Below are 118,274 nucleotides of genomic sequence, written 5' to 3'. Positions count from 1 at the left end.
CCATGGGACTGGGACTCAGAGGATCTGGGTTCTAGTCCCCGCTCAGCCATGGAGCCAACTGGGTGACTTTGGGCCAGCCACAGACTCTCAGCCCAACCTACCTCACAGGGCTGTGGTTGTGGGGATAAGATGGAGAAGAAGAATGATGTAAGCTGCCTTGAGCTCTTTGTAGGAAAAAGGCAGGATATAAATTGAAATTGAAAATTGAAAAATAAGGAAGAAGGAGATTCAGTGACTGATGTGAGGGAACAGGCACAAATGCCAAAAGATTATTTTGCCTCTGTTTTCTCTCTAAAGCAGGACGGGGGAGATCTACATGGGAGACCAGATGAAGCCAGGGATTTTAGGGGCACAGATTGGAGTCACCCTCATAGAAGTCAAGAAGTTCCTTAGGGTACTGGATGTTACAAAGGCGCCAGGCCCTGACAGGTTACATCCGAGAGTACTTCGGGAGTTGGCGGGGGTACTCTCATGCCTGTTGGCTTCCATTTTTGAGGCCTTGTGGAGAATGGGTAAGGTTCCTGAGGACTAGAGGGTGGCATCAGTGGTCCCAATTTTCAAAAAGGGTAGTAAAGGGGACATGGGGAATTACAGACTGGTTAGTTTTAGGAAAGACAACGGAAAGATTGTGAGAGATCTAGTAACCCTAGATAGGGAAGGGAGGTTCTGCAAGATGAACCTTGAAGGGAGGTTCTGCAAGATGAACCAGGTTCTGCAAGATGAACCTGCAAGATGAACATAGAATGACAAGATTTTGAGGTGGCTAGACAGAGGGGATGCCATGGATGTAGTTTACCAGGATATCAGCAAGGTCTTTGACAAAGTGCCGCATGATATCCTAGTTGAGAAACTGAAGAGTTTTGGGAGAGGCTGATACACTGTCTGGTGGATTAGGGCATGGTTGATGGACTGAAAGCAGAGGGTTACTATCAGTGGGGAATCATCAGGATGACGGCCAGTGATGAGTGGGGTTCCCCAGGGCTCTGTCCTGGGACTGATCATGTTCAATCCTTTCATCAATGACCTGGAAGAGGGGGTGACCAGTCTGCTGATCAAATTCACAGACAAGGAGCAGGTACTCCAGATCCAGAAGAATCTGGACAGACTATGGAAGTGGGCAGGGGATAACAGGATGCCATTCAATGCAGATAAGTGGAAGGTCTTGCACTTGGGGGATAGGAATGGGTGTCATAAGTACAGGAGACAAGTGGCTGGAGAGCAGCACTTGTGAAAGGGACCTCGGGGTACTGGTTGACTGTAGGCTAAACATGAGTCAGCAGTATGATGCGGTGGTCAAGAATGCCACCCTTGGATGAATAGCCAGAAGTGTGGCTTCTAGATCAAGAGAGGTGTTACTGCCACTCTATACGACTCTGGTGTGCCCACAACTGGAGCATTATGTTCAGTTTTGGGCTCCACATTACAGGAAGGATATTGCCAGGTTTGAATCGGTGCAGCGTAGGGCCACAAGGACTGTGGCCAGATTGCAGGGAAAGTTGTATGAGGTGAGACTGAGGGAGCTGCGTCTTTTTCAGCCTGGAGAAGAGGAGACTCGGAGGGGATCTGTTGCCAACATATAGGTATGTGAGGGGGTGCCACACGGGGTGGATAGAGACCTGTTTTCCCCTGCAGAGGAGGGCAGGATCCATTCCAATGGAGAAATGCTCAGGGAACCAAGGTTCAATTTTGATGCCAGGAAGTACTTCCTAGTGGTTATGACCCCAAGGGTATGGAATGGGCTTCCATGCGAAGTGATTGAAGCCCCATTGGAGAGGGTGTACAAGGATAGGCTGGACATGCACATGGTGGGAATGTCATGAGCAGAGCTGGCTGGAGCCAGGGGTCAGACTAGATGGCCTGGGAGGTCCCTTCTGACTCGCTCTGTTTCTATGTTTCTGTAATCAAAAATAAAAGTTCTCAGGTGGACACCCTGAAGGACCATGCCCATTACTGAGCACATGCTTGGTATTCTGGTGACATCACGGCAGTGCTTAGCAGGGGAGACTAATCCAATTTCTTCTACTCTACACATTTCACTGAACAGCACAGAAAAGAAATTACCTCCTCCCCATGAACTATTCATGTAATCATTATTTATGCCAGAAAAAATAGCCAGTTATCATCATACATAAAAGCTCTGTACTCACCAAGCCTGAAACAGAAATGGCTAGTACTGGTTGCTGAGTCTAAAAAGAAGTTCTAAAGTGGAATGGTAGAGACTTTAATTCAAAATCAAATGAACAAGCCTGGCTCGCTGGAATTCTCTGATTAAACACTTTCTGATCTCTATATTGTCCCTCTTTCAATTGTAGGGCCTAAAAGAACAAAGCGTATTTCAATGTGATGCTGTCAGAACTAACAGTATAACTACAATGTGGTTCACCAAGTTTTATTCTTTAAAGTGTCTACTGATGCTTTCTTTTCCCCCTTCAGCACCACCCTTGTTATTCCCTTTAACTATTTTGAGGATGGAATGTGGCACACAAAGCGAGCAGAATGTCTCTGATCAGAGCTTAGCATTTGCAATTTGGGCATGGTCTTGCTGCTGGGGTACTGCCAAGCATCAGAGGCCTAGGGCAACAGCTTGTTGTCTGGCTGAGTATAGCTGGTGGGATAAACCAGGTGACAGCGCTGCATGAGGCAGAGACAGGAGGGAGTCAATGAAATGATATTTCATCGAACTGGAGATTGAGCTAACTGGCTTACAAGGCCCCATCCAAGCCTAAGAAGTTATGGTCCCCTGAAGTTATTAAAAAGCAAAGGATGTTGAAGATCAGACCTTCTTGGGCTGGCAAAACAGAGTAAACTGTTGGACAGCCTGTAGCTAACAGTTGCCAAAATGAAGTAACTGGTCCTTGTACCACCCACTCTGTGATGATTGGCTATTATCCTGTACCTTGGTGTTCTGCTTTGCCGCTTGAGCATGCACTGCATCATGATGACCTTATTTTGGCATTAACCCTACCTTAGCAGCTCCAGGTATTGCAGGAATATGCTACCAGGCTGCCCACTTCACATGGATGCCAGGCTAAATATCATTCTTGAACAGCACTTGCTAATGACAGAAGGAGAAAATAACTCCTCTAAGAATGATCACATAATTTTTAATAAAAGAAAGTACCACAAGGCCTATCAAGGGAAGCATATTTGGCAGGATATTAAACTGGATGCAGCTTTACAACATGCAGAGATCCCTAATGCCAGATGAGAGGTGATTCTTTCTGTTCCCTTCTTCCCCCAGCAATCAGCTCTGGAGCACTGGGAGACAATCTGGAACAGAGTAGTGGCAGCACAGATAGATTCCTGCAGGAGGAAAAAGGGATTGCAGTAAATGGTCTATTCACTGTTCCTCCAGTGAGGAGCTTCTGCTGAAGCTGTATATCCTGTAAATGGACAGGGTGCTTCCTTTGATGTGGCAGATATTCAGGTAAATACACCTGTTTCTCACATGCAGAGAAATGCATGCAGCTTCTTACTTACCTGGGCACTACAGAGACTTGTTTATCAGGAAGAGCAGCAATTCAAACAAGGAGGAAGAGGGGGAAAAACATGCCTCCTTAGAAACAACAGCTGCTGGTCTTTAACTGTCTAAACAGTGGTCTCAACAGACATTTTCAGATATAATTCCACAAAATTAATGAAGAACCAGTGAACGGCTATCACGATTCAGATGTGTCCCACATCGGATGCTTAGGCACTACCACCCTGCACTGCTTCAGGTTTCAGAAGAAACTAATTGGCTATACTTTCCATGCAATGCATCTCAGATATTTTGAAGGAAGAACTATCTATATGTGTACACACACACACACACACACACACACACACACACACACACACAAACTTTATCAACATAAACAGGCTGCAACCAGAAACCCCCAACCTTGCCTTGTTGAAGCCAGCATGCAGAGAATCCTCAGAATGGGAGGAAATGGGGTATTCCAGTGGATGGGGAAGGAAGTAGAGGAGAATGGAGAAGTAGGGTACAAGTTATCCTGCTCTCTGAAGTGCCCTTGCTAGATAGGCTAAACCCACTCTGCATTGGAAGATTGGATACCTCCAAGTTTGGAGACTTCCTGTCACCAGGGGTGCAACTGATAAGATTATATCCTTAGTCCAGTATCCGGTTTCCAACAGTCTGAGAGGCTCGCAAACAGGAAATGAAGTTGGAAGTCATTCCCAGCTATGTGTTTTTCAGGAGTTGTTTATCTTCATGGCTAATCACTACTTGAAAGAGCTATTTCCATGAATTAATGACAATTAATGTAGTGCGTTGCTGAGAATTCACAAGTTCATTATTCCTAACGTGAAGAAATCCATTCTTTTGTCCTAAATCTATTGTCAATTAATACATCAGGTTGGTTCCACCGTTCTGCACCATCACCGACTGTCTGTATATACTTTTTCGTATGTGTTGGACAACTGTTCATAGCATATCCGTAGGTGACTGTATAACAAACATTGCTTTGGATCGAACGGGAAGGAATTATTATTACTTGACAAAGTCCGTCTTAAAGATTATTAGGAAACGGCTGAAAATAAATTGGCTGCAGGTGGGTGGCTAAGGGGAGATTCGAAGCGGAGAATCCCCAGTACGGACCCTCTAAGTCCCACATCCGCGGCTCGCTCCACGTTAGCTCCTCCCCGCAGTTTTGTAGTGGCTGGGAGCGCAGAGCTGATCGATATAGCCCCGCCCCTCGCTCGGCGCGCGATCGAGCGGGTCTCAGTCGAGGGGCGGGGCGAAAGGCCAGAAAACCTCCGCGCGGGAAACACAAGGAAAGAAATTCGCACAGGCAGCGCCTGCTCGGCTTCCTCTGTCTTGCTGCTTGTCCGTGGCCTCCGCAAGCTCGCGCACCCCTCCGTTTGCCGCCCGGCCTTTCCTTAACCGCCGCCGCGTCCTCCGCAGGGGATCCGCCTTCCCAGCCGCGTTTAGGTGGCTTCTCCAGGTCTTATTGCCCTGCTCGCTCTCATCCTTCGCGTTCACAATTCTTGAGCCAGCCCTGCTGCTTTCGCTTTAGAGGGTCCAGCTTCCTCCACCGCCTTCCTCTAATTCAGTCCCCGATAGTTTTAAGCCTCATCTCTCCTGGTGCAAGAGTCTTGCCGTCCTGTTCGTCTGAAAACCCTGGAATGTCTGTTCTCCGTAGTCTTCGCGGTTACCAGTATCTCTCAACCTCTGCGTAGATGGAAAATAGTTCCCCTGGGAGGAAATGGTAAGCAAGATGGGAATGGAAGAGATTCCTATGACCGTTGCACTGTCTGTGTGATGATGATGTTGCCATTTATTCTGTTACTTTTACAGATAATTACTCCATGGTATTACTTAACATAGAACTAAGTATTATAGTAACTTAAATGCACCCTGCAAAATGTTTCAGAAATGCAGTATATCCATGCTTCATTGCAAATGCAAGTTTTATATATGGTTCCTTGTAAGCATGCACTTATTGCTTTCTTTTTTCTGGCCGTGTCTTGCAGAGAAGAAGCCTGGCTCCTAGCCAGCTGGCCAAGAGGAAGCCTGAAACTCATGGCTCTGAGGATGATGAGGACTGGTTTCCTAAAGCTGTAAGCATCCTGTAAATGCTGCATCTTGTTTGGCTGGTATTTCATCTGGGAGGATTTTTTCTATCTGTGGATAATGTCATTATATTAAGTCGTTATGCTAGACTTAGTTGTATCTGGCTGGAGGTGGAAGTCTTCTGTTGCTTTTCTGTTCTTGTTCAAGAGCAACATGAAATTTCTTGTCCAGCTTCCTGATGGTATGTGCTCTAAGCCTTCCATGACACTATAGTTGATCTCCATTTTACTGTTTTCATGCTAGCTTAATTTTACTTGAAAGTAAGTCTTGGTGAGTTTAAGGGGCTTACTTCCACATAGGTTTGCAACTCTGGTCTCTGCCTGCATTTATTGGAAACTGACAAATTATTTAACTTTCAAATCCCCTACTTCCTTCAGGGGAGCTCCAGGTGGCATTTGTAAGCTTCCTGGCTGAGCAGGATTTGAGGTGAGTTCTCAGTCCATCACTCTATTTACTACTTCTGAAGACTGGAGTTGGCTGGTGATCACTATCCTTCTGCTCCCCATTGCTTGATGTTAAAGGACTGGAGGCAGCTATGTTATCCACTGGAATAAGTTTGCTTTGATTCTCTCAGACTTAAATATGATCTTCAAAGCTAACTTGGAGAAGTTTGATGCTTCTGTGTCCATATATGTCTGGATCCTCCAAATACTCATGTGGTATGTCTTATCTGTTCTAGACTCTGAAGAGGCAGAAACATGGCAGCAAAGTTGAAAATAGAGAGTGTTATTTGTCGCCTTTCCGAAAACCTTTGGCTCCATTAATCAATCAGTCTCATTTTCTTGATGGCTGCAGACATGCAAGTGATCTCTTTGTTTTCATCAAACTTATTCTGGTTGTGGGGCAGCACATATTATACTAGTGAGAAAAGGTGTGCATCATAGATGAGCTTATATACCCCCTTTTTTTCTGGACCTGAAGTGGTAGGACAAAAAGGCTATAAACCTTTTTAAATCAACTTTAATCTCAAATAGTATGAATTATTTATCTAACCTTTTTAGAATATAAAAGAAGAGGATGATAAGACATCCAGTTGTTAATGGACTCTTGATATATGAATAAAAGATCTGGGCTTATCAGTTTCTAAATATTTGAATAAGCTAAATATTGCAGGCACGCTGAAGGCCTAGGTTCAAGACTCCATGCATGTTTCTAAATATGCATATATATGTATATATATGCAAAATAGCTAATATTATTAGCTAGTTAAATCTAAATGTTTGCTTCACATTAATGCCTTTGAGACTGCTGCAATATTCTTTCAAGCTTATGTTTTAATTAGACTAAATGTTTATAATCTTAAACTTACATTTTTTTTATTCTTTAAATCTCAGGAGGCCTTTATCCGCAGCATTTTGTCAAAACCTTTCAAAGTGCCCATTCCAAACTATACAGGTAAATCTGGGATGCTCTCTTTCCACCATTAAGCCTGTGTGTGTGTGTGTGTGTGAGAGAGAGAGAGAGAGAGAGAGAGAGAGGGAACAAATGAGCACAGAATATTTTTTTCTTATATGAAAAAAATGCATTAATGAATGATTCGTAATCATTTAACTGCTGTCTGCACACATGCCTGGCAATAAGCTGCTTTAATCCAGTGAGGCTTACTTCCAAGTATACATGCACGAGTGAGTACTCTGCAAGTTGCATAGCCTTACTGAATGGCAAGTTTTAATAGGACATTTGGGTATATTAGGCTTCTTTTGTATTATACAACTTAAGTATTATAGCAGTTATGCTTACATAATGCACCTGCAATTAATGGGCAGAAGGCATACCCAAAAAATGCTTGGTTTGCTTGTGTCTGTAGAATCATAGACTGAGCTGATGGGATTATATATTGAATCCTTAGTTTAAACAAGTTTTTACTGTAGTTATAGCTTCAAGTATTGGCCTTTCTGTGCTTTATAAATAATGGCTCCTGGAGCAATCTGACTCCTTAGCAGTTATAAAACCGTTGTTCAGGACACTTGAGGAGTCTCCCATCTTAGTAGCAGGGATAAATTCTTGTAGTTCAGGGGCTTTTTATTGGAGAAAGGGGTGACAACTGCATAGTAAGCACTAGGGATAAGAACTTGCTTAGCTCTAGCAACTTTCTTGCTATGGGTGTAGTTGGGGGAATATGTAAATAGAAGAGCTGAGCCTGAGTTTTGTGAATTCCCGCTACACTGTGAGTGTAGGAGGTTTGGAGTTTTGTGCCATAATCTGCATGTATGGTTAAAGATGCCTTGGCTCTCCTTTTCCAATGCAATTTTACCCAACTAGTGTGTAGTTAGTGCTAATTCCATTTGGGGGAAAGGTGGGTTGCTCTCTCTAATACATTTGTACTTGCAAATAAGCTAGAAACTGCCCCTTGTACAGAAAAGTTCTTGTCTTGGGGTGGACATAATATTTCTAACCAAAGTGAAGAGCAGGAGGGAACACAGTTCCCGATCCACACAGTCAGCTGTGCCTGTGTTGTCCACTGTGCAAAATAATCAGAGTGGCTGCTAGCTCCGGCACTGATACTGGCTTCCTCTGATTTTTCAGCTAAAAGAACAATCCTTTTTGTGGGTTATTGTGGAAAGCGTTCTTTGTCTCATAGTGTTGCCTTTCTTCTCATTGCCTCATGATGTTGTCAGTAATGATGTGCCAGACTTAAATGTGATATCCTATCATATTACTGTTTTTAGATTGCACTTATGCCCTGCCTTTTCCCTCATGTAAGGCAGCTTGCATGGCTCCATTTTATCCTCAAAACAAAAGCCCTGTGAAGTAGGTTAGGCTGAGAGTGAGTGACTGGCCCAGACTCACCAAGACAATTTTGTGGCACAGTGGGGAGTAGAACCAAGATCTTCCAGGTCCCCAGTCCAAAAGTTATCACCTCACCAAGATCTGATCTGTACCTTTATACCCTTCACAAAGTACTGTTGCTGTGCACCAGCTTGCTGTTGAATCTCAAAAGCCTTGCTTTTGCTGAAGAGGAAACCATAAAGATTGCTCTCACTGTGTGACCTTTCAGGTTCCCTGGGCTTAAGGGCACTAGGTGTCAAACGAGCAGGGGTTCGGCATGCTCTCCACGACCCTTTTGAAGAAGGAGCTTTGGTGCTGTATGAACCTCCGCCTCTGAGTGCTCATGAGCAGTTGAAAATAGACAAGTGAGTTGTTCTGGTTCAGCCCCGATACCTTCCTCTTGGTTTTTAGCTCGATTCTCATTTCTGCTTTTATGTGATTCTGGATTGAGCCTTAGATCTCAAGCTGGCATAAACTGGTATTTTATACAGAGCCGCTATGCTTACCTATCTCCAAGAATGCAGGCTCAAGGGTGGGACACACATTTATGATATTTCTGGGCCAGGTTTTGTTCCACACAAGGTTGTTGAAGCTGGCAAAGATAATAGTGGTCTCTGTGTGGGTGCTTCTTACCAATATTTCTTTATCACTGAAGACTGTTTTCTGAATGCTGTTAGTGTAATGTTAGAGTTAGTGTATGATGTAGCCAGAGCATTTTTGAATTGTGTGGTTGCTTTGAATCAGATCAGTGCCCAGTGACTTTGAATCACAGTATAAGAGCCCCTGTCTTGTGAAACTGAGTGGCTCATTAATGCTAGTAGTCCTTCTGTCCCTTGGAAATATTTTTCATGGCATCACTTTGATCTTTACACTAGTTCAGATCCATTCTCTGTTTGCCTCCTGAAGGGACAAAATACCTGTACATGTTGTGGTGGATCCTGTGCTCAGTCGTATTTTACGACCCCACCAGAGAGAGGTGAGTGCTCTGAGAAACCAAATGCAGTAGCAACAGGTGTGGCTGAGAAATCCCTGGGAGAAAAATGGGATCTGAGGACTCTGCTACCTCAAACTGCGCAGGCAAGTCTACAACAATCCGTAGAGACGAGGTAAGCACACTCTGGTGAGTGTGTTTTTCTGCCTTCTCAAGTGGTAGGGATGGGTAGCTACCATCTCATAGCTGAGAATGGTATCTTCTCGCTCCCTCTAAGCTTAGGAGGAAGGCTGTGTGTGAGGGTCCTTGCAGCTGCATGGCAAGGCACATGGAGCATCTCTGCCATGCAGTATCAGACCACTAAGTTCCCTTCTGCTTTTCTGCTTTGTAGCAGAAAGTGAAGTGGGAATGACCTGTGTGTTGGCTGCAACTGTGGTGAAGTGCTGATATTGACCATGCAGCAATAGCCGGTTTAGCTCAGCTCACATTTTCTGCAGGAAACGGTGGCATGGAGACTTCTCTTGATGCTACTGTAAGCACAGTGTTTGCCTTGGTTACCCGATATTGTAAATCCCAGCATAGGAAGTATGTCTAACCTGCAGCAAATGGCACTACTGGCTAATACTGGAACTTGCATTTATGCATTTTTCTGAGCTTTTTGTACTTCCAATTTTCATTGCCTTGTGTTATTACTTTTTGGGGTTATTATTCACTGGTATTGGTCATGGCAAGATCTTCTATGCTTCATCTGACTAACACAATATGATTTATATTCTTCAAGTGTGCTTTGATTAAAGATAAATACTTTCAACTAGGGGGTGAAATTCCTGTGGGAGTGCGTGACAAGCCGTCGGATCCCTGGAAGTCATGGCTGCATCATGGCAGATGAGATGGGTCTGGGAAAAACCTTGCAATGTATCACTCTGATGTGGACACTCTTGCGCCAAAGCCCAGATTGCAAGCCTGAAATTGACAAGGCGATTGTGGTCTCGCCTTCCAGCCTTGTGAAAAACTGGTATAATGAAGTGGAGAAATGGCTTGGAGGAAGGATTCAACCTCTGGCTATTGATGGAGGCTCCAAAGAGGACATAGACAATAAGCTAGGTATGAAAGCTATACAGTATGTACTGGGTTTTCTTTTTCTTTTTTGTTTTGTTGGAAAACATGAACACTACATTTGTTGAACAGCTGAATAGCTTCAAACAGAATTAAGGCATCAGTCACTCTCTTAGCAGACTACAGTTGAATTATTGTAAGTTATGTAGAATGCGCTCCCCAGAGAGGTCCGCCTGGCGCCGTCGTTATTTGTTTTTCGGCGCCAGGCTAAGACCTTTTTATTTAAGCAACATTTTAAATGCTAAATACAATTGAATTTTATCTGGCCAGGGCGGCTTATTTTATAATGTGAGTTTTAATTAAGATTATTTTATATGGATTTTAACTTGTTTTATCTATGTTGTAAGCCGCCCCGAGGCTTCGGCGAATGGGGCGGCATAAAAATGTTTTAATAAATAAATAAATAAATAAATAAATAAATAAATAAATAATTTGATTTATGGTTGTTATGGTTCTGAATAAAGGAGGGAACAACAAAGATGGCAAAAAGCTATGGGCTAGTTCCAGCCATTGTCATGCTTACAGTAATGTAAACCTATTAAAATGAATGCAGCTAAATAGACAGGAATAACTTTAGTCCTATTGATGTCAGTGGGTTTTCTTTAAATATGACTGAGTCTGAAACAAAGGTTGAGTGAAGAGACAAATGTGGAGAAGCTAGGAAGTTGGGGTAGATTGTTGGGATTGGATGGTCCGGACCCTCAGTTTAACCTTGGATTGAGGTGGATAGTGGATCGTGATGCTTCGATGTATAAAGCACTATGTAGCAGTTCAAGAAGTAGCATGCAGCAAAATAGCCAAGGCAGATAATATGGTGGCGGGTGGCACGGTTTTCCCTTATGTAGCCACCGTCTTCCATGGACTAACTTTCAATGTTGGTTGCACAGTTTTACAATACTGAAGAGCCTTTAATGTTTTCACCTGTCTCTTTGCTGGCTTTCAAAAGCATGTCATTCCCCTTTTCATCTTTGCCATTTTTATTTTTCCTTGTAGCTGGATTTATGAATCAGAGAGGACTAAGAGTCCCTTCTCCCATCCTGATAATTTCCTATGAAACATTTCGCCTTCATGCTGAAATTCTCCGGAAAGGGAGTGTTGGACTAGTCATATGTGATGAGGTATGTGGATGGAAACTGATGATTTCATTAACTAACTTTGATCAAGCCTAGAACTGAACTTTGATGTTCCTAAATTTCAGTACTGAATCTGCCCAACAAACTATTTATGTAGTACCATTTCCTTGTAGATCTTGCTTCTTTATAGAGTTGGAGGAAAGCAGCTGAGATCGAAGGTTTGTTGGATTTGCAACAAGCCACACTCCACATTTCTTAACATTTTACAATCCATTGTAGCCATCAGCTCTTACTTTCTCTATTACAAGTTACTCTGTTTCCATAAACAACATATATTTCAAAGTGAGCATCTTTGACAGTTGAAGGCATCAGCAGTGTTCATTCAGAACCGATAGACACTGGAGCACAAAAGATGCTGCTGTCATGGAAGGAATTCTTTCCTTCAGTATTAGACCATGAGGAAGAATGGAAATTGTTCTTCTCTGGAAAGTTCAAGCAGGAGTACAGCAAAAAAGATGCTAAGTCCAGGCATAGCCTTGCCACTTCTGCAACAGGCAGTTGAGAAAGAAGATGGGACATGAGGGAGGACTTGGCAAGTAATGCCAAGTGCTTCCTTAGTCAATGTGTACATACAGGAAACATGTAAACACAGAGGAAAAGGAGGCTGTCATTTAAAAAATGGCTTATTGCCTGTTTAATGATTATGTCTGCTTTTCAAATCCTTGCTCCTCATGTGAGTGGGGTGTGTTGAACAGTTGGCTCTGATTTTTAAGCAGGTTACAGTCAGTCAAATAAATAGCCAAGTAAATAAGTGATTTCTGTAAATAAGACAGAAAACAGTTGCACATATTTTGACAAAACAGTTGTATGTTTAGACCAGGACAACATAAGAAAAAACAAAATCCAAACACCACAATGTAGTTCTCTCAGGCCAGCTGAAGGCTTTTTCAGGAGCTGATGAGAAGCTCCCAGGCTTTTCTTCTGTCTTCTCTCAGAGCACACGGGCCTCAAGTAGCCCTGGGAATGTTGGGATCTAAAAAGGGGTTCCTTGTTCTTGTACTTTAAGGATCAAAGAGGTCCTGTGGTTCCAGAAATAAATGAAATAGTCAGTGCATTGGGCTATGTTCAATACATCTGGTATTACATTCTTGAAATTCATATTCTCTATTCCAGTATTTTATAAAGGGGTACCAATATTCCTGAATGTTCTTTAATAAAAAAACTTTGTATATCAGAATCCTTTAACACTTCCCTTTCTCCATTCACTCCTTCACTGGCAGTGCCTGTTTCTTCCAGCCACTAGCATATATGCAGCTATTAACAGATTTCCTGTCACTTGTCAATGTTTAGCTTTAATTGCATCTTTAAGCTTATAAGATAGGTGTACTACCTTGACCCTGTCTAAATATGCATCAAGTTATTTTTTTCTGCCTGAGCACCATAATTTTTCTTTACAATTTATTTTCAGGGTCACAGATTGAAGAACTCAGACAACCAGACATACCAGGCTCTCGACAGCTTGAACACACCGCGACGGGTGCTCATCTCAGGAACCCCCATTCAGAATGACCTCCTTGAATATTTCAGTCTAGTGCATTTTGTCAATTCAGGCATCCTAGGTAGTGACTCTGTAGCAGCATAGTAATCTAAAAGCCTGCTTTCATACCTGTGGTTGATTTAACCCATGGTTTGTTGCCATAGCTGATGTTTGTCTGGCAGACAATGGAAGAAACTCTGATTTGCTTTCTTTATTCCTCAGCAGTAGATTTTTCTCATCCTTTGCTCACTCCCCACCTGTATCCCAACCTTTAAGGATCCCTGCTGTTCTGGCTGGATGTGAGAAAGCATTGTTGTGAGCTGCCAGCATGTATCAGATTGATACTGCATACTCAGTTACCTACGTCTTTGTGGTATTGCCTTGTTCCATATTTAATGGCCGGCTGTTTTATTGGAAGACTTGAGCTAATGAAATCGTCACTACAGTTGGCGTTCCAGAAAATGAACAACAATCACTAGAGAAGTTCTTGTTTCCTTTGCTAGCAGAGCAGTAGTCTTTCCTGTTTGTCGTATATGACATCACAATTCCGAGCCAGGAATTTGTGCCATATCTTGCTAACTCAGACTTATGTGAGGGAGGTTCTTTGTGTAACCGCTTTTGTACAGATGAATATCTTGTTAAAAGGATATGGTAAGGACAAGGAGGCATGGTGCTTCTGGGACAGTGGATGCTGCATTCCAAATCTCCCATAACTTCTTTTGCACAGGGACAGCTCAGGAGTTCAAAAAACACTTTGAAATGCCCATTCTGAAGGGCAGAGATGCAGATGCAAGTGAGGCGCAAAGGCACAAAGGAGAGGAAAGACTTAAAGAGCTCATCAGCATTGTCAACAGGTAAATTTCAGAATAGCTTTTCATGCTAAGAATAATTTATTGCTCTTGTACCTTCTGAGGCCTTCCTCTCATTGGGTTGAACCTAGTTCCTTGGCATTAGAAGTCACTCATTATTCAGTTCATCCTGAGAGCTTCCAACAGGTCTCCAGAAGTGGAAACAACCCATTTTGAAGGAACCACTGATTTATCTGTGGGTCATGTATGTGTTTAGATCCCCTAAACTCATTTCCCCCTGTAATCTTGGTATTACCTGCTGCTGTTTTGCTTTCTTTGCTGTCTCATTTGAAAACTTTGATCAGTTCCACAGGAGTTGGTTTGCTTTAGTAGATGTTGACCTGTTGGCAGATCTCAGCCTAGAATAGCTTTTGTTTTCCTGCTTTGTAACAAAGAAGCATCCTGTTAACTTGCAGTGCTGATCAAGGACTTTAGGTTTATAATATGAATCTATTTCATATCAAGTAGAAACAGTGCCGAAAGCTCATCATGAGCACCAGCCATCTTGTTATTGGTATTCATTTTGATTTTTTCTAGGTGTCTCATAAGGAGGACTTCAGATATTCTCTCCAAATATTTGCCAGTCAAAATTGAACAGGTGGTGTGCTGCAGGTACCGGATGAAAGTGCAACCTTTTCACTTAATGAGCAAGTGCAAGGAGTTCACAACGGAATTTATTTGGAATCTACTTCAAAGCAAAAACCATTAGAAACTGTCTGTACTGTATTCTACTGTGTGTTACACTATCATAGCAAAATATTCTTTCTGGGTTTGAGTAAGGATCAATTAACCTTTCATCTTAAATTCCACTGAATTATTTATCAGGATAATAAAGAGACATAATTGACAAATATTCATATGTAAGCACTAGCTACATATAGTCATTATCCTCTCAATGTAAAGAAATTAATTGAGCTATTATGCAAAGTCAAGAAAACTGATTCCTTTACCCACCAGCACTTTCTGCCTGTTTAAAATCTGTACAACCCATTGACTGCACATAGGTTAGATGACTACGATGATGAGGATGCAAGATGAATGGACCTCTAGTCCAAGTATTCCTCAGTAGCATCCCCTCATGCCTCTGCTTGTATTTTAACTTTATTTTGTTACTGTCTGCAAGCAGCAGTGTTGATGTTGTATCATGCTATGTTCACACCATGGTATTTCAGAGCATTTGGACTTAGGTTATTGGTAGCCACTTGGAGTAGCAGGGAGACAAGACAGGTTATCTTCCTGGGACAGCAGTTTGGAGCTAGGCATTCCACCCAATTTAAGCACGCTAACCTACTTCATTTGTTGGGTTGTAAAACTAATGTACTAAGTTTCAAGCAACAACTGAGAACAGGTGAAGGGATGTGTAAATAACGTAGGGTTTGCCTCTGCAGCCTGGTAGAAAACAGTGGTTGTCAGAAACACTATATTTTGGGTTAGCCATAGATGCTACATCTAACTGGATGTAGTTAGATAAAAGATGTGATGAAACATCTATATTAGCTTGGATTCAAGTTTAATCATGTTTATAGTAACACCATTGGAGTCAATGGGTCTTAATTTAGACATAGCTAAAGTGTCAGATTTTTTTTCCAGTGGGTCTGCTCTAAGAATGGACACAAGCCATTGTAAAAATACCATATTCCAAATATGAAATAATAAAATAGTATCACTTGATGTGTTAATCTGTTTCCTCAGTTTCTTAGATTGTCCAAAGTTATACTGCAAGTCAGTTTCTGATAAGCTGAACATGCTATTTCAGTAAAATATCAAAATGAAAATTTATTTATTTTTTATTTATTTAGAAAATTTCTACGCCGCCCCATTCGCCAAAGCCTCGGGGCGGCTCACAAAACAAAATTAACTCTGAACATATTTAATCTCTGTCTAGAAATTTGGATTTTTAGCTGTCACCTTAGAAATGCAGCTTTGAGACTGTCCTTACCATTGGGAATAGGAGTATTTCTTTTGGCATAATTTGAGATTAGTGTTTGCATTAAAAACAATTTCAGCCAGCAGACTGAGGGATAGATTTCCTTACAGCTAGAGCATTCCACCAAAGTAAATTGTGAGCTAAGCTCCTCTTGTATCCCAAAATTATATGTGCTACAAGAATAAAAAATAGCTTATACTCTTTGGAAAGCTTGAATCATTGTGGGCTGTGTTTGTTTTTGGGCCTAAACCATTTTTGTTCAGACATGGTAATGGGATATGACTGTAATATTTACAATTGTAAAATGGTAGTGATCTCAACATGATCAGTGTCTCATTTCACTTCAGGCTGACTCCCCTTCAGTCTGAACTATACAAACACTTCTTGAAGCAAGCCAAACCAGCTGAAGATTTGAAAGAGGGAAAGATGAGTGTTTCATCTCTCTCCTCAATCACGTCTCTGAAGAAGCTGTGTAACCGTGAGTAGTTCTGTATTTATATCATGCCTTAGCCCAAGTATCCAAAATGTGTTGCAAGATGCTAGGAATAAGATGACTATCCTCGAAGCATCTAAATCTGAAGTACAACAGGACGTGCTTTTACACATAGAACACTGGGCATTCAGATACATTTGGTAAGGGTATACTTCAAAGTAGTGACTAAATATGATAGCTATTAAAAATAACTCATGCTTTAGTTATATATTCTTATTTAAAGGAGAAAACTTTTTGGGTAAACCAGGACTTGTATTCTATACCACTGATCCCAGGACACAGATTTTTTTTTTTTTTTTTTTGCACAGAGGGACCAGAAAAATAATTCATCATTGATAAAAGAGTGGCAGTAATCATGCAAAGAGATCTTTTCAGACCTTGGCATTTCAACATAGCATGGCCTGAATGGAGGGAGACACCACTAGTGTACCCAGAGATATAGTGGGGGAGGCCAGTATGTATGGCCTGGTCAAAGTCCCTACTTTGAGCTCACACATAGTCAAGCAAATGCCTGAACAAGGCTTATCATTGTTAGAAATGTTACTCTAAATAAAAGTTAGTTATTGTTGCACAAAGTCTGTTGCATAGAGTCATCATTGCCAGATGTTAGACCCTACATGTTTAATACAGCAAAGAATTGTTTATAAGATGGTTCAGAGGATAGTTGGATGCTCCAACTACGCAAGTTTGGTGAAAATCTGCTCTTGAAAAGAGATGTTTCATCACGTGAAGGTTAGTCCTTCCACCTGACTAAGTAAGACATTTGCCAACTCAGTTCCACGCAATGCTGTTGCACTTTAATCCAGACCCAGCGCTGATCTACGAGAAGTGTACGGAAGAAGAAGAAGGGTTTGCGGGTGCTCTGCAGTTGTTTCCTTCTGGCTACAGTATTAAGTCTCTAGAACCTCAACTCTCAGGTAAACATTGCTGCAAAATCTATATATTGACATTCTGTGATTGTTTTCTCAACACGATTATGTGAACATTGATTTTTTTCCCTCCTTCCAGGAAAGATGCTGATTTTGGATTATATTCTGGCAGTTACTAGGAGCACCACTAATGATAAAGTAGTCCTTGTGTCTAATTACACCCAGACACTGGACCTCTTTGAGAAGCTTTGCAGAACTAGGAGGTATAATGACTGATTGTAAATTCATCTTAGAACACATCTTGCTTAGATGGTAGGGGGTGAATCACAGCTATGTAAAGGGCATATTAATACAAGCTCCAAATTCATCATGTTTTGTGCCAGGTACTTGTATGTCCGTCTGGATGGCACTATGTCTATCAAAAAGAGAGCAAAGATGGTGGAACGCTTCAACAGCCCCTCTGTAAGTGAAGTTTCTTGGCTCATGTTCTGTGAAGTTTACAATTTAATTGCAGGGTCATCTTCGATGACAAGCCCCTTCAGCCTCATGCAGTTTAATCCCAGTTAAGCCAAACATTCTGTGCATATACTTGAAGGAGAGATGTTGGCCACAAAACATCATGTTAATAGGAAGAATGTTTTAAAAAGGCTTTTCCATTGCTCTTGGATAATACCTGAAAGTTCCAACACAGCCATGTGATTTGATGGTGTAATTGAGACCAGCAGGAGGAGAATGAATTGTGCTGCTCTGAGCCCATTTTTAAAAGAGTAGGATAGAATGAATGAATGATTCTCTAATTAGTAATGAGAGACAGTGTAGTATAGTGTTAAGAGTGTGGGACTGGGACTCAGGTGATCTGGGTTCCAGTTCCTGCTCACCTATCAAGCCAACTGGGTAACTTTGGGCCAATCATAGACTCTCAGCCCAACCTACCTCACAGGGTGGTGGTTAAGGAGATAAGACAGAGAGCAGGAGTAGGGGGAGAATGATATAAGCTGCTCTGAGTTCTTTAAAAGAATAAGACAAGATATAAATATATTATGTAATATTCTGTTATATTGTATTTGTAATATTTTGCGAGTAATATTTTGTTCTACCACTGGCAATTGGTTTCTCCTCATAGAAATTGTAACATTCAATTAAATTGGTTTTGCATCTTATTGTTTGCCACTTAGAGTCCCGTTGGGTTATTCAGCAGTCTATAAATTTAAAAATCAATCAAATAAAATAATGTACTTTTCTCTCCACACTCCCTTAAAATGTTAAGGATCTAAATTGGGTGGGCAATTTGTAAGCCAAAACACCTGAAGGGCCGCAGCTTCCTACAGCCCTGGCCAACATAGCCAGTGGTGAGGGATGATGGGAGTTGTGTGTCTCCAAATTTTTAGGCCTACAAGTTCCCCATCCCAATATAAAAGCTATTCTTTACATGGTACATAGGGGTCAAGAAAAGCAAGTACAATTAAGAACCAACAGAAAAGAAAGGAAGTGATAGGAAGGATGCTGCATTTCGTTTCCCCTCTTGTTCTGTATCCTCACAACCAAGATGTTTCTGCTTAATTTTCACATGTATTAAGATGCTTCAGTCTAATTATTGCCTCTCATGTACCATTGGTAGTATCTGTAATTGGAGCTTACGCAACTAAATGATATAAGGCCACTTCTGTTACATATTGTCATTATCTCCCCTACAAAGTAGAGAGAACCCAATGGCTTTAGATGGTGGGGAAGGACTGGAACATCAACCAACCTACAGCCTTTATGAAATTTCTGTGTTACTTTCATCTTGTAAGCAAGAGAAATTAAGGCAGTTCACTTTGAAAACTGTTTTTTGTGATAATGCTACATTTGACATTGGTAACATTTGGTACTGTTACCTATGCCAGGCACTTTCATGTATGTTGGTCTGGTCCTGCAGAGCCCTGAATTCATTTTCATGCTGAGCAGCAAAGCTGGTGGCTGCGGCTTAAATCTGATTGGAGCAAACAGACTTGTGATGTTTGATCCAGACTGGAATCCAGCCAATGATGAACAGGCTATGGCCCGTGTGTGGCGAGATGGGCAGAAGAAGACTTGCTATATCTATCGATTGCTTTCGGTAAGAATGGAGCTGGATCCCGTAACTCTGCTTCTGTTTGCATCTCAGAAGGTCAACGGGAATGCCTGAGCCTGCTGCGGGGAGGAAACAAATGTGCAGCAGTTGCCTGGCTGTGACTTTCTTGAAGCTGCTGATGTGCACTGGACCCTGAGTTCATTTATTGTGTTACAGAAGTGGACATACAGAGCTATGGAATTGGCTACATAAATGCATACTCAAAGGAGATAACCCAGAAGAATTGCATTAGAGCCATTTGATCTTTGCAAAATATGTCTTGTTTGATGGCAGATTGAGTTTTGGGAGGCTTATTGAGTAGGTCAAGTTTTTGCTGCTGTTGTCTGAGAAAGGGAAACAATTTAACCTTTGCTTTTGCATTTGGATATGAAGCATGACCTATTTTGGGCTCCTGTTTTTTTCAGCCAGGTTTCTTTCCAGGTCTCTCTCTGCCTACCTGCTCTATGTCAAATGCTCAAAGTAGGTAAAGCTACACATCTGTTCATTATGCAAATGCAAACAGCCTAAAATTATTTTAGCAGTCCAACTTTGGTTAACAAATGACACAAAATTCAAAGGATAAGCATAGCCTATCTTCTACAAGATATTAAAGGATTGGGCAGATTTCAGAACCCCCTGCCCCCCTTATAAAGTGACCAGGGCTATATGGAGATATTGTTCAGAGGAGAAATTCTAATGTAGGGAGGATGCTGCAGAATGGTTAACACCATCTTTCCCCCAGGAACAAAAGTCTCAGCTAGAGCTAATGGGAGGGTGGAAATTTCAGGTTCTGATCTGGTTTGTACAACACCAGGTGTGTTGGCCTTGTTTTTAATGATATCCAAGTTCTGCATGGTTTCCTCTGCACAATTTATCATGTGCAAGCACTCTGAGAACCCATAGTGCATGGTTGGATGCTTCATTGTGGCATGCTTTAATTGTGGCTTGTCATGACATGCAAACCCAGTACATGGATTGTCCAAAAGGGTTATGTTAAAAAAAGCAATTTTAAGCTAAATATGTGCAGATTTCTCCAAAGGTGAAAAATAGACTACTTGGCTGATGAACACATTTGTGATTAGTAACAAAATAGTGGTTGTTGAGAATGTGCCGCAGAGCTTGGGAGTAGGGGAGAGAACTAGCCCCAGAGGACCTAACTGGATCTTGGGAGTAAGGTGAGTTTGAACCACCACTGCACTGTAGCTTATTTTTCAGGTGGCTAATTGTGACGTGCACACCAGCCCAGTGACGTTTTTAAGGACCCACAGACCTTACAGAATCACAGCACCCACTCTTCTTTTGTCTCCTTGTAGACAGGGACAATTGAAGAAAAGATCTTCCAGAGGCAGACCCACAAGAAGGCTCTCAGTAGCTGTGTAGTAGATGAGGAGCAGGATGTCGAAAGACACTTCTCTCTTGGGGAACTGAAAGAACTTTTCACATTCAATGAGACCACCCTGAGTGATACCCATGACAAGTAAGTCTTGGAAGGGCCTAGGTTAATGATCAGTTGCTTTTTATATGTATAGGGATTTGAGGAAATAGCTGAAGGATATGTGGGGACTTGCAAAAACAAATATGGTGAGAGATCAAGATCATAGCAATCAACACTGCCCATGCTTGTTGCTTGCACATTGAACTTAACATTAAAATAGGGACCTATGCAAGTGTGCAGGGCCTGCCTTATATCCATATGCTTTGAGTCCTGTAATGTACAGGTCAGATGGCTTGGACTGAATGTGTTGAACTTTGCATGTGTAGGTCCCTATATAAACATTTCCAATCCAAGACAATTAGCATCAGGGATTATCGAGCTGGTGTGGTATTCCCCCAACACCCAGATAGATTGAATATCTCCAGAAGATGCTAACATACACTGAGGCCCCATTGAGAGACATTTGACCTCTGAAGGTTTTGGCTTCACACCTTTATTTGGGGAAGATGAAAAGTAATATATATATATTATGGATCACAAGGTTGCTCTGTGTTTCAGGAAACACTTTTAATTCTGCTCGCTGGAACAAGGCCATATTTTCCACTAACTGAATGTACCTACAGTGATGTCATAAATGTATTTCCTTTGTTTCAGTTTGGGAAATAGAGCATATTTCTAATTTCTATTGCTTTTAGCTCTTAGGAGTCTTGCAGTTTCCTAGCTTCTGGTTTTTGTCAGCATTCTGCGATTTTTGTTACAGGATCAAGTGCCGTCGCTGTGTGAATGGCCATCAAGTCAGGCCGCCTCCAGAGGGGTCTGACTGTACTTCTGACCTATCCCAGTGGAACCACTGTGCTGAAAAACGTGGCCTCCAAGATGCTGTCCTCAAAGCTGCCTGGGATGCTGCTGTTACATTCACCTTCCATCATCATTCTCATGAGGAGCAACGGGGAATAGCATGATCTTTGGTTTGGACTATTTGAATTTCAGTCTGTTCCTTCAGAAAAACAGTTATTCAAGCATCTACACCTGTTACCCTAATTGGCAATATTAGGGTAGCTCTTTTCAATGCCATGTTGTATGAGAAGATGGTCTTTTCTGCAGGATGTACTCCTGACAAACTTTGCAAAAACTCTGGGTCAGTCATCTGGTCACAGAATGATTTGGGCCATACAACATGGAACTTGGGTAAAGCAGGTTTTTACAAATCCTCCTTTTTTCCTTTAAAAGGAAGTTTAGACTTTTACCTTCCAGCTGCTGGGAAAAGAATTAAAAGGTAATTAGTTTCTCCTTAGTGCTAAAAAGCACTGGTATCATGAAAGTAAGCTTCTGGTATCATGAAAGATGAGCAGGCGAGAAGACTTGAAGTAAGTTCACAACGCTGCTTTAAGAGCAAACTGGAGAAGAAGCATGAAAAGATATTGCTATCCCATGTAACCACTCTGGCAATCCTGTTGGTTCTAACTTAGTTTGTTAGTGAGGGTTAAAGCTATTTCACTAGATTTTAATCTGTGAGGAGATAATCTTTAGATCAAAATCATATTGGATAACCCCAAATTGAAGCCTTTCTTATAAATTTGCTTTCTTGTACAATAAAGCCACAGTTAAACTGTTTAGAACCAGATTATTGCCTTGAGTAGGGGATGGATATAGGAAACAAAGTAATGTACTTATTTGAAATATGACTGTATTTATTTCTAAGATGAGGCAACGATAAAAACAGGTGAATGTGTTTTTGCTCTAACATGTGTTGGGATGCTTTTTAGAATGGAAAGAGTTTTGTTTTCCAAAAGGAGGAACACATCTGGCTGTTTCAGCTATTGTATCTTCAAAGCTTTAACGTAGGAAGGCAAAATTATATTTATGAAATCTGCTTTGTGTGGGAATGCTACAATACCTGAGGAAATGGATTTGTTCTCACTGCTAATGTTAGAATTGGTTTTCTGGCATATATTTGTTAGTTTGGAAAGGTAAAAACTGTTGCTCTGGAGACATGTACAAAAAGCAATTGTTTTTAGAACAGTGGGGTAAAAGCTGTTATCTGAAAAGGCAAGCCGATATAGCAGCCCCCAGTAGTTCCCCTCTTTTGGAAGACAGTGTTATATATGCATACAGGCTGTCCTGGGCTGCTTAAATTAGCCAGCTACCAAAGGTGTGCCCCTTAAATAGAATCCATACTTTCTACAAGTAAGTAACAGAGGAGAAGAAAATCCATTTTCCACTTCTAAATTTTGATCATCTTGGGTTTTATCCTAGCTGAGCAGAAGTCTAGTACAAATTATATTTGAATATATAAAAGTTTTGAACTGCTTTCCTTCAGTATAAACTTTCTTCCTTTTGGTCAAGTGCACATTTTACTTCATTTCAGAAGTTTTTAACCCACACGATCCATATAGGCAATCACTAGTAGTGGTAAAGTATTTCTGTTCCTTTTCACTTCCATAAGCTTATTTTATCCATTCTCTATAGTACTGCATTTGGAGGACAGTGGTAGGCCAGTTTATATCACTGTTCTGTGACATACAACTTAACTGTACAAATAATTCCCATCAATCTGTAGACTGAACTCAGTGGAAGGTCTTATAAGATGCATAAGAATGGTGTGTCAAGTTTTTTTGGAACAAACCGGCATCACACTTTTATGAAATCTCTATAACCAGCTTTAGGATAGATGTTACAAATGTTATCCTGTCTTCCTCTGTGTACTTAGTTTTGGCTGCAGGCCTTAGTTTCCATAATAAGTTTGATGGTTGCAGGGGGTTTGGCTATTAATACAAAAGGTTCTGAACTACTAGTGATAACTGCAGAGCTTGTGAACTCCTAACCAATGGAGATTAATGTAGTCCTGCAATAACTGTCCATGCTTTTAATAACTGAACCCCCACTCCTATCTCCAGTAGTTCAGAGGCTCTTACTGTTTTCCCCCAAGTTACTGTGGGATATAAAATAAACGCCTATTAAAAAAAAGTCTGAGGCGAGTTCCTATAGGAACTGTCTAGAAGAAAATGAGAAGCTGAATTCTAGTAAATGCAAGCAACTTTAATACAAGATATTATTCCATAAGTGTTCATTACATCACACTGATGTAATCAGCAAAGGCCTGAGATGAGTCCCATGTGTCACTGACTACATTGCACATAGCTTTTAGCCGTAAGAGAGCCTCTTGAGCAGTTACAGCATCTTGGTCTAGCCAGTTTTGATAGAGGCAGAGTTTGGTAAACTTGATGTGTTCTCCGCGTTGGCTTACATAGCTCTCCAGCTTCTTGGCAAACTCTAGGAGACCATCGGGTTTGATACAGTTGGAGCTGTGGGAGAATAGGATAAGACTAGTCCACTTCTGCTGCTTATCAGTGAACGTGTACATAAGGTGATACTTTCATATCATAGCAACTTTATCTAGAAAAAACTTCATTTACATGGAGCTTTTATGAAATGATTTTGTTTCAACTAAACAATTGAGTCTTCAGTATTTTACAATGGAAAACAAAAGTAGCAACTGGAGGAAAGATAATTTCAAGGCACACATCTTTGTTGCTCTGAACACATCCTGCCAAATGACTCAGAACTAAACCTGACAGTGATCAAGCAGAAATAACATGGAAAGCAATCTTGATCCTGTGCAGTCTCAATTTTTACAGCTATACTGATGCTTATGAGACTCATCAATATAATTCTGGACTGATCATGGAAATTATTTCCTTGTTTGTTGAATCCGACAGCAGAAGACCCCAAACCGACTCTAAAACAGTCTCAATGTTGATTAACAATCATTTGGATTATTGGGGTATTTCAGTATAAATAGTTCATAGACTCAAATTTGGCATGCCTCAGAAATGTACACTGGAAAGGATTGTTTTGCCTCTGTTAAAAGAAGTTGCTGAATGCATGATGACTATGCATCACTTCTAGTAAGCTACTTTATTGCCATTTAGTTTCCAATGGGACTGACTGAGGAGGGTTCTACGTAACGTACCTTACATCCAGGAAACAGATGGAAGAGGATGAATCTTCAGAAAAAATGTCAGCCAGTGCGACCAGCCTGTGATTTCCTAATGATGGGTGGAATACAATTTAAATGCCTATTATAAACAGAATGAGTACAGATGAAAGCAGCAATGGAACAAAGTATAAGCTGAGACAAAATCAGTGCTGTCAAATTCGGCAGAGAACAGCACATGAGGAAACAATCAGTGTGAATCACCTACTCTCTACTCATCTGCTCCTTATCCTGCCACATTGTTCTTTCTTTGGATCTGAGTAAATTGCAGATAAGGAGAACATGTCCTCAACCAGCAGAAATTCACTGAAAATACATTAATTTGCTTACTGGTTCTGATTCTAGAGCACCAGGACTCCTGATACAGTAGGAAAAAGACCTGTTTTGAAGTGATGTACTGAAAGAACCGTAGGCCTAACTTTTCTTGCCACTGTAGCACTAATCAGATTTGTAAGGATGATGTAGCTTGATCAGAAATTAGGCCCTGCCTCATTTCCACATGACTGTGAGGTAGAAAAGAGCCCTCCATTGGCTCAGTTGGAAGCAACTACTATTTTGTTCTTGCCAGCCCAGAACTGTATCATCCCTCATCCACTTAGCCATTCTATATCAATTGGTACCAAAACTCTGTGCCGTCTTTCCTTGTGTGTCATAGATTATGAACTATTATGGAAGGAAACGATCATACTCTGGATAATGCTTAGATATATTTTATAATTAAGGACTTAATATCCAGCAGTCTCACCATCATTTCATCTATTTTTAAATCAGCCCTTAAAGGGGGAAAGCCGAGCCTACTTCATTTCCCTCTTATTAAGTAACTTTCAGAAACAGATACTTTATTCCATCTTAAATAGAACTATTCCAGCTCATAATCACAGCAACCTTTAATTGAAGCTTGGTCCGCATTAGAAGAACAGGAGCTGCATGCAGGCACATAAGCAGCCTGGTGAAAGAGGGATAATGTGTTTTATTTCTTTGCATCCAGCAGAGAAGCTAAGCAGAAACTCTGCAGGAAAAGAAACCATTTCATCACCCTACTGACTAGAATTTGTTTGGAAAACTAGTAAATTTTGTGGGTTTCTTTAGCAAGCTGTATTACTGTCAAAAGTTTAATTCATAATAAAGTAGCAGCACTCAGGCATTGTCTAATAAAGCATGGACTGTATTTCACTTTAAGCTTCAGCAAGTAATGACACCTCTGAATGTTCCCACTAGGGGAAAAAAACCTTGCTGCAAATAAAAACTCAGCAAATCATGGTTCAATGGTCCTAGTTTTTCTTACTGATTGTGCTGAAACTGTAAAGGTGAGAAGATAGAAAGGGTGCAGAGTTGGAAACCCACAAATTGCACGATGAACAGTATTTACTGATGAATTTTGGTAGAAAAAAAGCTTAGTCAAAAGCTCAAAAATAGCTATTTGAATTCCTGACTTTGCTGACTGAGCTTGAAAGACAGCAGACAAGGCAGGCAAAATGTGCTAGTGTTAATAACATGCAGACCTTTTCACCAAGGAAAAGAGAGTATTACAGAATAGTTGTTCTATTTGCCTTACATACCCAGCCTATTTCCAGGGAGTCTAAGGCTCTTCAGTGATGAATTGTTCTTCACAACATTGATGATTTCAGACAGAAGCTCAGCAGTGCAGTTTTCAAACAGCCGACAAAAGGAAAATGTAATTTCTATTGCAAGATAAAGGAGGCCAATAACTGAAAAATATGTTCCTTGTTTTTATGGTTTGCTATGTAAAATTAATTTCACAGAAAAGCAGAATACAGTCAGCCACTATGGTAACATAAACTGACTTTAAAAATAAAATTATAATACATAGTGGAGAGAAGCACCCCTTCTCCTTTCTCATATTCTAAGCTTTGTGTCCCTTTTTAATACTCCTTGAATAGAGTGCAGCATTTTGCTTTAAAGGCAGTAGGACTCTTTTCTGGCCCAACATCCACCTCTGCACAAGAAGAACCTTAGCACTAAATGGAGGTCAAAGCAAATCAGCTCCCCATGTTGCAAGTGAATGATTGAAATGGAACATCTGTCTCTGAAATACAATACTGACAATCCTAAGCAGAAATATGCTTCCTGACTGCATGCAAGAGCAGTTGCTGATAAAATAGTACTCATATTGGATACAAGCAGACAAATGAACTTAATATACCTTGAAGGATATGGTCCTGCAGCAGAAAGAGGACTTCTTTTGAATGGCTGGAAAGGTTGATGTCATGAAAGCTTAGCTTCCTGAGACTTGGGCTATATTCTAAAAGGATAGAAACAGACCAAGTCAGAAGGGGTCTCCCGGGCCATCTAGTCTGACCCCCGGCTCCGCTCACGACATGCCCACCATGTGTATGTCTAGCCTATTCTTGAACACCCTCACTGATGGGGCCTCAACCACTTCCCATGGAAGCCCATTCCACACCCTCGGGGTCCTAACTATCAGGAAGTACTTCCTGGCATCAAAATTGAACCTTGGTTCCCTGAGCTTTGCTCCATTGGCGAGCATCCTGCCCTCCTCTGCAGGGGATAAAGTGTTTGGAGCTGCCTGCTGATTCAAGTTTTCCCATTCAGTATTATTTCAACATGTATTATTGTTGAAATAATGTATTATTTGTATTATTTCAACATGTTGATAAGAGTCTTTTACAGTTCTGCCTGCAGTACATACAGGTCTCACACCTGGCTGGCCAGATGGTAAAGATTTTAGTACAAGAATCACTGATTAGGTGTACTGCAGGAAAATCGCTTCCATCATACCTCTGAGCGCATGAAGGAGAAACCCAACCTCCTCGGGACAGGAAATTGCAACACTGTCTAGAGACAGACTCTGGAGAGACCTTGAAGCTTTTAGCACAGGCAACAAGAGACTTGTTTGAAGAGGTTCCCGGGGAAATCTGATGTCAAGATGTTCCAGATGGCTCTCTAGGTGGTGGACAGAAGAGGAGAAAAACCTCTTCACAACTGGAAACTTTAAAACCCATCGTTTGAACCAGGATTAAACAAGGGTTTGTGATATCAGTTTGAAGAGCTTGCTCAAATCATCATTGGCTAATTTAAATATTATTTTTATTTCTATATTTCCAAATAGCTGAAATACTCTGGGCAGTGAACAATAGTTAATAAAATAAAATAATATAAAATATAAGTAATTTTTAATCACAAAATTACATTACAAATTTAATACCAAACTTCATCAAGGAATAAAGACCAGTTCATATTGCTGGGCCTCCTAAAACAACTGACAATGCCTCCTGCTTCCACCTGCTTTTTGGAGTTGGTCAATGCCTTGGCAAAGAGGACAGCCATAAGCTGGCACTGAGAAGATAGTAACATGGGTGCCAGCTGAGCATTATGGGGAGGACATCCCATAGTTTGCGGGCTACCAAAGAGAAGGCCTTTCTGTATGCAAAACTCTCCACTATGGGGCGTCACACCATCTGCTTTTTCAAGGTGAAAAGCCAGAATTGGAGAATGCCTTGGTTTTTCTATATCAAAAGGGACAAGAACTAGCTGTTTAAAGGGAATGCCTATTTGTTTGTTTTATTGACAAGCCCAGTTCTAATCCAACTCATGTATGGTGTTACTTCTAGGATAAGTAATGGCATGCACAGAAAAGAAATAATTTGGACTATGAAATCACCAGGTACATGAAAGCAATCACATGGGTATGGTTTATATGGGAACTCCTCCACAAGATTAACACAATTACCTCACCCTTACAAGAAGGGATATTCACATTATAATGTTAGGTTGGAAACAAAATATTTTACCTGGAATTTCTTCCTGCAATGATGGTAACCCCGAGCTTTCTTCAGGCTTGCTTGATTCTGTTGTGGATCTGAGATCAAAGCTGACCAAAAGCGTCTGAAGCAATGGAACAGCACTCAAAAAAGAATGGACAAGATTCATGCAGGGAACATGTGAAAACATGTCACTGATATGCACCACACGGAGGCAGTAATTGCTGTGTCGGGACAGGGCTCGGAGCCCAGAGAGGATATTTAAGATGCCGGGGCCTAAACCTGGAACCAGATTTGTTAAAGGAAGAAATATACGTTGAAAGTGCGCGCACACAAGAACAAATATTAATACTTCACTTGAAACAGATGTAGACCTCTATCTTGCATGCATTTCCAAGAAAGATGGTGACACTTGAGAACTACTAGACACTATCAAAGATTTACCAGATCCTGTTTTAATTTTCCCGGGTCAAAAAATGAGAGCTGTAGTGACCAAGAGCAGTGCTGAGCAGACTACTGGGCAAGCAATCTGTAGTATCTAACCTGCTGCCTTGATACCTGTTCCAAGCACCCGATGCTCCTCATGGCTGCAAGTCCTCCCACCGCAGCATCCACAGTTAAGGCGCAGTCCTATCTATTGCAACCCTGATGCTCACAAGCCTCTGAACTTGAAAGCTCTTAAGCAGAGTTTGGCTGTGAAGCCGTAACTGTTCAGAGAAGGATGGACGGACGCTCGAGTACCATCAGAATGTCCTTTATACCACAATTAAGTCCAAGCACACTGTCCTCAAAAAGCAATTCTTCATAAAAGAGAACTCCAAATAGTGTTTTGTTTTGTAACCTGCTAAGGGGCCAACAGAACCTCCAGAGCACAAGAGAAGGAGCTCAGGAAATCCAAACAAACACACACTGCTGCTGGTGCCACCATCTTCCCTCTGTTCCTACATACTCTCCTGATATCTTGTATCCTGGTGACCTCAGTCTTCTCTACTTTCCCCTCTTAACCCTTTTCTCTGAGCCTGATTTTCTGACCTCAGTGAAGCAGCTAGTGCATTTCTTTCCACATTGATGGGTGGTAACATGGGGATCACAGCATGGATTCCTAAGTCCTGTTTGCAACCTCAGCTCTGGAAATCCAAACTATTTTATTTTATTTTATTTTATTTTATTTTAATTGCTTGCTTGCTTGCTTGCTTGCTTTATATCCTGCCTTTTTCCTACAAAGGGTTGAAGGCAGCTTACATCTCCTCCTCCTCCATCTTATCCCCACAACAACAGCCCTGTGAGGTAGGTTGGGCTGAGAGTCTGTGACTGGCCCAAAGTCACCCTGTTGGCTCCATGGCCGAGCGGGGACTAGAACCCAAATCGTCTGAGTCCCAGTCCCATGCTCTTAACCACTGCACCACACTGGCTCTGCCACTCAGTACTATCCGAGGTATTCCTGGATACTAAAGGCAGAATTAATTGCCTATATGTGATGGCTGTATTTCACATGTGCAGCAAGGTGATAGCTTGGGCTGTAAGAAAAGTAGCCACTGCCTGCAACAAAGAGAGGCTCGGATACAGTGGAACTGGAAAGAGGAGAGGCCTGAAAAGGCAGGCTGGTTCTGATAATTTGGAATTGAGTTTAATGAACATTAAAAATGAGTTAGCTTGCATTCAGTGACCTTGTAAATGCTACTGCTAGAAGTGCAAAACTACCTCCAAGGTGTTTTCTTCTGCACCAGATTATTTACTGCTTGGCTGACCATTTATGGAAAAAAGGCAAGAATAGGTCCCCAACAAAAACTCCGGTACAGCTCTCTGATTAGAGAGGGTCAATGGATCTTATATAATCACTACCTGATCAACTTAGGGTACAACCCCATGGAGGCTTAGACCAAAAAAACAAAAGCAACAAAATTCTACAACTGTCTGGCTGAAGAAAGCTGGGAGTTGTTGAATCTTTTTTTCTTGTCTAATCCTGGAAAGGACTGTGTGCTCAGTGATAACTTTGATTTACAACTCTAGGAGGAAATCTGCAGCCCTCCAATTATTATTGAACTTCAACCCAAACCAGCCTCAGCCATCATGGGCCAATGACCACCAATTACGGAAGCTGCATCCCAATTTTGGAGGAGAACAGGTTCCCTACTCCTGTTCTACAGTCTGGCAGTGGCTTATATCCTATATATTGCCACCCAAGCCATGTATACAGACTCTTAAACAGAATGAGACATCCTGAGTATTTACCTCTAATAGACAGTCGAGGTAAATGAATGTGTCTTAGCCTGTACTTTATATGCATTATCCTTGACTTCTTATTATCAGGGTGAATAAATCATGGACTTCTCCCATCTTCTAAAGCAGTCTTCCCCATCCTAGTGCTATTCAGATGTTTGGGTTAGAACTCCCACCACTCTTAATGGCCTGAGGTGATGTCCTCCAAAATTCCTGGAGGACTTCAGGCTGGCTGTTCTCAAGAGAAGGACAGTAGTGATAGCAGTCATAACTGTGAGGCTTGACTTCTCCTGTGGCCACTAAAGTATCTTTTATGAGTACATCTGTAGCCACTGCTAAATAAGCCACTACTTATTTGAGAAACACTGCTCCAAAATGATCAGAAACTCAGATATGGATTAATAAATGATGCTTGCACACATGTATGCTAAAAAATATGCTACCTTTCTTTTAAAAGTGTATCTGTTGCATGTATTTTAGAACTGCTTTCTGAACCTTGGAAAGACAGATGTTAAATGAGGTTAAGGACACCTAGAACAAACTAGGATTTAATCTTTGCATGAAAAGGAAAAAAACACTATTTCGTTTTGCTTTCTCTCCAAGGATTTTTGTAAACCTCCCTAAATCCAACATGTTCTGTTGGCAGATGCAAGCTACCCAAGTCTGTATTACTGGCTGGGGCTAATGGGAGTTGGCATCCAACAAGTTCCCATCCCTGCATTAGAAGACTAAATCAAATTGCTATAAACTCCTGAATTCAGATATTTGCATTATCACTCACCGTTCAAAGTCAGGACAAGTTTTTCCAAAGACACCCAAGAACTCAACAAGTTACCAAGCATCTGACACATATTCCTGGTCAGAGGGATGGAGAATACTTCCAGCATGGATACACTTCGAAAAGAGGCAGCCATTTTCAAAGGTGTGATTCCTATTGGTTGGGCTCCCTCAGGACAAATCACACCAGTACCATCAGCAGCCTCTGCTTGGAAGCAATTTGCAAGCCTGTTCCCCTCCTCAGCATGCCTTCTTTTGCTCTCCCCCTCCTCTTCCCTTGCAACTGCAAAGACAAAGTCATAGAGGTCATCCAACTCTGTAGCAGCTTGGGTGGCCCTCCTAGAGCAGCTGTGCTTTTTTGTTGCTACAACCTTACGCCTCTTTTGAGATCTTCCTAAAGCAGGTGCATCTTGACTTGACTTTGTTGCAGTGGAACTAACAGATCCCTCATCAGCACTGTCTCTTTCTGAACCAGCACAGTACTGCATTCTGTTTTGGTAAGAATTGCAACCCAATTCATGGCCTCCTGGGTCTTGTAGAATCTTGTTATTGGTTCTAGCCAGTTCTATGGCATTTTTGAAGCCTGGAACAAATTCTTGAGACAACCTGGGCAACACTTTCTCATTTCTCAGCTCCTTATCACTGGATCGGCTAGCTGCTGATTTATGGAACTGCTGCCTTGAATCAAAAAGCTTCTTAGACTCTTGATCGAGCTTTTGTTTCTGGTCAACAGATTTTTCTTGACACAGATGACAAAGTTTGCCTGGGTTCATCACTGCTTTTCCTGGGTGCCAACCCCCCGCACTCATTTTTAGAATGAGGGCTAACACTACTGGGTCAGGATCAGGCCAAGAGTACATAGACAGCTGGTCCACAGCACCATGATGAATGAGGCGATGAAGAAACAAACTCAACTGTTGCCTGGCAGAGAGACTTAAGGAGAGGAGGTGACGGAATGTCAAACTTTTGAGTGAGACAGCCAGGTTTTCTAGAACACTCTGATTGTGTTCAGCCATGAGCTCTGATATGCCTTCAAGCATGTTATAGATGGTGAGCTGGGTAACATGTCGTGAAGTGTATAGCAAGGGCAGAAAGCAAGGATCACTCAGCTGTTGGTATGAAGATACATCCAAAATCCCACGCAGCACATTTGAGAAGAAGGTTTCAAGGAATTTCTTCCTCCAACACTTGACACTCTGCAATCAAATTGAACCATAGTAATGTAAACGCCTTGTGCAGTCTCATCCGTGTGTTCTCTGGTGAAAGTCCAACTAATTTCAGTAAGACTTACTCCCAGGTGTGTGTGCATAAGAATGCAAACCCTTCTAAACAAAGATGGAAAGTAAGACAGCAATGTTTGTCCAGCTCAGGAGTGAAAAATTATTGGGTTCTAGCCAACTTCCAATGGAATAGATACCAATGGTGGGATGTATTCCACTGCTCCACTACAGGCCTCCATGCACTTTCAAATTTTGCTCCTGGAGGATCCTGTAGAGAAGATCTGGGTATGGAGGGCAGAGTAAGGAGGAGGGAAGGGCAAAGTCCTGTTGTGCAAACAGAAGCTACTCAAAGCATTTAAATAATGCTGCTTTTGTGCAGCTTTTAATCCATATAATGGCTGTTTCCATGAAACTTGAGAATAAAGGCAGAGCAACAGGATACAATCTCTGCAATACAAGTCTATTTGGAATTCAGTCCCATTGTTTTCATTGGGTCTTCCTGCCAGAGAAGTGTGTACAGCAGCTTTCCTCACCTGATGCTGTCCAGATGCTCTCAACTTCAACCCCCGTCCACCTCAGCTGCATAGCCAGTGACTAGAAATCCCGAGTATTGTATTCTAAATAATCTGGAGGGCACCAGGTTGGAGAAGACTGGTACACAGGAAATCTGGTCTTCACAGGTGTGACATCTTTATAGTTTGCATCCTAAACTCACCTCTAATCTGGAAGGTCTTGTTTTGATGATGTCAAACCAGAGCTTGCACCATATAGGTTGTGTTGAGAGCCCTAGGTGAATATAAAATACACTTTTTAAAAATTACAATTAAAATTAATCTGGACAGTTAGTTTTACATAAATACACAGTTATGTATAGCATGATATATGGGAAACTGTGGTTCTATACACACTTAATTGGAAATAAGTTCCAATGAACTCAAGGGGGCTTACTTTGGAGTAGCCATGCATAGGATTATGCTCTAAGTACATAATTAATATATTTAAAGCAAGCATTCCATTTCTGATGAGAAGACTTACCTCATGAATAGTAAATGTAATATTTACTATGAAAATTCTGCCTCAAATTTAAACTGAACACCTACATTGAAAATTATCTGCATATGTAATGAAGGGCTGAAGCTTATGCTTGAGAAATTGTGAGTCTGAGCTTGAGCTCTTGTGTGCAACTAAATTCAGTTAAGTCCAGTAATAACCTATGTACATTTACTTGGAAATAAGCCACACTGAAATCAGTTGGGCAAATTTCCAGGTAGACTTGGAAACTGCAAGTATGGCAAGCAGGGATTAGTCTTTATCATAAAAACAATCTTGCATGCTATGGTTACCATGTAGTAACAGAATATTTAAAATTCACAAGAGACCACTATTATTAAAAACTTTCTATCATTCTTTCCCCTCCCACAAAGTTACTGACCTTTTTTCACAGCAGTCTCTTCAATTCGCTCCAGGTAGTATATGTTAAGTAGAGGCAGGATACCCTGAAGGACTGGACCTGGAAGTGCTTTTGTGGGGAGAAAGCAATACAAAGTTGTGTTTTAGTTACAGCGAAAGAACAAACTGAGGTGAATTGGTTGCAGGCCTGTTCAGTCAATGTTTCATGCCCAGAACTGAACCTCTGCAAAAACTGCTAGTCCTAGAGGCAACCATTAGAAAATAAAACCATGGAAACTGATTCCGTTTAAAAGCTGTTTTGAGAATGTTCCTCCTGCCATCACAGTTGAATAGGATATTTATATCATATTTGTAAGTAATGATTTCCTCCACCTTTTTTATATTTAGACTGTTTGCAAAGCCAATCTAGCACTTTAAGTTTATAGTTACATTGTGACATTCACTCTGAGATTGAGACCAACACAAAGCATTTTTAAACTTACCAAGTCCCACCAAATTCAATGGGACCTGCTGCCACACTAACAAATATACAGTTGAAAAAGAGCAATCCCGCAGGATCAAACCATCATTCTGTCTGGAAACAGTCATCCAGCTGTCACACAGGGGAAGCCCACAAGCAAGACATAAGCACAGTAGTTTCTCCCCCACTCATGTTTCTCAGCAATTGGCATACAGAGGCACACTGCTTCTCATATTGGAGGTAATATGCAATCATCATGCCTGGTAGCCTTCGATAGCCTTCTCCTCCATGAATCTATTTGATCCCCTTTGAAGGACATCCAAATTTGTGGCCATCACTCTATCTTGTACCTGTGACCGTCAGTTTTGCAATACATATTGTAAAAAAGGTAGTGGGAAGCAAGAACAGTCCTATGCATGGATATGCAGAAAGGTAAAATAGCTGAATCCACAGTTACACCAGGATATCCAGCAGCAAAAGTATCCTCTGCATGTTTACTCGGTTGTCAGTCCAACTGTGCCCGATAGGTTTATTTCCTATTTGTATGGTAAGGCGTGTAGCCTGCTTCCTAGAGCATGTCTTTCTGTTTTTCAGTCCCGCTTCCCTGGTTGCATATTGGACACTCACGTATGCTGAATGTTTAATTACGCGGTACCAGAAAGCCCTCACTCAGATGCCAGAAGCAGAGTCTCGCATTCCGTGCCACGGAAGACCCGTGCGTCCTAATGTCAGGAAGGACTGGGGATGCTCCCAGTTTGATCCCCTTCCCCTTCTTACCCCAAACCTCTTTCTCCACGTGTCTCATGATGGAGCTGACTACCGCGCCACTTAAGTCAAACAGGCTGAGAGGATTCCGGTCAGCGATCTCCCCTCCGGACTTGGGCTCCATATTGTTCAGGCCACAGGTCTACTCTAAAGACCCTAGGCTGAGTTACGCCATCTTGGGAGGGTCAAGCATTGTTATGTAGACGTATGATGTTGCCATACTGGGCAGGTCGAGCGTCCTCCACCCTAGCGCCATTTTAGCGGAACTGGCGGCCATAGTAGTGGAGGCAAAAACACTGTACGTGCCGCAAACAGAGGCGCCATGTTGGGTGTAATAAAATGGAGCCATCTTAAGAAGGTCGGTTGGAACGAGGGTGATGAAAGGGCGGGACTTCCGTCGAGCGTGCGGGTGACCCTTGCGCGTCCTTCTGAGGCAGTGGAACGAAGCCTGAGCAAGGTCTGCAGCGATGGGGTGGCAGGACGAGAAGGCGTTGGAAGGCCGCAGTGGCGACCCAAAGGTGAGCTCTTCCCTTCATTACGATGCGTAAACGAAAGGTGTTTTGTTTTCGAATCTGAGGAGTTCCCTTCGGCTTCCTTCGAGTTTCCCACCTGCTTTGCTCCCAGTCGCGTTCCCACGCTGGGTCTTGGTCTACTCCCGGCTCGTCCTCCTGCCGAAGTCTCGTTTAATAGGACTGCAGTAGATCTGTGGATAGCTCAGCCAGAATAGCTGCGGCTGCAATCCTGTGCCCATTGTTTTCAGAGTCAGCCCCACTGGATGTAATGAGGAAGCCCATATCAGCACGAGAAGATACACACGGGAAGGGGAAAGGAAGGGGAGGCAGCCTTTCAAGACCAGAATATGGTGATGAGTTATAAGGGCCTTCTGGATGCACTTCAGGGCAGATTATTTTCATTGGCAACTTGTTCAATTGGCAAGATGGCGCCAGGATATTTTTTTCTTGGCTTCTTTCATTCAGAGGCAAGTATTCTTCCGGGGAGGAAGGGAGGGAGAAGCAAGAATTTTATAGTTGCTTCTTCTGTAGCCAGTGAATAGACCTGGTTCGTATCCGCCTTGGCTTGGTGTCATTATAGGGAATCTGGGGGTTCAACTTGCCAGTGGTCCTTGGACCTCTGGCTAATGGTGGGTGCTGGGAGATGCTTCCCTCTAGCTTACTATTTCCAGGGCAATATAGTTGTGCAGTTAATGAGCACTTTAAATTAAAATATTTGAAGCTTGCCTTTCAGGGCACACTTCTCATGGTATTAAGAAAAGCATTAACATACAGTGCTTTATCGTAATCTGTCCAGTGAGCACTAATTATTGGACAGCTTTAAAATATTATAAAATAAATCCTCTGCCTGTTGCTTTTATTTTCTGTTGCTTTTTATTGTAAGTTTTTGCTCTGTGCCTGCTATTTCACTTCTATCAAAGCTTTGCCATCTTTGTGATGCTCTGGTTAAACCCTCTTTAGTTTCACAATCCATGTATTTATACTTAACTCCCTTCTGAAAGAAACTCAGAACAGGTTACATGGACTCATCCCAGCCTTCCTAAATTCATTTTTCCATTGTCCTTATTTTTCACAGAGGTATCAACTTATGAGTACATGTGCAGATGCATGTTCTAGTTTCCAGACAAGATATTCCCCTCTCTTCTTTTTAGCTTTTACTGTCTGTGATCCCTGCTACTGTAGTTACAACCTAATTTATTTATTCTGTACAGTGCCTGGTATACAATTCCTGCTGAAAAAGTTATGTACAACTTAACAAAGCTGGTTTTTCTAGTGTTGTTTCAGTTTCTTTTCTCCTTCTTCTTGAATACTTTGGCCCATCTCATTTTGAACTGCACTGTAAGATGCCCATATTATATATTTGCTGTGGGGTTATCTTTCATTTATCCTGTTCAACATTATGTTGTTTCGCAGTGCCTTCCATATAATGTTCCCTGAGTCTCTGCTGTATTTGCTTAAATAATAACTTGCACACTTAATTCCATGTGCTTCTACCATTCAGATAGATAAACAGATGTGGTCTTCCAGATATTGTTGGACTCGCATCAACCCAAATGGGCTAGGTCCAAGATGATGTAGTTCTAATACCTGGAGGGCCACATATTTTTCTCTTGTGCTTTGCCACATCCGTTCCTCATTTCTCTTACACAAAATTCAGCTACACTTCCAGGTGAGACTTATTTTTGTGCCATTGCTCTGTCTTTTTTCTTTTCTTTTTCTTTTTGCAGAATTCTTGTTTGTATGTGGTAGTGGTGGTAGGATTTCTTACCACAGGAGATCCATTGAGGAAGAAAAGATGGAGTTAGTTATACAATGTCTTCTGCTTGTTAGCACTAGAAGCCTCTGGAAGCTCCCTAAGAAATTTCCCCATTTAGACTCCTATTGTTTAATTTATTTTAACAATACCCATCTCTATCACAAATTATCTCTGTTGCTTAAAGTGCAGTAGATTTTCCCTGATAATTTTGGTTCTGGTTCTAGTTTAATCATAACTGTTCTCCAGGAGTGAAGGCTTCATTGCACAATTATTCTGTGTCCCAATATATTTCTTGATACCAAGTTCAACTGGACTAAATACTGTTGAATAGATATTTAGGAACAAATAGTGCATTGGTGTACTAAGCATATTCAAAATAACTTATGACAGGGAGAAGCTGTCTTGCATAGAAAAATGTAAATAATTGGAATTGTTCCTGGTTTTGCTATGGTGGTCTGCAAATTTTAAGACTCATGAATTTCTTTTGATTTTCTTGTTTCTCTGTTCAGGAGGAAGAGGAGGAGGAGGAAGAACTTGTGGTATGTAACTTTATAATGATGATGAAGTAAGAAAAGTCATTCATAGGGTTTCCTACTCAACAAACTTACATTAATTCTTGCTTCACAAAATTTCCCACCTAGAATTGGAAAGCTGTCAAATGGTACAAAGATGTGGGGAGGATGTCTGTTTGGATTCAGAGCTGAAAGTTGGTTAGTAAAGTATTAATACATGGCTTTCTCTGCATGGCAAACTGAGATGCAGTATTCATATTTCTAGGATCACATTGTAATGTTTTTTGAATATCTGTAAACATCCTACAGCAACTTCTGCACATAGTGCCCCTGACTTAACTGCACTGTGAAGCCTGAAATGTTATTTTACATGCACATGTATCCTTTTCCCAGTCCAGAGCAGTGACAGACATCACTTGGGTTGTACGGATTAAGAAAGTTTTTCATGGCTCAAAGGCTCATGTTTATAATTCTGAGGCCCTTGGCTTTCATTTTTACAAGTGCTTCTCAGTCATCTTGGCTGCCACAGTTTGGTTGGTGATGACCTACAATTTAGAGCCCACAATTTCAAAGCTGCTTGTACCTTTCCCTTATTTGGAATTAGAGAGAGCAAGATCTTGTGTTTTCTAGGGCAAGGGTGAGCTTCAATTAGTAATGAGGCATCTATGTTAATTATTCCTACTTTTATGTTGCTTTTCCTCCAGGATCCCTTAACTACTCTCAGGGAACAATGTGAAAAATCAGAAAAATGTTTGAAAGTCCGGGAACGTTTAGAACAGTGTGATGCTCGAGTGACCTCAAGGTCCCATACAGAAGAGACCTGTACAGAGGAGCTTTTTGACTTCTTACATGCGAGAGACCATTGTGTAAGTTGCTACAGAATGACGTCTCAGTCTGAGCATTGGCATATGGCTCTGAAAATGAGCTATTTCTCCGAAGCTGAGTCATAAAATTTTTATTCCGTTCATGTTGACATCAAACAAGAAACTACATTTGAATGTAGGTATTTATTAATAACAAATAATTCAAATGCAATCTTACTATGTACCTTATAGTTTTGAAAGAACTGTCAGCTTCATAAGAGAAATTACACAGTTCTCATTTTTCATTCTTTATTAGTTGTTTAGAAATTCTGTGCAGCATCCAAATATTTTGTAAAGGACATCCTATAGAATTCCCTGCTGCTGCCAAACTATAGCTCTCTGGAAGAGCTATCTTGTCTGCTAGAATGTAGTTCGCTCCCAAAGAGAGTGCAACAGTAACTAATGTGTCTTAATTTTTATTAAATGTGTTCTATCTTTTGATTTTCAGGTGGCTCATAAACTCTTCTCCAAATTAAAATAGATGTTCATGCAAGCCAATCCTCTCCTCTTCTACACCTGATGCAAATCTGAACTTGTTCTGTTCAAGTAGATGTGTTGCTATGCATTTGTGGCTTGAGAAGAAGGAACTAGCTATCTAGGAATTCTTAAGCATTAGAGGTTGCCATCAAAATACTTCTATGTTGTTTGGAAGATTTGCAACACTTTACAATGTTTCTGTATCTTCCCATATTAAACAAAGTTCCTGTGAAATGCTAAATGTTTGTTAATTCAGATGCATTCTTGAGTGCCATTTTCCATGATAGAAATTCCACAGTAACATGGTACCATTCCAATAAATATTCTAGCATGCTCTAAATGAAATGCACACCAAGTTCAGAAAGAGTTTTTTCTCATGGCATTGAAAATAAATTGCATACAGATCATAATTCATAGAATTGAAAAAGTTGGTTAAAAATATTTGAAGTCAAAATGAGCACATAGCACTCAGCAGAAAACCACCTAATGACCACAGGTCAAATGGGAAATGGGAGAACTCTTCTAGGTGAAGAATGGGTTTTAAGTCTAGTCTTGTTACTATACCTCCCCAAGCTCAGAGGCTTACAGTCATTCTATAAAGAGCAGGAGGAGCAGTTGAGATCTCTGCGTTCCCAGCCTGCTTTTCTGGTAGAAGGGCTTTTTCACTTATCTAGTTAGAACGCCTCAGAGGGGTGAGGGAAAGAAGCAGGAGTGGCTGCTGGATAAATCCTTTCCTGACTTCTCCAGTCTCCTCCCCTCCCTGTCCACTGAAATGCCCCTTTTTGCTGCTCTGTGAGGTCCCTTTCCCTGACTTCTAAGAGCAGCAGTTGCAAAGGACTATGGAAAATTGCTTGTAACTCTGATTCTTAGCTCCAGTGTCAAGGGACTGTCCCTAACTTTGGATCTGGAAATCCAGGCTACATACAAGTCAGACATAGAAGTATTGGTTCATTTTGCCATGATTCTTCCTGTGCTGCTGTCATTGGATTATCATGCCCACCTTGTTATTGCATTGGTCAAGCTGCAATTTTTGCAACAGCTTTGTAAAACCTGTAAGTGCTTAGGCAGCCATGCAGGTTTTTGTGTCCTGAACAATTCTTGGCGCTTCTTGCTAGCATTGTATGCTGCTTTTTCCATACTAAAATTTCATTTTTATCTCTGCGCTGTGCACATCTACACATTTTAGGAAATTTCATTTGCCAGGCTTCACCCATACCTGAAAAAGCAGTGCCGATTTAAGTGGTGGTTCACGCCGGAGCGCACTAGACTGCTGGGGGGAGCTGTGGTTGAGAAATGGTGAAGATGCAGGTGTGCAGTGAACAAAGGAGGAACTGAAATAATGTGCAACTCTAGATCAAAATAAATGAATTGTAATTTTCTTGAAATCAACATGATTTACCCAGTAATTGTGCAGTGGTCTGCAACCTATATTCTGCTGCTGTGGGGAAGCATTCCATTTGTTTCTAAATGGTTAGCAGGTGCAAGCTAAGGGTGTGTTTTGATTTTAGTAAAGACAACAGTTGTCAAGAATTTGCAATTTGGAAGAAAAAAAAGGGACTAGCTTTGCTTTCACGGAATCGAGGGCAGACACCGAACTATGTACACTGGCATAATAATGAACCTGCCTCGTCCAAGGCCAAGGATTTTCTTTTCTAGCCGAAATGAATCAGGCATGTCCGTTTCCAGCGTTCCTTCAGCTCCTGCATTAGGTGCCTGGCGCGAAGAGGGCGCACTTGATAGGAAATCTCCGCCTTAAACTGTCTGATTTGCCTAATATGCATATTAGGTTACGAAGACCGGGCGGGCTGCGATCTCTTTCCCGCTCTTCCGGTCTGCCGGTGCGGTGGGTTGCCCCGCGGTGGCCCCACCCGCAGGAGGAGCGCTTAACGTAGGTCGGATTGGCTGGTTGGGCGCTTGGCGTCGGAGCATAGAGATGGCTGCTGCTCACGCTGCGGGAGGGAGGCGGCCTCTCCTGCAGCTCATGCTGCTGCTGCAGCGGCCGCGGCGAGAGGCGCCTTTGCCGAGCGGCCCGTTCCTCGCCTCGGCTCCCTGCCGACATCGGCACTATAAGAAGAAATGGGTGAGTGGAAAACTGCCGCCTTCCCGGGCGCTCGGCGAGGCCAGAGTGACTGCAGCGCCTCCGCACCGTCTTCCCGGTCTCCCTGGCAGACCCTTCGCGATCCTGCATCGCGCACCCCGCCTCGCGCGGCTTGCTTTCCTTGCTGGCCCCTGCACTCTCGCCCGGCTAATCCTCTTTGCAAACAGCTCACGAACCCCGGTTGTTAAATTCCCCCAATCCCACTTTCCGCCTTGCTTATCTGAAATTAGTGTTGAAGAAAGAGTTCCATTCGGGCTCTTTGAAAAAGAACTTCTGCTGTTTTTCTTTCAGAATAAAAGTCGCGCGGCTAAGGGAACTTTCCATCCTTTAACCTCTCTGGGATCGATGCAGACGTACAGTGCAATCCTATACGTGTTTACTCAGAAGTAAGGACTACGTTCATTGTGGTTTACCCTCTGGTAAACAGATACAGGATTGCAACCTCAGTCATTCTTAAGTCTCCTGAAATCAGTGAGATTGAAATCAACGAGATTTGACATAGTCGTTACGAATTTTGAGTGCGATCCTTTTCGTGTTTAGGCTGAGGAATGCTGGGAGTTGTACGAGGGTTCTTTTCACTCTAACCATAGGCATGATTGCATCCTTAATCTTCTCTTAGTATGACTAAATTTGGATGCAGCCCATTGAATGCCGAATTGAGTTGATAAAAATAGGATTGCACAGGTAATCCTGTTCCTTTAATCTTTAAATAAATTAAAAAATGCAGGCTAGCCTCCTGAACTTGGAAGTAAATCCCATAGAGCTTAATAGAATTTAAAGGTAATTACATTTAGGTCTCACAGACTTGCGGTGTACTTTACATATCTACTCAGAAATCCTGATCTGCATCTTGTGGCTGGACTTATTCTGTAGTCTTCCTTCTACAGAAGCTGGTTGGTTCTTACAGGACACAGCCCCCCATACACAAACACCTATACACAGACATTGCTACTAACTACAGAAGAGTTGGGTTGATTATGGGTTAAGTTCCTTGCCCTCCTCTTTCCAAAGAAATATTTGGTAAAATGTTCAGTAGTTCCTGTTACTGGGTAGGGAAATGTATGGGATTTTTGCACCAATTCTAGTGTCCTTCTGCTATTACTTTTGGTATTCCCTCCATTGTACCTTGAGTTTCAGTTACCTTTCTTCAGCCCCTCAGAAAAGCAGTGCAACAAATATCTCCAAGGATTGTTGTAAAATAAAGCCTGTTCACTGGACAAGGTTACATTCATATACTTCATCCCCAGAATATGGACTTTCTGGTTGCAGAATGCAAACCTCCTTGTATAGGGGAGAATATGTCCCTAGGATAGGAATGGGGTGGGTGTTTCCTTGGTGTCATCTCATGTGGGAAGGATCAGTCTTGTGAGTCTGGTGGCAGGGTGTTGATTGAGTTGGACATAGCTGTGTGATTTGCTGCAGTCTCATGACTGTGCTAATTCACTCTCACTGCCCAGCGATGTGGACATGCTGCAGGGTGTGTGTTCTTGAATGGGGTGCTTGCTCCTAGTTCCATATGAGACCAAACCCAACCTTTGGAAATGTTTGCTCATTTTATTTCATTTGTTTCTCTTCTGCCCAATAACCAGAGCTCTCCAGACAGTTCACCAAAATTGTAATATAATTGTAATGCATAATAAAAGCATAAAATAAAACCTTTAACAAACAAAATTTTAAAACAATTAAAAGCCTATACAAAGACATACTAAAATATTGGGACCTGATAAAATAAATAGCATCAAAACCCCCATCATATGCAGTCAAATTTATGGGATTAAAGGAGAGTCTTCACCTAGTGCTGAAAAGATTACAGGGTCTGTTTGTATGTAATGGTGTAGACTGTGGATTGATCATGTCCCAGGCAGAGCCAGTGTAGCTGGTGGTTAGAATGTTGGACTGGGGACCTGGGAGATCTGGGTTTTAGTCCTCACTCAGCCATGAACCTCACTGGATGACTTGCGATGCTCACAGTCACAGACGCTCAGTCTAACCTCCCTAACAGGGTGATAACATGAAGGAAGGTGGTAACATTAAGAAGAGCCTTTTCTGCAGTGGCACCCCGACTTTGGAACGAGCTCCTCAGAGAGGTTTGCCAGGCGAAAACCTTTTTATTTCAACAGTATTTTAATTGTTAACTTGTTCTAGTAGCATTTTAACTGTGGATATGTTATTATTGTAGCCCATCTGATATTGTTGTAAAAGTTTTTATTGGTAATTGTTGTTTCTATTTTTATATTTTATTCTATCCTGTATTTTATTTTATTTTATTTTATTTTATTTTATTTTATTTTATGTTTGTTGTTGTTATTGTTGTAACCCACCCAGAGAGCCTTATGGCTAATGGGGCAGGTTAGAAAATAAAAAGGCTGCTTTATTTATTTAATAACAATCAGGGGTTTCTACATAGCATCTGAATGCAGACACTATAAGTTGATTATGGGTTAAGCAACCCACAGTTAAACTAAGTGCTACTTGTTGCTTAATTGTGGGTTGTTTATCCTATAACTAATCTATGGTGTCTGGGTTAGGATATCAAGTAACAGTCCATAATTGGGAATCACATATTCAAAATGGCCACAGAACATTCCTTGCACACACCACAGCAAGTTGTGGGTTAATTCACCCACAGTTTACTGCTGTTACATGTGAACCAGTTCTCTTAGTATCAGGGAGAGGTTGCCAGTAGGGAAAACATACCACTTTTGTAGAGGATATCACTGAAATGTTCACTCTTAAGCAGCACTGGAGATTTCAAGTCTGTTACACACCTGTTCTTTTAATCCCTTTAAAGGCAACTACTGCTCCTCGGATGCTAAATACTAGACGGGCTCTGCAGATCTTTGACATGAACTACAGTGTGCAGTTTGGTAGTCTCTGGCCCTCCATCCGCATCAGCCTCCTGTCGGAACAGAAATATGGAGCTCTGGTCAACAATTTCTCTGATGTGCAGCAGATAATCCAGCAACTAGAAGACAAAAATGCAGTGGATTTTGTTTGGGAATCTCTACAACGAGTGCAGGATTTGGATTCTACAGCTAAGCAAGTTGCCAGTGAATCTACCTTCTCTCAAGAAACTCAGGCTGAACCTTCTGAGCTACCCCAAACACAGCCCTTTCCTTCCATCAGTCCTAACATCAAATGCTACACATTCCCCAAAGGAGATATAAGTCTTTTTCATCCAGCCAAGTATGTTGCTGATTTGTATGCATGCGCGTGTGTGTAGGGGGGATATTCTTCAATATTTGTCAGATTGAAACGTTTCTTATGAATGTTTCCTAAAATATTTGCTTGTTATCAATAGTAAGTAACACAGTGTTTGTTTCTCTTTGATGTTCTTAATGAGCCACAACTTTTGTCTCTTACTAAAATGGAGCACATATGCTGTCTGCCCTTCCAGAAGAAGACAGAGCAGGTGGAAGGGGGGAACAAGATGTTGCCAAAGGCTCCAGAAACTTCTTTTGCTCCTGTTTGTTCACTTGCTCACAGCCCCACTGTATGTGTTTGCACGAGCATGGATTTATCTATCCATTTATTTCATTCATCTTTTATTTGCACTAAATGAAAGCATAATGTTGCTCACAACATGTGAAAAGCAAAACATTCATTAACTCAAAAAGCTCATTGGACAAGTACATGCTGGGGATTACATGAGCAGAGCAGGCTGGAGCTGCGAGTCAGACTAGATGGCCTGAGATGGCCCCTTCTGACTTGTATGGTAGATAGAAACATAAAAAAATAACAAGAAACAGCTGCATTTCTTAAATAATTACATTATTTCATAAATAATTACATCAGCAACTATAAAAATCACATGTGCACTCTTAAGAGAGGTGAGCACCATCTGCCTTCCCTCCCAGATATTTTGGTATTTCAGCTTCCATCAGCAGCAACCAGCATGGCCCATGTTGAGGGGTAACAGGAACTAGAATACAGATGTGAAGGCATTAAAATGGGAAAGAAATCCATCCCCTCTCCCATTTTCCAAATAAACTTTTTTCGTCCCATATTCGTCCCATATTTTTTCATCCCGTGTTTTTCCCCAGACCATCCCCTCTCTGAAGCTGGAGCCATGCATCATCTGGAGTATTGCTATGGGAAATTCCTAGGTGATTTAATCCAGGAATGGTAGGGATGAGCAAAACTCATAAGCTATATACTTGTTTCTGCTTTTATTCAACAACACAGGATTGTGGCATGTGAACCCAGAAGCTCTGGTTTATTTATGGGTTAAACAACCCAGAGTTAATCCAGCAACAAACCATGGACAATTGTTGGATTAACTCAGGGGTTAACCCATTTTTCTGAGTCTGGTTTTAAACTGAAAGCAGACATTATGAATATGTGCCTTGAGTGCTCTGCTCATCCTGTAATTCGTGGTTAATTAACTCAGGAATTTCCCAGAGTCATGTGCATACCTGGTGAGAAGAAGCTGCTTTGTATAGACTGAAAGCATTGTTTCATCTCGCTCTGTGTTAGCTGTGCTGACTGGCTGCAGCTCTCCACCACTGGGCCTTTCCGACCTTGCCTGGAAATGCTAAGGAGTAAACCTGGAAGCTTTTGCAAACCGTGCATTGACCACAGCCCTTCCATGTTGCCAGTACTTTATAAGCAGGAGTCACTGTAGAGTTCATACTGCTTGGGCTCATTGTACATTTAAGCTTCATACCTTTCCTTTCTTTGCAGACCAGACTTTATAGGAATTCTGGGCTATTATCTCCTGGATGCTGCATCAATCTTGCCTGTCTTGGCTCTCAATGTACAGCCTGGTAACTTAGTCCTTGACCTTTGTGCAGCACCAGGTGGGAAAACGTTGGCACTTCTGCAGACTGGATGTTGTCGTAAGTAACCTATTCCTGCCTTTGCCCTTCAATATGCAGCTGGTATTCCTGTGGTGAAGTTGGAACCAGCCAGTGAAACAGTTTTTTGTACTTCTGTGTGGACTCTGTTTGCAGGGTTGAAGTCTTGGGCACAACCATCTCCAGAGCTGATATATTCTGTGCAAAGTTTCTCCCCGTCAGTCATCATAATGGAGTTTATGCACATATATTCAACATACATTATACCCCATTAAGTGGGCTTTGAGATTGATTGCATATTTTTGAAATGTGTTGGTTCTTTTACACTTAAGAAACTAAAGGAGAAGGTGCTTGTGTGTTGTGCCTAGATATGTGAAGGCTTGGTTGGGATGGCAGAGGGAACAAAGCAAAAAGTGGGTGAAGGGAAGAAAGAAACCTTTGGGGAAAACAGATTTTAAACATACCTTGGAAAAATGAGTAAAATGCTCTTGCCATACTCTCCCCATTTTTTTCTGGGCTTTTGCCCAGGTCTTCTCATCTCTTGGTGTGCTTTAGGTGTCTTTTCTTTCAGGGAGGGCTATTGTTCTGTGGGAGAGCACGTACTTTACCTACAGAAAGTTCCTGGTTCAAACCGGGCATCCCCGGGGGGAGCTGGAGAAGATTCCCCCTGGAGAACTTCTGCCATTCAGATCTGAGTAAAAGGGACTAGACTGACTTAATATAAGGCGGTTTTGGGCATAAAGGCTTTGGTGCTGTAGATTTTGACTCTTTATCACAAGGCTCGTGAACCTCAGAAAAGTGTAGGTCTCATGCCATGCAGTTTTCTAATTCCCCAAAATGAATTCTCCTCCTGCTCTTGTTTATCTCACAAATTAAGATTGTATAGTATAATGAATTGTATAGCTAGGTTTTTTGCATGTTTTCTTAGAAATAAGTCCTGGTATGAGACTTGCTTTTCAGTAATATTGTAGGGGAATGTTGCTTGGGAGCTTTTGTCCTGATTGCACTAGGAACCCTGGGGAAATTGCAATAGAATTTGGCATGGCTCACTTGTTTGGGTCAACTGGAGAGACCTGCTGTAGTTCCCTTCCTTTTCGTAGCACATTTATTTATTTATAAAATTTGTATGCCGTCCAATTACAAACATATCTGGACAGCTAACAGCATAAATAGACAACCCACTCTGGCTGCAAATTAATAAAATACAATTCAATATTAGAAGGTATTAAAATATTGATTAAATAAAAAGTCTTGACATGGCACTGAAAAACATATAATGACAACGCCAGGCGGACCTCTCTAGGGAGCTCATTCCATAGTTGGAGCGCCACCGCAGCGAAGGCCCCCTTCCGGCTACTCTATCTCCTATCATCTTTCACAGAGGGTTCCCGGAGGAGGGCCTCTGCTACTGATCACAGAGGGCGGGAAGGCAAATAGGGGAAAAAGGCACTCCTTTAGGTATCCTGGTCCCAAGCCGTTTAGGGCTTTATAGGTAATAACCAGCACCTTGAATTGAGCCCGGACTTCAATGGGGAGCCATTGGAGCTGATAGAGGACTGGGGTTATATGAGACTAACACCCAGTCCCCGACAGCATCCTGGCAGCTCTATTTTGAACCATCTGAAGTATCCGGACTGTCTTCAAGGGCAGCCCCACGTAAAGCAAGTTACAGAAGTCCAACCAGGAAGTAAGCAATGCATGTTGCTAGGCAATCCTCCAGGGAGGGACGCAGCTGATAGATTAGCCAAAGCTGAAGGAAAGCTCTCCTCGCCACCGCTGTCACTTGGGCTTCCAAGGACAGCTCCGGGTCGAGGAGCACTCCCAAGTTGCGGACCCTGTCCTTTAGAGGGAGTACAACCCCATCCAGGGCAAGGCCTGAGTCACCTACCCAGGAGCTCGAATCACCCACCAACAGAACCTCCGTCTTATCTGGATTGAGCTTCAGTTTATTGGCCCTCATCCAGCCCATTACCTCGGCCAGGCACCAGTTCAGTACAGCCACTGCCTCACCTGGATTAGTTGAAAAAGAGAGGTAGAGCTGGATATCATCAGCATACTGATGGTTCTGCAGCCCACACCTCCTAATGACCTCTCCCAGCGGTTTCATGTAGATATTAAATAGCAAGGGGGACAAAATGGAACCCTGCGGTACTCCATGGCAAAGTTGCCATAGCGCAGAGCCAAAGTCCCCCAGCACTATCTTCTGGAATCGGCTTTCAAGGTAGGAGCAGGCAGTGCCAGGCAGTGCCTCCTACTCCCAATCCCGCCAGCCTATCCAGGAGGATACCATGGTTGATGGTATCGAAAGCTGCTGAGAGGTCCACATTGTGATTGGGATTGCACAGGTTCATCTTTCGAAAGCTCCTTTGTTTTCTCCCAGGAGATAGTATCACCCAGATGGGGTTCCAGCTGAAGCATGACGCTCTTGGCTTGTGGCAAGGCATACGTTCAAGTTCTATTAAGGTGAAGTCCAGCAAGGCAAAGGTTTGGGAAAAGCAGCACCTTGGATAGCTCCTTGCGAAGCTCAGGAGAGCGATTCGTAGGCGCTGACTCAGATGTTTCCTCAGTCTTGCCTAACTCAGTGTGGGCCTTGGAAAGTGCTGCAGCTCTATTTGGGTGGCCACCCCTGCCTTCAGAGAGAGAAACCAGTTCAGTCAAAGGGGCACTTTAATAGCTGATGGTGCAGAGGAAACCATGGTTCCAGTGTGGCCAGTCCCTCTGCAGAGGTGCCCCAAGAAGTTGTGGAATTTGGCTCTGATATAGATGACGAGTGGGAGGAAAGGGCTGAAACAGCCGAGATTTTAAGCACACAGCAACTGAAATTTGGTGGAAATGTTTTAGATAGCCCTGAAAACTGTTCTGAGGCTGTGAGAATGAAGATCGTGAAGGAGAGGGAGGAGGGACGCCAAGCGTTTTGCCAAAGGCAAGGGTTCTTTTTGGATCCAGAAGCAAAAGGTGGTTGGATCCAGGTGGGTTGATGTCAAAAGATTTTATTCCAAAGCAGGCACAATAATATGAAGACTATACAATACCAAACAAGCTGACCTTCCTCAATCAGTTGTCGGGAGCCCCAGTGGACGACAATGAGGAGACCCCAGTCTGCGGCCGGCATGCAGCACCTGCCCAGTTAGGCCTGCATCGAAGCTCCCCTTGGGCAGAACTTGGAGGGTTTTTATCCTAAATTTTGGAGTGCTGCGTGCCATTCAATACAGCACTGTAATCAATCACACCTGCTGTTTGTAGGTCTCATGATGATTTCGGTACCACCTAAAAGATAAGTTAAGGTGTGTGGACAGTAAGCCAAATCCACTGTGTACAGTATCCTCCTGCATTCCAAGGCTGTACCATCCCGATCAGCAACCGGCCTAGAATAACACATTTTTCATGCCAGAGAACCTCAACTGGGTCTTAAGGAGACCCTATTCTTAAGGTCCTTCAGGAGACATAGGAACAGAGGGAGCAATTGTGGCACACCATCCCTATCTCCTCGATATACAATAGTCTTCTGGTGGTTTTTCTTTATAGGACCAGAGGCTACAGTCTCCATGGTTTGGTGTCAAGTGAGGAGGGGGCAGCATCAGCTAGCATGCTGGTCAATGACATTTGCTGTCCAAGCACTGTCACCAGGACAAGATCTGCCCTAAGTCTGGGGTGCATTGGGGTTTCTGGGCTGGAGTAGCCATATTCTGGGGGTGGCCAAACCGAGACTTCGGAGCTGCATAAAACCCTCTGAGTTTATTTTGCTGCTCACAACCTGCCATTGCTGCCCGTGGGCACCCGCTTGCCACCCCCCACGGGTACCAACTAGCTCCTCTCAAACATCTGACATTTCCCACATGTGGCTCTTCCATTGAGCAAATCTGGCTACCTCTATACTATAATCCAAGGATGGTGGGTCACCTCCAGAGGCCAAAGAGGTGCCAGCCAGATGTTCTTAGGACAGGGTTAGAGTCTGATACCTTGGCAGCTGCCTCTCCTGTTTGTAATGCTTCTCCTGAATCCATGGATTTGTCCAGAAGTGGCTGTGTGTGTGTGACAGTATGATGCGTGCAAATGAGAAAGGTGTACACAGCACACAGTGATATAGCTGTCATTTGGTGGTCATGCACACATCATTCCTTCTGATTTAAAGAGTCTGAAGGTTGAGCTGCCTTTGGTTTATGCTGTTATTCATTTTCAATAGGAGAGCTGGCAGCCAACGATCTCTCTGTTTCACGCACTGGCCGGCTGCGTGGGGTTCTCCGCAGCTACCTTCCCAGAGAGATCCACAATACAGTGCGGGTTACATCATGGGATGGAAGGAAGTGGGGTGACCTGGAGAAAAACACTTATGATAAGGTCAGTGCTACAAATTGCAGGGATTATGGGATGAGATACAGACTGAGGCTCAAAGCTCAAATGTGATGTTTTTCCTAGATAAAATGCAATTGCTTCCAATTTTGAGTGTATCTTGAAAGTCTTGTTTGTCTAGTATTTTACCCCCAACCTTAACTAACTATAGCTTCTTGTTCACATTCAAAATGCCTTGTTTTGAGTTCTTTAGCCATTTCCTTCTTGTAATTTGTATGCTACTTCTGCTGACTTTCCTTCATTCAGGCTGGGGGAATCCTTTCACAATAAAAGAGGGACATTGTGACATTTGTAATATGGTACATGGAGGTACTGAGACTGGAACATTCACACACATTAGGAGAGTACAATAGATACAAATCTTTGGATTATTTTCTCATACAGAATAGGGCTTGCCCCTTTAGAACATTTTCACATTTGCTTATCTTAAGAGTACAAATCCTAGAATAACACTTCACTGAACTGTTTTCCTTCACTAACAGTATAGCCAAGATCTGTACTTTATACGTGATTCATCTGGTGGCTCAAAGTTATGTTTGAGGAGAATGATCGCTCCCAATCAGATTAGGGATTTAAAAAGAGTTGGAGCAATGAAGCGGCCCACAGGCGCTCTACCGATATATTCACAAAGATTGCATATTGAAAGGGCACTTAAATAAAGCAGGTACAGACACGAAATGTATTCCTGTTCAGTCACACTGACCACTCATTACTCTTATTTGGTGAGACATTGTTCTAGAGATTGTAGGGTCCCAAAGTGCTTAGCTTTTTGATGGTCTGGGAGCTCTAGCTGGGAGTTTTGCTATGCCTGCTTCATTAATATTTTTCCAGTTATTGATCTGGCTGCAGATGCTTTCTGTTATTTTCCTAACCTTTAGATGGTCTCATAAGTTGGTAACACCCTTGAGCTGGGAAACATGTTGGTTGTTTTCACTGCTATTTCAAGGAGTTATTCCATAAGATGTTACTGACTCTGGATAGTCTGTAAGGGCTGCTTCATCCAGACTCCAAAAGGGTTTATGGCAGGATCTCTGGGATCCCCAATATGCCATAGTTCATGGCCATGCTAGAACCTATTTATATGCACACCAGTGGATCTTGGGCACGAGGAGGTCTTTCACTCATCCTGCTTGAGGGATCCTGTGGGCAGCTGGTTTGCCACTGTGGGTATGGAGTGCTGGACTAAATGGACCTTTGGTCTGATCCAGCAAGATTTTTCTTTTATGCCAACGCATTCATCTACAGTTTGATGTATACAGTAGATTCATAAACTGTGATACATAACATGTGATCCACAAAAAGTGATGTATAACCTTAGAGTCTGAAAGCATTTTGCCAATACAATGATGCAATTTTCAGAGAGTCTAACTGGATTCTGTTTCTATTCTTGAACTGTTACCACCCCACACCTGTTTTTAATAATTCCCAGATTAATCTTTCATTTTCTATTTGACAGTATTGCGTCTAGGTATGTACATTTATATCTTCAATTTTATTTATATGTTATTTAATTTCTGAGATCTTTTCTTCTCTGGATGTACATGGTTTTCCTGACCATTTTATGCTCACAGTTTAGGCTGAGAGATTGTGTCTGCCTGAAATTCACTCAGTGAGTTCCATGGCCAAGATTTTAACTTGGCTCCTTACCCTTAGTCCAGCACTATACCGTTGGCAAAGGGGGCATTCTCTTATTTGCAAGGAACTGAAGAATACTTGCAGCTGTGATGTGATTTACACAAAATTGCCTCTAACATATAGTCCGATAGTTTTCTCTATGGGGTAGCCTGAGAATTTTACTTGTCATTTTTGAATTAGATAACAAAGCTCAGTAAATTTCTAGTTTGTGTTTCCATAACTGTTGAGGACAATAACAGCTTGAAATTCTTTTCTTGACTTTTCACCATATGGTCAGCATTCTTGAGCAGATTAGAAGGAACCTGACCAAAATACATCTGACTGGGTGGGAAGAAATTAACAGGTAAAACTCATGATAGTTTTTAAGAGTAAACTCTTGATATTGTGTTCCATGTAGGTGCTTGTGGATGTGCCGTGCACAAATGATCGGCACTCACTCCTAGAAGAGGACAATAATATTTTTGAGCGCATGAGAAAAGGGGAGCGTCAGATGTTGCCAATGCTCCAACTGCAATTACTCGTGTGAGTGATCTGGACCTTCTGTGATGGAAGCTACCTGTTGAGCCTTGCTTGGGCCCCATGTTTTATGTTTGATTACATTGTTCACAGAAGCTCCCAAACCTTAATAGTCTACCTCCTATGTTTGCCTGCCTCCCTGCCCACATATATCTATGTTAGTTGTTGCGTGGAAGATTCGCACAACGCTCCCCTGCCTTATCCACTTGGAGGTGAGCTTTATTTGCCATAACCAACTGGGCAAATGATACTTTCAAAAGTCAGAGTGTGAGCCAGATGGGAGCTCAGTCTTCAGTGTAATTATCCCAAGGAACTCCTGCTACTTCATGAGATTCTTGTAAGATACTCTCCCACTTGGACTTGGATAACTCAGTGGAGAGCAAGGAGGAGAAGCAATGCTCTCAGGTGGACATCCCCAGTCTGATGCCCTTCAGCTGTTTTCGCAGCCAGGATTCCAGGACGTTGACCAAGCTGGCTGGGACGGATGAGAGTCGGAAGTTCAAAATATCTGGAGGGTACCAGGCTGGAGACAATTGCTCTCAAGTATGGGGAGATTCAGAATATTGGTGGAGCAGGACAGCAGAAGGCTGCCTGATTTTGTGTGTCAGAGCAGAGCATTGACCAGAGAAGCAGCGGATAGGGTGCTCTGTGGATAAAGGACCCTGAGTATTGTTTGGATTAAGAACGCCACATGCTTTGTTGAGCTGTTCATGAAACCTGAGCCACAGTCCTAGACAAGTGAATCGCTTTAGTTTTAAATCATCTCCTCGCTCAGTATATGTTTCTTTCTCTTCCCTTCAGAGCTGGAATCCTTGCTACCAGTCCAGGAGGAGAGGTGGTGTATTCGACATGCACCTTATCTCAGCTGCAGAATGAGTATGTGATTGAGAAAGCTGTGGAGTTACTAGCAATCCAATATGAAATCAGTGTCCAAGTTGAAGATTTGAGCTATTTTCGGAGGCTGTTCCAGAAAACATTTTCTTTCTATCCAGAGTGCAGACTTGGAGAGCTCATCCTTCCCCATCTCACAGCTAACTTTGGACCCATGTACTTTTGCAAATTGCGCAGGTTGAATTAGAAGGAACATAACATGTCATGAAAGGCGGAACGGAAATCTTTCAGATGTTACTTTGACAATTTTAAACATCTTTTTAAAGGGCTGTGATTGTAATTACAAGAAAATATGAACATCTTGCTTTGTTGATCACACTGCTGTCCACTTTATATGTGCAGTCATTGCTTTGGGTTACTACCTGCACCTCAAGTTTTTTTTAACAGAAGATCCATTTGGAACAGAGGCACGTTCGCATGCCGCCAACATGGCCATCAGTCCAAATGTGCGAGCATTCCCATGGCAGCATCACCTTGCCAGGTAACACTTAAGAGTCCCTGCACTTTAAAGCTGCCTCTCCCAATTTGATGCCCTCCAGATCAGCACCCATCAGCCCCAGCCAGGTCAGGAATACTGAGAGCTGAATTCCAAAAGATCTCTAGCATGCTAGCATATATATCTTCTCAGAAGTAAATCCATTGCATTCTAAAGGACTTAATCCCAGGTAAGGATTACAGTTTTAAAGCTACAGACTAATTATTTCTACCATGTACATCACCCGTATGGTTTTTAGCAGCAACAGTGTGCAGTAAATAGCATGGAAAGCACCTCAGAGATATCTCAAGAAGAAAGTGATACCAAAAGTTTTCAATTATGTGGAAAAGGGAGTAAACTATCTACTTGTGTATTGTGCATTTCTACTGGCATTTATGAAGTCTGCTGAAGGCTATTTAAGGTATTTTCCATGGCAACATTTCATCTTTGCTGAAAATGCAAAGATTCATTCATTCATTCATTCATTTTATGTGTATATTATATGCTGCTTATAACTGCCAAAAAACATTTCTAGGTGGCTTACAACCACATATTAAACATATTAAAGCAACATATTAAACATACATAAGTAACAACATGTTAAAACCCATTAAAACAAAAGATTAAAACATCAATATAGCAATAATATAAAAAGGCCACCAGCATTCACAGGGCTAAGGTTTTTTTTTTTTTAAGATACGTCTTTGCCTGGAGCTGAAGAGAAAGACAGTGCCAAGTGAATTTCCCTGGGGCAGGGTGATTGAGGAGTTTTCTGATTAAAATATTCCTAAAGCTCTCTGAAGGTGATCTGTGGTCCTGGCACTTCCCTGTGTGCTATTTTCCAGCTGCTTTCTTGCATGCATCAACATTTTTTGAAGGGGTGTGGGGAGCACGAGTCATGTGTGCCCGGAGGAGATCACCGGACATACTAAAGCACCTTGTTGGAGCATCTGCATTTTCTAAATTGTCATCAAATTTTCCCAAGAAATTGGAAAATGTGCTGATCTGTGCTATGCTGATCGATGCTATTTTGGACTCAAGAGAAGAAATGGCATATTGTTTACAAAGATGTCATAGGCCATGGGTCCTCAAACTACGGCCTGCGGGACAGATCCGGCCCGCCACGGCCATCCATCCAGCCTGCGCTGCAGTTTGCCGCCCACGCGTGTGCGCTTGCTGTGCGGGCGGGGAGGTGGTGGCTCGCTCGGAGATGGTCTCTGAGTGAGCAAGCCACTGGCACCTCACCTGCCTGTGCCCCCAGGCACCCCCACCACACTGCTCCTTTCAGCCTTTCAATTGGCCCCTTACTCAAAACGTTTGAGGACCCCTGCAATAGGCTGACTATTTGCCTCGCAAGACTGTAGCCGCTGATGAGCTCCAACTACTGGAAGAAAGGTTTATGTATCGGTTGACTGGTGTGATCTGTGAAGTGGTTGTTTGAACTGCGGTCTGGTGCATGGAGTAGTAGTGTAGCCCTGCTCTTGCTGCATTGTAGCATCTCTTGTGTGTGACAAGCAACGTGGAAAGGCAAAAAAGAATATGTTGCACAATCCAGTGAGAATTATTTTTAATGCTGCCTTTGTACAAAGGAAAGATCGGACAGCTGGACATTACATGAGCCGAGCTGGCTGTCAGACTGGAAGGCTGAGGAGGCCTGTTCTGACTTGCACTTTTTCGATGTTTCTATGTTTCTCTTTCTGCAAGAAACAAGGAGACATGGCACTGTAACCGTGGTACTGCATACTGCCTCAAGTAAATGGAATCTTTTTGGTCTGTTCTAGAGGCACAATATTCCTTACTGGATGGCCTCCCAGGTGAATTGGCCTTTCCCCATTTTCAAGGGTGTGTGTTACTGGAAACATTGCCAATGTCCCCCCCCCCCCCCCCCCAGACCTCAATGAGATTTTAGGGGCCAGACTGTACTCCCTTGCTTTCTCTTTACACTCCATGAAGACAGGATCTTGTGAGTGCTCCTTGCATGCTACCATTCTGTGCACACCTATACCTATGTTGTAGTGAGCATCACTCAAATAAATAGGACTTAATCCAGAGAAGAAGCCAGCACAGATTTTTCCATGCTGGCTGCAAGGCAGTGGTGGTGGGGAGCGGGGGTGGGGTGGGGGAACCAAATGTGGAACTCCAGATTCAAGGCCAGAGCTCTTTTCCAAACTTAGTTCTGGGAATTTTTAAAAAATCCTGTGACCCTTTAAAAGCTTTCTAGCAACCATAGGGTTTCTCTGTATTTTTAAAGGACAGGTGGAAAATCTTTATTATTAGGAAAGCATTTATTATGGAATTAACGATATGATGTTGGTGATTCAGAGGTAGCTTTATTTAATTCAGAATTACATGGAAAAGCTAGAACAGCCCATTTAATGCTTGGAGACATTTAATTTATTGCATAGGTCTTCCAGTCCAGATTTCAATATACTTCTACATGCTGTGCCCAGCAGTCAGAATATTTACACACTTAAGTTTCTCATCTCCATGATCTTAAAAACATTGCATGTGCAGGTTATCGTGTGTCTAAAATTATGTGCAAGTAAAAATGTCAAGTTGTTCTTTCAGAAAAAAAAAACAATTAGAAGAATTCATAGTGTAGGAAAACTAAGCAGACTTGTTTCTGACATGTCTTTTGGTGCATGTCTTTTTAATAGACTTTGGCAGATGTGAAAATAGCAAAGTCAAAAAGCACTAGATTAATTCAATTTAGTAGGCTTATATTCTAACAATTAGCATTTCCCACACTATCTGTCTAGCTACTTCCTGGTTATGCATGGAATTGTAGGACTTCTTTTCCCTGTCTAATCATGCACAGGATTGTAACCTCAGTCTTCCAGCAGCGGTGCATTCAAGATCACAGTCTAAAAGTTCAGACTAGCTCCAAAGTGCAAAGAGGGCGAATCAATTAACAACAAGCCATGCTTAGTCACAAGTAGAAACAGTTTCTCAACGAGATCAGTATATCTCGAAAAGCTGGCGTGGACTCCAAAAGTATGGAGAGGAATGGATTAAGCTGAACGTCGGACATGGCGTGCTTTGCGAAAGAGGCAGCGCACCGTTCCTAGAACTCCAAGCCGGCTTTCGCGGAGGTCCGCTCGAGCGTTGCGTCCTCGCACAGGCGGCGCCGGGCGGTGCAGAGTGCGCTGGCTGCTGGAAAGGAGAGCCGCGTCATTTGAGCGAGCTGCTGGTCTCTCGCCCGCCTGAGCACCGAGGGGATGAACCCCGCCGGCCTGATCTCCGCGCTCCTGTGCTGCTCGGTAGCGACGGTCCTCCTCCTGAAATGGAGGCGCAGGAGAAGGCTTCTGAGGACGATCGAGGCGGCGAAGCGGCGGCGGGAGCGTGCGCTCGAGCAGATGGGCGACCTTGTCGGCAAGTTCAAGGAGCAGGTAGGTGGAGAGCGCGGAGGCTTTTCCTCCCACGGCGTCGCGCAGCAGCAAGAAGTGCATCTCAAGATGAAGAAACTCGCATCACCAGTTCAGTAGGAACTAACTGACTTGCGTTGCTTGAGGCTAACGCGGCAGAACCACCAGCTCCCGTGGATTCGGCGTGTACGAACCTGTACGAGTTTCCAGTTTTGCTCAGCTCTCTTTCCCCCTTCACAGTGGTGTCGTGAAGGGAGAAGCTATACCTGCCGACGGTCTTTCTTCTTGTACAGTTCCCCCTGACGGTCCTAAGCATGCAGATGAAATAAACAGCAGTAAAATTATGTGTTTGTTTCTCCCTAGAATCCAGGTCATCAGCCATCACCGATTTTGTCCTTGGCTCTCCCTGAACTCTGTGGGAAACTCAGGGATGGCTCATTGTCACCTGAAAGTGTCTTCTACACTTACATGGACAAGGTGAGTTGTGGCTTCTGAACCAGCAAAGCTGAAGTGAAATGGATGTGGAAAAGGGCTATGAGGTTTGGAAGGTATTGTTGTCTGCTAACTATGAGTATATTCCCTGGTACTGTAGGAGCTTTAGGGTTAGAATCAGAACAGTCATATCTTTGGAGCAGCAACACTGGCACACAGATAACACACATCTGCATATCTGTTGCTTAATGCCTAGTCAAAAATAAGTCCCACTGAGTTCAGTGAGAATTACTTCCAGGTAAGTCTGTACAGGGTCACAGACTAAGCCTTCTGTCTGAACTCTGGTCTGCTTCTCAAGGGCAACTCTTAGAACACCTGCTTCAATGTATTGGTTTGAAGAATATGCTTCTTTAATTAGAGTTTTATTATTAAATGAGTGAGCTCAAGATTGCTGCCTCTTTCAGGAAGAACAAGATGCATCATTTTCAGTTCCTTTTTGTTGCCTGTGGGAATAGTGGGAATTCAGGCTGTGCTTAGCGCTATAGCTCCATAGAGGGAAAACAAACTAAGCTGAAAGAGATAATTTCTTTTAGTCCCCTGTGCTGGCCTCTTGAGTAATGTATGCGCCCACAGGAAACTTCTAGCTGCGGATGTTCAGGATCACACAAACCTCAAGCATTCTGATGTCTGGCAATTAGATATCAGCACAATTTCAGCTATAGGTGGAGTATATGGGACTCTGTCAAGTCCTATATATGGAGCTAGTGGGAGTTGAGTTAGGTGGCAATTCCTGATTCATTCAACCCTCTCAGGATTAAACAGCACTATTTCTGGTTTTTATCAACAATTGACTGGGCTGTTTTGTGATCTGTGAACCCAGAAATCTTGGGGGGGGGGGGTTCTTTTGGATTAAACCAGCCTTCCTCAACCTTATGCCTTCCAAGCATATTTGGACTGTAACACTCAGAATTCTCAGTCAATTGGATTCCTACTGGATCCAAATGCCTCTGAAGGCCACCAAGTCGGGGAAGCCTGGATTAAACAAATCAGGATTAACCCAGCAATGCAGGATTAGCAGCAGAAATGATGGGTGTGTGGCACATGCATTCCACTTGTTTCCATCATTCTTGCTTTAAACAACCAATTGAATTAGAGCTGTGAAATGTGAACTAGCTGTAAGTATCACTAAGTCTGTATCCGAGTCAAAACTGCCTGGACTGGAGAATGTCTTACTTTCTTCTCATAAGAGAGGAGAAGGAAAAAGGCTTTAAATAAAAGAAGGCAAAACAAGAAACTGAGGGCAGGAGAGTCACAAAATACTATGGTCTTCTGTGGTTTTGATGCTTGTCTCTTTTGGGGACACATTAATTTTTTCTATTGCAAAGGCAGTTTTCAAGTACAGCCTTACTTGGTAAGTGGAGATACATCTCTGGACTGAACTGCCTTGTTCTGCTTTTCTCAGACCCTGAAAGTGACCAGAGATATCAACTGTGTGACCGATTATTTGGAAGACAGTGAATCTCAGCTTCGGCAAGTGAAAAAACCTGAGAAAAAGGGTTTGCTCTATGGGGTTCCAGTAAGCATAAAGGACTCCATTAACTACAAGGTACAACCAGTGCTTTTTAATAGATTTTTTTATAATAACAGTAAAATTTGTAAAGAAGAGAGAAAAAGAAAGAAAAATAAAAAATAAGAATGCACATAAAAGTTACACAGAAGAGTCCTTGAACAAATGTTATTTAGGATATCAAATATTTAAGAAAAATCACTGTAAGTCAATAATTACTGTCCTTTCTACACAATCACTTTTTTGCACTTAATTCAATTTTGTTGTAGATTCTTCTAACATCATACAATGTTTAAATCTATTTTAACCTATATTTTATCTTTGCTATTATCCCCATTAAAAGAGCTTATATGTTATACAATTTCCACTTACCATTTTCTTTGGATGATTGTCTTTCTACATAGTTAGTCTTACCATTGCTATATGATCAGATGACTTCTTATTCCAGTCTTCAATAATTAAATTTCTTCTGCTTTCCATTGTAAAGCAATTAAACTTAGTCACAGTTATCATGTACATACATAGCTCTATTCATCTTAAATCATTTTTTATAACAACAGATCAATACATGAAAGGACACAACGTGATGTTCTGGTGTGATGTTCTGGGTTAAACCATTTTTTTTTTCTAACACTGGTGATCTCAGTCTTAGCAAACAGTTTCACAAACCCATGCATACAGGGGGCTGGTTGCCAGCTTTCATTTTATAACTCCTCCTAAAGTAATTGCACAGGAGCTGCCTTCAAGGTAATAATACCTTAGTGTAAAGGAGGAAGAAGAGGCACATAGGAGAAAGGGGGAAATGGTTTAAAATTAAAAAGACAGGGAGGCACTTTTTAGATGGAAAGGACCCCCCTTCGCCAATGCAAATTGTACCATCTAGGTGTCATCAGAACCCATAACAACAGACCCACCTGTTAATGAAGTCCCCACATGGGTGAAGAGTTATTTTTTCTTCTCATCCCCCCCCCCCCCCGCTTGTTTTCAGCCTGCAAATGCTTGAAAATACCTGCAGTAAGCTCAGCCCCTGGCAGCAGTCAAGCAGTGCTGCTGAGGACAAATCACCATTTTCCCCTTGGGTACAACCAGTGTTGACCATGAATACGGGTGCTGGCCATTCATGTGACAAAATAGTGATTGGATATAAAGCTTTCTTCATGGTTTGCACACTTATTGTTTATGGGGTAAGGCATGTCTGTCTTATGTCTTGAGCTAATTTTGGCATGGCTTGGTCTAATTTAAAATATTGTCCAGTACTTAACATAGCTATAAAGATTTAGTAGCTGAAATAATCCTGTTTCTTAAAATATGGGAAATAAACCACATGCTGTTCAGAAATGTTTCTACTTTGGGTAAATTAGAACTTGAGTAAAATAAAAACTAATATTTAATATTGCAACAATCAATAAAAGAGTTAGATTAGCATGGCACAGTGACATCATCTACTTCTGGAACAAGAATGAATGCTGGATATTGAGCCTGGATTCTATTCTATTCTATTCTATTCTATTCTATTCTATTCTATTCTATTCTTTTGCATCTGGATTCTATTCTATTCATGTCTGGTCTCCCCAGAGTATGGTCCCAGAGTAATTTACATGACCTTTATTTTTTTTTTTTAAAGTATGGTAGCTTCCATAGTTTGGTGCAATAATCAATCTTGTGAATGCTTTCATGTATGTCAAGATCAGACCTTTTGACTTTCTGAAGCACTGGCCTCAGCTATGATTTACTGCTTCTTGATTTACTCCATCTTAGAATACTCTTCAGCAGATAGTGCTTTCTGAGATCTCATGATTGGTCAGATCATTCAGATGATCAGTTGTCCTATCAGAATCCTTTGAGAAATGTCTACTCAGCAGTGACTTCATTTGAGATTCACCTATTTGCAGGTCATCTCATGGCCAGACCAGATACTGTTGATGCACATTTCAACTTAACTTGATAGATGAAATTGTCCATTTTCTAGCATTTTCCAAGCCAAGACATTTGCCTTTTTTTTTTTTTTTTTTTTTTTTTTTTTTTTGTGAGCAGGAGTGATATGCGTTACATGTGATGAACGCCATGGCATGATTTCTAATGTTTCTGTGGGGAGAATCTTCTATTCTTTTATTTCCCCCAGGGCCATGACTCCACTCTGGGCCTGCTGAAGCGTCTCAACCAGCCAGCCGCAGCAGACGCTGTTGTAGTCCAGGTCCTGAAACACCAAGGAGCAGTTCCATTTGTAAAAACCAACATTCCACAGTCTTTGCTGAGGTAAATAGTGGCATTTTCTGATATTTTCTATGGATGAAATTTTACCAAACCCTCATCAATTTGTTAGCCATTTTCAGACATTGCGAGCTCAGCCAGAATTAGGCTTTCTGTTGCTGAATGTAAACCTTTTATATGGGTTCATTGAGTGATGTATGAAAGTACTTGTTTTGAGATGAATAGAAAATGTACAGTATGGTCCAGGACAATGCTTCAGCTGTTGCTAGGCATGGTGAACACAAAATATGTAAATTGAACTCCACAATCTGGTCCTCCACTGAAGCCCTTTAGGGCTTCAAAAGTGAATCTATAATGTGTCCATTAAAAATTGGACATTGTGATGCTTACAGTATGGTGCTTATAATGATTAAATACCTTATATTTATAATGATTATGTATTTCATCTTTGTACTGCCCCATAGCCAAAGATCTCTGAACCGTTTACAATTGCTGCTCCTTTTGTTTATTGATACTTTCAGTGTTGTATTGTGACTGTTCTATATGTGTCAGCCATCATGTGAGTCCATGTGATTAAGCGGCACAGTATAAATATCTTAAACTGGGGCGTTGCATCTGTTCACATGCAGCTGGGCAAAGGACTGCAGAAATAACATGGCATAGTGTGAACTCGCTCATGGCCAAGTGATCCCTGTCTCGCAGGGAATGGCAGCAAAGGATTTGGGCCCAGCCCTGTTGACTGCATTGTCTCTCTCTTCCTCTCTCTCTTCAGCTATGACTGCAACAATGTAGTCTTTGGCCAGACAGTGAATCCTTTGGACCACACCAAAACTCCAGGTGGTTCTTCAGGAGGAGAAGGTGCTCTAATTAAAAGTGGAGGATCCATTCTGGGGATTGGCACGGATGTAGGAGGCAGCATTCGTATTCCAGCTGCTTTTTGTGGGATTTGTGGAATCAAACCCACAGGTGACAGAATTAGGTAAAATGCAATGCCAGGTCCTTTAAAATAGTGCTTAACATATCATACACAGTTTAAAATATTGATTAAAAGCTTTCTCAGGGGCCGACATAGGGTCCCAAGAGATCCAGGTTCATCGTAATTATGTAGGCAGGTCACTTTCAGAATGTAATGGCAAGTAATAAATCCAAGCAGTAAAAACAAATTAGTCATCCTGGTCCACCTTATTCTGGGCCACTGAACCTTAATTACTGTCTGCATCTGAGAGGCAGTAGTCCTATGCCCACTTATGCCCCCATTGAGCTCAGCGGGATATACTACAGAGGTGATGTGGATAGAACTGTTCAGTTAGTCCCGCCTTTTCTCTGCGTGCCTTTTCTTTCTTGGTTGCAAGCTTCTTACATTCATTTAAACCTGGTGATCCCATGAATCCCAGCCAGCATGGCCAGTAGTCAGGGATGCTGGGATTTCTGCTCAAGCACCTCTGGGGAGTACCAAGCTGAGGAAGGCTGATTTAAGCAGTAGGGTAACCTTTCCTTTCAGGGGATCCTCAAAGGCACTTGGAAAAGCATGCCTACTAGGGCCTGCAAATAGGTTCTTATTTCAAACACGAGCAAGGCATTGAGGTTGAGAACTGGGATCCTGGATAGCTTTGCTAACACTTCTCTTCTTTTGGGGATCTTTTCATAGTAAAAAAGGAGTTGTACCATGCATCCGTGGGCAGAAAGCAGGTAGGTGATTTTTAACTTGTCTGGATGAAGAAGGTTGCCAAGATGGTGAATAATGTGGAGTTTCACCCCTGGGATCCCTCTGCATCGTTTAAAGAGTGTGCAATGAGTTCTAATGGCATAATATTTGTATTGTTTTCTGATCATGTTGGTGTTGTGTTAAAACGTTGCGTTAAAATGGAGATTGAAACGGTTTTAAAAATCAAAGCAATTTTGTGTTATTAGTTGATGTAGGAATTCTAACAAAGAAATCCTGGAAAGTTCTCTGTAAGCTCATGACTACATGTGGTCCATTTATTCTTGAAATGAAATGTCAGCTTCCCCCATTTTCCATTTTGCAGCAGTGCTTAATTGTTTTCAGATTCCTCATTTAATTAAAAGTTTTAGTTGTGATTATTTTGAATCAGTAGTTTGAACTGGGAAGACAGTGCAAAGAAGTTAAGGCAGGAAAATCAGTCATTGTGGTTGGATGTGTGTGCGCATGTGTGTAAGAAAGAGATACATGACTTGCTTCTTCTTGAACGTAGTGTGACTTGTATTCTGTGGTAAATGGAGCATTTTGTTCCCATCTGTGTTTCCCAAGCTGGATAGATCATCTCAAGACTACAATTCTCTTCTTCCTTGGTTCAGTTGCTGCAGGCATAGGACCCATGGCAAGGGATGTTGAAAGCCTAGCTCTTTGCCTAAGGGCCCTCTTGTGTGATGAAATGTTTCGGCTGGATCCAACAGTGCCCCCTCTTCCTTTCAATGAGCAGGTGAGAGCTTTGAAGGAATCAGCACCCCCTTTCTCTGACACCGAGAAACATGGTAAAAGAGGGGAGCTCTTAACAAAAGCTCTCCGTTTTCCTCGCAGTGGCTGAACACATTCCTGTATACAAAAACCTAGAGTACAGATGAGTACCCTTCAGCTCTGCCCCAAGTTGCAATTAGTTGCTGCAGGTGGGGATAAAAACATAGAAGTGGAGGCCTAATTTGCCACTTCCAGATATTTTGCTTTCAAAGACACAGTTATTGAAAACATCCGTGTGAATAGCACATATATCTCCCATTGTGTTTGTGTATTTACCTGTTAAAAGGATCTTCTGCCGTGAGGGATCTCTCTGATTATGCTGGTTTGTTTGTTTATCTCATGCCCCTTTAGCCAGAAAGGCTCTCTGGATGCATATGGAATAGTTTCTGATCCAATTCTAACTGCAGATTTTGGCATATAAAGCCTTAAATGCCCTGATAGCAGGGCACTTGAAGGACTACTTTTTCCTGCATGAAGCTGCCTAGGTGTTAAGATCAGTCTCTAAGACTCTGCTTTGGGTCCCACTATCTTCTGAAGTGAGTCTGGTGGTGTCTGGAGAGAGGGCTTTTCTGTCTGTTACAATTCTTTCCCCAGGGAAATTGTTGGAAACAATTGCTTTTCTTTTCAGATAGGGTTGAAAAGTTTTACCTAGGGTTCTTGGGATGCCAGCCTTAGGGCTGAGGAGCTTTACGAAGCTGATGTAAGCCCTGCAATGTCGGTGTATCTGGAATTTCACTGGCAATATGGCATTTGCACTACTCAGCCATTCCAGCAGAAAAGCTTGATAGCCAAAGAAGTGGGCACTTACATGGTTGATCTAGTGCAGCTGCCTCTATTTTGGTGCCCTCCTGCCCAGGCTGATATGGTCAGTAGTCACAGCTGATGGGAGTTTCGATCTAAGACATCTGGCAGGACACCATGTTGGGGAAGACTGATCTAGTAATTTGGCCTTTAAAAGAATCTGGCATGATGGTTGCATGCACTGATCATTGCTTTTGGAAGTTGTTCACTTCCCTTTGCTTATTTTCCAGGTGTACTCTGATTTCCGTCCACTCCGGATTGGATACTATGAAGCCAGTTCTTACATTTTAGTAAGCCCTTCCATGAAAAGAGCTGTAAGGGAAACCAAGCAGCTTCTAGAAAAAGCTGGTCACACAGTAGGTATCCGCCATCACATTCTACCACCAGCACATGGATTCCATTGTTATCCTGCAAGTGGAAAGATGGGATAGCTCTCTTCACCTTGCATCAACAGAAAGCTAGCATTAGGTGCTCTTGAAGTGGTTTTGTTACCCTAGACAAAAGTGCTCAGGCAAGGAAGCATCTGAAAGGCCTTGGTTCTGGATGGATTTTTCCTCCCAAGATCAGTATAAAAATGGTTTTTAGTTCTCTGAAAATAAAGCTAATTTAAGGTTTAATCCTTTTTGAAGCTATGCATCAATAATGTCTGCATAATGATGCTTGGCTTATTAACTTTTGCTATATACATAAGTTGGCCTACTAACCCCCCCTTTTTTTTTTCAAGAAAGAAAGCTTTCCCTCAGTGAATTTTCTGTTTGCTGGAACATTTAGCTAAGCATCTTAGCTTTAAAAGATCAAGATGACCTGTGCTGTGCAGTACAGATGAAAATTGTCCTGCTTCCTGCTGTTAAGGGGGAAATGCCCATGTTAATGTGGTTCCAAGAGGCATTCAGCATCACACATAGCTTGATCCAATTTCCAGGCACTGCATTTCCACCAGGTAAATGCAATGATTACATAGGACTGCTGCTACTCTGCCACCTTGTGGTAGATGCTCTGAAAAATATCCATAGGCTTACCGCAGCTTCTGCCATTGTGGTAACTACAATGATTTTCAGTATGATTTTACTTCTGGTCTTCAAAAGCTTTCATTCAGTGGAGAAATGTGTGGACGTTTGGACATTTTCCAGTAGTCTGAAGGAAATGCTACTGTATCTGGAGATGCTTTCTAATATTATTTGCATATATCTTATCTTTCTGCTAAGGACAGCTGTTGTGTCCCTTTCATTCTGGTGTTGGTAGCTTTAGGCAAGATAGAGCTAAAAAAAGCTTCTCTTTTTTTCAGAGAAGTCCTCTTTGCTCCATGTTGGAACATGGACAGATAGCCAGGAAAGGATTCATATGCAGGCAAAAATATTCTGGTGGCAATCCAGTACTTCAGCCTGTATAAATACTACATTTAAGAGGGAGTGGATGTCTTACATTCTTGTTCCTGCTGCCAGAGGATGTGTGGGGAAATTTGGACTCTTCCAATTCTGTGTCTCCAAAATGCTACAGCCTGCACAGTGCTAGTATGGCTTAGATCCAGAATGTCACAAGCTGCCACAGCTCTCCACACACCCCATCTTTCCATGCAAAATGCTTTGGATGAATAATGAGTAGCCTCTTGCAAGGTGTATTTTATCTTCAACTTGCTTTATACTGGTACTAATTCTCATCTCATTTTCTTGGTTTCCTTTTTAGCTTGTCCCCTTTGAGCCCATTAACTTAGAATATTTTACTAGTCATATTTCTGTGAGTGGGTTTTTTGGTGATGGAGGTGCCACCTTTTTAGAACTCCTGTAAGTATTCTGTTATCTAAACTCTAGCATTTGTATGTGAAAGAAAGAGATGAGTATAGCGTGTAACAATCAAGCATGTCTTAAACATACCTTTACTGTTTGTTTTCCATCACTGTCAGTGGGGAAAGAGTCATCTGCGAGTTTCTGATACTGAATGACCATGGCCAGACGGCATAAACTCGCAAGCTCTCAAGATAGCAAAGCAACAATGCCCTGGCAGTATCTGAGGGGCCATAGAAAACTGCAGCTCTCCTCTGAGGCCGGGGACAGAGCCACAGCCTCAGAGATGGAGACCTGACACAAGGATCCCTGCTAGCCCAGATGCCATGGAATGTTTCTCAGCAGCTCCTTCTTCCAAGGCTGGTATCCCCATGGGAGGAGGAAATGGGCATGTTTGGGGCAGGCAAATAGGTGGCTAGGACAGAGGCCATTGATCCACTGTATCTCTGGATCATGTCCTTTTTGGAGATTTCCCAGAAGCAGCTGGCAGGTCACCACTGCAAATGGGATGGTTGTGCAGAAGGCTTTTGGTCTGATTCAGCTGGATTCTTTTCGTATGGCTTAGACTGCAGCTTTTCCAAATGCTGTCCAGTCTTTGCTTCCTTGCAGTATCTTTCTGCTAAGGGCAGCTGTTGTGTCCCTTTCATTCTGGTGCTGGTAGCTTTAGGCGAAGCTTTTTCAGAGGAGTCCTAACCACTACATTTTCCATGAGAAGCAAAGTTGGATGGTTGTAGGAAACAGACATTTCTGAATGAGAGGAGTGATGGCAGAAGCCTAGCGATGGAGGACTAAAGACTGGGAGAATTCACAGTGAAGATGACATAATGTGTTCATGGGCTTGCCTTTCAGGGAAGGGGAACCTGAAGGTGCCAATGGAAGGGATATTCTGTCCATTTTAAAAACACCTGTTTTACTACGAAGCCTCATCGCCTGGACCTTCAGTCTAATAGTAAGGCCTGTCTCTTGCTACCCTTCCTGGTTTTCTGTAGAAAGTAGCCAATGGTGATTCTGGCCAGAATTTCCTTCATATATTTTGAGAAGGAAATTCTTGTCATTCTCAAACCATGTGTGTTCTCTCACATGTGCATGTAAACACATTTCTGTATACGTAGACTGCACATAAAACATGGAAATACTAGGATCTTTGGCAGAAGCATGACAGGCACAAAGTAGATGGTGCACTGTGTTAGATGCAGTCATCAAATTTTTAGTTAAAGCTGGCAAGTGGAAACAATGCACCTTTATTTCACCTGTAATATTTAAAGGGGGAGAAGAATGGGTACTTTGGTATCATTAGCAGTAGCCCAGCAGGTCCCACCCCCTCTGAGGTCTCTAATAGTGATGATGGAGTAGAAACCACAGAGGTTGGGATTAGGATTTGTCAGATAGAAAGCAGGAAGAAAGTAAGGGCAGTGGCAAACTTGAGTTTCAATAGTACAAGGCTGACCATGTGAGGAGTAGATTCAGAGCAATATCAGGAGGCAGGAAAGGAGTTACAGTGGGTATGTCTACCAACTTCAGGGGAGTAGAAAAAAGGAAATGTTGTTTGCAATTACCTGGGAATTCGCAGAAAGTCCTGGCAATGCAAATTAATCACCATGATGGGAGACCTGTGGAAGGCTAAACTGTTTTCAACTTCTGAATCCCATATGTATAATGGGATTCAGAATATATGTAGTGCAGAATGTATAATAGAACCTTTGAAAAATATTTTTGATTGGGGAAAGAAAGAGTTTCCCTTGAAATTTTGCACATTCCTTTTCTAATCATACTTTTAAAAAAGAGTTTGTTTTCCACAATTCTGTGGCAGCAACTTCAGGTTTATACTTCTGTTCAAAACCTGGCAGCAAGTCATCAACCCATGGTACAAGCTTAAAGTAGGGTATGAGGCTGGGAACATGTGATTTTGTATATACAGATTCTGGTAATCTTTTGTGCTTTTCCCTGCCACTTTTAAAGAAAGATACTAGGCCTTATGGTTCCAGGAATGCACTTGAAAACATGTAAGCTCTCTTGCAACATGTTCCACTGTACATACAACAAGTACTTAATCCCTTTTGCCTTAAATGTCTTCTATTCACATTCCCCTATCTGTACAGTCCCATTCTCTCTCTCTGTACCTTTCTGTACCTTGCTAAAAGAACTTTCGAGTTGTATTAACAAAAACAAAATAAGTCAAATTCAAAAGACAAGACACACACTGAATAGATCTGTACTGAATCTCCTGAGGTTTACAAAACACCAAATATAATGCAGAAATTATGAGTCATTTTAAAACAGGAGACAGGAGTATTTTTGTGGTTGGGGACATGAATAATTGTATTTATGTATGAATAGCACTGACCTTGAATTGCTCTTAATTACTCTGACTGCTGCACATGAATGTACAGCAGATGCAGTGGGACAACTGAACCTGATTGACTATGAAGGGGTTTTCTGCTTCCTGGATTGTGTGTGTTGGGGGACAAAATCCTGATTGACCTTTTCTGGCTAGGCACAGTTCCTTTTCTCAAGCCTTAAAAACATTTGGAGTATTCAAAACAATAATTCATAACCAGAGTTGGAAAACAATTGTATGAATTTCTCTTGTCTTTTCAGAGTCCCCGTCTGTCAAATATATTGAGAAGCATGAAAGAGAAGTAAGGATCAATGGTGGGAGCGGGAGGGCTTCGTCCCTTAGGGTTGCTGATTCAGGGGCTGGTGATGTACTTTCCAGTCTCAGAGATGCAGGGAAGGTCTTGTTCCCTGGTCTTGCTATCTGCCCCAACCCCTGCCTGCTGCAGCAGGCAGGACTCCTAACATGTCACCAAGCCGGTGCACCCTTGCCGAGCTCAGAAGAAGCTGAGGGATTTGCGTTCCATTCCAACGAGGAGGGGAAGAAGTGGCTGAAGGCTGAAGGTGGGAATAACACTGCAGCAGGCCCCTCTGAAACCGTGGCAATGTGAAGCCAGAATGTTTTATTTTGGTTTTATCTTGTGTTGTGATCTGCCCAGAGGTGCTGTGGCACAATTGGGTGGCATATAAATGTTTTAATTAAACACATAACAAATTAGAGATCCCAGGGCTGGATGTCGAAGGAGGAACGGGGAGTAGTGCAAGATAAGATGACCTTCCAAGCCCTTTGCTGGAAAAGATACTGCTCAAGGGAAGGATTCAGGGCTACCCTGAATCAGAGGGCTCTAGCTGCTTTTTAGTAGTTGGTCTCAGCTGTCTAATCTGCTTTATAGGATGCTTGACTCTTGTAGCAGTTGCTTGTAAAGCAGCCTGCAGCAAGACTGGCTCACGTGTCTTGCTTTACATAAAGAAGCTAACTGGTTAGAATTATATGTCAGTGTCCTGGTTCAGACAACATGGCAGCCTGCACAGCTTGCGGAGTCCCTCAGGCTGGGTCATTTTGAAACTCTGAGAACCCACGGGCTGTTCTAGCATTGGTGTCACCCAGGGTGGGCCGTTGGATTGTCTGAACTCAGATGGCATGACCCACCATGGGTAAGCCCCAACAGCAAGCAAGCTACGTGGCAAGTGCAGGAGAAAACCCCTTGCTGCTTTTGCCAGGTGGCCGCCATAGGAGTGCTGCTGACAGCCACCTCCCTACGTGCCCAGCTAGCACTTGGGGCGGGTGTCAGAGCCTTTCCCCGCTCCGCCCCTGCCAGCCAAAAGGGGCAGGGCAGGGGGAGCTCAAATCAGCCTAGGAGAGGCCTCCTAAGTTGCCAGCAAAACTCTTGGCAGCCCCACTCCAGTCTATTCCTACCTGAGAAAAGATCCTTTGCTTTCAGTAGGTGGCTCCCTTCTAGAGCCAGCCATGGCAAGCAAGGGGGTTCAGAGATTTCCATCCTTGCCCTGCAGGAGGCACCTCTGCACATCAGCCCAGCCAAGGCTGGGAGGCCCGTCTCCCCACCTGGTTTTCATTGTCTGGCTTGTGGAACATGAGCTGGCCAGGCGAAGGTGCAAGAATCTTTTGCTAGGAAGGGGCTGCTTTGCACAATATTATTCAGTATTTTTCCATTGCATTACATTGCATTTCCATCCCGCAGTTTTTCCTCTTGTGGCAGCTTACACCACAACATTCTTACCCTCATAACTACATCCCTGTGAGGTAGGTTAGGCTGAGCCTGAGTGATTGGCCCACTGTGAGCTTCATGGCTCAGTGGGGACCGCAACCCAGATCTACCAGTCTACAGTCCAGGACTCTAACCACAAGAGCACCCCATTCCCAGCAAGAGCCCTTTCCTTCCGCTTTCTTCCCTGGGGAGAACAACCGTTGCCATTTCTCCGAACCCCCTGGGGGCTCAGGAGCGTATGAAAGTGCCCCTCACCCCATCTTTGGAGGAAATGGAGCTTGACAGTTCAGCGTCATTTCCCTTGTCAGGCACGGAAGGCAAGGCTGTGTGGCATGGCGTTCCAGCCACCGGGGGAGGGGGGCAGTGTCCAGAGGGTCTGCCCCCGTGCATCATGCACCCCACTTGCACATTGTCCCAGCCAAGCCCTGTTTGCACAGTGGCAACAGGTCAGAAAAGAAGACTAATTTTAAACAACGTGGGCAGGCATGGGCAGTGCCTCTGTGGTGCCTTGGAGCACTCCAGAGGGGCAGCTTGTACCTGTACCTTAAGGGGGCAGTAAAAGCTGGCTCTGCAGCAGACCAGTGCTATCTTGGGGAAGGGAGAGAATTTAAGAGACAGATGTGGGTGGCCCAAGTCAGCTCAGGTTCACAGCAATCAGAAAGAGGAGCTGTGATTCTTTCCTCAGTGTCGCCTGAGGTACTGTCTGGAGGAATACTGGGGGCGTGGGGCAGGGAGCTAAGGATCCCTGGTGTGCCTGATCATGTTTCAACATAGGCATTTGTTCACAAATTCATTGTGATTTGGGTGAAACAATGCTTGGAAGCAGTAGTTAATGTGAAAGCCGCATCTGATACACTTCTCTGGACTTACGTCTATGCGAAGCATTTTCTATACATGTGTTTAATTGTTCTCTGCAATGATGAGGGCTGGAAACTTGCTTTAAAGAAAGCTCCATATTCTTAGAGTTTTGAAGATGCCTTCAGATACTGTACTAAAAGCAAACAAATGTAAGCTGCTGGCCATGTATGTTTTGAACCTTGTTACTTTTGGAATTTGAAAAAAAACTTTTTTCTAAATACCCCTAATTAATGGTATTCGAAGGGCAGAACTAAGATTCAATAAGGGAAAGCTCAATTCTCAATTCCATTTTTATTTTGTCAGGCAGATGTGAATGGCACATGCAAGGAAGAACTTGAGTGAAGGGGGTGGGGGGTGGGGGTGGGGAATGCTTAACCTTACTTGCTTGGCTGTTTTTGATTATTTCCTTGCCAAAACTTTAACATGGAAATGAACCCCAGGCAAAGTGGGGAAACAACCTGATTGGTGATGGGTTCAGGATTGGATTTATGTGTAAGGGAAGAGTTGAGTACTCATCCCTTCCACTCACTGATTCTTCCCCACAGATGCTGCCTCTGTCCTCATATCCATCACCTCCACAATGCTTGCTTTCCAGGATACCAACCAATTCTGTAATAAGAGTAGCAGTCCAGCACAGCCCTAAAGCGCCAGGTTGCTGAAGGCTGGTGTGGAATATGCAAATCCATGCACCACTCATCCCTCCCACCTTTTTCTCTTTGAAATTTTAGGTCTGTGAAAGAGCTTTGGAAACTTCATGCAGACATTACGGTAAAACATCTGTCTGCCCCCTCTCCCTCCCTCCCTCCCTCCCTCCCTCCCTCATATCACTAAATTAGCCAGTTGACAGTGTGAGATTTCTTCAGTTAAAGAATTAGTTGGTGAAAGGGACAAGGAGGAGATGTCTGAGGCTCGATCAACCCCCTGCTTCTCCTTGAACTTTCTGCATGGCACAGGAGTGCCTCTAATGCAAAAGACCTCCCCATGCATTAATTGGCCCACCTGAACACACCACCAAAGCAAAGCTCTGAAGAGATATTGGTCACCGGAAAACTCTTACACTGTAATGTAAAGTAAAGAGCAAGCAGAAGTAGCATAGCATCTCAAGAAACCAACTTCTTGAGACACACACACAAAGAGCTCAACTATACATTATATTATTGTATAGTAGTGAGCCGAAGCTTTCCTAATGTTTTATTCTCATGTAAGTGCACATGGCCCTGATTTGAATCAAGACCATGACACCCCAAGGAGGGAAGAGTGAAACCTCCCCCATTTCTTCCTCAAACTTACATCATGGAGTGGGGGGGGGTTAGAAAAGGGAGGGGGAAATTTCCATTAACAATGACTGCACAAATTGAATTCCTTATTCTGTGTAGCTTGTGCACTGTTAAATGAAATGAAGGGCATAAAAGAAAACTGACATAAGAATAGAGAGCATCTATTTTATTCAAAGTTTCTGCTGAATTGGAGGGGGTGCCATTTTGCATTGGTTTAATTTACTGACCAGATAGACTTGTGGCTCCATCTCATTTCCAAATGAAGGACACATTTGCTGTTCAATTATCTCTCTGCTTGCCAGCAGTTCCATTCAGTTTCTCTTCCTGAAATCTGCCTCTCCTTTCCTTTTCTTTACTCCATAGGAATATTTCCAGGAATTCATTGATGAATGGAGAAGATTAGACCTAGATGTATTACTTTGTCCTGTACTAGGTCCAGCTTTTAATATTGGATATCCTGAGAAATATTCAGGTACTTGAACATTACATTGAAAATCAAGTTGCTTCATGTCACTGATGTCCATTAAAGTGCTTCCACATACCCTGCAGATTGTCCTGTGTCCTGACACTCTGAGTCAAAACATGGCCCAGCTGTGGTGTTCTCTGGAACATTATTATTAGCACAATGCTCCGGCCGGTGGGTGTGTTATTCTTGCATAACGGAGCTGCTGAGTGCCTCTTACAGTATAAATGAAAGCATGCAGTTGCAGAGCGATGGCTTCCCTCATGAGTGCTCGAAAATAGTTTAAGTGCCGGATTGCTGTTAGTACCGTGCGCTGGTATAATGTATAATATGGGCACTCCTGAATTAATTCCATTCCATGTCAGACGCAGGCCAGCCACACTGGGTTTTGCTCAGTAGATGCTCCATTTAGCTGATTTGTGTGTATCAGGATTTGTATCCTGCATTTCTGATTCTGACACATATCTCAGGGAGGCTGACAGCAGTTACAACCAATTGCAAAATATGATAGCATTCCATAAAAATAACTACATAGCAAAGGGATCCTGTCTACTCAGGAAAAGAAAAACCTGCCAGCATATTAATATATGCAGTGAAATATGGCAAGAAAGCGGGGCAAACGAGCCTGATGGAAATGACTGCTCTATAATTTGGGTGCAAACACTGAGAAGGCCTTTTCCCTTGTTCCCATCACCTGGGCCTCCACAGATCTTGGTCCCAGCCTTAAAATCTCTTAGACCCAAGCTGTTCAGGGTTGTAAAGGTCATTACTAAGATTTTGAATTATGCTTGGGAACAGTGCAAGTGTTGGCAAATGCCAGAATGTGAGCATTCTAACTGAAGCATCTGATGCCTTCGAAGTCAGCCCCACAAAGAGCACATCGCAGCAACAAATCTAGATTTGTCTAAGAGGTATGTCATGGTGTCCAGGAACCAGATGGATGTAGGTTCCTGACCTTCTGAGGAAGCAGATGCAGTTGCTGAACCTGTGGAATTTGCGCAAAAGTACTCCTGGCTCCTGCTGCTACTGAAGCATCCAAGTGCAATACCGAGTTCAGGAGCAATCATATTAAGGGGAGTACTACTACTTGATTCAAAGCAGGTTCAACTCCTGTTCTGAATCTTACCTGGATTAAATCTCAGTTTGTTGGCTTTCATCTAGCCTATCATGGCTTCCAGGTTCCAGTGCAAGCTGTCAACTAATGTTAGAAGAAAGGAGAAAAAAAACTGAATGTTGCCATTATATTGTGAAAATGCCCCCCTCCAGCTGTTCTATGTGTTTGTTGAATAGTGTGGGAGGCAGAAATGATCCCTCTGGAATGCCATGAACCAGCAGCTTTAGACTGCGTTGTCAACAGAAGGAATTCTGCTGGAAGAGGGGAGGAAAATATTTCCAGCTTAGCATTGACAACATAGCATGTCTATAACCCTTCTGTGAGAACAAATGTACTTGTGAGCTGGAGTGGCTGAGCAGACAGGTTTGCTTTAAATGCTGCCGAACATTTCTTCTAGATAGTGGTCATAACACCAAACTACAAAGGCAAATGTGTCATTGTGTCTTTCAGATGGCCACTGGCATGGGGACTTCCGTGTCTGATGTGCCCCTCATTTAGTTGTTCCAGGGATGTCAGTTTTCTCATTGAAAAACCAGAAGATTTGTATGGATAGCTTGCAGGATTAGGGATATTTATTTATTTATTCTATTTCTACCCCATCTTTTTTCCTTCCAAGGAACTCCAGGCTGCTTCCATATTTCGTCTCTTCTTCCTCTCAGTCTTATCCTCGTGACAACAGCCCTGTGAAGTCACAGGCTGAGAGTCTGTGACTGGCCCAAAGTCACCCAGTTGGCTCCATGGCCGAGCGGGGACTGCAATCCAGACCTCCTGAGTCCCAGTCCCATGTCCTTAACCACTATATCACACTGGCTCTAACTACCCCAAGCATTATTTAAGTCATTAGTTGTTGCATCAGTTGCCGAAAAGCACGAACCAGCCAATTTAGCTGAAGCCTTTGTCTTCTTTTCTTTACAGTGGGATCTGCTTACACTCTCTTGTATAATTACTTGGATTGCCCTGCGGGAGTGGTACCCGTCACCACTGTGACAAGGGAGGATGAGGAGGAGCTGAAGAGTCTCAGAGGGCACTACAATGACATGTGGGACAAAGTCTTTGAGAAGGTATGGCTTGACAGGAGCTGCTCTGGGGTGGTTGCCAAGAACCTTTGGCACGTATTCCTTTCCGTATTCCATCTTTCCGCACGTAATGCCTTTCCGTATTCCATCTTGGCAGGTGGTAAAAGAGGCCGTGGGACTCCCTGTCGCTGTCCAGTGTGTGGCTTTGCCATGGCAGGATGAGCTGTGCCTCCGCTTCATGAAGGAAGTGGAGAAGCTGACCATGCAGAAAACAAGCCTACCCTGAATATGACCCTGAAGAAGCAGGATGATGGGAGAAAGCTGCCTCCGCATGTCCGGGTCATAATCATCACTGACCCCTGCTCTGACTAAGTAAAGAAAGTGCTTTTGTGTCTGCTCGTGGCTTGTCTTTGTTGCATTTCTTAGCCACCTTTCAAGCATGCAGGCTTCCTAAGGTGGCTTACAATGCAAAACATGCAGTTCAATGTCAGTCCATGAAGGCCATAAATCCATAAACAAGTATAAGTGAACCAGTTAGAACAAGCTACATCCAAAACTCAAACGTGGCATATATAATTAAAAAGTTCAATTGAAATGTAAAGAAAAGCATCTTTTTAAGCCCGCTTGAAAACAGCAGATGCAGTTGTATATCTCTTGAAAGGGAATTACAGAGGGCTGGAGCCACCACTAAGAAAGTTCTGTCTGCATCTATCACTGGGATGGCCTTATTTCTACCACCCAACCTTACAGGTCTGAATGGTAGGGCAGCTGGTAGGGTAGGAATTAATGACCTTCACATATCAGCAGGGTCACAAAGGTGTATGTCATTCTCCTTCTAACATGAACCCAAAGCATGTGAGGCCTTAAAAAGGAAAAAAATAGCACTTTGAATTGAGCCTTATCAAGGTTTTATAACTTGTGTTGACCATCATGGTGACCTAGATTATTTCAGCCCTGAATCTGTACTGGAAAAGATCCATATAAAGGTTGTATAATACAATAAACCTTGGTGAGTGCTTTCATCTGATGGATTCTTCCTCTGTGTAGTTTCATTATTGCAGGGTTAGAAGAAAGGAACTTCTCTCTGCATTTAGGTTTACCCAGGTAAGTAGGTTTAATAAAGCACACACACCAGCGATTTCAGGAGAGAGAGGAAACTGTCAGAGTGTTCCTGGAAAGCAATGAGTGTCTCTACCCCACGAAGAAAAGTATTTTGTTATAACATTCTTTGGTTATACAGCGGAAAATAGAAACCTATCCAGTTACTATGTATGTAAATTACAATACTCAACAGATGCACCCAGTAACATACACTTATCTGCCTGATGTAGATTGTAACAGATACAACTCCATCTTGCATCAGAATAAATTATAAGATAAAAGAAATGCAGACTGTCCTAGATTATCATAGATAGGCATGATTTCTGCATCCAAGTCTCAAGAATGTGTATTGCCTTTGCTGCATGTACATGTGATCTACTTTCCTACCTAGCTGACTACAAAAATACTCAAAGCCTAAATATTTCCTACTTCTACATCCCCCCTTTTGGGCTTTATTTCAGCACAACCAAGTCACAGTGTGCCTTCCTCTGTTGTCATCTTGCTGCTGCATTTTAAAACATCCTTTTATCCTGAAGTATGGTTACTTATTCAAGTCTAGTTCTTTGGCATTTCCTGCTTATGTACAGCATTGGCATAGCAATAGAAAGCACTGTGTTCAAGTGACTAAATGGAAGCTATAAAATAGCTACTCCTTATTCTTCTGGTTCCAGATAACGTAACCTGCCAAGTTGCTGGTCATGTTCTTTCTGGAAATCTGAATAAGAACAGCTATTTCCAGCTCAACTTGCCCCAGGAAATTCTTTTCTCCTTTGGCTGGAACAGATGAATCTGGAGGTGACTACTGGCCAAGCCCTGGTTCCTCTATTTCCACAGCTCACAAGTGGCATGCAGGAGATCAGGATGGATTGTCCTGGAGATCCACTGTTTCTGCAGAGGAAAGGTTGCCAGCACTTGTATCCTGCATATTTTCTGTGGGTTCAGAGGTCTTCCTTCAGCAATATGTGTGAATCCACATCTGGCAATCTACATTTCACAGCTGTGTGAGATGTTAGTAGTACTTGGGCCTTTCCATCTGTGTTCTAAAGATATTTTTCTTTGATGGACCTTGACATTATGCAGTCACCAAGCTGGATGTGATGACGATACTCCTCTGTTTCTTTGGGAAGGGGAACTTGTGAATAGAAAGGCTTAACATATTTGAAATGAACTCTGACTGATCAAGGAATAAAAGTGATGCAGAGGTGGTATTGCTATTCTTCTGATTGTCCTAGTATTGGCATACCTAGAACAATGGGAAGAGGATTCAGGAGTAATTCCTGATGCTTGTTCAGTATCTGTGTTAGGACTACTAGGGCACTGGTTAATCCATTGCTCCTCTTCTTTTGGCCTGCTATCCACTAATGGTTTTAAGATGTTCTTGGATATTTGGTAATAACCCTTGTACAGAAAAAACAGCTGCTATTTTCTCAGGGGCAATTTCTGTAGCTTTAGTCATCTCAGAAGGATGGGCAAGAGCTGCTAAAGACAGTTCATAAAGCGTCCAGGAAATTCTGTTTGCTTGCAGTTTTTAAACTATTTTCCAATCTGGTTTGCATGAAAATTTTTAAAGAACAGCTTCAGTAAGGTGGGTGTGGACAGCATCGGCCTGACCACGGCTAGGATCTATGTTCGGCAGTTTCTTGTTTTGGTGGGCAAAACTTGTTGGCATTAATTGGTTAAGATACATCTACACAGGTATGCCCACATGATGAGTGGGAATATTTAGGCTGCTTCTCAGAGCTGGAGAAACAGGGATAAATAATGGGAATGGTATTTATTGGGTAGGCTTGGTTCACCCAGGAGGCTGTGTCCAGATGTGAGAGGAGTAGTTGCAATATTGCATTGTGCTGGTTATCATGCAAACATATAAACTGGGTAAATCACACTGAGTCAGGGACAAGGGTGCATTAATAAGTAATTCAGAAGCTTGACAAGTGAGTTTAAGTTTGGAAATGAGTAACTGTTGGACTTAGTTAAGACAGGTCAAAGTCTGCCCATCCCTCTATCTCCTCAGCTAGTTTGGGCAGGCTCCAAAAGATCACTCCAAAAGATGTATGTTTGCAGAGTTTCATTTCTCTGCTAGTTATACAATTGCTGTTTTCCCTCCTTTTAAAAGATGGTTTGAACCTTACTTTACAATAGGGATGCCTTTATTATGGCCATAAATATTTATTATTTATATCTTGTTCTGTTCAGCTGTAAGCCTCTGACCCTGTTGCTAGTGGCAGTAGGCTGCATTCGGCATTGTTTGGAATGATCCAGTGGGAAGCCATTGCTGAGTGGGTGGAGTGTATTAAAACAACAACCCTTCAATTCACCTTTTTGCCCAGACAGAATTCAAAGCATCCAACAATGTTAATACCAAATAAAAGAAAATAGACAGAAGAAAAGGAAAACCCATTTGTGCCATGCCTGTGGTGTATCTCACCAAAAACCTGCAGCAAAAATGTGTATATGGATGGGTCTGTTTTTTGTTCAAGGGTCTTTGTCCTGTGGACACATGTGACATTTAGAAAAAGTGCCTGGGCACCATCACAAATGGATGCTATAAGGGGGAAGGGAATGAAAGCACCCCCTGTGTGTGTGCACGCATGCTTATGTGTACATGTGTACATAATTAAGCATCTTGTTTGTGTACTACTTCCTCTGGCTTCTCTCTGTCTCTCCTACCACGCTCCTTAGCTGTTTTGGGTTCTCTCCTTCCTTCCCAATCTTTCTCTCTTGCTTTCTCTCTCTCAGCATGGAAGGCTTTCTTCCCTCCCAATTTAAGCTAACAAACTGATCAGTCCATTGTCTTGAATAATGAAGGGAATAGTCTCTGCATACATTTCTTGGGGGCGGGGGGGGGCGGGGATAGAGATCTGCACCACCAAGGACACTGTTGCTCCAAGGGACCTTTGTGGGTGGTGGACTTTGCTCCTCCCCCCTAGCCATTTTTCCGTTGCACCACTGCAAGAAGGATCTGTGTGGGGGAAAGAACACATGCCTGAACCTTACAATGAGTAAACCTTAACTAAAATGAGAAAAGACTGTTGGTTTAGTCATTGAGGCATGTTTCTGTTTGATATTAAGCAAATTGTAGGGGATTAGTTACTATCTAGCCGATCAAAGGTCAGGTCTTGGGATGCCTTTGGAGGGGCCAAAGCTTGGATTTTCTTAGTTCGACAGCCAGTGCTTAAATAGCGCCAGCTCCAAGCGATGTGAGGGATAGCCAGGCTGGGAAGGCAGGAGAAGCCTTTGCCATGATCCAGGAGAAGCTGGGGGAGATCCTGGCCAAGGATGGGCTGACGCCTCAGGTGGCCCTTGTGGTGGCCTGTGGCTCGGCCGTGGCAGGTGTGCTGTGGAAATGGGTGCAGCGCAGAGGCATCCAGAGGAAGATGGGAGAGGCCCGGCAGTGGCGGGATGAGAGCCTGGAACAGATGGCAAAGGCGGTTTGGAAGTTCAAACAGAAGGTGATGTGTCTCAGGGTGGGGTGTTTTGGAGGCGTCTCCTGAAAGTGCACTCTGAGTACTGGCTCCTGAAACGAACCTTTTAAGCTGTGATCATGGAAACCAGCAAAAATAGGAAAATTATTTCGGAGAGATACATGAATCTTTTGGGTGATACTGGGAAATGTATGTAATGTTTAGTGGGACTATTTTTTTGTATTTCATGTTACTACCAGGTGACACCTAAAGCAGTAGGAAAAGCAGAATTTCAATATTCAACACAGAATCTAGTGTGCAAACTTGTTAAACTGCTCTAAGTGCCACCACTTATGAATGTTTGCATGAGTAGGCAAGGGGCTAGTCCAGGATGGGCAACATGTGGCCTTCCAGATGTTTTGGTGTACAGTCTCATAAGCAAAAGCCAGCATAGGCAAAAGTGAGTGAGAGAATCGTAGGCCTATTTATTTATTTATTTATTTATTTATTTATTTATTTATTTATTTTCTATATCGCCCAATAGCTTTCTTGGTAGCTTACAACAGCATATTAAAAATACAATATAAAATGCATCATATTAAAACATCATTAAAAAGCTTGTACACATTTTAAAAACATTTAAAACAGTTACGAAAGTTACAATAAGGAAAATCTTAAGACCTTTTCAGCAAGCTTCAGTAAACCAATTGAATGCCTAGCAGTTAAGGACAGTCTTTACCTGATGCGGAAAATATTGTAGGATTGGCGCCAGGTGGACCTCAGTTGGGAGCTCATTCTGTAATTGGCACCACCACTGAAAAGGCCCTTCTAGTTGCCACCAACTCAGCCTCCTTTTGAGATGACATTTGGGGGCAGTCCCCAGAACTTGGTAGTAGTGTCTGGGTAGTTGGTGATCAGGATAGGTATTCTGTCAGCTGTCATGGTCCCAAGCCATGTAGGTTAAAACCAGCATCTTGATTTGGGCTCAGAAGCATACAGGAAGCCAGTGCAAGCAAGTCAGAATCGGTGTTATATGCTCAGACTGATCTCTGTTAGTCTGGCTGCCACATTTTGCACAAGCTGAAGCTTCTGAACGGTATTCAAGGACAGCTCCAAGAGCTATTTCCATCAAGATAGGAATGTAGCTGGTTGAAGATGCTGCAAACCACTGAAGCCACCTGGGCCTCAAGTGACAAAGATGGCTCAAGGATGACCCCAAGTTACGAACCTGCTCCTTCAAGAACAGTGTGATCCCAAACAGAACAACTTAAATTCCTTCCATCTGGTCAGAAGAACCACCTGCTAATAGCACTTCAGTCTTGTCTTGGTTGAGCTTCAGTTTGTTAGCCCTCATCCAGCCCATTGTTAGCCCATCCATAGCTTCACCTGCTGAAGATGAAAAGGTGAGATACAGTTGCGTGTGATCAGCGTATTGATGACAACACACCTCAAAACTCCATAGGACTGTACTCCATGGTTTCATATAGATATTAAACAACATGGGAGACGAGACTGATCCCTGAGGAACCCCATACTGGAGGATCCAAGGGACAGGGCACTATCTCCCAGGCACCACCTTCTGGAGCCTACCATCCAAGTAGGAGCAGAACCATTGCAGTGCACTGCCCCTCACTCCCAGCTGAGACAGTTGGTCCAGAAGGATACCATCATCAGAGGTACTGAAAGCTGCTGAGAAGTCTGGTAGAATGAACAGGATCATACTCCCCTTGTATCTCACCTGGAGTTGCAGCCCTAAACATCTGGAAGGCCACAGATCTCATCCTCATCTTGAAACCTTGGTTTAGGAGCATGTCAAGGCACATAGAAATGTGGAAGGGCATCTCCCAGCCACTGCAGATGGTGCTGGCTCAGCTTCACTTACTCAGGGTTCATAACCTAGTCCAGGTGCACAGAAAGAACAAGTTGCTGATTCAGGGTCTGCTGTGATCCTCAAGTGCATAGCTGCATAGTTAACCAATTTGGCTCATATCCCAGAGTTGCTTGAGGTTCCTGGTGATTGCCCCACCTTCAAGCATGCCTGGCCCTTTAAGCAAGGCCAAGGTTTTCCAAGTGGCTGAAAAGGGGAAAGCAGTGCCATGTCTTGCAGTGCAAATCACATTTCAAATCAGACATCATTGTCTTCTTGGAACCCTGTGTCCTAAAGGCAGAGTGAGAATATCCTTTGCAAAGTTCAGCTTCTGTATTTCTAGGAGACAAGTGGGACATGCAACAAAATATTGTGATCTATTGCCACCCCAGAAGTGGTCTAGTATGGTCATCCAAGAAATAGTGAAGATGTTTTCTTTGAGGGAGTTATGTGAATGTATAAACTCAAATTTCATGTCAGGTCGTATTGAGGTTCTTTAAACATACGCCCCTCTGCGTACCTAGCAAGTTCCTGGAGGTTGTAGAAATTGCTATCTTATTTGGGGGCAACTTCCAAATTAATTGGCATGCCATCACCTGGATTCACTGTTAGAGGGAATGTTTAGCAATATGAAGGTTTTGCTTTCCTTTCCGATTTTATCCTTGCTCGTGATAGAACCAGGAAATAACAGTTTAAAATAGAGATCCAATAGTTTTTTGTCCTGGTTTCACAATTGTGATCTGGTCTAATGCATTGCCCCCATAATTTAGGGCTGTTCCTATTGCCTAAAGATGTCATTTCTCCCATGACACAGATGCTTTTTCTTGCAGATCCCTGAAAGCCAGTCAGAATTTATTCTATCCCTGCCTCTAGTGGAACTGGTAGAAAAACTTAGAGATGAGTCTCTTTCTCCAGAGAGGGTTTTGTATACATACATAAAGAGGGTGAGTGGACAGGGTGAGCCTTCAGGAAGCCACCTTAGGTTTCTTTCAACCTAATTGTCGGGTAATATGCGCTAAGTGGGCACTTGTTGCTTGTCTCATCCCAGGGATCCATCCATGCACCTTTCTTCAGGGCAGGATTTTGCTGGGTGGTTGGTTGGTTTGGTAGTGATGTTTAAGTTTCAGACAGTAACAACTTGTTACTGGAAAAATACAGTGGGTTGGATCCAGACTTAGTTGTACTTCAGCTAGACCTATTGGAAGTATTACTAAGTTAAGTCCCATTGATTCCTGTGGGTCTAGAACTACAATTAAATCTGGATCCAACACACATGTATTCTAAAAATACTATACTTCTTTAGAGTCTGAGTGTTCCGGTATTATTGCACTTACAGGCATGTACATGTAGCCACTATTAGCAAGGGAAGTGTTGAGTGGGTACCGTGTTTCTCTCAAAATAAAACTGGGTCTTATATTAATTTTTGCTCCAAAAGATGCATTAGGGCTTATTTTCAAGTGATGTCTTATTTTTTCATGTACAACAATCTACATTTATTCATGTACAAAAATCTACATGAAAGACATGTCATCTTCTTCTGGAACATCATCATAACTCTCCAAACCCCAAATTGTGTTGCAATGGATCTACTAAATACATCCGTCTGGCAGGAGATCTTAACTGGGGCTTATTTTGGGGGCAGGACTTATATTACGAGCATCCTGAAAAATCATGCTAGGGCTTATTTTCCAGTTAGGTCTTATTTTTGGGGAAACAGGGTATGTGTAATAAGCTCCTTACACAAGTACCTAATGTGGAATGTTTGGAGGGTGGTCCTGAGCATGCAGAGTAGAAAGACCCCATGGCAAGCATATGGTGCTCCTGGATGCCTCCTTTTGAAAGAGAATGCTCAGTATGTTCTCTTAGAAGAGTTGGCCTAGAAAAGCCTTCCTCAAGACGGTACCCTCGAGATGCTTTGCACTTCAACTCCCATCGGCATCATCTGGCATGGTTAATGATTAGGAATGGGGGCATCCTTTGACTCAAGGCTTAATAAACTTGAAGCAAGATAGGGAGCATCAAATGATTGTAAGGCCCAGGAGGCACTACAATTTGCTGCTACCTGTGCAGCTATTCAATTGTTAACTAAACTGAGGTGTTTTGTGCTTTGAAAAGAAGAGTTTCTTACTATCCAGAATATTTGCCAGTGCTGACCTATTGACTTGCAGCTGTTTCTTTGTTTTAATGCAAACCTTCTGTTTCTTTTTTTCCTCCCTCATGCCACCACCTCTGTGGCAAGGCTCTTCAAGTGACCCAGGATGTGAACTGTGTCACGGACTTTATTCGTGGGTGTGAGGAACAGCTCCTGGAAGTGAAGAAGCAAAAGGAGAAAGGGTTGCTGTTTGGGGTTCCTGTCAGCATTAAAGACCACATTGGATGCAAGGTGCTCCTCTCTTCACTCTTAGGGTTCCATCCCCAATTATCCCATCCTTAATTATCTTGTGGTGCTCTCTAAATGGGTGCTTGCAGATGGAGGGCTCCTAGTACTAACAATTAGAAGACATTTCACAGCTATTCTTTTATTTTTTAATTGGTAGGAAAAAATATGAAAGTGGGAATAACATGCATTGCTTGTGAAGGCCTCGGAAAAGAAAAATAAAGCAAAAAAGGAAAACAGAAAAATAGAGCCCCCCCCCCCCCAAATGTTCATACAATACTTTCTTTTCAGAATTGTTCTGATTTCTCTCCTTTTTTGTCTGCGTTTTCCCTAGGGCTTCATTCACTTTAGTGCTTTGAAAAAAAGTGGTTAACATAATCAGGTTTTTGTGTGGCTTCTGTTAAAATGCAGGGCATTAACCATCTCACCATGAAACTCTAGAAAAGACATAGAAATGAAAAAAGGATTTAATATGGGCTAACTCTATTTTCAGGCAATGGAATTTCTTTTTACAGCTGCAGTGTGTGACATTGCCTGATGGAGTAGTGACTACCCCCACTTAGACCTGGGCCTGTGTACCTTCAAACATTGCAAAGTGTGTGTGTGTGGGCATACATATGTGTGAACTGCCTCAGTTAGCTAGATTATAGTGTGCATTACATGGATACATCTTGGATGGAAGGGATGCTTTTCATGCATACTTCACTGTTGAAATGGCTCTAATTGGGCATAATAACAGTCAAGTGCTAGAATAAAACACCTCAAGAAGCCATTCTAATTTTTATTCAATCGCTTTAATATTTAAACTTTTAAACTTGCTCCTTCCCCACTGGCCCTCAAGATTTTTACAACAAAGTGATAACAGCTTGTTTTCATCACTCTTTCCTAACAGGTGTAACCATATTCAGGGACAATAGCTTACTGTTGTTATCATTAATAGCTACTTATTATCAAAGCTGGAAAGTGACGTGAAACATATTATCTACATGTGTACCTATTTTCCTTCCCCTAAATACAAGCAGGAAGTTTTCCATCTTTGAGGAAAACATAACATTGTTTTCTATATTTTTCATAAGGGTGGGAGCTATTAGTAGGTTTGAAATAGAAATACTAGTTTTCCTCAGCCCAAGACATTCCCATTCAAGAAGTAAATCAAATCTGATGTCAGACCTAACTGATCCATTCCTAAGAAAGGGATTGTGAAAGGCCTCAATGTAGCCATTTATTAGGAATGTAAAGAAACTAGATACCCATACATTCACATAGGTGGAAAGGGTATTCTTTTTATTCAAGCGTCATTTTAACTGTTAATAGTATTTATTTATTTTATTTTTTGGCCAGGGTGACTTATTTTATATTGCTAACTTGTTTTATATTGTTAATTTATTGTATTTTAATTGATTTATTTGTAAGCCGCCCCGAGGCTTTGGCGAATGGGGCGGCATAGAAATTTTCTAAATAAATAAATAAATTCTGCAGGAAGGGCCCGTTCATGCATGAGTGTGTATGTGTGCATATGTGCTGAAAATAACATGCATCCATGTATACACATATACACACACTTTCTGATTTTATTTATTTATTTATTTATTTATTAAAAGATTTCTATGCTGCCCCATTCGCCGAAGCCTCGGGGCAGCTCACAACATAAAATTAAAATATAATACATACAACAAATTAACATTATAAAATAAGTCACCCTGGCCAGATAAAATAAGCAAATAATATTAACAATTAAAATGACGTTTTAATTTTCTCCTACCTGAGTGCCTAATACACCCCGATGCACACATACCCCACTGCATGTACACACAAGATGGAGCTGGGGTTGGCCATGGATGTCTGGTACATGTTTCTGGTATTCAGATCACTGGTACACACAGTGGCAGTGTAGGACGTCCTGCTGCCTGAAGCAGGATGTGCACCACCTCTCAGCCACCGTGCCCCCCTCCCTCCTGTACCAGTGGCACTGGTGGCACTCCCGGTCGGGGTGGGGATGCAGTCTGCAGCCTGGGCAGAGGGTTACCTTGCCTCATGGGAGAGCCAGCCCTGCATATGCACACAGAATTAAATAGAAATGTGCTTCCGCATCAGTGATGGTATAAGCATTTCATACATACCATGTAAGGTGGCCCTCAGGGCATTTAGGATGTCAAGCTGTATATGAGTGGTTTAAATAAATAAATATTTGCCAATTATGAAGGGAATGATAGATTCTACTCTTTTCTACTGCAGCCTTCCCCAGCCTGGTGCTCCCAAAATGCTCTGAGCTACAATGTTAGTGTTCTAACATTGACTATTTTGGCTGGATTTAATGGAAGCTGAAGCCCAAAACATCTGGAAGGTACCAGGTTGGGGATTGATGCTCATTATTGCAAAACTTCCTAAAATACATTGTGTCTGGGCAATGGAGGAAAAGTGATCTCAAAGCACCTGTCTGGACACACACAATATTATAGGAAGGGTATCTATATACAAATGGTGACTTTGCATTGCACAGTTCCTTTCTATCTGGGTTAATCTCCTTTTTGTCACAGAAGGTGTTGCTTTTTAATTGATTCTGTTGTACCAAAAAGGTGTATTTGTTTTGCAAAATTCTAATAGCTTGAGGATCACTGATCCTATCATTTCAAACCAGCTGTGTTTTCTCTCCCAAAGGGCCATATCTCTACATGTGGTTTTGTGCAGTGTCTTGACCAAGTTGAAAAAGATGACAGCGTGATAGTGAAGGTTTTGAAGAAGCAGGGGGCAATCCCATTTGTGAAAACCAACATTCCCCAGAGCATGATAAAGTATTGATTCTCTCTTTATTACAATTCCCTATCTCTTACTCATTTTCCAAATATATCATGCACTTTAACAAAAGCTTGAGAACTCAGGCCTTTTTAATTCAGGAAGGAAAAAATGGAGGGGAGGGGGGTTTGACAAAGGCTGGTAGATTATGAAGAAAGTGCCTAAAGTAATTTGAAAGGAACTTTATTTTCCCTCTCTAAGCACTAGAATTTGGTGTCTTCCAATGGGAAAAATCCAGTGGTGTGCACCCACTGTGGCTATTAACATTGTACTAGCATTAAGACAATGCCAGTGTAACCAGTGCAATAGGGAAAAGGGGTGATTTGCTGTCAAAAGTACACCAGCAATTCACCCCTTTTCCCCATTGCACTATTTACATCGCACGTCTGTCGATTATATGCTACAACAATCTCACTAGAGCTAGTTAGCAACACCACTGAATTGAACACATAAGAAATATTTTGCACAGATTATTTCAGATGGGGAATTTCCTACTTGAAGATATAGTGGGAATGAACTTTTTCCAACATCTGACTGTTTGGACTGGTTCAACAAGGCAGTTTGTATATTCTTATCTTGAATGCCTCTACCAAACTCCTTCATGCATTTTTTATCCGTTTCCTGAGATTCCTCTCTCTCATCTGTGGTTCTCCTGATGCTATTTGCCTGCCATTTCAGTCTTGACCTGTTGTACCAGGCTTTGTTAGCTGATGCAAAGTATTAATGGTCGATCAATGGTCAATTAATGGTCAGCTTTCTATCTTGTTCAGCTATGACTGCAGCAACCTCATCTTTGGTCCGACTGTAAACCCCTTGAACCACAAGAAAAGTCCTGGTGGATCTTCTGGAGGAGAAGGGGCACTTATCGCTGGAGGAGGGTCCATCTTGGGCTTTGGGACAGATGTTGCTGGAAGTGTCCGCCTGCCCTCCAGTTTCTGTGGGATTTGTGGACTCAAACCAACAGCCTCTAGACTGAGGTAGGTTCTGGAATGTCTATTGGATTGACAAATAGCCAAACAGCTGAATCCAAATAGAATTTGGGGGATGTTTCATTTGAACCCCCCCAAAAAGGGGGGGGTTTATGAATTTGCACATCTAATGCTGGTATTCTTTTTACATTGATAAATATTCCAATTTCACTTCCTCAGATTTACAACTATTTTATTGTCATTATTATTACTACTATGTTTGTATTTCTTTTTGTTATTTTGGGAAGCATTGATGTATTATCTTTGATAATTTATATGCAACCTAAATTATTAATAAATTGTTCCAATTATAATTCTATTTGTTCCTAATTCTAGATTTTTAAACAGATTTGTTTATTTGAAATATACAAAACAATGACAGCTCATGCATTTGTAACCTTCACTACTCAAATGTATGCACATTTCTGAATATGATATTTCTTTGTTATACTTGTATCTGCTGCATAAAAGTTGCACCATGCCTGCCTGAAGTGTGCAAAGTTTTGTTTGAGTAACCTGTTGCTACATCCCTTAGCAAACTTGTTGCTGCAAGAGTAAGTTTGTTACATTGGCAAATAAATGCTTACCATCAAATGAATGCATGGTTACTCCAATGTAGGTGAAATTATACAGTTTATAATGTACATGTATATTTTGGGAGGAAGCAAACTTAGATGTTTCACAGTTTTAGAAGACTGTGACACCTTACTTTCAAGCATCTAACTTTAAATCAGCCTCTCCGTTCCCCCCTTTCTTTTTTATTCTAGAGTATTCTAGAGCAGCAGCTCAGCCACTTATAGGCAGCCAGACTTGCTTACCAGAAAGGGAGATACGGGCATAAAATAAAGACCAGTCTCAAAATACAGCTGTGGAAAAGTTCAACCTAGACCTGGCCATTTTTTCCCTTGTTCAAACATCCAGGAAAGCACCACACACTCCTCCTGTTCCTCTTCCCTGTTTTGAACGCATGGATAGGATTTGCAGCTGAAGTCTGGTTGCCGTCTTCCACTGTGTGGGTAGTTAATACATTTTTTGCTTTCTTTACTTTTTTCTTAGTGTTGTTGGCCTTGCTAGCCCTATAGCAGGCATGAAGTCAGGTAAGTGTATCCACCCAAATTTTATGTATTTCTTTATAAGTCAGTTTTCTGGGCTAAGGCAATGAGATAAATGCAACTATAAAATTGAAAGTACAGTAATAAAACATTTACAATGCCAAACCAAATGTAAGTTGGATAATAGAAGAACAAACACTTCTCAGAGTTATAACACTTCAATAAGGGTAGCATAAACTCATCAATTTAATGGCTACTCGAAAGTGGTGGAGTTTCAGAGCCTTTTAAAATACTGCAGCATAGTAGGATAGGTTCATCTTCATCAGGAAGAGCATTCTGTAATGCAGGAACTGTGACTGAGAATGCCCACCGTAGCCATGGTCTTGGTTTATTTGTTTTACCATTGTTGGTTTGTCATATTGTCTGAATTCAGCCATGGTATTTCACCATGATAAGCTTCATCTTTAGAAACCATGAGAAGAAACAATGGTTTGCTGTACGGTTTCTCCATACCATCATGGATTGTCATGTTGTCTGAACCCAGGATCATAGTTTCAGTGGTCGTGGTGTGTAGCTACCACAGAGTTCTCTGGAAAGAATGGCAACTGTTGGAGCTAATCCAGCCATCCAAGCGTTATGTGCAGACCAATGAGGAAAGGGCAGGAAGCATAGGTGGGCAGTGATGCACACTGGGATTGAATTCAGCCTCAGTGGCTTATGTCAACATGTGAGAGGACTGAACTGGAAGACAGAAACCATGATAATGTATAAACTACTTAATCATCTGTCAGGTAGATCATGGTAAAAAACTGCTAACCATAGTAACCGTGCCAAGTTGCTTATCATGTTGTGCACATGCAACCTATATAACTGATCTTCAAGGAAGGTTAACAAGTAGGACCACCAGCACTCATCTTAAAGCATGGGCAGGGTCATAGTCCATCCCTAAATGGTTAGGTCTTCAAAGACCAAACTGGCACTTTGAATTGGATGCAGAAACGCACTGGTAAGCAACACAGCTGGTACAGAATCAATGCACTACATCCAGGCCTTCTGGCCCCAATGAGAACCTAAGTGACTACATCCTGTACCAGCTGAAGTTTCTGGGCTGCCTTCAAATGCAGTTCTATGCATAGTTCATCACCATAGTCTAATCTAGTGCTTGTCTGACTGTGACTAGATCAACTTTCTCCAAGTAGGTTCACAGCTGGCATACCGGCCCAGGCTGGCAAAAGACAATAAGTGCCACCACAGCCACCTGTGCTCAGATTGGACTGACACCAGAGGAGCCCTGAAGTAGAAACTTGGTCCTTCAAGGGAAGCTGACGCTCAGATCATCTGGTTTCCTATGTGATCTGGATTAAGCATGTTGCCAAACCACTTCCAGACACCTGCAACCTCCCTGGGATTTGTGGGTGGAAAACAGAAGTAGAACTATATTTCACCAGCATGTTTGTGACATCATAGACCAAACCTCTAGATGACTTAGTTATGAACTGACGATATTATCTGATCTCTTTCTTGTATTGGAGCAGTTGCCTATGTTTGCTAAATATTGAGAAAGTTCCTCTGCCTGCTAAGTATTGAGGCAGCACCCCATTAGTGACATTCTATTTGAATAGTGCAGCAATAACTTTTAAAACAATGCAATTGTTAGTGTTGGGAACAGATGAGCCCAGATAATGGCCTAAGGTTGCATGCTGTGCTTGCACTCTTAAAGCTAAGAACCTTATAGTCCTGTTGGTATATGGACTGAGGGCTTCCAGGAAGCTAGTATATCAGGCAGGGACAACCTGTGACCTACTATAAGTTGTATAACTGCAGCTTTCATGCTCTCTCAACACTGGCTCTGCCTACCTCTTGTATCCTGAAGTTGCTGTGAGCCTCTCAGATGGAGAACATGATAGACAAACAAATTGTTTATAAAGGTTGGACTTTTGGAATTAAGGGGAGATGTGAAGTTCTCCACTTATCACTTATTCCACCAAAGTCACATTGGTTGTTTTAAGAACAGTTTCTTTTTAGGAGCACAGAAAGCAGCTTTATCCCAGATCAGACCATTTGTCCTTTTAGATCAATAATGCTGTGCAGGAGGTCTCCAGCATAGTTCTTTCCCAGCAACTTCTATCTGATCCATTTAACCAGTGTCTGAATCCAACTGTCAGCAATGTCCATAGCCCTTATCTTTGCCACTGAAGAACAGATCAAAGACAGCACACACCATTTCTCAATGTCCTTTGCAGTTTCAGCAACAGTTGGCCCGATGGCAAGAGATGTGGACAGCCTGGCTCTGTGCATGAAAGCTCTTCTATGTGATGAGTTGTTCTGCCTGGATCCCTCAGTGCCTCCAGTTCCATTCAGAGAAGAGGTAATTACTGATAGAGAAGAGGGACAGCCAAGAGTTTCAGCACCATGGACAACAGCAGCCTTCTTTAATGGATGAGTTTCAGTTATTGTGGCCTGATGATGTACACAAGGTGCTTGGGATGGTACGTCCTACACCTGTCTTCTTGACCCTTGCCCCTCCTGGCTACTTAAGGAGACCAGTTACAGGACTGGTCCTGGGGTCCAGGAGGTTATTAATGGCTCACTGAGGGAGGGCCAGGTCCCAGCCCCGTTGAAGGTGGCGGTGACCCATCCTGTCCTGAAGAGGGCATCCCTGGACCCAGAGGTGGCCACCAACTTTAGACCGGTGGCCAATATTCCATTTTTGGGCAAGGTGCTAGAGTGGGTGGTGGTGGGACAACTCCAGGCACTCTTGGATGAAACTGATTATCTGGACCCATTTGAGTCCAGCTTCAGACCTGGTTATGGTACTGAATCTGCCTTGGTTGCCCTGTACGATGACCTGTTCAGGGAGAGGGATGGGGGAGTGTGTCCCTGTTGGTTCTCCTGGAGCTCTCATCGACCATGGTATCCTTCTGGATAGGCTGGCTAACCTGGGAGTAGGAGGCACTGCTTGGCAGTGGTTCCACTCCTATCTGGCCAGCCAATTCCAGATGGTGGTGCTGGGGGGCTATAGCTCTGTGCCATGGCTATAGTCATGGGCTCCCGCAGGGCTGTATTTTGTCCCCCTTGCTATTTAACATCTACATGAACCCACTGGGAGAGGTCATCAGGAGGTTTGGGCTGTGGAGTCATCAGTATGCTGATGACACCCAGCTCTACTTCTCATTTACATCTGCTCCAGGTGAGGTGGTGGCTGTACTGAACCAGTGCCTGGTAGAGGCAATGGGCTGGATGAGGGCCAATAAACTGAACCTCAATCCAGATAAGATGGAAATCCTGTAGGTGGGTGGTGCAGTTCTCCAGGTAGGTGATTTTGACCGAGTTCTGGATGGGGTAGCACTCCCTCTAAAGGACAGGGTCCACAGCTTGGGAGTACTCCTTGACCCAGAGCTGTCACTGGAGTTCCAGGTGGCAGTGGTGGCAAGGAGTGCTTTCCTACAACTTCGACTGATTCATCAGCTGCGTCCTTACCTGGATGAGCACTCCCTAGCAACAGTGATACTTGCTCTGGTAACTTCCCGCTTGGATTACTGCAACATGCTCTATGTGGGACTGCCCTTGAAAATGGTCCGGATACTACAGCTGGTACAGAACAGAGCTGCCAGGCTGCTGACGGGGACTGGCCGTTACTCTCACATAATGCCAGTCCTCTACCAGCTCCACTGGCTCCCAGTTGAAGTCCGGGCCCAATTCAAGGTGCTGGTTTTAACATATAAAGCCCTGAATGGCTTGAGACCAGGATACCTGAAGGAGCACCTCTTCTATGCCCTCACACCCCTTAAGATCTGCGGGAGAGGCTTTGCTCCAGGAGTGCTCTTTAAAGGAGATGAAAAGAACTACCCGGAGCAGGGTCTTCTCTGTGGTGGCACCCAGATTATGAAATGCGCTCCCTGGAGAGTTGCACCTGGCACCGAGTTTATATTCTTTTCTGCACCAGGTTAAAACCTTTTTATTTAATTGTTATTTTAAAAATTAATATTTTATCATTAACCGTTGCTTTTTTGGGGTTTTTTTTGTTTTGATATAATTTTATGGAATTGTTATTGTTTTATTGGTTTTAATTGTACATTTGTAAGCCATCCCAAGATGCCGAGGCATGTGGTGACAGCATGTAAAAGTTTTAATTAATTAATTAATTAATTAAATATTGACAAAATATTTTCTAGACTGATTGTACTGTTGCATAAACATGGTACCGTTCTGAATCCATTGAATCATCGACTCTTTAATTAGAGAAATCACTGGTTTTATGACTTCTTAGCCTAAACTAGGATCATTCAGTTTTCCACTCAAGCAACGTCCCCAAAGCTCTTCAGTTAACTCATGTGCCATTGCTGTATTGCTACCTTCTAATGCAATTGACCGATACTGAATGAAGCATTCCATTGCATCAAAACATAAGATGGTTATTTATGTGATGAGTAGCTGTTCAGTGAATAAACAAACATTTCTTTATATCTTCTTCCAGATTTACACCAGCTCAAAACCCCTCCGGATTGGATACTATGAAGATGATGGATATTTCCAGCCATCTCCCAGCATGAAAAGAGCTGTTCGGGAAACCAAAAATCTTCTGCAAGAAGCAGGGCATACTGTATGTTTAATTCTTAATCCCTTATCTGAATTCCAGCCTAGAAGAGTGTGCCCATTTCTGACACTCATCCACCACCTCTGTAGGGATGCCACAAACATATTCTGATTTGCAACATCCACATTCCTTACATGCCTCTCAAATAGGTTTCTCTGTTGTAAAACTGAAAGCATTATTTTTCTCCTGCAGCTCATCCCCTTTGTTCCTCCTCGCCTTAACTATGTAATAGACGAGCTTTTCACCAGAGGCCTCTTTTCTGATGGAGCTGCAAATTTACTGGACAAGTTGTGAGTAGACCACCTGCTCTTTGAACACAGCTGAGGCCTGATAGTTCTGCTTTAATACTCCTGAACTGGACAGTTTCATGCATACAAAAGCCTTGGTGACATCAGTCACTGTGTTAGTGGGGAATGTATTTTAACAGGACAATTTTAGAAAGGCTAAGCAGTGGAAAATGAAGTTTTAATAAAACTTAATTGAGTAAAAGCCAAGAATGGTGAAAACACACATGAAATACAGCCAGGATGGACCTCTTTTGGTTTGGTTTCAGAAACAATGAGGACATGAACTTAAGCATCTGTGAGAACTTGGGGGCTCCGAGGTAGAGGAATGCCTGGTGCATCCGACTCAGTGAAGGGGAATCTTCAGGTGTGATTGTGCTGCCCCTCCCACCATCCCGCCCCCGTGGCTCTGCTGGCTGCGACAGAGGGGGACTGAGGCCCAGGCTCATTGGCAGATCACAGATTCCCACAACTGATCTCAGAGGTGCCTTGCCCGTTTCAGGCTTTCCCCAAACACAGGCCTTCTCTGCTTTTGTGCTAGAGATGCCAGGGGCTGAACTTCAGTGCTGGCCAGCAAAGCACATGTTCTGCCACTGAGCTCTGCCCCAAGAACAAGGAAGCCAGAAAGCAAAGAGGCATTAGCTGAAGTTCATTCTATGTATGTTGAAAAGTGCAATTCTCCAGAGCCCCAGTCCTTTGTCTTGCTGTACATTCCTTGGCTGAGTGTTGTAAGAACAGAGAAAAAAATTGCTTGCCCCCATCTTCAATTTCTACCATTTTGGGCAGCAGCACAGGTCCAATATTAAGAATGTTCTCTGGCCCTTCCTGCACTGTCAACTGTAAAGATGTCTGGCTGTCTTCTTTTGTCTTCCAGTAAAGGTGATCTTGTTGATCCAAATATGAAATCCCAGTTTAATTGTTACAGTCTTCCCATTTTTCTGAAGAGGATTTTGGCATTTATCCTCAAACCTGTGGTGAGTATTTGGCTCACGGTTCCTTATCACAGCAAATGCTGAAAGTTGCTAATAGGCACCATGTGCCATTGGAGCAGTGGAGGCTGGTGGACAATCTGGCCAGTGGGAAAGAGGGCAGGCCCCGGAAGGCAGAGCCGAGAGGGACAGCGGAGTCTGAGCGGCCTTTGGATCCCCAACGCTCAGCAACTCTTCTGCAGAAGCAAGAGCTGAGTCACATGAAGTCCGCATGCAAAAGGAAGCGGGTTGATCAAACAGCCACAGGAAGCACTCCTTTGAAGGACAAGGGAAGGCACACAAAGCCACGCTGCCTGAGGCTATTCAGCATGGCATCCTCAGAGCCAGTCACTGTGCTTTTCTCTTCCAGTACCCTCGGATTGCCAGAGATCTCAATGCCCTGTGTGGAGTTGGGTAAGGAATGCCTGGTTTCAAAAAAGGTGGTCACCTGTGACCATTCCATTGCACATGAACCTTCCTAGAAACCTTACTGCATAGGAAATGCAAGGAAAAGCAATGAGTAGGTTGCATGTTTGCAAATGAAGAATGCGGTAGTTCCATTCTAGTCATATAATACAAAAGTCTAGGCTACTGATAAGGTTGCTATTTAGTGATGGCAGTCTAAGGTAGTCAGTGATGTTGCTATACTGACGTGCTTTTCATTGGGTGGGTTGTATCATGGAAAATACCTGAGAGTTGCAAGTGGTTTGCAGAGGTTATAAAGTGACTCAAAGCTGTCTGATCTGGGGTGATCATACCCATCCATACCAAGGCTCTGAAAAGAGTTTGCACAGTGAGGCATCCACAAGGTCTCTTCTGATCCTAAGCTGATTTATTAGTTCACAAAAATGGCATACCAAAATTGCCCTTACATTCAAGCAGTTGCAGATATCTGGTCCTTCTCCAGCTGCACTGACTGCTTGCTATAGCTGGAGGCCACCTCCCATTGGACAAGACATTGCTCTAGAGATGTGGAGTACCAAAGTGCACATTCTTTTGATGGTCTGGGAATTCCAACTGAGACTTTTGCTATGCCTGCTTTACAGGCACCGTTGCAGTTACTGATTTATTCTGCAGAGGCTTTCTGTTAACTTCCTGGTCTTTAGATGCTCTCATAAGTCAGTAACACCCTTGTTGCTAAGGGCACAAGGGCCCTGGAAGAATTAGCCACAAGCTCATTACTTTCATGAATATTGTAACTGCTATTTCAGGTTGCTATTCCACAGGCTGTAGGTCTGCAAGGATCTCTTCCCAGGTCTCTGTAAGTGCTTATGGCAGGATTTCTGAGGCTTCTAATACTCCACAGCTCACTGCCATGCTGGAACCCCTGAACACTCACACCACTCATTCATCTCCTACATGAAGCATATAATAGACACAGAAAACATGATTATTTATTTATTTATTTGGAGAACTTATATGCTGCCCCATTCGCATAAGCCTCGGGGCTTATGATGCATGCAGTGGGTACATAAACTGTGATACACAAGAGATGCACCTTAAAGGAAGGTACAGGACAGGAAGATCTGGCTCTGTGTCACTCCCAGTTCCATGCAGTGACTGACTCAGTCTTGATGCAGTCCCTTATGAAAAGCTTTATTTGCTCATCAGCACATAGCCAAAGACTCGGCAGCACAGCACAAATGGCATCTCTTGGCAGCTGGGCATCAATGTGCAGTCATGGAACACATTCAGGAATTTTCTCTTCAAGAAGCATTCTCACGTAGTACCCATTCAATTTTCTCCATGTTTTAGGACAGCAAAACATCTATGGCATCATCATGTGGCAGTCGAGGTGAGTTCACGTTCTGTTATAAGCTTCATTGGGCTTTTTTAAGGGAGAGGTGACTAAGAAATTCAGTAATAAGAATCAGAATAGCAGCATACTCTTGGTAAAATGCCAGCATGCCAATTAGGGGGTCTGTGACGTTTCACAAGGGAAGAAGAACCTCAACACTTCCCCGCTCCATGGCATGACATCCAAGGACAACCCTGGTTTCGCTAATACTCTGGTTTATTTGGGGAATTAGGTGCTAACCAGGAGTTAACACAGTTCGCAGTTAAAGGAGATGGCCTTCCGGCCTTGATAGGAGGGCTAAACCAGCAGGTACAAGCATGCCCCCTTGGTATGGTCTAGGGCAGGGAGGGTCGCCTCCTTGGGGTCCTTGCTGCATCCTTTCCACTCCCACATGGATGGCGAGCCTGTCCTCCATTCTGCCTGGCTGTTACCTCCTCATGCACAAAGAGAATGCCAGGGAGCTCTCCACTTTGCTCTGCAGCCACTCGGGTGCTTGTCTCTGTGAATGCCCGGGAGAAAGAACTGCCTAGGCTCCGCAGTCCTCTGCCTGTGCGGCCAGCGCCAGCTCTTCCTGTTCAGTGTCCCTCGCCTCCTTTCCAGCCTCAGGCACAGCACCAGCACCAGCACCAGCACCAGCACAGCTTTTGTCTCTGCAGCTTCTGTGGCTAGCCTGCGTGCTGTCAGCATGCCGCCCTCAGTCCTTCTGGTCCCGCTTGTTTCTGTGCCCTTTTCTCTCCCCACTTTCCCTTCTCCTGCCTGTCCTTTATCCCACCATGCTCCTTCACGCAGGTGCTGCTTATTGGGCTCAATCCACACCTCTGGTTGCAGCCAGCACAAGGCTCTGAGGAATCCCCCCCTGGAAGCAGGAATCCCTTTCTCTTACCTGCTCCCTGGACGCTGAGGGGCAGGTGGGGAGCCCTGACAACCTCTCACAGGGTCATATAATAATTGGGCTGTCATCTAATCAGTAATCACTTGTGCTTTTCTAAGCTGTTTTCAATATATACTATTTTTGACATAGAAATAAGTATTTTTAGAACACAAATATATAGAAATCAGCTTTAAAGGCCATTTTTATGGGAGATTTTGACCTCAAGTATGAAGAGAAATATATGAAGGGCACTTGGTGTACATCTTCTTGTACTTGTGTACATTTCACAAGTACATGGATGCACCAATCATACCTGAAGGCCAGTGTGTGACGTTCATACTTTGACAGACTGTGATTTGTGCGTTTCTTTCCAGAAATACCGTAGAGAATTTCTCACTGAGTGGAGGAAGCTGAAGCTGGATGTCATCCTCTGTCCTGCTTTGGGTCCAGCTTTTAATGAAGGCTATCCTGGCAAACTCTTTGGTATTATCTCTACCCCTAATTTGTTTCCCATAATACTGGCAGGAATATCCATCTCCTACTCTTTTGAATTGTAATAAGCTGCAAACCACTTTTTAACCTGCTACATGCCAGCAAAAGGTCTGGTTCAAGATAAGAAAGGTCTAGACATGTAAATGAAATATTTTGTTTCGATTTTGTTTAAATATCAAAATTAAATGGTAGCATATGGTGAAGATGAACAGTTCACCAATGTGCAGTTGGCTCAATTTAACTTAAAAATAATTTTAAACTGCATTTTACAGGGAGTTGGAGGGAAGTTTTCTTCATTATATTGTATTAAGCTTTGCACTACATGTGGCATCAGTTAATTAACTACATGCTGCAGGGGACCTAGAAAACAATAACCAGGGTGGTGGTAGCTTCCTTTCCCACTGTATACTGACTTGTCATTAGGATGGTCCATCTAGAGAAAAAAATGTATAATTTTCCATGGCAAAGTCTGGATATAGGCCACATACCTTGTATTATCTTCCCTCTCCATAAAGACAATGCTTCAGATTTCAGTTTATGAAAAATAAAGAAGGCAATCCAGTTTATGATGGGTTTCTGCCAAGTTGTCTTGAAAACCAAAAGAGTCCTTCCTGTCTTGGAAACATTGTTGCTTCATTTATGGCTTCTCTGCTCTTTCAGCTGCAACATCCTATACCAATTTATACAACGTCCTGAACTTTCCTGCTGGGATTGTGCCGGTCACCACGGTCACGCAGGCAGATGAAGACGAGCTGAAGCATTACAGGGGACATTATGGTGACCCCTGGGACAAGCGCCTGAAAGAGGTCTGTGCCCGTGACCAGAGGCATCTTTCCGTTTCTCTTTGTAACATGGATCGGCTTGTGAGGTCCAGAGAGTAGGGGAAGGGTTAATACTGTAACTGACAACACGCTAGCAAAACCAGGTGCCACCAATCAAGAATTATGCCCTCAAGGCCTCCAGAGATAATGGGGATGACTGGCTAGTGGAGTAAATGGCTGGCTCCAAGGACAGAGAGATGGGCCATCACCCCACAGCTCAGCTGACCTAGGCTGGTGTGGGGTAAAGCCTGAGGAACAGAGCAGCTTTTGCTCCTCCCAGGAGGTGCTGCTGCCTATTCTATGATGTCCTTCATACCTGGCACCTGAAGAAGGTGTGGTGGAGCTGTGCATAGCTGAGGCTAGGATTAGTCTCTTATTTTTCTATCCAGGCAGCCCAGCAAGTCCCTGGGAGCTGGGTTTTCTTGGTTGGCTGTAAACTGCTGCTGCTGCCCGATTTCCCCCTCCCCATCCCTTTCCCCCTTTTACCTGATTTTATCCTTTGAGTCTCTGTGTTTTAGTCCCTCCACCCCTATATGTTATCCTTTTCATAAGCTTGTTTGGTTCCACTTGGTTTGTCATGTGCTGGATCCAGTTGCTGGTCCAGGGCCCTGGGAACAGGGGCATTCTGGGCGGAATGTTGCCCAGGTGGCTGGAGGAACGGGGAATCCCTGATGACTTTTGGTTACACTCTTGCAACTTGGTCACGCTGCCACTTCTGCCTTTCTGTCTGCCCCTGTTCGCAGGCTGTTACCAATGCCGTCGGGCTCCCAGTGGCCGTCCAGTGTGTGGCCCTGTCTTGGCAGGAGGAGCTGTGCCTTCGGTTCATGAAGGAGGTGGAGACAGTCGTCCATGTGAAGAGAGCAAGGAAATAATCTGTTGCACCCCATTACAACTGCATTACAAATGAATAAAGCAGTTCCAGTGGGCACAGTGAGGGACTGAGGCTGCCATTATTAATTTCTCATGTAAAATTCCATTTAAAGCACAGTCATTTGCTAAATAGGATTCATCATGCCCAGAGAGAAGCTAGGTATGAGAAAGGCTTCGTTTCACAAGTATATTGAAAGGTAGACCAGAAATGTGCAGCGTTGTGCACATTTGCCATTTCTTCTGTTTTTCATGAGCACTGGGATGAAGATTTTTATAAGAGTCAGCTGTCCTTGAGCAGGGGATGGCAAAACTTACTAAGAGGACACCTTTCCACATAGTAAGAACAGTATACAACATTTAAAAAAAATCTAAATTCCTGATTGTAGTTCCTTTATTAGGCCAATTCAAGTTCCATAAATTAAAGGGCAAGCTTTCAAGTCCTCCACAGCAAGATTGTTTTACACGACAAAACAAAATAAAGAGGGAGGGGAAGGGAAAATGTGGTTGAGAGACTGGGTGCGACCTGAAACCATCTCAGGACCTGGTACAGCAGGGCTGAACAACCTTCGGTCTCCAGCCTGATTTCATGCAGTCAGCTGCTTGATTTGACATCTGCCAAAGAGGTAAAGAACTCCAGTCAACACTTGAACAAGTTCAGTTTGTTTTACTCCTTCCCTCTCCTTGGTGAAAGCTCTAGGCTGACAGTAGTGTGGTCTGGTGTGCATGGGAAATATCCTTGGCTTGTTGAAAAGCATGTTAACAAAATGCATCCTGATGTTAAGGACTGACTTATAAGGGAGGGGGAACCAGAATGGAAGCATTAATAAATCCCACTCAGCAGTCTCAAACAAGAACCTCATACGGTCTTGGAAGACAGCTGGGAGCATGCCAATCTGGGTTGCATGTTCATGACACTGTTTTTGAGAAGGTGGGAAGGAAAGTGTCAAAATGGGCTGTGATGAGATATTTGAAGCAAACCTTCTTATGCACTGTGCTCTGCAACAACACTTGGAAAGCACAGCATTTCAGAGACCCCATTTCAAGCACTGAATTGAAATCTATTTGGACCTTTCCTAGTCTTGAAAAATGTATGTGGACCTGTTTGATAGGATGTTTGAATATTAAAAACTGACCCAGCCATGATTTTTTCCCCACTCTCGTAACTCCATTGAAAAATATGGTGTTACATTTCGATATATATTGAATTTTCACCCCACTCCATATTTAAATTTGAAACCCATTGCTATGTCCCCAAAGGGCGTTTACTATATCTAGGTTCAGTTTCATTCAGTTATCAGTTTATGATTAAAGAAAATTTTCCAAGAGAATTTTCCAAACACTTCATATCAACAGCAGAGACTTGGATATCTCTTCTGAGCTTTTTTCAGTCTTCAGATTCATTCATACCAGGTTTGGCCCAAGACATTTTGTTGGCTAAGTGGAGCAACATATGGTATCACCAACCCACCTAAATGTGGAGACCTCGCAACCTCCCTAGTTAATAGGTTCCTTAGTCTTACTGCTGTAATCGACAGGGAATTCTTCTGGCTGAGTGTCAGGAAGAACTTCCTGAGTGTCAGACCAGTGTGACAATGGAACCAATTGCCTAGAGAGGTTGTGGGCTTTCCAACTCTAGAGGCATTCAAGTTACTGCTGGACATCCGTGTGAGGGCGTGGTTTGCCTTGGAGCCCTGCACTAGGCAGGGTTTTAAACTCAGTGGCCTTCTTGGCCCCTTCCAACTCTATGATTCTATGATTCTATGAAATCCAAGTGCATGGTACCTAAGGTAGGTTAATTTATTTGGCGAGACAAGGCAGAACGAGTACCTCTCCCTATCCCTGACAATAAAAATGTAGTAATAACAAAAGAAATGAGTGAAAACTTGCCACTCTGTCATGACACCCCAGGTTGTCCTGAGGCAGATTGGGCTAGCCAGGTTCTGCTCACTGAGTAAGTCAAAAGTGACAGACTGCCACAACAGACCACAAACAACTTTCTAAGCACCTCATTAAAAGAGACAGTGCATGAGTGTGTTGCCCTTCATTCCTAGAGGGTAATAGCTGTCTAAAAGAGAGATTTCATCCAAGATCCAGAGAGTGAGAGCATCACTTGGTATAAAAGGCAGCCATGCTGCTTATGTGGGCTGCATGATGTGAGTCTTTGAAGACTTCCCACAGCAATGCATGAAGCTGTTTTATTTCAGCTAAGATGATATATCTGTCCATCTAGCCTGGTATTTTCCATTTTGACAAGCAATAGTACCCCTGTGGGTCAGGCAGAGAGGTCTTCCAAACCCTCTAAAACAGAAGATGCCACAGATTGAATGGGGAACCTAAATGAAAAACCATCTGCACTAGCACTAAGCTTTGATCCCTCCCTAAATTCAAAGTGGAGGGGGTCTAATTGCTCCCATATCGTTCAGAGCCTAAAGTGGCTTATATTGATGCTGTGGCAAATGTTCGAAGATATGATTCCGACTCTCTCTCTCTCTCTCTCTCTCTCTCTCTCTCTCTCTCTCTCTCTCTCCCCCCCCCCCCTGTGTGTGTGTGTGTTCAGTGTCCTCAGGGCAGGCAGGACATACTGTTCCCCTTTTTACATAGTTTGTATCCTTTTTAATCATCCTTCCAAATGTGAGAATCCACATAACCTCACCAAGTAGCCAACACAAGGCATACACCTACATAAGTTCCAATACTGTTTCCTCCTTTTGTGGCTTTAAAATTGTAAAATTGCTTCTGGAAGAAAAATCTGGCAGATCAAATATCAAACATCCAAAGAACATTTTATCACAGCAAGAAATAACCTGCAACATGCATTTTATTTATTTATTTATTTATTTATTCATTCATTCATTCATTCATTTATTTATTTAGAGTTTTTGTATGCCGTCCCATCGCTTATAGCCTCAGGATGGCTCACATAAATAAATAAACACAATACAAATACAATTAAAACCCAGAAACACCCTGGCTGCACAATTAAAACCTATAGATATTATCAAGCATTGTTAAATATTGTTTAAATATAAAGGTCTTAACCTGGTGCCGAAAAACAAATAACGACGGTGCCAGGCGGACCTCTCTTGGGAGCACATTCCACAGATGGGGTGCCACCACAAAGAAAGTCCTCCTCTGGGTATTGTGCCTCCTGATGTCTCTCCCGGAGGGCTCCCGGAGGAGGGCCTATGCTGCCAATCTCAAGAGGCGAGAGGGCAAATATGGAAGCAGGCGTTCCTTTAGGTATCCAGGTCCCAAGCCGTTAAGGGCTTTATAGGTGATTATCGGTACCTTGAATTGAGCCTGGCCTTCGATGGGAAGCCAGTGAAGCTGGTAGAGGACTGGGGTTATATGAGAGGACTGGGGTTATAATGCCCAGTCCCCATCAGCAACCTGGCTGCTCTATTTTGCATCATCTGAAGTATCTGGACTGTCTTCAAGGGCAGCCCCACGTAGAGTGCGTTACAGAAATCCAACCGGGAAGTAACCAATGTGTGTGTCACTGTCACTAGGCAGTCAACCCCCAGGTAGGGATGCAGCTGATGTATCAGCCAAAGCTGAAGGAAAATGCTCCTTGCCACTGCAGTCACTTGAGCTTCCAAAGACAGCTCCAGGTCGAGGAGCACTCCCAAGCTGCGGACCCTGTCCTTTAGAGAGAGTGCAACCCCATACAGGGCAAGATCCAAGTCGAACCTCCCACCAGTAGGACCTCCATCTTTTCTGGATTGAGTTTCAGTTTATTGGCCCTCATCCAGCCCATTACCTCGGCCAGGCACCAGTTCAGTACAGCCACTGCATGAAGCAAAGGTAAGGTGGTAGCTTCTACAGTTCCCTAGATATAAGCAGAAAAGCTGGGTAGGAAACAATCCGCAAGAGCAACACAACAAAATGTGTTCAAGAGACCTGCAACTTTCCTGGGATTTGAAGGGATGAACAGAAAGAGCTATGTGTTGCCACATGATTTCTGGCATCACATCCCAAGCCTCCAGAAGACTGTAACCATCTCTGATACTTTTTTATAGTAAAAAAGTATTTCTCTTACTGAGCATGTGTCCCATTGATGACTTTAGCTTTTATCTGAAGAATGCAGCACTTTCTTTCTTAAACCAACAGAAATATTCAGGGCAGAACAGATTTAGGTCAGATGCTGAAGTTACATATTTAAAGTTAAGCAACATTTATAGTCTAGTTAGTGTATGGGCAAAAGACTGCCACAGATTCATTATGCAGTTTACTTGAACCTCTGAGATGGAGACCATGGAAGACAAACTGCACATGAAGGCTGGTCTTCTGGAGTGAAGAAAAGACTTGAATCTCTGCCCCACCAGTGCAAACTGAAATGTGTCTCAATGAGAACTGCATCTATACTTCTGCTAAAGTTGTGTTTGGAGCTTTGGGGAAATCATTTTTAAGGTGCACAGGAAGCTTCCTTAAACCAGATCAGACTGCTTGCCCACCCAGCCCAGTATAGACTGACACCAATTCCACATCAGAGATCCTTCTCATCACCTGCTACCTGCTCCTTTAAACCAGAAGATGGATCTATCACTCGGCTACAGTCCCTCTTCTTGTCTTGGCTGCTGAAGAAAAGGCAGAATCAGAAAAGCACAGAAATTCTTTCTTACCCATAGCATTTTGTTTTATTTCCTTCACTGTCACGATGATTGGCCCAATAGCAAGAGATGTGGACAGCCTGGTTCCGTGCATGGAGTCTCTATTATGTGATGAGTTGTTCTTCCTGGATCCCTCAGTGCCTCCAGTCCCAATCACAGAGGAGGTCCCTGGCAATGAGCAGGGAAGTTCAGCACCGTGGACAATGCCAGCCCAGGCAATTTTGATGATGCTCTTTTCAAACAGATATATGATGATTATGTCACCAAGAGTATATAACTTCATACAATTCTGAATCCATCAAAACTATGATGATTTAATTTAAAAATCATTGTATTAATCATATCACTTCTTTAATCAAGCTAGGAGTATTACATTTTCCATTGAGGCAGTGCTCTCAAACCTCCAGGAATTCACTTGCCACTTGAGTTAATTTTCATGAGTGATTAATAATTAATTAATGATTAATTCTCACAGCCAAGATATTTAAAAAGATGTTCTTGTCTTTACTTTCCTCTTTCAAATATCACAGCAAGTTAATATTTAGGTCACATATTTTATCTATACTGTCGTTCTGTTAATCTATTGATCTGTACTGAAGAAAGTATCGCATTTCATAAAGCTATAAGGTCGTTTATGTACTACTATCTTATTATAGATTTACACCAGCTCAACCCCTGCTCCTCCCAATTAGAAGGATGTTTCCAGCCATCTCCCAGCATGAGAAGGGCTGTTCGGGAAACCAGAAATCTCCAGGCAACAGACCACACAATATGTTAATGGTCTGTCGATTCTCTAACCGAGTTCCAACCTAGAACTGCATGCCCATGTCTGACACTCACACTCCAGCTACCATAGGCATGACAGTGCCAAAAAACTTAGGATTTGCTTTGCCCACAATTTCCTGTAAACTGGAGAGCCCAAAAGCCTATTAGCCTGATACATTACCATTCACACAAGCAATCTACTTGCCTTCCCTATGACACATTCATGCAAGGAAACTAAAACATGTAAAATATTTGGAGATGGCACACATATATTTGGAATATGTATAAATTTGGGCAATGATGGATATATGATGAACAAAGTTCAGCCATTAAGTTGTACCATGAAGATTTCTTTCAAGCATGTCACTTTATATATAATTTTCATTTCTGTGCAGAAAAATGCATTTGAACTGCTTATATGATGAAAATGCGTGTTTTTCAAGGTATGTCCATGTATGTTTGATTACATCACTCATATTGTTTTTTCTATGGGTTTGCATGATTTCTCACAGAGAAAGTGGGAAATTATTAGTGGGTAAAGAGGGCCTAATTTCAACGTCATTGAAGACTTGTATTCTTCTGGGTGCCCATTTCACACATCACACCATCAGTCAAAGTCCATGTTTGCTAGAGTGTATACTCCATAAGCAGTCATAGTTCCTCTTTACTCTCCAGTCAAGGTACCACATGATAGATTCTTTCTAATACCTGTCCATGGTAATAAATATATAGGTCAAAATTAATAAATAAAACACCTTGGGTCTATACTAGAATTTGGTACTATCTGAATAAGCTCATGGTCTACATCAACTAAGGCAAGCAAGTCTCAAAACAGTCAGTGAGCATAAACATTTTGTTTATGCATTTATTCTGCATTTGTGTTGTACTTCTACCAAGTTCTATTAGAACTTTAAGTCATTTTCTTAAAAGAAGAGAGCAAAAATCCCTAAGAAAAGTTGGATAGCTCCATAATTATTGGAAGAATGGGTTCAAATTCCTTCACAGGCAGCTCATAAACTTTGACCTGTGCTCAAATTCAAAGCATTATTTTTCTCCTGCAGCTCATCCCCTTTGTTCCACCTCACCTTAACTATGTAATAGATGAGCTTTTCACCAGAGGCCTCTTTTCTGATGGAGCTGCAAATTTACTGGACAAGTTGTGAGTAGACCACCTGCTCTTTGAACACAGCTAGGGCCTAATAGTTCTGCTTTAATACTCCTGAACTAGACAGCTTCATGCACACAAAAGCCTTGGTGACATCAGTCACTGTGTTAGTGGAGAATGTAACAGGACAATTTTGGAAAGGCTAAGCAGTGGAAAATAAAGTTTTAATAAAACTTAATTGAGGAAAAGCCAAGAATGGTGAAAACACACCATGAAATACAGCCAGGATGGACCTCTTTTGGTTTGGTTTCAGAAACAATGAGGACATGAACTTAAGCATCTGTGAGAACTTGGGGGCTCTGAGGTGGAGGAATGCCTGGTGCATCCGACTCAGTGAAGGGGAATCTTCAGGTGTGACTGTGCTGCCCCTCCCACCATCCCGCCCCCGTGGCTCTGCTGGCTGCGACAGAGGGGGACTGAGGCCCAGGCTCATTGGCAGATCACAGATCCCCACAACTGATCTCAGAGGTGCCTTGCCCATTGCAGGCTTTCCCCAAACACAGGCCTTCTCTGCTTTTGTGCTAGAGATGCCAGGGGCTGAACTTCAGTGCTGGCCAGCAAAGCACATGCTCTGCCACTGAGCTCTGCCCCAAGAACAAGGAAGCCAGAAAGCAAAGAGGCATTAGCTGAAGTTCATTCTATGTTTGTTGAAAAGTGCAATTCTCCAGAGCCCCAATCCTTTGCCTTGCTGTACATTCCTTGGCTGAGTGTTGTAAGCACACAGAAAATACGCTGTTCTGTGTGATGGAGCTGGACCTCCTGAGCAATTCACCCTCCTCTTATTTCTACCATTTTGGGCAGCAGTGCAGGTCCAATATTAAGAATGTTCTTTGGACAATCCTGCACTGTTGACTGTAATGATGTTTGGCTTTCTTCTCTTTTCTTGGATATTGTTGATCCAAATTTGAAATCCCAGATTAATAGTTGCAAGCATCCTCTTCTACTGTAGAGGATTTTGGCATTTACCTTCAATTCTGAGTATCTGGTTCACTTTCCATTATCACAGAAAATGCTGTAAGATGCTGACAAACATAGAGTAGACTTCTTATGTAGATGAATGTGCCAAAGCAAAGCAAAGCAAACATGTTAGAAGCCCACTACTCACTCGCTGCTATAGAAAAAGCACCATGAGTGGTGGATTTCCAGTTGAGACAAATGACATGTGTTTCTCTCCTAGTATCCTCAGATTGTCAGAGATCCCAATGCACTATGTGGAGTAGGGCAAGGAATTATTCATTTTAGAAATAGTCATCTGTAGAAATGCTGCAGTACATAAACTTCATCACCATACAGGAAATGCAAAGGGGAATGCAGTAACACCACCTAGATTGAATGTTTGGGACTAGGTTTGTTCTACATTTAGGTGACCAATGAGGAAATCTGGATGTCCTTGCAAGCCACCTAGCCTGGTAGTGCTGGTGAACAGAGGTGGAATGTCTGGCTCCGCACCACTCCTTGTCCTGTGCAGTACTTGATTCAGTCTTGGTGAAGTTTCTTAAGCAAGTTTTATTTCTGTATCAGCACCAAGCCAAGGGCCCTTGGCACTTGTGCAAATGGTTGCTTAACTGCACATTGATGCACAGTAGCCATGGGACAAGTTCATAATTTTCTATTTGTACAGGCGCCACTTTAAGAAGCATTCTTGACTCATAATGCAATGTTGCAGGGCAGCAAGAAACCTATGAAATCATGCATTGGTGGATGTGAGTTTATGTTTCAGATAATGTGCCAACAGGCAATTGGGGCTTCACGTAATAACTGAGCTGCCATCTAATCAAAGATCACCTATTCTGTGTTCCACATACACTACTTTTTCCAATGTAAGAACAACAGTATGCAGAAAATGTCTTTAAAGGCACCTTTGCATGAAGTTTGTACCTGGATTAAAAAGAAAGGAAGGAAGGAAGGAAGGAAGGAAGGAAGGAACGCATGCTTTACCAAGCATGAAGAGCACATTGTGCAGTTTCTGTTGCATTCCATTTCTAAATTACATGGATGCACCCTTCCTGTCTGAAGGCCAGAGTGTCTAACGTGTACTTTAAAAGAGTGTAAGGTGTGTTTCTGAAGGGACCTTGTTTCAGAATCAGCCACTAGGTGGCAGTGTAATCATGCTAATAATAATAGTGAAGCCGGGTGGGGAATCTCAGAAATCTTGCTATATTCCGACTTCATCTAACTCTCTCCAGACTTACCGTAAGAAGTTCCTTGCTGAATGAAGGAAGCTGAAGCTGTATGTGGTCTTATGTCCTACTTTCGGTCCAGTTTTTAATGAAGGTTATCCTGGGAAACTCTTTGGTATTGTCTCTATCCCTATTTTGTTTTCCATAGTAATGGCAGAAAAGCCTATCTCTTGCTCCATTGCATTGTATCAAGTTGCAAGCCACTTTCTAACATCACTTTCAGACAAAGGGCCTGGCTCATCATGACAAAAGTTTTGTGGATGCCACCCCCTTTAAGTAAGGTAAATTGGTGGAAGTACATGGTGAAGTAGAGCAGGTGACTCCATTTACCTTAAAATAATTCCTTTTCGTTGTTGTTTTGATTCTTCATAATTTTCTTTTATTTTTATATTACATATGGCACCAGTAAATTCAGCATCAGTACAGGAGTAGGAAAGAATAAAAAAACAATTTAGTGCAAAATCTGATCTTGTCCCTAGTAATTGTTGGACCTTTTTCCTGCCTCTGTGTGCATAAGATTGCAGCCTTAATGAATTTTCCCCAAAAGATGGAAGATTGGAGAGGTACCATAAAACCACACATGCTATTTATGGTAAGTCAAAGCTACTGCTGCTGCTATTTTACTTCAGAAAAAGAGAAAGAGAAAGAGAGAAAGTGAAAGAGAGAGAAAAAGCATTGTTCAGCTTTCAGGCATCTTTTGTTTGAAGCTGCCGTTCTCATACAACAGTCAGCAGCTGCTGCTGAAGTCCCCTTAGAGCAGTGGTTCCCAACCTTTTCTATGCCTGGTACCCCTAGAAAATGTTAGATTCATGTCTGCATCCCCTACAAAAGTAATATCACATTTGAAGATGAAGATACAGTCAAATTTCTAATTTTTGACCCACACGTTGAACCATATACAGTACTTTGGGTGAACAAATTGAACTTAAAAAAAAAAAAAAGCTTTTAACTTAGTGCATAAAATTCAAATATAAATTGAGCAATTAGAAAAAAATAGAGACAGTAAAATCAGTCCCAATTGTGAACATAAAATTCAACGACTTTGGAATCCCCTCCCTTTAAATTTTGTTCCTGCTTTCATTCACCGTTTTGTCAAAATGTGGAACATTCTGCCTGTGGATTCAGGCAACTCCTAGATTTTGTCTTGACTGACAAAAGAGAACTGAATCCAAATGCAAATAAAATAATAAATAACATTATTATTGAGATAATTCTTGACAAAAAACCACTTCCTCTTTGTTATACCCATTGAATATGCCATCTCACACCCCCCTGAAGGTGTGGGTACCCCAGGTTGGGCAACTCTGCCTTAGGGGCTTTCCATGGAGCACAAGCAGCCAGTAAGGCTGCAAAACACAGAATGGGATGAAAATTATAAAAATAAGACTGTGCATACACCTTGTGTTACTACCCAAGTTGGATGCCTTTAATCAAGTTATGGGTCTCTTAAATCACTTGGCAAGGTGATTAACTATTGATTACGGCCTAGGCAATGCAAGCTTTTTATTCCCGCTCTTACTTCACTCCTCCCCCTTCCTGGCCTTTATCCGAACCAAGAACTGCTTCCACATCTACCTTCTAAAAACAAAAGCCAAAACTAGGTTTCTTAAGTTTCTTCTACCCAGATGGTAAGTTACTTATGGTAATACAAATCCGGCCAGTGTGAGCTTCCTGTCCATTCCTTGTCCTAGGTCTTTGGGAGGTGTGTGTGGGGGTGGGATGCATGTTCTCCTATTAGCTTTGGTTCTTCCTGTCAGTGCTGACTCCTGGCTGGGTTTTCTTTTTCCCCTGGTGGTCCAGTTGACAAAAGCCCACCTTCCTTTTCCAGTATTGTGTCCTTTCTTATGCCAAATGGACTTATGCCAAATGGAAACTGTTAGGCACATTCCATTTGGGGTAACCAACCTGTAAGAGAAGAGTGTATGTGCTTTTTTGCTGTTGGTTCTCCATGTTCTTTTATCACGACCCCAAACTAACTCTCTTGATTCTAAGTATTCCCATATTTGGGCACAATGGTGACGAGTTCATCTTCTTAACTGCCCTGTAGTTCCTATGTACTACGAAGTCCTACACTGTCTAACTGAAGTTTAATGCTGCTGCAAAGGAGGACTGATTGTTAACACTCCTGGGTTGTCTGGCTTACTAACTACTTTTCCAAAGTGACACCCTAATCTAATTGTGGTTTTCCAGACACCTTGAAGTTTCTGATCCGCACAGCAATTCTCCTTTGGATTATTTCATCATGAAGGGCCCTGTATTCACATGGTCCTGTTAGTAAGTGTAAAGGGATAATGAAATCTTTTACCAGTTCATTTTTAAATGTGCACATGAATTTTATTTATTTTTATTTATTTAAAACATTTCTATGCCACCCTCATTGCAACAAAGCCTCGGGGCGGCTCACAACATCCATAAAATAAACATAAAAATACAATCAATAATTTAAAAACTGGTACCATCTCGGCTATATATTAAAATCTATAAATACAATAATAATAAATTAACAGTTAAAATAACTTTTAAATAAAAAGGTATTCGCCTGGTGCCGAAAAGCAAATAATGACGGCACCAGGCGGACCTCTCTGGGGAGCGCATTCCATAGGTGAGCGAATTAAACCCCCACAGTACATAAATATTGTACTGCACAGTGAAATGCTTTTCAAAACTTCCCACTACCCTTCCTGTATTTCTTTGAGTCTCTGTCACACAGCTTGATCATTTGCCAGGACACCATTGGGTAAAACAGCATCTTAACCTTGCTCACTGACACAGTTCTTAGTAGGCCAAAGTGCCTCTCCTTTTTCATTTTCTTTCCTTTATTTCAGATAGAGGATTTCTGAACTGTATCATTGTCAGTCTCTGTTATTAGCCAAGGTGTCTTTAACAAATAACTTCCACAGCTGGGCAATGTGAATAACTGCTGATTATCTGCCCATATAATGCAACTCCCCACAGCTCTGCTCTTTTCTCCTCTGACATGACTCTTCCAGCTTCTTGGCCTTTTACACCTGAACCAGGAACTAATTCCACACTCCCCTCAGCCACCCACTTCGAGACAGGCAAGCACAGAAACTATGCACACAGGGAGAGTTCTCTGGACTTATCTCAGCATCCCAGTTTTGAGATGCAATCCGTTTTCACTCCTCCCAACAGTCAATGGTAAAAAATGAATACATAGAACAATGCAGAGCCATGCTCATCTTTCCATTTATGGCTTCTCTGCCCTTTCAGCTGCAACATCCTATGGCAATTTATACAACGTCCTGAACTTTCCTGCTGGGATTGTGCCGGTCACCACGGTCACGCAGGCTGATGAAGACGAGCTGAAGCATTACAGGGGACAATGTGGTGACCCCTGGGACAAGCGCCTGAAAGAGGTTCATGTCCATGACCAAAGGCACCTACCAGCCTCTTCCCATTTCTCTTGCAACTTGGTCATGCTGCAGCCTCTCTTTTTCTGTCTGCCCCTCTTTTTGCAGGCCGTTACTGATGCCTTTGGGCTTCCAGTGGCCGTCCAGTGTGTGGCCCTGTCCTGGCAGGAAGGTCTGTACCTTCACTTCATGAAGTAGGTGGAGACGGTTGCCATGAGAGGAGAGCAAAGAAATGATCTGTCTCACCCCGTTGCAACAGCAATGAAGTGATGCAATCAGGCACAGTGATGATTGCGGCCTGTTATAATTAATCCCTAAAGAAAAATGCAGTTTAGGACATGGTTCTTTGTTGAATATAATTCAGTGTACCCAGGGCTTTTTTGTCATAGAATGCACCGGAATGGTGTTCTGGCACCATTTTTTCCAATGGATTTGACGAAGTGATTTTGAATCGCCTGTGGGCGTAGCAGGTCAGCAGCAAACTTCATTAGCATAGTGCCTGCGGGCTGCTTTTGTGTCCGCGCCGCCCGGTTTGGGACACTGCTTGGCTTGGGATTGGTGTGTGTGGTTGTGTGCCAGCGGTGACGTGAGTTCCAGCACTTTTTTTTTTTTTTACGAAAAAAGCACTGATTGTACCTAAAGGGAAACTACTTATGACAGAGGCTTAGTTCTCACAAACAGCCAATTAGGTGCCAAACCTTTGACTGGACTGTACTACTTCAAATTCACATGAATGCTCACACGATCAAATGTTTCTCCATTAGAAACATCCCCACATATAGAAAGCTAGCCTGGCAGGCAGAAGGGTCAGTGAGAACTCTCCTCCCAGCCATCAAGTTTTCTATGAACAGCGATTTCTGACTGTGAATAGGCAATAGCAAAATATACTAAGAGAGGAACTGTCCACACAGTAAGAACATTATAGAATTTTCCACAAGAAAATTTCTGAAATCCATGTGACTGTAATACCTTTATTAGGCCATTTCACTGGTCACAAAGTACTGTGCAAGCTTCATTCTTCAAACGTTTTCATCGAGCTAGACAGTAAACAAAGTAAAAGGTAGAGAGGGGAGGAAAAAGTGCTTGGAGGTCCCAGGTGTGATAATTTCAGTACCAAGTAGAGCCAACTTGGAGTCCCAGGGATGCATGCCCTCCCGAACCTCATTTCATGTGGCAGGCAGTCTAATTTCAAAAGGTTTCTGCATGCGACCATTTCAGTTGTCTGGCAACAAGCAGCCTGTCCCTTCCTTGGCTGCTTGCTGGGATCAGAAGGGAGATCAGGAGAGAGGAAAGGAAGCACCAGAAAGACGGAAGGGTAACAAGCCCACTTTTCATTTTGGTCCTGCCCACCACTAGATTTAGCCCTTCCTACCTGCAGCCTCCCACAGGTGTGGCCCTCAAGAGAAAAAAGATTGCCCACCCCTGTGGTAGAGCCCAATTTAAATGTCTCCTTGTACTTCAAAGGCGTTTTTCTTCTAACATAGTTATCTTCACTTATTCTAGAATATGTGGCACAGGCAGTTGGACTGGGCATTTTGTGTTGGGCAAAACACAGCCCTTGAGAAAGACTGGCTACGGCAAGAGCATCAGGCCTCCCTAGCTGTTTTAGTTTGCTTCTTCTGCATGGTGAATCCAGCATTTGTCCAGCTCAGTCAGCCGGAGGCAAAGGACTGCATCTGCTGCTAATAACAGTTCTAGTACGAGTGATTCCAATAAAACTTTAAAGGAATACAGATGTTGATAGGTTTTGTCACCACTGTGCTAAACATAGATTTTAGACCAAAAACTAAAGAACATATTCCGAGGAATATTTTGCATCCTTTTAAACTTGTTAATGCCTGGGGAAGAGTGTGAACTTTATTAGTTCATGCCTGTGAGAAATCTATTTTTTTGTAGTTATGGGCAAAATGTGACAAAATAAAAATCAGTCAATCAGGGCTACAGTACTGCAAAGCATTACTTCTACTCTGGGCTTCCATTCCAAGATGCTACAGTAAATTTCCATATGCTCATCTTTCTCGCCTGTCTGCCTCAAAATCACCAAACTATTTCTGTCAAGTATAGAGAAACCAAAGAAAGCATCTCAGAAGAAAGCATGGGATCTTCCCCAAGGATCAGCTAAACATTTTGTTGGCCTGTGTTTAATTTTTTGATTTAACCGAAGATAGAATGAGAGAGCATACACAATAAACAGGCACCAAGAAACCTCTTTTCTGGCTAGGCAGGTGGTGCAAATCAGAGATGCGAATTTTTAGTAAAATGTTCCTATGTATAGTGAAGTTCTTTTGGAAATTCTTTCAGAAAGTTCATTTGGAGTCAATATGTAAAGTTCAATTTATTATACGTGAAATTTCCTAATCTTTCAATATTCTACATCACAACAGTATCCCTTTCACATTTGTTTGTTTGTTTATTTATTTGGTTTCTATACTTCTCAATAGATAATGTTTATATAAAAATATGGTATAAAATGAAAACAACATTAAAACATTGTAAAAAACAATTAAGCATTGTTTAAATGTTTTTTTTACATTTACACATTGTAAAAACCAACATTAAAACATTGTAAAAACCAATATTAAAACATTGTACAAAACATTAAAACATAAAACATTTTGTATGGCTTGGGTGCGAGGGTTTCCCTTTTCTGACTCCTCAGCTGCTACCTCCAGGGGTCCTTTGTCTTCAGCCACCTGTCCTCAAAGGCCCGTCTTGCTTCAACTCTCATTACCATCTTCAGCATAAGAATGGTTAGTGTAGAGATGCCAGCTTTCGGTACCCAAGCTTACTCTGAATTTTCCCTAACTCCTGAGGAGGAAGAACACTGCAAGTGTCAAGTTAATGTTCAATCTGGGAGAGGCAAATACCAGCTAATTCCAGTAACCACTGAACAAGTTCATCCTGTTTTTCTCCTTCCCTGCTCTTGGTCAAAGGATGGCATGCAGGAGAAAGATCCTTGGGTTGTCCAAAGGGGCATCCTTCTAATCTTCATTGAGGGTTACATTGCTAAATTGCTTCTTTTCAGGTACTTCTACTATCCAGGGCAACATAGGGCAGGACAAAGCTCTTCAGGATTTGCTTTAAAATGTTAATCACCCCATGGGTTATTGCGCAAGATAGACTAAGCAAGGTTCAAACATTTTCCTATGCATAATAGTCCACCTGATGGAAACTAACTCTGGAGAAGGCCTTAAGAAGAAAAAGCCTCTTTCTGTTCAATGCTCCAAATTACCTGGCACAATGGCCTAGCTTACCATTGCATAACGATCTAACTGCTATGCTTGAAGCACGCTTCATGTACACAGGCTGGAATTCTTCCCTGCAGGGTCTTGCTCACAAGGAGTAGAGCAGAAACTCAATCAAAAATGTTAGTTTTGACCTACAAAGCCTTACATGACTTGGGACCACAATGAGTGATAGAGCACATCTTCCATTTTGAACCTACACATACACTATATCAACATCTGAGGTCGTCCTTCAAGTGCCTCCTCTAGGGAGGCTTAGAGAGGGCCTTCTTGGCGTTGGCACCCCAGTTGCAGACTGATCTCTCCAGCGTGATCTACCTGGTGCTAACAGCATCATTGTTTGATCCCAGGTTAAGACTGTCCTCTATACCCAGAGATCAGCATATGATGGGATGTTAATATTAGTTATTTTATCAAGTCTCAGTATATCAGTGCAACTGTTTTTAACTACTTAACACATTTTTAAACAGCAAAAAAGTCACATGGAGTAGGAAACATGCACTTGTGTCTTTAAAGGCTAATGCCTCAGCAGCTCTGCACAACATTAGGTTTTCTGCCTGAAATTCTTGAAAATACAGGTTCAAATTGTGCTTCCTTATATTCCTGTAGAGAGAATTTGGTTCCAAGCATGCATCTGTTGAGAGTGCTCAGGCAGATCACTGTACTTTTCAAAGTTCAGAAGACATAGCTGACAATGTGTGTTCACCCAGGAAGAATCCTGAAATCGTAGAATTATAGGGCAGAATCTTAGATATGTTGGAACATAAGGACTGGAGCATTTAATGCAGATATGTGAAGATTACATTTCATTTGACGTGGGGCTGGAAATGGAAACAGATGAAATGGAGAATGGAATTTAGCTAATGTAGGGAGGTGGAATGTAGGAGTGGAAGACTGAAAGCAACAGGGGCAGGAAGGATGGAAAGTCACATAATCCTATGGAATTCAGCTCCTTGAACATGGGAGGTGGGATGGAATGTAGACAAGGGGTGTGACAAACATGAAATGATGGTATTTCTTTCAGTTGGGAAGAGAATAGATGAATCCATGACAGGTTAGAGCATGGGTGAGGGGATGAGAAATATGTTTTAAACCACTTGGGGGATAGATACATAGGCATAAAGCAAGAGTGTGGGTAGAACAACAGATGTCACAGCAATTTCTCTTTAATAATCCATATACATCCATATGTGAACTACCTTCTGATCAGGACATATTCAGAAAGCAGCTGTTGATTTTCTGGTTTCAAAACCTGCTGGCTTCTATTGTCAATAAGCAGCTAAAGAAATGCCTGAGACTGGTGGTTTTTGAAAGAGAAAAGAAATCATGAAGGTTCACAGATGAGTTCTTGGGCCCAACATATTGCACCCTCATAATAATTGCCAGCAAGCAGCATAGTACAGACTGAGTGTGGAAGCAAAACAAAAACTCTGGGGGTTGTTGAAGGTGCATAAGATTGGTGTGTGTGTGGGAGAGGGAGAGGGAGAGGGGGAGGGAGGAAGAGACTAAGAATGTGCTGCTGTAAAGTGCCCACAGCTATTCTACATTACAGATATAAAATTAATAGTAATAATAATGGCTGTTTTGAGGGCTTCTCTGTTAACTTACTGAGGCGTCTTCCATTTTTCTTGTGAAAAGAATGATGCATTTTTAACATGGGTGCATCCCGTCTCCTGGAGCTGGAATTTCTCTGCCTTTCTATTTATTCATTTTAATCAGTCACAAGGTGGGGCTGTGGTAAACCTGCAAAATAGCAGGCATGGCAAACCTGAAGATTTGTGACTTTTCATGAGACTTTTTTCTGGTTTGTTGAGATTTGAAATGTAGTAGCTGACTCTCCCCACTCAAACTCTTCTTGCTGGCCAAAAGTGGATGGAAAACATGGGAGAGGTTTGGTGAAAAGCCCTCAGAGAACATGATATCCCACACTCAGGAGGGGAGTATGCGGTGCATGTGAGTTGTCATTGAACCATGGGTTATTGTTGAAATGCAGCTTATTGTGTTGCCTGAACCCAGCTATGGTAACAAGCCATGGTTTGTTAATGAACAACCTATGAAAGGAACTCATGCTTTGTTGCTGGGTTATGAATAGTGAGTTGTTTATCACGGATAATTATTTTGGCTATGTTCAGACAACATGATTACTCACAGTTCAGTAACAACCCACACTCGGTCAGTGAGTGCAGGCTATCATGTTGGCTAAACCCACTTCATGAGGGAAATTGTCACCATAAGTCCGGGAGAAGCAAACACCTAAGCAGAGTCAGTTTAGGGTGCTACCTTGTGCCTGTAGGGGCTCATAGGCATCCTATGCAGAGCAGAGGAGTCAGAGAGAGTTTAGTTGCACATTCATCTTACTCTGCAAAGTGCTCAGATGGTTGATTTTGTCTAAGTCAGAAGGACACATTTTATCTTGGCAGCTCCAGGCCTCTTCCCTCCAAACCCCCTAGAATAGCTGCCAAAGGCTTTCTCCAAGGTCATTCGTATAACCTTCTAGAAGCAGCTGCCAAAACTCTTTCTGCACCAGCTGTGATGGGGGAAGGAGGAGCCAAGCGATGTGGGTAAGGGACAGTCCAGCCTCATAGGCAGGAATCCAAGAAATGCAGGGGCCATAAGACTCCCCTGTTAGCACTCCCTAATTGTTGTCAGAATATATGGTGGAACAGACTATTTTGGCCCCTTCAACTCTAGCTCTCCCCTAGTATTTCTGTGTCTCACTCACGTGAAAGCTACTTGAGACAACTCCACCACCCCATGTGCTGCTTTCATGATTCCACCCTCCTTATTATAGCAATTTTTCAGGCCAGTTTGATGACATTTTTCTGTTTATTAGCTGTCACTCTGGTACATTTTACTACATGGATAAGCAATGTACCAGCCTAACTCTTGATCTGTGGGAATAGTTTCAGCCTGTGGAACCAGACTGGCAACAATGTTGTTTTCTCTTTCCTGAACAGGTAGGATGGTGGGTCGTTTAACCTGGGGGAAGGGATGCTACTTGCCATCTTGCATGCAAACAGCAACTCGGCTATAAATAACAGCACAGAAGAAGCTGCAGGCAAACCCACGAAATACGCAGTGCAAGTAACCATCTGCACATACAGTACATACACTT

The 118,274-nt window shown here is 42.6% G+C and overlaps 6 protein-coding genes and 1 long non-coding RNA gene across 7 annotated transcripts; 5 read left to right on the top strand and 2 right to left on the bottom strand.

Annotated features, from left to right (window-relative positions):
* Nucleotides 1-3,088: 3,088 nt before the first annotated feature.
* Nucleotides 3,089-4,564, bottom strand: LOC123033860. Its single transcript, XR_006416656.1, has 2 exons — nucleotides 4,058-4,564; nucleotides 3,089-3,303 (listed from the first exon to the last, which is right to left on the bottom strand). It is a non-coding gene; the product is annotated as an uncharacterized LOC123033860 (long non-coding RNA).
* A 746-nt stretch (nucleotides 4,565-5,310) lies between these two features.
* Nucleotides 5,311-21,919, top strand: RAD54L (RAD54 like). The gene is made up of 18 exons (XM_044431638.1): nucleotides 5,311-5,343; nucleotides 5,476-5,562; nucleotides 6,255-6,374; nucleotides 6,910-6,970; nucleotides 8,574-8,709; nucleotides 9,251-9,320; nucleotides 10,091-10,379; nucleotides 11,385-11,509; nucleotides 12,933-13,083; nucleotides 13,729-13,855; nucleotides 14,387-14,461; nucleotides 16,124-16,254; nucleotides 17,076-17,186; nucleotides 17,278-17,401; nucleotides 17,522-17,600; nucleotides 19,057-19,236; nucleotides 20,544-20,707; nucleotides 21,426-21,919. The coding sequence occupies exons 1-18, from the start codon at nucleotides 5,311-5,313 to the stop codon at nucleotides 21,625-21,627; spliced, it is 2,265 nt and encodes a 754-aa protein (XP_044287573.1). The 3' UTR covers nucleotides 21,628-21,919.
* Nucleotides 21,920-23,683: 1,764 nt separating this feature from the next.
* LRRC41 (leucine rich repeat containing 41) lies at nucleotides 23,684-35,544 on the bottom strand. The gene is made up of 10 exons (XM_044441456.1): nucleotides 35,270-35,544; nucleotides 34,055-34,141; nucleotides 33,338-33,408; nucleotides 31,407-32,598; nucleotides 28,436-28,687; nucleotides 27,423-27,587; nucleotides 26,827-26,925; nucleotides 26,222-26,344; nucleotides 24,639-24,714; nucleotides 23,684-23,970 (listed from the first exon to the last, which is right to left on the bottom strand). Exons 1-10 carry the CDS (start codon nucleotides 35,379-35,381, stop codon nucleotides 23,736-23,738), a joined length of 2,412 nt encoding a protein of 803 aa, XP_044297391.1. The 5' UTR covers nucleotides 35,382-35,544; the 3' UTR covers nucleotides 23,684-23,735.
* A 70-nt stretch (nucleotides 35,545-35,614) lies between these two features.
* On the top strand, nucleotides 35,615-39,618 carry LOC123029025 (cytochrome b-c1 complex subunit 6, mitochondrial). Its single transcript, XM_044441483.1, has 4 exons — nucleotides 35,615-35,775; nucleotides 38,035-38,064; nucleotides 38,742-38,903; nucleotides 39,349-39,618. Exons 1-4 carry the CDS (start codon nucleotides 35,725-35,727, stop codon nucleotides 39,379-39,381), a joined length of 276 nt encoding a protein of 91 aa, XP_044297418.1. The 5' UTR covers nucleotides 35,615-35,724; the 3' UTR covers nucleotides 39,382-39,618.
* A 1,712-nt stretch (nucleotides 39,619-41,330) lies between these two features.
* Nucleotides 41,331-54,501, top strand: NSUN4 (NOP2/Sun RNA methyltransferase 4). The gene is made up of 6 exons (XM_044441468.1): nucleotides 41,331-41,457; nucleotides 44,267-44,661; nucleotides 46,159-46,313; nucleotides 50,455-50,609; nucleotides 52,654-52,778; nucleotides 53,574-54,501. Exons 1-6 carry the CDS (start codon nucleotides 41,359-41,361, stop codon nucleotides 53,848-53,850), a joined length of 1,206 nt encoding a protein of 401 aa, XP_044297403.1. The 5' UTR covers nucleotides 41,331-41,358; the 3' UTR covers nucleotides 53,851-54,501.
* A 2,758-nt stretch (nucleotides 54,502-57,259) lies between these two features.
* On the top strand, nucleotides 57,260-76,587 carry LOC123029005 (fatty-acid amide hydrolase 1-like). Its single transcript, XM_044441445.1, has 15 exons — nucleotides 57,260-57,527; nucleotides 57,867-57,980; nucleotides 59,398-59,541; nucleotides 61,625-61,758; nucleotides 62,486-62,692; nucleotides 63,362-63,402; nucleotides 64,030-64,154; nucleotides 65,221-65,346; nucleotides 66,674-66,771; nucleotides 67,621-67,720; nucleotides 69,370-69,410; nucleotides 72,419-72,458; nucleotides 73,331-73,439; nucleotides 75,460-75,605; nucleotides 75,718-76,587. The coding sequence occupies exons 1-15, from the start codon at nucleotides 57,357-57,359 to the stop codon at nucleotides 75,844-75,846; spliced, it is 1,725 nt and encodes a 574-aa protein (XP_044297380.1). The 5' UTR covers nucleotides 57,260-57,356; the 3' UTR covers nucleotides 75,847-76,587.
* A 3,050-nt stretch (nucleotides 76,588-79,637) lies between these two features.
* On the top strand, nucleotides 79,638-99,842 carry LOC123029000 (vitamin D3 hydroxylase-associated protein-like). The gene is made up of 15 exons (XM_044441431.1): nucleotides 79,638-80,113; nucleotides 82,763-82,876; nucleotides 84,172-84,315; nucleotides 86,968-87,101; nucleotides 87,873-88,079; nucleotides 89,127-89,167; nucleotides 91,366-91,490; nucleotides 93,600-93,725; nucleotides 93,912-94,009; nucleotides 94,878-94,977; nucleotides 95,342-95,385; nucleotides 96,727-96,766; nucleotides 98,015-98,123; nucleotides 98,793-98,938; nucleotides 99,697-99,842. Exons 1-15 carry the CDS (start codon nucleotides 79,904-79,906, stop codon nucleotides 99,823-99,825), a joined length of 1,767 nt encoding a protein of 588 aa, XP_044297366.1. The 5' UTR covers nucleotides 79,638-79,903; the 3' UTR covers nucleotides 99,826-99,842.
* The last annotated feature ends 18,432 nt before the right edge of the window (nucleotides 99,843-118,274 follow it).

The sequence above is a fragment of the Varanus komodoensis genome, unplaced genomic scaffold, assembly GCF_004798865.1.
Source record: "Varanus komodoensis strain SLA01 unplaced genomic scaffold, ASM479886v1 scaffold1, whole genome shotgun sequence".
In the NCBI taxonomy this organism is placed as follows: domain Eukaryota; kingdom Metazoa; phylum Chordata; class Lepidosauria; order Squamata; family Varanidae; genus Varanus; species Varanus komodoensis.
This window is presented reverse-complemented; position numbering and strand designations above follow the sequence as displayed.

Coding starts and splice junctions, on each gene's coding strand:
- RAD54L (XM_044431638.1), top strand. CDS start 5,311: ATGGTATTACTTAACATAGAACTAAGTATTATA. Junction 5,563..6,254: donor AGGACTGGTTTCCTAAAGCT/GTAAGCATCCTG, acceptor TATCTGTTCTAG/ACTCTGAAGAGGCAGAAACA. Junction 10,380..11,384: donor GGACATAGACAATAAGCTAG/GTATGAAAGCTA, acceptor TTTTCCTTGTAG/CTGGATTTATGAATCAGAGA.
- LOC123029005 (XM_044441445.1), top strand. CDS start 57,357: ATGAACCCCGCCGGCCTGATCTCCGCGCTCCTGTGCTGCTCGGTAGCG. Junction 65,347..66,673: donor TAGAAAAAGCTGGTCACACA/GTAGGTATCCGC, acceptor TTTCCTTTTTAG/CTTGTCCCCTTTGAGCCCAT. Junction 75,606..75,717: donor GGGACAAAGTCTTTGAGAAG/GTATGGCTTGAC, acceptor CCATCTTGGCAG/GTGGTAAAAGAGGCCGTGGG.
- NSUN4 (XM_044441468.1), top strand. CDS start 41,359: ATGCTGCTGCTGCAGCGGCCGCGGCGAGAGGCGCCTTTGCCGAGCGGC. Junction 44,662..46,158: donor AGTCTTTTTCATCCAGCCAA/GTATGTTGCTGA, acceptor CTTTCTTTGCAG/ACCAGACTTTATAGGAATTC. Junction 50,610..52,653: donor AGAAAAACACTTATGATAAG/GTCAGTGCTACA, acceptor TGTTCCATGTAG/GTGCTTGTGGATGTGCCGTG.
- LOC123029025 (XM_044441483.1), top strand. CDS start 35,725: ATGGGGTGGCAGGACGAGAAGGCGTTGGAAGGCCGCAGTGGCGACCCA. Junction 35,776..38,034: donor GCCGCAGTGGCGACCCAAAG/GTGAGCTCTTCC, acceptor TTCTCTGTTCAG/GAGGAAGAGGAGGAGGAGGA. Junction 38,065..38,741: donor AGGAGGAGGAAGAACTTGTG/GTATGTAACTTT, acceptor CTTTTCCTCCAG/GATCCCTTAACTACTCTCAG.
- LRRC41 (XM_044441456.1), bottom strand. CDS start 35,381: ATGGAGCCCAAGTCCGGAGGGGAGATCGCTGACCGGAATCCTCTCAGC. Junction 33,409..34,054: donor AGAGACTGCTGTGAAAAAAG/GTCAGTAACTTT, acceptor ATATTCACCTAG/GGCTCTCAACACAACCTATA. Junction 26,345..26,826: donor GCAGGACCATATCCTTCAAG/GTATATTAAGTT, acceptor ATCTTGCAATAG/AAATTACATTTTCCTTTTGT.
- LOC123029000 (XM_044441431.1), top strand. CDS start 79,904: ATGATCCAGGAGAAGCTGGGGGAGATCCTGGCCAAGGATGGGCTGACG. Junction 88,080..89,126: donor CCAACAGCCTCTAGACTGAG/GTAGGTTCTGGA, acceptor CTTTTTTCTTAG/TGTTGTTGGCCTTGCTAGCC. Junction 98,939..99,696: donor GGGACAAGCGCCTGAAAGAG/GTCTGTGCCCGT, acceptor CCCTGTTCGCAG/GCTGTTACCAATGCCGTCGG.